The following is a 144,179-nucleotide window of genomic DNA, read 5'->3' on the forward strand; positions in this document are numbered from 1 at the left end:
TGGGGAGCGAAGGCTGGTCCGTGTGGTCCAATCCAACAGACGAGATCCTGTAACTCAAACTGCTAAAGAAGTTCATGCTGTTAATGATCGATGGGTCACGACTGTTTTAGCAGTTAAATACATAAACGATATTGGGCAGGTTTTCATACAACTGGTTGTTGTATTGTACTTAACTGCATGTTAAATCATATCTGTTACTGAGTAAAAATAAATGAATAAATAAAATAATGCAAATGGAAAAAATCACTCCCCAGAAACTATTGTACTGATCGATTGATGGGTAGAGAACAAATGCGCTAAACCCAGAAAGAAAGAAAGATGAAGATGGACAAGACAGACCCTAGTGATCCAGACCCAGCTGAAAGGGAAATACTGTCGATTTGTAAAGAAACAAACCCCTGGCCATTTTTTAAACGACACTTTACTCTTCATGAACTAGCAGCTTATAAAAACTTGACATTAAACATACACAAGCATGTTGAGTTCAGTTAATAATACTTATATCTTCAGATTACATAATTGCTGTACTGTTGCTTTGCATCACTGCGTGACATTGCTAATGTTGGTTAGCACCAGGGTTGGAAATTAAGGTGACTTGGGGCTAAAATTCTTACAATACACAATTAAGCTAGCTGTATTATCAGTGTCATGATTTAAGTATCATGTAAAATGAATGAAAAGTGTTATATATTTTGAATTAAGACTGTTGCATTCGATTTGAGCATGACTGAATAACCAGTCTCACACTTTTTTCAAAACGTTGCGTTTCATCACCGCGGAAAAACGCCGGTGTCGTCAATGCGTGCGTTTACTGTCTGAGTTCTGAATCTGCGCTTTTAATTTCTCTCATTATCATAATTGACATTATAACAGGAGGGGATTTTTTCTGTAAAAATGCATAACTCACATTAGACTCAATCATGGACTCTGTTTTTTTTATTTATTTATTTTTTTCTAGTTTGAAATGTATATCTCTGTGTTCTTTTGGACCTATGATAGAATCCCCCACCTCAGCCCTTGCTGTAAAGAAAAAAAAGTCAATTTTAAACATGCTACATTTACTTGAGTAGATTTTACTTATGTCAAATTTTATTGAAGTAATAGCGCTTTTACTTAAGTAGAATATTTATTTTACTCTTTCCAACTCTGTTAATGGAAGACAAAAAAAACCCAACATACAATCTATATCTACAGTTTGCTCTTGTCATTACCCTGACCCCTTTTTAGAGACATTAAAAAATAAAAAAAAATTAAAAAGAAGCAGTAAACATAACCGATGCCTTGAGTGTTTACATGTCTCTGGTACAGCTAGCTCACTTTGCTAATCTGCTTCAGCAATGACACCTAGCATGTAAGACATAAATCATTCAACTGATAAATGCATTATTTCGTCAACTTCAAAAAATATCTATACCAAAGCTGATATAAGTGTACAGATTCCACAGGGTGCCGGACATTCCCATAAAGACAAGCGACTAAACGGCACGAGTCTTGTCCATCTATTAGCATGACTTGATAATGGAGCATGGATGAAAACCTGCCTACATGCTTATGATCAGTGGTGGACAGTAGGGAAGTGAATGTAATGCGTTACTGTAAGTTAGCTTTTCCGCATGTCTGTACTTTACTGAAGGATTTTCATTTGGGAAACTTTAACTTCAATACATTTCAAATTATCCCACTGTTCAAAAAAAAGGTTTTTGGCTCATGATAATTTAAATAAAGATCAATCAGTGTTTGACTCATTAATATAATTTTTCACATAATTTTCACATAAACTGAGTTCATTAAGCAAAGAGTCTTGTGAGAAAAATAATAACAGGCACATTATAGCCATAAATATGTAAATAATAAATCTGAGTACTTTGGATACTTAAGTACATTTAAAGGCAAATACTTTTGTACTTTTACTCAAGTGATAGTTAAAGGAAACACTTTTACTGCAGTGATATTTTACCGATGATGTCTCTTGTATTTCCTGTTGTCTCTCTCCTTCTCTGCTGAACTGCATCCTGATCTTGACCGTGTCTGTAACAACCTTCACTACAGATGTCTCTAAACACCACACACACACAAGTGGCTTGTAGTAAACTTTATATGGACTTTTTTATTGGGACCCCTGATTTTTTCAGCTATATGGGGTTCTTTCACAAACTTTTTGTAGGACGTATAGGACGTCATTGGATATGGGAGCATGAACTTGTCTCTTCATTCGAAAGTTGTTTCAGCATGGCAATACCTTTGTGCTCAAAGCCAGCTTTATGAAGATCTGGTTTATGTGATTTGGAGTGGAAGATCTCCTGCTATAGAGCTCTATTAAACACGTTTGGGATGAATTGGAACGCTGAATGAGGAGTGCGAAGTCAAGCTTTCAAGTATATAAACAGATTTACCCTTACAAGTTTACACTCACGTGTAGTGTTTAGTTTATTTAAGTGGAACCCTGGTGTGTTTTCATCTTTGGTATGGTTAAGTTCTTCCTAAAAGTATCCAAGCCTGAGGTGAAGAAATGGAGAAGAAACGAGAGAACATTAGAAAGAACGAAAGGAGAGAGTATCAAGACTCAGAAGGGAAAACTTTCTTATCTGGATGATCATTTTAATAGATAGATTCTTTAGCTAGATTGATAGATTCTTGTCATTGCACAGGTAACAACACAATTTTCAGTCCTTATGGTGCATAAAAATGTAATCTATTTAAAAAAATTTTAAAGTGATCTGCTAAAATATTAGTATTGCACATAGCAAGTCTTTATACAGATTGTGGATGGAAATAAACAAATATGAGGTCCATGAAGTGTATAAACGAAGTGTGTAGAGTGCAAATAGATCCAAAGCAAATTTACGAGCAAAAAGTCCTCGTCAGGATGATCATTCTGTGTATCCAGGAATTTATGAGATGAAGCGAATCTTATAAGTATGAGCATCGGCAGTGTAATCTCATGTATGTATCATAAGCTTTTAATCCTCAGCACCTGAGAGAGGTTTTCAGGTGATGAGATCTCCAGCCAGAAGTTAGCATCAAGATGAATTACTGGTATCTCAGGAGTAGCATGTGTAGCTTGACATATATTGACATAGAGATGCTGTGAATCTCATTCCATACCATGCTATACCATACATTTCTATAAATATATAGTAATAAATTGAGAGTGGCTCCATGTTCTCTGTGCTGTGTGTGTGGTTATTTAATTGAATTCAGCATGTACAAACATGGGTTTGTTTACTCTTCTTTCATTCAGCCCTACACCCCCCCTTCGATAATGTTTCTTTGCTTTTTGCTTTATTAAATTATGAGTTATGAGAAAACAGACTAAATAACAAGCAAATCAAAAGCATCGGCTGTGTTCTGATTTGTATTCAGCAACCCGAGAAAAAGGCCATGCTCTCTTTACTACCGATCCCATGCCCTAGCTAGTCTTATAGAGAGACACCTTCCTTTTGTTTCTGTGCAACGAGCTAGGTTATAGAACTGTATGACGATTTTCTTTTGACCAAACAAATAGATAAATGTCCAGATGATCCACTTTCTTTTCATTGAAAAATCCTCCATTAACAACAGCTTGGCATCAAACAGTTTTTTTCTCCAAACATTCAACCGAAATACTTTGCCGTGCCTCTTCTAAAACGTGCCGAAGATGCTCTTCACTAGTTGGAGATTTCTTTCTTGTGATCCAGTTCATTCCAGAGAAGTTCAATAGGATTTAGGTGCGGTGACTGGGCAGGTCGTTCCACGATAGATATCACTCCAGATGACTGTTTGCTCTCTAAACTCATTGTTAGTTCCATTGAGCCACAGTCCAGATAGAATTGCATGGTGTTGAAGTATGGAATGGTTGCCATGTTGGTTTACTTTCACCCGTAATTAGTCTCCAACCTTCCCTGATTGGAAACAACCCCAAACCATTAAACTTCCACCTCCATGTTTGACTGTGGGGGTGAGGCAGTCTGATAACATCTACAATTCGATTTGTTTTTATTTGTATTGCGCTTTTAACAATGAACATTGTCTCCAAGCAGCTTTACACAGATAATGTGGTGATAAAAAATCAATAAGATGTTCTTTATAAGTGTAAGTTTGTCCCTAATGAGTGAGCCGGTGACGACTGTGTTGAAGCAAAAACTCCCTGAGATGGCATGAGGAAGAAACCTTGAGAGGAACCAGACTCAAGAGGAAACCTGTCCCCATCTTGGGTTGCACCGAATGTCCATTCATCACAGATAAACGATGTTGAGGTGCAGTGATGGTGATCAGATGCAGATCTGTAGTCCTGAGCCAACATAATTTTTCCTGTTCTCAAACTAAATTTGTCTCCTCTGGCCACAGAACATTTCTTCCACTCATTCACTGTCCAATTCTTGTCTGCTTTTGTCTTTTATTGAGTTTGTTGAAACAAAAGGAACATCCATGTGCCTCAAAATCCAGAAAAGACTCAGTGTTTCCACACTGCAGATAAGCAGTAAAGCAACACTTCCACAGTAGTAACACTACAATAATAACTCTGAACCAAACCGCAGGCATTTATATGGAATTTTGCTGCTACACCAGAGACACTTCACGTCCCAGTGGTGAGTGTTGAAACTGAGACTTTTTAAACACGTCACGCTTCAGCGCTCGACGCTCCAGTTCTGTATGACCTACTGCTTCTCCGCTGAGCTCTTCTTCTTTCTAGACATTTCGACTTGACATTACCAACAGCCATAACAGGACAAAAACTGACTTGCTGGAAAAGGTTATATCATATAAAATCATTCAGCTCTTTAGTATGACTCTGTACTATGGAGACTACACGGCTGATACACTATAGGGGCAAAAGTATGTGGACACTTGACTATTGAACATCCCATTTTAGCCTCTACTCTTCTCCAAAGTCTTTGTGCACTACTTTTTGGGATAAGGCTACGAGGTTTGTGATCATTTAGCATTTCAGTTCATCCCAAAGGTGTTAAGTGGAGTTGAATACAGGACACTTGAGCAGGACCATGGGCAGGAGAAATGTCAGAGACCTACATCACATGTTTTGGGGCTCCATCAGGGAAGACCTACCATAACATTCAGAAGGAGTCGATTTGGCTAATGAACAAGAACAGTCAGCACTTTCCAACCTCACACACAGACACATATCTATATTTGCTATATGCTATACTTAAAGCTAGCAAAGAGTAGATGAGTTGGTATCAAAAAGCTATACTATCGCCTTCGAAATAGTCCCCTTGTACAGTAATACAGCGCTCCCAGCATTCCTGCCACCTCTGAAATGTGTCCTGGAAGTCTTCTTTTTGAAGCATGTCAAGCACCTTCTGCTAATCGAGCAGGCGAGTAGGATGGGTGCGGAAGTGGGATCATGTAGTTTCCGGTGACAGAGTACATTGTCGTCGTGGAGCGTCTGGGGTTTTTTTTGCAATTTACAGATCTACAGACCCTTTTGCTCCTGCAGAAACTCCAGCACTGAACCAACCGGGCAGTGGTCTGGGTCCAATGCCAAGAGCACCGCGCAATGAACAGTTGCCATCTCGCAGCATACAGCCTTTAATGGAGGGATCTCTGGATTGGAGAATGGTCACCTCGGGGGAGAGATCCCCGCAGGGCTACCAGGAGGAGACAGACTCCGTCCCAGGGAATTATCTCCAAACTTCCGGAAGCAGCGCAACCTCGGCCATGGCCAGGCCAACAGGGCTGGTGTATATAGGGAGAACCATAGGGCTTTTGCCAAAATCTCCAAAAAACACTCCACCACCTGGGGGTGGAGGCGCCACTTCCCGGGCTTGGACCACTGTTTTGACAGGGTGTCTGCTGCTTTATTCAAGTGGCCTGGGATATAAGCTGCTCTGAAGGGAAGGAGCTTCCCCTGGGCCCACAGTAGGATCTGGAATGCCAGCTTGTACAGGGGCGCGAACGCAGACCCCCCTGGTGGTTGATATACGCGATGACCGAGGTGTTGTCCGACCAACACGTGATGGCCTCCGAGGTCCAGGAGGAAGTGCTTCAAAGCCAGAAGCACGCCCAGCATTTCTAGGCAATTGATGTGCCACCTCAGATGGACACTGTCTTATAGACCTTGTGCAGAGCGGCTCCCCATTTCATGAGGGATGCATTCATTGTAAGCACAATTCAACGACTGGGAACTCCCAACACCGAGCCTTGGAGTAGGAATCCAGGATCTCTCCATGCATCTAAGGCATGTAGGCATCGCTGTGTGACCTTGATCGTGCAGAGGGAATTGCCCTTCCAAGAGAACCCCCGGGCAATGACCCACCACTGAAGGGGTCTCATGTACAGGAGGCCAAGTGGAATGACACTGGACGCTGCTGCCATGAGCCCGAGCAATCTCTGGAACTGCTTGACAGTGAGTGACTGCCCTTCTCTGACCTTCCTGACTGCCGTGAGGATGGACACTATGCGGGCAGGGGAAAACTGTGCGCACATAGTCGCCGAATCCCAAATGACGCTGAGATAGGTGGTTCTTTGTGACGGAGAAAGCACACTCTTCTAGGTATTCAGATGAAACCCCAGCTAGACATCAATGACATCCAGATGCTGGACCACTAGCTGCTCTAAACGAGCTGATATCAACCAATCGTCAATATAATTGAGGACATGGATGCCCTGAAGTCTCAGGGGAGCCAGAGCCGCATCAACACACTTCGTGAAGGTGCGGGGTGGCAGGGCAAGGCCGAATGGAAGAACCTGATATTGGAATGCTTTGACTCCAAGAGCAAAACTCAGGAATTTCCTGTGAGAAGGTAGGATGGGTACGTGAAAGTACGCATCCTTTAGATCTACTGTGACAAACCAATCCTCGGATCTGATCTGAGACACGACCTGTTTGAGGTTTTGAGGATTTATCCTGAACCGGAGCCTCATCGAAGAGCAGTTCAGCTGCCGTAGATCTAGGATGGGACGCAACCCACTGTCCTTTTTGGGAACTATGAAATACCGCTGTAGGCGTGGCTCCAAAGCCGAACGAGAGTCGGACCGAGCAGAGGAAGGAGAAAGGGACAAACCTGTCTCCAAACCTTCTGCGAGTTTCATAAGCGAACCCCAGGAACCGGAGCGCCGCTCCGCCTCAGCAAGAGCGGGATCGGAACCGCAAGGAGTGGGGGCGTTCTCCTCAAAGAACGCCCGCCAGGAGCGGAGCAGCCGCATAGGCATCCGCTTCCAAACAAGCCACACACACGCTGTGTGTATCCCTTCCCGAAATGAAGCGAGGACAGGGAGAAGCACACGGCCGCAACGTGTGCTTCTTAGATGCCTTCATTTTTATAGACAAACAGACAGACCAAGATTAAATTTCACACAGAGTGCTTTATGAACGAAACAGAAGCTGAAGCAGTCTTTGCTCCAGGTGCGCTTTATACTCCCTGGTCGTGACGTCACCCCGCATGTGACAGCCTGTCTTCAATTTTGACTGATTAGACTCATTACTCAGAGCATGGACAACGCAGTCGCGTTCCCAAAGCATTCCGACGCAGCTCAAGTTCCTGAAAGGGAACCACATATACACCATTTATACAATTTGTGGTCAAAAATGTGTGTACACCATATCATAAGATTCATATGTGCTTCTTTTTGAACATACCATACCACCTTTAGTCTCCTTTGGCTGTTAATATCACCTCCACTCTTCTGAGAAGATGTTCCAATAGATTTTTAGAGTGTGTTTGTAGAGATTTGTGGACGCCACAAGGATGTTAGTAAAGTCAGGTAGGTGAGGTGAGGAGGCCTAGGGTGCAGGAGATCTTCCACATATTCCATGTCATGTAAGATCTATCTCAGATCTTCATGGTGCCGGCTTTGTGCACATTGTCATGCTTGACCAGGTTTTGGTCTCCTAGTTTAAATGACGGGAAAATGTCCTGCTACTGCCCCCACTTATACTATTGTGTGCCTCTAGTTTTGTGGTCACAATTTGAGGATAAACCACATATGGCTGGAAAAGTCAGGTGACCTAATACTTTTGTTCATCTAGTGTAGGTGTGATGGTCACCTGTAGAAATATACATGTGCTGCTAGTTAACAAGGAGAAGAGTACAATATCTAAGGCAAATGTAAAAAAAAAATACTGTATATAAATGATAAAATAAGTGAATAAAACGTTAAAACATGAATAATAAATGATTCATGTGGCACAAAGCAAACAGGATGTAGCGTGTTAGTAAATAATCACCTACAGGTAGCAGCAGTGACTCCCCTTCATCACAATGCTGATCATTATTTCACTATTTCCTTTTAACATCACACTGCCAAGTGCTTTTTCTCTCAGATCTCTTTTATTCAGATATTTGAATGAAAAATGGGATAAATGTGAACACTGACTGCACCCCAGGTCTCCTCAGCCCACCCACATCACTACCTGACTTTACTCACACCATTGCAGCTGCTAGAATCCCTACAAATCTACACAAGCACAACTCAAGCTGCTGTGACTCGAAACTCTAAATGATGAAAAGGGACAACATACCGATGATGATGATGATGATGATGATGATGATGATGATGTTAATAATATTAAGAATTAGGATGTTGATAGTAATGATGAAGAGGAGGAGGAGGAGGAATATGTGATGATGATGATGATGATGATGATGAGAATGAGGAGGAGGAGGAGGAGGAGGAATATGTGATGATGATGATGATGATGATGATGATGATGATGAGAATGAGGAGGAGGAGGAATATGTGATGATGATGATGATGATGATGATGATGATGATGATGATGAGAATGAGGAGGAAGAGGAGGAGGAATATGTGATGATTATGATGCAGAGGAGCAGGAGGAGGAGGAGGAAAAGGTGGTGATGATGATGATGAGGAGGAGGAGGAGGAGGAGAAGAAATATGTGATGATGATGAGGAGGAGAAGGAATATGTGATGATGATGATGATGATGAGGAGGAGGAAGAATATGTGATGATAATGATGATGATGATAATGAGGAGGAGGAGGAAGATGAAGAATATGATGATGATGATGACGAGGAGGAGGAGGAGGAGGGGAATATGTAATGATGATGATAATGAGGAGGAGGAAGATGAGGAAGAATATGTGATGATGATGATGATGATGATGATGATGATGATGATGATGATGAGTAGGAGGAGGAGGAGGAGGAGGATGTGATGATGATTAGGAGGAGGGGGAGGAAGATGTAATGATGATGATGATGATGAGGAGGAGGAGGAAGATGTGATGATGAGGAGGAGGAGGAATTTGTGATGATGATGATGATGATGATGATGATGATGATGATGATGATGATGATGACTGATCTGATGTTTTTTCCACAGTAGGCGTTGGACTGCAGTCAGACTATAAACAGAACTTTTCCTGTGATCAGACTGAAATGAAGCGAGTCTTCAGCTCAGTGTGGGTGATTTCAGTGTGAATATGAGAGAACGGAGACACAGGAGAGCCTCAGAAAAATGCTTTTTCATTTTTGCTCATTTTCTGACCAGTGATTTCACGTTAAGAATATTAGACGCTTCTCATTTTCCCAGTTTAGGATCGATATGATCATATTAACTCTTCAGCATCAAAACTGTCATGTGTTTGAACTTTAAAACTTTTCACAACATTTCATTTTAATGCACAATTCGAGCATCTACTATTTTCTTCCCATCAGAGCATTATTTCAGCTTTAATTCACTTACGCTGGGTCAGAATGTCCCCTAAAAAGATCTCTACAGTGTTCATCGTCGACCTGCTACATGCATCATCTGGGTTTAACTCTGCGGCCTGGAAGTGAAGCTGCGGGTGGAGCTGCTTCAGTCCCAATAACCTTCATGTTGGACTACAGACTGAAGCTGATATACAAGTGATTAGAATTTGTTAGTAAGTTCAAATATGTCAAAAATAAAGTCTTTTAAAATCAATTTATTAAATTAATCAAAGCTGATCAACTTTCTGAAATGAAATCTGACGGAAAGTAAAACGCTAAATAAATAAATAAATAAATATATAAATAAATATATACATTTCCATTTTGAGATTAAAAAATACATTAATTTATTATTTTTTTATTTTTAATTATGTCACATATTTACGTTTTATGAAATGTATTCATATGATTTTATTTTCTTATGGAAATCACCCACGTTATATGGTGAAAAGTTGTTTATTCCCAGCTGCAGTTTGAGTTGCAGGTTCAGTTGACTTCAGTTTCATATACTGACCCTTTTTTTTGTCTTTTTCATGTTAGCATAAGTTTAGATTTTAGCATCTGAATCAGTCCCCTGGGTTCCCACCTCGCCTTCATTGTCCTCCACCCATTATCTCGTCTGAATGGATTAGAGCTGCTGAATAAAACTCAAACATGACACGTAGACGAGGTCTACGAATATGGATCAGAACTGAATGTCTGCATAGATCTGAATAGAGGATCAGATGCCATGCTGGAACAAGTTTCGGGTTTCCAAGTTCTAGTGAACGCAAAATTGTATTATAGCGCATCCAAAGACGTGAATTGTGTGTCCTCAGCTTTGTGGTAACAGTTCGGAGAAGAACCACACATGGTAGAAAAGGTCAGATTTAATGGTGTAAGTTGTATATAGTTGTGCTGTGTGTTTAATCTCAGTCCCAGTGTTATTGTGGAGAAGTGTGAATTGTTTCCCCAGCAGGAGGTTCACACAACTCCACATTTCCCGTTATTAGCTACAGAGTTACAGTACTCAACATACAGAAACCCCACCAGCGTCCTGATGTCTCCTTTAACAGACTTTAGGAAATAAAATGATTCCTTTGTTTATTGAAAAAGCTCTTCTCCTCAAACATCTGATTTTTTGATCGTTCTGATGGAGGAAGGCTGTCATGCACATTTACTACATCTGTCTAACGTGGAAATGTATTTGCAGGAGATGAAAATTCTGGCAATTCTTTATTATGTACCTGTATGAACTGTTTTAATTCGATACAATTCATTTTTATGAACATTGTCTCAAAGCAGCTTTACACAGATAATGTGGTGATTAAAAGTGAATATGTTCTTTATAAGTGTAAGTTGTCCCTGATGAACGAGCCGGTGGCGACTGTGGCAAGGAAAAACTCCCTGAGATGGCATAAGGAAGAAACCTTGAGAGGAACCAGACTCAAGAGAAACCCGTCCTCATCTGGGTTGCACCGACTGTCCATTTATAGCAGATATACGATGTTGCGGGGTACAGTGATGATGATCAGAAGCCAAAAGTAGTCCTGAGTCAGTGTAGCAGACTGTTGACATTAACTACAGTCCAATCCGTCCTCAAAGCTCCCGTTCTTACTCCGGAATTTCATGGAACCGCCCAAGGAGTTGATGAGAAACCGTCCTGTTTTCATCATTTATAAGGAATCGTGTTTCTTGAAAAGACGCTACATCGAGTACAATATTGGGACAGCAGACTATTCCGGCCTTGTGTGCTTCTTCTCCAAAGTGTCCAGAAAGTTGGAAGCAAATTTGTACAGGATGTTTTTGGATGTAAAGGATTACAATATTCCTATCAATTGAACTAGAAGACTGAAAAAAAAAAAACCCTGTTCCAGCATGATGTGCACAAAGACCTCACCTCACCCTTGTAGCTGAACGAATCTCCACAAATCTCCACAAAAATCCAGTGGAGCATCTTCTCAGGTTCTTATAACAGCAAATGAGGACTAAATGTGGAACGGGATGTTCAAAAAGCACATACAATCTTATAATAAGGTGTCCACAAACTTTTGTCCCAGCTCCTATATGTTAATGATGAGACGTGAACCCGAGTCCTCGGTCCGTTTCCATTACACATACGAACCAAACACACGTGTGATTACGTGTTATATGCAAATCGTGTGTCATTATTCTTTAAGGATTTGAGGAAGAAAGGCCACATACACACTCGTATATATTTCATTTTAATTACACAAAGTGCCACAGGGTTCAATTCTTTATTCCGTTACAGAGAAGAGGAACTAACTGGATTTCCACTATTAGCAGAACTGCTTTTGTTTTTATTTTCATTGTGATAAAACACACAAAACCATTGCACTTTGTGTTATTTTTATCTTCCTACACATCTAAAAAGAAAAACCACTCCTGTGTGTAGCAATGAGCTTCGAAAATAAACACGTCCTAACTAAAGCCAGTGACTCAACCTCTCAACTTCCTGTGTGTGTGTGTGTGTGTGTGTGTGAGTTGCATTGTATGAGCCGCGCCCTAAATCTCACCTGATAAGCGTGTCTGGATTCGCAACGTGACGTCACCATACAGGACATTCCAGGAAGCGGTCAGGGGGTTGCCCAATATTGAGATTTCACCCTTCGAACCTATTAACATAATGGAAAAATTAGTTTTGGTGTGTGTGTGTGTGTGTGTGTGTGTGTGTGTGTGTGTGTGTGTGTGTGTGTGTGTGACAGAGAAAGAGAGAATCTCTTTGATATCTGGTATAAATATACAAAATTAGGAGCATTAATGTCAGGGTTTTAGTCTTGGTCTGTAGTATAATTGTATCTATCCCCTGGGGCCTGGCTCAAGGGCCCCAAGAGCTTGGGGATATTGGGATCTTATTGGGAACTATTTTATTATTTTATTATTTATTTAAAGTAGTAAATAAACTATAAACTCTCCCTCTCTCACTATCTATCTATCTATCTATCTATCTATCTATCTATCTATCTATCTATCTATCTATCTATCTATCTATCCATTTGCGACAATTTATATTTCTGGTTGATGCTATCTATCTATCTATCTATCTATCTATCTATCTATCTATCTATCTATCTATCTATCTATCTATCTATCCTCTCTCACTATCTATCTATCTATCTATCTATCTATCTATCTATCTATCTATCTATCTATCTATCTATCTATCTATCTATCTATCTATCTATCTATAATGACGATCTGGCAACTACAAACTTAACAGCCAGTTAGTATAAAAGAGGGTTGTTTAGAGCAATCTGGCAACCTGGTCCCGGGGCTCATCCCAGTACACTGAGGGGAAAAACCGATAGCGGAGTGAAACTCGGAGAAACAACTCAAACTCACACTGCTCCATTTTTACCTTCTCTCCACTTCCACGCCGCACAGAGACCAACATCTGGGAGTTTATTTCTCCTTCCTGAGTGGCGCTGAGGCTGAGTTTATTTTAGGGAAATCTGTAAGGGGGAAGTTTTTCGGCAGGACGGGAATTTTTTATCCTCCATTTTGAAGAAGTGGTTTGGGTTATTTTGTGGGTAAGTTTATAATGTAAAAACTCTCTCTTTCTTCAGTTATAACTTTGTTATGTATTTTTAGAGTTGTATTTATTAAAGTTTGGAACGGAAAAGTATTTATAATTTAATAGTGTTTTGGGAATGCCAGGGTGGGGGGGAGGAGGTCATGGGCTCGCGCTGGGATTAAAATATATAAATTATATAATTTATAAACTTTCTAAACATTTTTTTCCTGACTTTAAATAGACTTTATCGAAGATACATTGATATTAAATGAATCTATATATTAAATCGCTACTTTTTGAATATTTTTTTAATCCAACGCTGACTAGCATTACAAAGTAACTAGCTAAGGTTACTTGGTTACAAGTTTGCGCATGCGCAGAAGTGGGGCACCGCCACACATGGAGTCTCTCGTGTGTTCTGTTTGTTTCAATCCCAGATCTCGGCGAGAAGAAGCACAACACTGAGCCGCAGAAAGGGTTTGAGTAATAGGCCTCTCCCAGATCTTTATCTGAGCCCTGTGTAGGTGCACCATAGGGACAATTCGTACTCTTGGAAGTGCTTTAGAAGTTTATTTTTGTCCTTTTTTGGTAGTACACTCGTGGAATCCTAGACTGAATGAAGATTTGGATCTGCAGGTGGGATGTAAGTGTTCACATCCTTATCCAGAGAGACTTGCATTTATCTCGTTCACACAACCGAGCAACTATCTGGAGCCGTGTATTAGGGACCCAGCAGTAGCAGCTTTTAGTGTGACTGGGACTTGAACCAAAAGGCCGATGTGTTAAAACCAGTAAGATACCACCTCTCCCTCCTCCTCAAATAATGTTTTACATTAGATCATTAATTGAGAAGTGAGATTTGAGGGATTGTGGTTAGGGGGTTTGTCCTCAGATGATTTGGTGGAAGTTGAGACTTTGGAATGGGATTTGTCCTCAGGTGATGGTTGGACAAGGAGATTCGAAGGTTGGATGTGGAGGTTTAGGGTTGGTGTTTGTCCTCAGGTGACTGGTTGGATGAGGAGATTTGAAGGTTGGATGTGGAGGTTGAGGGTTGGTGTTTGTCCTCAGGTGACTGGTTGGATGAGGAGGTTGAGGGTTGGTGTTTGTCCTCAGGTAACTGGTTGGATGAGGAGATTTGAAGGTTGGATGTGGAGGTTTAGGGTTGGTGTTTGTCCTCAGGTGACTGGTTGGATGTGGAGGTTGAGGGTTGGTGTTTGTCCTCAGGTGACTGGTTGGATGAGGAGAATTGAAGGTTGGATGTGGAGGTTGAGGGTTGGTGTTTGTCCTCAGGTGACTGGTTGGATGAGGAGGTTTAGGGTTGGTGTTTGTCCTCAGGTGACTGGTTGGATGAGGAGGTTTAGGGTTGGTGTTTGTCCTCAGGTGACTGGTTGGATGAGGAGGTTTAGGGTTGGTGTTTGTCCTCAGGTGACTGGTTGGATGAGGAGGTTTAGGGTTGGTGTTTGTCCTCAGGTGACTGGTTGGATGAGGAGGTTGAGGGTTGGTGTTTGTCCTCAGGTGACTGGTTGGATGAGGAGAATTGAAGGTTGGATGTGGAGGTTGAGGGTTGGTGTTTGTCCTCAGGTAACTGGTTGAATGAGGAGATTTGAAGATTGGATGTGGAGGTTTAGGGTTGGGGTTGGTGACTGTGTGTGGTATATCAGTAGTGAGATTTGTTGTTGATAGCAGCACTACACTGTGAGTCTTGTTGTACAGATTGCTGATAAACAGAGCTATAGCCACGGAATGCCAGTACAGCTATGGAATTTCTTTCCCAGTTCTGTGACTGTGGTGGTGTTGATGGATACATGAGTATCGGGTCAATTATACCCTTTCAAATATTATTATTATTATTTTTTTTTTGAAGTGTTCTAGGGATTTATTTCATCGAGTAATCAGATAAGTGGTTCTTTATTAAAGAGCAACACTAAAGAAGAGAAAATAAGACGAGTCTCTTAAAATCAACAAATCATTTGTTTTTCTTTTTAGAAAAATGTACATTTTTAATTGCTGAAATTGAACACAAGAATATCAGTGAAAACTAAAACCATTCAGTGCCTTTAAAAGCCATTTTTACATCAGAATACAAATATAGTGTTTTTTAAAAAGTCGATTATTCTCACTCATTTATTTATTAAATCTTTCAGTAGCGTGAAGGTTTTCTTTTTTTTAAGGTCAGTCTTCTGTAGATTAAATGAATTAAGACTCGGCTCAGTGTAAAAAACAGCTGAAACTATTCAAAAGAAACAGTTTGTTGCGGTTCATTAAATCGCTGAGCGGTTAAGTTTGACGTGTAGAAGCGTGCCGTACGCGAACGCCACCTTTCGCATGCGTCTGTGTACACGTGCGAGTTCCGAAAGAGAAGTGTATTCACTCGTTCAGCTACACTCCCTAAACCACTCTGTGTTCCTGATTAAAGCCCACCCTCTACACGATGGCCGATCGATAGCACGCCAGGGGCAGAATCGAAAAGCGGACAGTGAAGGTCGACACAAATGATGATGGAGTCCCCCGTGTCTAGTTTGAGGATTCGATGCAAGCTTTAGGGCCAATCCGGCTCCGCTGTGACCTTGGACTGAAGAAGCCCCTTGTGTGCTTTATGCCACGAGGGTTTCACCAAGAGGGCATCGAGATTATTTGAGAAAACGCCATCGATTAATATTTTAAAAAGACCGCACACGGAGCGTTACGTTGTGCTTTTTAACTTTTAGCATATGCTGAAACACGTGGCAAAGCTATGACCCTGTTCCTGCAATGACAGAGTGAAAGCACATTCTGAGAAGTTTGTGTGACTTGAGAGAGTTTATTGATAACAGTCACTGATCTCACAGTTCTCAAAACAGGACTTTTAATTATACAGGTATAAAAACGGATGCTAGTTTGGCGGTGCTACACACAGTAGTAAGTGTGTCCGGTTACTGAGTGGGGTCATATGTGTCGTGGGCAGTCCAGAGACCATCGGGTCAAGATGGCAGACAACAGTCTTAACAGTCTTGCGTGCTGGACGTTAAACCTGCAGATGTCTACAGAAGACTAGATGCGGTGATGAGACGCTCAGACGCAGTAAGACAGTTGAACGGTGTAAGCGTTTTAAAGACGTCAGTGCCGAGCCCAGTCGTGGTGGTTCCCTGACGACGAAGTGAAGCTGTTAAAGGTTCAGACGTTTCATTACGGTTTGGGGGAAGAAATGCAAAGCGTAAAATTGCTTGTCGTTTATTATTAACATTCATCAACATTTGAACAGTTTACTTTTTAAAACAATTTAAAATAAATTGCCTGCTTTGTTAAATAATACAGAAAATAAAAATTAAGTAGAAAAAAGCTCATTAATGCAATACAAATTTTTATTGATTAAATAGGCATAAACTAAATTGATTATATAATGTAAACTAATTTATCAATTTATTTAAAGTGTTAGACCCTATTTGGGTAAAAAAGGTGTTTGCATTTGATATAAAATTTTGTAAAGATATGATCTTAACTGTTCTTATTTCAACGTACTGTAACAAATATCTTCATTCCTTCTATCCTTCATTAATTCACTCCCTCGATATGTGGACGTGTCAGGTTTTTTTTAGTTTCAGGAGAAATTCCTGAAGCTGGACAAAATGCTAAAGAATCCATAGCGCTAGCATTAGCCTCTTCCTGCTGCTATGCATTCTTTTTTCCATCCAATGGTTTTTCTAGTAATAATATTTTTTCTCCGCTCCCATTCACAGACCCGCTGCGAACATGACGGCCATTAACACCCCCAACATCAACTTCAAATGGGATCCCAAGAGCTTGGAGATCCGCACCCTGGCTGTGGAAAGACTCCTGGAGCCGCTCGTCACCCAGGTGAAGGAAAACGCACGCGTTCATGTGAATTATTCGCTATTCACCCCCCACACACCTGTTATTTATACTCATTCGATTATAACATCTAGGTGACGACTCTGGTGAACTCGAGCAACAAAGGTCCATCCAACAAAAAGAAGGGCCGCTCTAAGAAGGCGCACGTCCTGGCCGCCTCGGTGGAAAGCGCCACGCAGAACTTTCTGGAGAAGGGCGAGAAGATCGCCAAGGATAGCCAGTTTCTCAAAGAGGAGCTCACCGCCGCCGTGGAGGACGTCCGCAAGCAAGGTACGGGCTTCTGTGATGTTTGTGTCTGTGAACGCTCCTCTTTGGGAGGTTGGGGGGGGGGGTTCCTCATGATGCCCCAGAACTATCTGATCTGGTTCAAAAATCCCTCCTGAATTTACACAGTGCCTCCGGTGGCTGGATTCAGTAACATTTTATGTGGAAATCATTTCACCTGTTCAGCCACAAAGTGTAAATTAAATTCTGGTGAATCTTTAATCATGTGGAGGTTCTCGCTTTAGAGTGTGAACGAGATCACGGCTCGTGTTAAAACAGTGAGTTCAGTGATCTGTAGTGGTGATTGTACGGTTGTTTTCTTGGAGGGATCATTTGTGCACATGAAACATTTTCATGTGTTACTACAAAGAAACCGTTGAGAGTTCCTGGGAGAACCGGTAAAAGTTCTGCTGGAACGTTTTCTTTTCTTTTTTTTTTTTTTTTTGGGGGGGGGGAGCAAAATTGGTTCTCTGGTATCGCTCTTCCCCTTTCGGTTCTTCCTGGCACGTTTATTCCAGTGCTGCTCGCATGGACATGAACGGAGGCTGTTTTAAGCTTCAAACCGGTCGCACCGCTTTCTTAGTGGCGCCGCCTTTGGTTATTGCATCATTTCATGCTGCGCACTTTTTCCTTTCACATGCAGGAGGAGGAGGAGGAGGAAGGTTTAAGTGAGATGGTTGCCTCAACTTCACCTGCTCCCTGTTTTGCTGCTGGCTTGTTTGCTATGAATATCTGAAAAGCCTGTTGATTTTAATGCATTGCGACTAAGGCGCAGTGCCCGAGATCGTGTGTGTGTGTGTGTGTGTGTGTGTGTGTGTGTGTGTGTGTGTGTGTGTGTGTGTGTGTGTGTGTGTGTGTGTGTGTGTGTGTGTGTGTGTGTGTGTGTGTGTGTTTTAAACAATGCAGATCAACTCTAGGTGACTGTGGAGCAACAGAGCTTTCTGCACTTTACCTCTTTCTCAGGCTGCTGGAGAGCTTTATTTTTTTTTTTCACATCGCTCCGTACACTGATCACGTTCACGCAACGCTGACTTCCATACACAGCAGCTGGCGCTAATGAGGCGTTAGTGTGGGCGTTACTCAACACTTACTGCTGTGTGCTATGGTGTAGCATTCTTTTTATAAATACACTATGGGAAAAAGTTTGAGGACACTGAACCATTAGATTGGTATACCTACTGGTCTTTCAGTTGGTCCTCACACTCCTTTATGCTTCATGGGGTTATAAGGCCTTTTCTTCTTATACTTTTTCTTTCTTTCTTTTTACACTATGCTCAAAAGTTTGTGGACAACCCATTTAATTTTCATTTGCTGTTAGAATAATATCCTCCCCTTCTGGAAAGATGTTCCACTAGATTTTGTGGAGATTCCTTCAGCCACAAGTGTGTGTGGTACTGATGTAGGTGAGGTGAGGAAGCCTGTGGTGCAGTCAGCGTTCCTGTCAATCTCAAAGGTCTTCAATAGGGTTGGAGCTCTATAGCAGGAGATCTTCCACTCCAACCCATGTAAAGCAGATCTTTTATAGCGCTTTATAGGCTTTGCACTGGATTGTAACGAGCAGTTACTATGGAAATAACATTCGTAGAACCCTGTGATTTGTGTCGGAATGTTTAAGCTGCTATTGGAGGTAATTAATTTAGTTTTATTCTTTTTATTTTATTTTTAATAATCTACATTAAGAGTAATCGTAGTCGTGCTGAAGTTGGAACACCGCATGTTCATACATGACCGTTTGTTAACTCGTGGATGTTGCACATCGTAATCAGTTCCCGGTTGTGTTCTTCATAAAGTATTTACACAGTGACTGTATCAGGAAGTTTAATACTGTTCCTCGTATACGGTCATGATGTGCAGCAGAGGATCAGTACGAGTGCAGCAGATTTCCTTATCGCTGTTCACAGGCCGGTCCTGTGTGCCAATCTTGTCGTTTAAGGGACTCGCACGTCAACGGCGTGTTTAAGAGGCTGACCTCGTCTGACCTTAGCTGTCACGGTCGGATGATATCGAGAGTCGGGATGTGACCTGAAAATGCACCACTGACATGAATCGGAATTTGACTTCCTACCGTAGATCCGTCTCTTTCATCCAGTGTTTCTGCGTTACATCCTCGTTGTTGTTGAAGCACCTGCTTTGTTTTCGCTCTTTGCTGAATACCGGTTTAATATTTCTATCAAACCTGCAGTGTTTACAGCAATAGTTTTAGTCCAGGTCCATAAAACTGTTGTGTTGATTTGTTTACTTGGTTTTAAAAAGGATAAAGTGATCGGTATTGTGTGGTAAACTAGTGGAGTGATTGGAGAGTGGAGCTCAGCGGTTAAGGCTTGGGGTTACTGATCAGAACGTCGGGGGTCCAAGCCCCGGTATCACCAAGCTGCCACTTCTGAGTCCTTGAGCAAGGCCCTTAACCCTCTGTTCTCCAGGGGTGCTGTATCATGGCTGACCCTGCGCTCTCTACAGTCACTGGGACGTGCGAAGAAAGAATAATGCAACTAGTTTATCACCTTTACTTTTACTTTAGTTGAATGAAGGGACATTCGGTGTCTACCCAGATGAGGAAGGGTTTAATTTTGAGTCTCAGGAAGGAACAAACTTATACTTTTATTTATACAACTTTATTTTATTTATTTTGGTTTATTTAACCACTTTCTCTGTGAAGCTGCTCTAAAACAATGTCCACTGTCTCTGAGATGGTATGGAAAGATGATGCTCTGCGATGAAGTAGAACCCTTAAGAGGAACCAGTTTAAAAGGGAACCCATCCTCATTTGGGTGGCACTGAAAAGCCATGCTTTATAGTTCCCTCCTTGTTTTGAGCTCCATGCTTAGCTGGTCCCAGTGATCAGTTAACATTAAGAGCACCTAATAAACTGCAGAAGTGCAGTATTGAAAAGGGAAGAAATGAAAGCTAGTGTCAGCAGTAGAGTAATTTCTTCTTAATTCTCTTCTTACTGGCATTGGACTTAACCCCAGTTATAAGAAAGCCAAAGGAAATGGCAAGGTTACTTTTAACCCAGAGCACAGCACGTTGTGTGAACAAACATGGCATGTCTCACGTCTTTTAAATAAGATATACCGTGTAGATAGATATATGTAGAGAGAGAGAGATATATATATATATATAGATAGATAGATAGATAGATAGATAGATAGATAGATAATCTATATATATATATATATATATATATATATTAGATATAGATATAGATATAGAGATATATATATATATATAATATATAATTTTTATTTTTTTTAAAACTTCCAGTCGCTTTGAGGTGTTCTCGGCACGTCTGAGTCTAGACTGGGGCAGGTTCAGGGTGTTTGGAGATGTTTGAAGTAACACGTCTGACACCTGCGTGCCCCAGTGCGAGTAACCGGGCGGTGTATCGAGCATTCCAGCAGTCTGCTCCGACGCCGCCGTGCGAGATCCGATTTGGGAAGCTCCCATCAGTTTGGAATCCAGCCGTGCGAGGGGCCACGCTTGCGTTTATAGTCTGGTTAGAATAAAGTTCTCTCTCTTGTTCAGAACACAGAGTATAAGTAAGAACTCTCTAAAGTCCTACAGCCCTATTTCATAATAGCTGTTATGAAGCACAGCCCGGGGTCGAGCGTTATGTACCTCGGCACGCCGGGATAAAGGCATGTCATTTGTCATGGGCTGCGCGAAGCCTCGATTTCTCTTCGTAAAGGTCAGCACGCTGAAGATACAGCAGATAAGGTAGGATTGCGGTCTTCTGATCATACTGCGTATTCAGGATCATATCAGCGGCTGCTGAGACGACGCTCATTCACCACAGTGCTGTGTTAAGTAGAACACGAACGCCTAGTCCAGGGATCTGGATCCTTATCTCCGGCTGGTTGACATTCGAGATTGTTCACGAGCCTATCAAATAGGGTTTTTTGTGTGTGTCTCGTGTGATATCAAAGAAGAAAAGTCTGGATTATATTCTTTATATTTATTTTTATCTGTATAGGGCTCAGTGCAGCTTTACAGAGATAAAGAGGATATAAAGTTGAAGAATGTGTGTGTTTAGTGCACATAAATTTGTTCATTATCATTTTTAGGTGCATCTTTTTGGAAAGTTGTAGCTGGTATTTTTGGCTTAAAAAATATTACTTAAACATTTCTAGGAAATATACATGGATTTTGGCTGTAAATGGGGTTAGTTGATAAAACAAGATTATAATAAATAAAACAATAATAAATTCGACTCACTTTTCTGAAATTTTTAAAATCTTTTATTATTATTATTAACATTGTTATAATTATTTTGATATTCATTTTATTATTTTTTTAAATTCAGGGAATTAATGCAGTGGTTGGTGTTTAAAAAATTAAAAAAGAAATAAAGGTAAAAGACAATAAAAATACATGATTTTCAGATGTTCAGCCTCTGATCGGAAGCTCGGGGCCCTTGTGTAAGGCCCCTAACCCTCCCCTGCTCAGTTGTATAAATGAAATAAATGTCACTCTGGATAAAATTGTCTACCAAATGGCATCGGAATAGTTTATACAGCTTTGTATACCTGCGTACCGGCTATAAACTCGCATGAACGCACCTCCAAGATTGTAAAGGGTTTGAGATAATCATATCATAAGAACCGCTTTTGTTTCCTGTGATGAAGAACGGTAGAAAAAAACGATTCCTTCTGAGCACTCAAGATAAGCGTTTATCATTTCTGACACTTTTAGATATAATTTAATGGCTTCTTTATTTTAAGTTTCTTCTTATCTCCGAGTCTCCGTGTCGATGTACGGCGTGTCCTCTAACTGATCATTGCGTAACTCGTACGCGATCTCGATGAATCACTTTAATTGAAATCTTAATTTAATAGACGATCAGCGGCGAACCGCTTCTCATGTTTGGAGCGACGTCCAGACCTCAATTTGTGTTTTAATGGACGAGTAAAAGCCTCTCGATACTGTAGAGGCGTTATAATGGAAACTCGGTGATAACGCGCCGTTACACCCGGGGGGCCGAGATCAGACCACGCGCGGCGCTTTACTGCGACTTTCACGGCCTGCCCAGGGCTTTCATCAGGACGAGAGATGTACACGAGTTTATTAAAGGCTCTCAGATCCTATCGGGCTCGGGGAAAATGGCCGTATCGATCCTGGCTCCTGGAGAGAAAAGATCTCCACGGGATTGTTTTATCCACCCAGGGTTAAACTCTGTAGATTAGGGGTGTGGTTTACTGTGTGACTGCTACTGAATGATTAAATCAGTATGGGATGATACACCTGGGGCATGTTGGGGGTGGAAGCAGGGTTTGTGATGATTTTTTCCAATCACTGTTACCCCCCTCCTCGAAATAAAAAAGGATGTTCAATGGCATCCATTCATGCTCAGAACGAGCTCGAGAAACAGTTTAGAGACGAGAAATCAATCTGAAACATTGCTCACATTCTTACTTTTTAAATAATAAAAGTAGAGCAGGTCTACTAATTATAATTTTATTTTTATTTTAAATGGATGTGTCGTGACTCTTGTATCCGATAATCACTTACACGTTAATGTTATTCCGATGCACTGATGCGAATCAGTGAATCTTACTGCCCCTAATGCTCAGTAATCTGCAGCTCCTGTTCATCATGACGTTTTCTTTAGAGTGAAAGCTGGTCATGTGTGTGTCCAGCATCGACACAGCAGAATTTTAAAACATCAAGATCGCAGAATGTTCAATTTACTTACTCCAGTCATGATACACGATCATACATATAATTATAATAATTGTAGAATTTGTGGGGACTTTTTTTTTTTTATATATATATATATATATATATATGAGCATCCCATTCCACATTTAGTTCTCATTTCCTGTTATGACCTCCACTCTTCTGAAGTTCCACTAGATTTATCATTGTGCTTGTTCAGAACTTTTATTTTTCTTACATTTATGCCATTTTGCAGACACCCTTATCCAGAGTGACTTGGTCATCTCATTCATTCAACTGAGCAGCTTGATGTGGATTTGAAGGCCATACGCTCAAATCAAAGTCCAATCCCTTAACCGTAAAGATACCACTTCCCGATGTTGTGGTGATTTAATATCTCAGGTACTGATGTAGGTGAGGAAGCCTGGGGTGCAGTCAATGTTCACATTCACACAAGGTTTTAAGTGAGGATGAAGAAAAGGAGACCTTCCTCTCTGACCCCTGTAAAGGATATATTTATAGAGCTGGCTTTACGGGCCTGGTGTCCGGATTCTTTTGACCTCACGGAGAATAATGGTGTTAATTACGTGGGTTGCCATTCATTTTAAACCAAGGACAAAACTTTGAGAATCTCTGATACAAAGGATTGCTGCAGGTAAATATATATGGTCACACGCTTTAGTTCACGTGTATTAATGCGTCGGCTGAGAGGACGATTCTCCACCGGCTTTTATCACTAAAACTGTTTAAAAAGCTAGAACTGTGGTGTTTTCTTTTCCTCCTTGTTTTAATGATCTAGTCAGCGCTTAGAGGTGTTCTCTTAATGAGTTCTGCTTAAAATAAATAAATAACAGCTCATTTGCTCAAGGTGAACTGTAACCAATTAGCACAGAGGACATCGTGTGTGTGATGGAAATAAAGCTGTTTAAGTGCCGTGTGTGTTCAGTGCCATATTCACTTCCTGTTCACAAATCGTGAGCGTGTTCGGGTCTCGTTTTTATAACTGTGAATGGAAATGAAAGGCTGGTTGTTGTGGTTTTTGTTTAATTAAAATGCTCCCCTGATTGATTTTTGCACATTGTATTTCAGAAAGACGGAGATCTCAGTCTGGTTTTCTAGAGCTTTTGGTTTAGAGGTTTTTGCGGTTTGGTATCGACGGAATATGAGAGTAGAGTAAAAGTGTTCATTGATTTTTCCTCTTTTTCTTTTGATTACCTTAATAGCTGCCTTGGACACACTTTAGCTCAAGGCCAGTGTGATTTTACTTTTTTAAAAATTCCTGTTCAAAGTCTGACCTGAAGCTTTTCTTTTGATTTTGCTTATTTCTGCCTGATACAATATGCAGATAAAATTATTGGGATGCCTGAATTTTCTAGTCATATGTGGTTCTTCCCCAAACTACTACCACAAAGTTCGAGACGCACAATTGTACAGGACGTCTTTAGATGCTGTAGCATGAAATCTTTCCCTTCACTTGAACTAGGAGACCTGTACACAAACCTGTTCCAGCATTGTGTACACAGTCGGCTCCATGAAGATCTGCTTCACATGGGTTTGAAAATGGAAGATCTCCTGCTATAGATTGATGAACCCTATTGAACACATCTGGGATGAATGTAAATGCTGACTGCACCCCGGTCCTCCTCACCCACATCAGTATCTTAAGTCTTACTAACACACTAATGGCTGCTTGAATCTCGACAAACGCACACCAAAATCTAGTGGAACATCTTCCCAGAAGAGTGGAGGGTCTTATAACGGCAATTGGAGACTAAATGTGGCTTTGGATGTTTAAAAAAAATATAAAATCCTACCAAACTAATGGTCAGGTGTCCACAAACTTTTGGCAATACAGTTTTTGAGAAATCGCAGAAAGCGTCTTTATTTTTCTTTCTTTCTGTCTTTCTTTTCTTTCCTTTTTATGTATCTTTTCATTAAACTTTATAAAAAGAGAGACTCTTCTGCTCTGAAACTTTCCTGTAGTGGAAAAACACCTGACATTTGGGGAAATGAGTCTCCAGTGTGAAACAAACCCCTCCTAAGACTGCAAAAACTTCTTTTATTTTGTTGTTCAGCTTGAATGATGTGGCAGTTCGTACAAGAGCTGTTGCTATAGAAACCATAAAACAGTAGAACGAGTGCTTCGATACAGGAAAAAAAGGAATCACCTTGACCTTAAACCAATCAGAATTCAGAATTCAGCAGCGCTGTGGTGTGAGTATAAGTTAACCTCTGTCCGCCTGTTCTCAGACACGGTGCGGCGTTCGGCTTTTTGGGTTTGTTATCCGCGTCTGGGATTAAAAACGAGACGCCGGTCAGCCGATTGTCACCTAAGCAAATCCCTTTTTGGCACTTTAGCCGGATCTCAGGGTGGACGAGTTGGGATTTAGCTGCTGAATGGAGCGAGCTTTGCGTATCGCTGCACACCTTGTGAGGGCGGCGTCGTATTTACCCAGCTCGTCCCTAAAGCGCCGCTTTATTACACCAGAGCACCAGGTCTCTGCAGTGCGAGAACTCGCCCTGCCTCGCCAGCAGGAAATAAAATCCCTTCCTTTACACATTCGTTTATGGACGATGAGGGACATGGGGTATATCTGTAGGAGAATGCTGAGGATGGAGCCTACAGGCAGGAGGAAAAGAGGAAGGCCAAGGAGGAGGTTTATGGATGTGGTGAGGGAAGACATGCAGGTAGTTGGTGTAAAAGAGGCAGATGTAGAGGACGGGGGAGTATGGAGACAGATTTTTCGCTGTGACGGCCCCTAACTGGAGCAGGCGAAAGAGGACGACACTCTTGTAGCATTAAAGTAGCTTTTTCCTAACGTAAACGCTCTCGTGCTTTTGTTGAAATACTTTTTTTTTTTTTTTTTTTTCTTTTTTTTTGTAAAATTTTATTTCATTCTTTTAATTTGCATTGCCGACCGAATGCATTATTGTTTCCGAATTTTGACATTAAATCCATAAAATATATATATTATTTTGTATTTATTTATTTATTTAATTTGCAGCGTGTACCCAATACATTTGCCTGAAATATTACACATTGGTTTATTTCTTGCATATTTATGCAGGAATGTATACAGAGTATGATGACTGTGATGGTGATGATGATCTCCTCCACATGGTTATCATTCTACTGCATAGAAAAGTTTCCATCTCCCTCAAGGACCTAGTTTTACATTTATGGCATCTGGCAGATGTCTTTATTGAGAGCGACTTGGATTGATCTTCATACTTGGGGCCTTGCTCAGGGGCCCGGGAGTGACAGCTTGGGTGTGACTGGGTTGTGAACAGTCCCCTAGTTTTAGGGGAATCTGAGAACTGAAACATGGTTTGAATTAAACTGAGCTTCATATTTAATAATGAAGTCTAAACTCTACGATGATCCAGCTGCTCGAGCTCTCACCACAGTGCATTCTTATGTTCTCAAAAAGACAAAAACCCCAGAACCCTTTCACTTGTGGTGATAAATTCAGAAACCGGACGCTCGCTCCATGAGACGGAGCTGCTGTTAACAGGTTTAGTTAGCAGAGCTGCAGCACTCTAACCCAGTGGTGTAGAAGCTCAGAGCTTTCTACCTCATTAAACACCTCAGATTCAGCTCTTCAGGAGGGGTTCTGAGTGCCGCAGGGAAGAGGAGTTCAACAACCCGGACTTAATCAACACACTTCTCTTTCTCTGCTTGGTGAAATAAAAACATGTTAACATGATCTCCTGGATGTTTAATCTGTTTTCTCTGGATGTCTGCTCTGGTGAGTCGTGACACGTTAGATCTGAAGGTCGTGAGTTCAAATCCCAGACGCTGCATAGTCCATGCCTTAACCACTGAGCTACCTGATCGTGGTTCTTTTACAAACCGTCACCGCAAAGTTGGAGGCACACCACAGTATGACGTCTTTAGATGCAGTAGAATGAAAAATGTTCTTCACTTGAACTCTGAGAACCTGTTCCAGCATGACGATGCTTCTCTGCACTTAATCGGCTCCGTGGGGATATGGCATTCGAGGTGGTATCCAAAGGTGTCGAGACTAGATTTATTACACGCCAACAGAGGGCAGCAAAAGACTGCACGCACGGTCATAGGGAGCACCGACAGTCATAAGTGTACACTAGGGCTGTGCAATTAATCGCAAAAAAATCGCGATTTAAGCACATGCGATTTCTAAACCGCATAAGGCTGCGATTTCATATATTATTTAAATTTTTAATCAGAATACGTTCTTGTGCGCATGTAAGACGTTTACCAATCAGAGCTCACGCAGCGCACGACGAAGCTGAGCGGAAGAACCGAATCGGCGAGCGGGAGGAAAGTACATAAAATATGGATGCAGGTCAAAATAAAAATGATTTGGTGCCAAAGAGAAATTCAACATCAGTCGTTTGTGAGTATTTTGGATTCAGGAGAGAGGATGTGTCACAGAGCAAGGTAATTTGCAAGACTTGTGAAATGATTATTCCAACGAAACGGAGCAATACTACAAATCTGTTCCAACACTTAAAACAGCGCCACAAAAAAAACTGCATGATCAATGCATGTCGACAAAGTCCATCGAAACAAAGAAAAGCACACCTCAAAGCCAGCCCGAACAGATTAAACAAGTATCCATTGTTCAAGCATTTGCAAGCGCCATGCCTTATGAGAAAGGATCAAAACGGCACGAAGAAATTACCGACGCGGTCACCTATTACATATGCAGATATGATGCCTGTGCACGTCTTCAGTAAAGACGGCTTCCAAAGACTAATATAAACACTAGAGAAAAGATACCAGCTGCCATCTCGCACTCATTTCACACGATTTGCTATTCTCGAAATGTATGAGAAATGTAAGGCGGGCGTTGAATACGAGCTCAAGCAGGTGAAATACTACGCCACGACCACAGATATGGTGGACATGCTGGTTTTTCTTGCAAAAAAACCTTTAAAAGAGCAATCTGTTTTTTTGTTTTGATTTCTATTACAGTTTTGAAGTTTATTTATTATGGCTGGAATTTAGTTTAGTTTAATCTTAATTTATGTTGTCTGTTTTAAAGACAATTTTACTATAGTTTTGTTTATTAAACTATTAATACTGTTATTTTATTGTGAAATGTTTTGTTATGCACTTCTTGTGCACTGAAGACATTTAGAAGAAGCATGTTTGAAAAGGTTTAAAAAAGCAAAAACAATTGCCAAAATCGCAATATGATGATTTTGTCCATATTGCACAGCCCTAGTGTACACCAGTGCAACTGGTGCTATTCTGACCACACACCCTGTCACCGAGGACTTTCTGCAGCCCTCAAGTGTCCCCATTTTTGACACCATTGCGGCGATCCGGCGTGATTAGCAGAAGGTGCTTAGTTTAGAAAAAAACGCATTCCAGCAGTGGCAGGAACGCCTATTGATAGCACCTCGTGCATTGGTTGGCGTGGAAGATCTTGAGCGCTTCAGTAAAACGAAAGATACACAAGCTTGAAATTGACTTGTAGTGGGAGGAAAGTGCAGTCTGCCCTCTTCTGCATCTCGCACGTGATTGGCTAGTCACTGTGGATCAAGTATAAAAGTATGCCCCGCCCACTTTAGAGTGCCCTGGTAGTTTTTTCCAGGACTCTATTGATTTAGTTTTTAGATACAATATTTTTGCACTATTTCTTTACTCGAATTCCCGATCCGAACCATTTTCCGTGTGTTCTCTGCAGGAGATTCCATGCGCCAGGCCTCGGGGGAGTTTGCCGAGGACCCGTGTTCATCAGTGAAGAGGGGGAACATGGTGCGAGCGGCTCGCGCTCTTCTCTCAGCCGTCACTCACCTGCTGGTGCTGGCCGACATGTCCGACGTCTACCTGCTCCTTCTGCAGCTCAAACTGGTAAAACAAACACACACACACACACACACACACACACACACACACACACACACACACACAGTGTTACCGCTTGAATTAGTCATTACTATAGAAATGGTAACGCATCGGCACGCGCCGGGGTACAGAAATAAAGAAGTCATCGTCTCCCTCATCATTAGCTAAAAAAGGTTTTACAGAAGGGTACTCCAGTTTCTCAGTGGTCATTCATACACCTTTCAGGACCAGAGGCACACAGGACGCGTTATTATTTTTAATCCGGCGCTCTCGCTTTTCTTCCCAGCGTGCGGTTCAAGTGCTAACAGGAAGGAACGCGGCTGAAGTACTCCACAGGCCGTTGTATTTTTGCGTTATCGGTCATCTCTGGTTAGCGGCCTGGTCGAATGCGCAGTGGCTTTTTATATAGCTGCCCTTTTGATTATCTCAGCCTCTCTTCAGCCTGTGTGTGGGAGCGAGGTTGAAAACTGAAGGGTGTGTCACGGAGAACCTGACCACTTAACCCACAGTGTTTTCACTCCCGCAGAGCAAATAGAACCAGACACAATCTCTCAGACGCTTCGGCTGGAACGCAACAGCTGTGCTTCTTTCTTTTTCCTCTCATCGAGAACCAGTCCAAACTGCTACACATCTGTTTAGAGCAGAAGGGCTAGGTATTTTCTTACGAAGGGCCAAAAACCGAGCTTAATTAAGGGACGTGGGCCAAAAAAAGAAATGCTGCGTTAAGAAAATTTGTTTTAAAATGAACAAATCCTTCTTGTATACGACTTAATAAGTAGAAAATGTGACTGTAATCTTAACTAATGCAGTTGTTTTTGTTCAGGGACACTTTAGTACAATCACAGTCCACTTTAATGTTCAATACCTGATGCAGCTTTTTCCCCTTCCTCTTTTCTTATGTATTTCATGGTGGGTTAAATCATAGGTCACCGTGGACCAACTGATCTGCAGGCCCTGGATTGGGCATTTCTGGTTTAGAATGATATATAATTGCCCCCCTCTTTATGAGTAGATAAAGATGGCTGGATCGATATCCATCCATTCACATCTATACAGCCATCTTTATCTATCTATATGGATGTAATAGGCATGATGGATAGATGGTAGAGATTGATAGATGGATAGATAATCATTTACTATTTTTGTAGCAAAATATTATTAGTGTGACCATGAAGTCCAGCATCATGCGGAGAACAATACAAAACAGTTCATTTTATACAACCTGCTTAAAATGTCCATTTAGATAGTTTTTATTTTTAATATCAGTCCCTAACTGCACAATATATTAATATATAGAGCACAGTTAACCCTATGGCATTCTGTATTTTAGGGAAAAGCCTGTGAGATCAGTGTGAGATATAATGCTTGTGCTCTCTCTCTCTCTCTCTCTCTCTCTCTCTCTCTCTCTCTCTCTCTCTCTCTCTCTCTCTCTCTCTCTCTCTGTGCCACCACATGCTCCTTCTTGGGTTTGATTCGATTTGTCCACGTTAGCGTGATGGGCTGTTGCTGCAAACCAGATTAGTGTCACCGAGCTCCTCTGAAATTTGATAGCTATGGAATCGGGGGCGTGTCCGCTCGGGCGTCGCCGCTCATGACCGAGTCCACGGCATCACCCGGTCTTTACAAAAAGTTTTTCACACACACAGTAACCTTAAAACACAGAGTTTCTGTAATTACGATTTATGATGTTTGACGTTTAATTGAAATCATGAGATTGGAAAAAAAAAAAAGCTTAGTTTCGGATTTTCTTCTCGCGTTTTCTCGTTTTTCTGCTACCCAAATCCCTCTGTCCTGATTCATCGGCTCATTTATGAGAAAAGACAAGTGTGCAATTTAAATAGCGAAGGCATTTATTTAATATTTTGGGGAAGGAGGTCTCCAGTGTTGGAGTGTAAAAGAGAACACACAACTAGAACAAACTCATCTGTACACACAAACCAACAAGAACGAGATGCGTGATCTTGCAAATAAATTGTCCATATAATTATTATTATTATAATAATAATAATGAACCCTGTACAGGTTTTTAATGTGTGTAGCACAGGGACATGCTGTTTTGTGGAAATAATCCGGCTCTTTTAAATTAGTATTAGTTGCTTAAATCACTATGGAGTGTTGTTTGTAGATCCAACGCCCCAGAACTGGATTTCACTCCAGTGTTTATTGTAGTCTCTTGCTTTCTTTAGTGATTTTCATTAAAATTTCATGCTCTACATCAAACCTAGCTTTTACAAACCTGGTGCTATTGTCTCATCTATAATATCCCGGGCAGGTCCAGTAATTACGCTGTTATCTGACGATCGCACCTTTTTTTTTTTTTTTTTTTTTTTTTTTTATAAAGGGATTAGTGCCGCTAGCCGGGACGTGTTTAATGGCATGCTTGATGCAAACATTTGTTTTTAGTTAAACCAGGCTACTCTACATCACTCCCCGTCCCTGCGGAGGACCATTAAGCACAGAAACAAGGGGCTTCCCGCCAACTTTAACAAACAGCCAAAACGCCTTCAGGGAAACAGTCGGTGATTTGTGTTCTCGCCATCTATCTCTCTTAGTTTATCTCAGGCCTCGTCGTTTATCCACCCAAATCCTCCAGGAGTCACTTTCTGGGTTTAAACGCAGCTCCTGCACCGTGTACTCTTCTGCTTTCTTTATTTTTTTTCGTAGTTTTATTTTAAAGGGTAATAATTGCTGTTCTCGTCCTGGCAGGTGGAGGAAAACCTGGCGAAGGTGCGTAACGCAGGGACGGAGCAGGATCTGGGGATCCAGTACAAAGCTCTGAAGCCTGAAGTGGATAAACTCAATATGATGGCAGCCAAGAGACAGCAGGTAAGTGTTCTATACACTGTGTGTTCTAATACTTCTGGTGATGTTTAGGGGCGGGGTTTATCCTCATAGATTTGCTTTCATACAGAAGAAATACGTTTACAAAATAATGGACTTTGGGGTCCCTACTTTTATTTTTGTTTTGTGCGTCATCGTGCTGATTATTTTTAGCCCTGAAACCCCCACCCTCATGCATTACACATCAGCGCTAATTACTGCGCTATGAAAATTTGGCTTTCGCTCCGGATTAATCATAACAGCCCCTTTCACTGAAACAGAAGGTAATCACTCATTAAGCAAAAACGTGTTGCGGAACATGTTCGGTCAAAGTGTGACTCCAGACCAGCGCTCGCAAGTTCTCTGGACCACATCCAGACTGTAAAACTGATTTAACCCCAGACGAACTGTCAGATTCTGACCCAAACGTCTGCTTCCTTATCCTTTTTGATACATCGTGTTCTCCTACTGCCACACAACAGAGGAAAGACAGGCAACTTAATCAGCAGATCTAATCGCATTCTGGGCGTTTAGTCATCAACAGCAGCCTACAGCCTATAAGCATGAGTAATCTCTTCAGAGCCCGCCGAGAGAAACGTGGGGAAACCAGAACCGCGCTCAGGGCACCCCGAGTGTCACGGCCCATTACGCTGACGCTCCCCGAATTCGCTCGGCTGTAGTCGGCGCTCGTGCTCCTCTTCAATCAATTTAACACGTGGATCCAGAGTGCTAATTACTAATGCTAATCATTTCACCGTTCTAACATCCAGTGAAGCGGCCACACGCCGGATCCTTATTGGTTCTCCTCTGGGGTGGAACACGGTGTAGTCGGGTCTGGAATTGACCCGGTCAGCACATTGGATGCTGCAGAATCGATTCATTTAGCAACACAATGGGTGTGTGTTCAGCTTGTTGGAATTAGTTTTGATGCTATTTGGGATACAAATTAATACTTTTTTTAATAAAAAGAAATAAACATGAAATAGGAAATTTTTACTTCTAAGAATTTTTACTACTAATAAAAACCAGCGATATTTACAAAAGCAAGATTAATGCTACAGCTATCAATAATCAATACTAATGACATTGGCATCATAATAGTAGTCCTGTATTTTATATACTAGTTTAATATAATAAATAACAAGACCAAAATCAATACTATTTCTACTAATTAGTAGTGGTTGTAGTAGAACTGGACTACATACTAGTATTATACACTATTAATGCCAATAGAAAAAAGGAAAAAAAAAAAGCTTATAGTGACCAGGGCAATGTAATAAATAATACTAATATTTTAATAACCCTAGCAAGACTTTCAAATATTAAATTTCTAATAAAAAAACAATAACACAATAGTACTGATGATGATGATGATGATGATAGTTTCATATAGTAAAAATAAACAATATTCCTGCAACTGCAAATAAATAAATCTGAAATATTACTACAGTACTAATAATTACATTTTAATAGCAGAGTATATTTATTTGTATAGCTTTCAAATTGTGGTCAAATGTTTGTGGACACCTGAGCATAAGTGGTTTAATTATTAATTAATTAATTTATTTATAAATTTTTTTTTTTTTAATAAATTGCTGTTATAACCTCCTCTCTTCTGGGAGGATCTTCCACTAGACTTGATAAATTATATAGAAAATTCCTATAAAATTGTGTGCTTTATGGTAACAGAAGAACCACAACACATGTCTGAAATGCATCACTATTATAGATGCACTCTAATCTGGGAACTTTTTCTCTGGACGTCACAAACATGTTCAGGGTGAGAAACGGCCGAGTCGGCGTTTATATACCGAGAGCTTCCTGTTTTCGGTGTTATTAAATGCCATTGAACCGAACATTCTGTAGCACCACGGTTCATTTTCTCACAACGTGTGATGGACTGCATCTCCGTTTCGATATTTTTAGCGACAGCGTTGCAAGAACGGGAGAAAATAAAACACACACTCAATCTTTTTACGAAAACCCAGGACTAAGTATAGTTTAATTGCATTTTAATGCTACATCATTTCACATGACTTACCCTCCAAGCAGTTTTGGAAGGATTCATAAACAGAAGCAGGTAGTGATGAGTTCTGATCCGTCTACACGGCATCACATTCAGCGGTCCGGTCTCGTGTCATCTGCCACGCTGAGTCTTCATCTTATTATTTTAGAGAAGAAAGAGGAACAGAAAGTGCAGCATGCCGTCATACACTTATGGCCCGACGATGTGAAGCTTTTAAGAGAGAAAGTAACCTTTAATGTAGGTCAGAGGCAGGGAGCTCCATCAAAATCCAAACGCATGCTGTTTGAATGGCAAGCATGTGCCGCCCAGGTCACGCCGACTCTTCCTTCTCCAGTAGGCACAAAAACACGAGCAGGCGTCGGGGGGTGTGTTTTTATTTTGATTATTTTTTTGTGTATGAATGGAGAAGGGTGATGTGGAAGGAACTACTCATTACTCATGAAGAGGCAGACTCATGCTGATCTACCTGCTGCCTTTGAATTACACAAAACGTACAAAACGTTAGTCAAGTAAAAGTTTCCCTTCATCTGCCTGGATCTCACCGTTTATGGCCAAATGGATATTTTTAGTTCGTACCCTCGTGTTCTTTAACGCTGTCCCATCCCCACTGTCGGAGTCTCCATGAGGGAAAGAGAACCTCTGTGCTCACAATGATGGATTTCAAATCATAGCAGAACCAAGCTGTCAGTGTTGGGTCCTGAAACCTCACCGGATAACATACTTGTCGCTCTTGGCGAGGGTGTGTGTCTGCGTTTACGACATTCAGCAGACGCCTTATCCAGAGTAGGGTCGCAACATTCCGGGAATTCTCAAGCCTGGAAACTTTCCAGGGGGTTTAACATAACATGGGGGAATTAATGGGAATAATCTGGAAATCTAAATGTAGTTAAAGGGGGGGGATAAAAAACCTGTATGGCTACTGAGGCCACGTCCCCCTACATGCATCCCCCTAACCTCTAAACCTCCACATGCCATAGACGTGAGATTTGAGATGATTTGACCGTTAGTTGGCGTTCAGACTAATAACAGTCGTGACATTAACCCTGATCTTCACGCCGTGCAGGAGCTGAAGGACGTGCAGCACAAGGAGCAGATGGCGGCGGCTCGCGGCGTGCTGCAGAGAAACGTCCCCCTGCTGTACACGGCGTCCCGCGCCTGCCTGCAGCACCCGGACGTAGCCGCCTACAAGGCCAACCGCGAGCTGATCTACAAGCAGCTGCAGCAGGCCGTCTCGGGAATCTCCAACACGGCGCAGGGCGTCAGCACCGACGACTCCAGCCTGGGCCAGCACACCGGACCCGGGGAGCTCGCCGGGGCCCTCAACAACTTCGATGTGAGTAGTTATCACACACACACACACACAATGTAATCACATCATTATAAGGATTCATGAGTCTATATCCAATTGGTATTTTAAATACCTTCACCTGACTTGCGTCGATTCGAGACCCGTCGCCACGGCAGCCTATTAATCTCCTCGAAATCACTCCTTTATTTTTTTGTGGAGAATGCAGCACCGAGCGAGCCGTTTCACGTGTTTACAGACCACGTGTAGTTTTTGCGCTAATTAGGCGGCTCATCTCCCTTCTCTACACATGGAGATAATCCACTGCTCTGACTGGATTTTCATGTTTATCTCATAATTGCTTTTTTTTTTGTTTTAAAGCAAACAATGTGTGATTGAGGAACGATTGCTGAGATCTTTGGAACAGTATGAGCAGATGGACCAAATCTTGGATGGAAATGTTTTTTTTTATTTTTTCTAATTGCTACTGAGGAACAGTACGAGTGGAGAAAAATGGGTTTATTGACGATCAGTGATTAGACTACTCCACAGAACAGGATGTTTTTCTTCGAGTTTAATGTAACAAATCAGTTAATCGAAGTCGCTTGGAGACTCGTATTGGGGGCGTGGGCTCTGTTTTAAAGGCGAAAGTTTGTGGACACCCGTGCATAAGATTGTTTTTGAACATCCCATCCCACATTTCCTGTTATAATAACTTCCTTCTGGGAAGATGTTCCACTAGATTTTGTGGAGAGTCATTCAGCCACCAGGGTGTTAGTCAGGTGCTGATGTAGGTGAGGTGTGGAGGCCTGAGGGCCTAAAGATTCATCCCAGTACAGTGTTTCTGCAGGGTCTGAAAAAGTCCCTTGGAAACCACACATGGGGCTCGGTGAAGGACGGCTGCCAACAACACATTTGTGTGTGTTTGATGTTGCGATATCGGTTTTAAATCTCATGCTTTCTGCTTTTAAAAAAAAAAATCTCAAAGTTTGACTTGGTGAAACCTGCAGAAACCCTGGTATAAAGGATCTTCCAACCCATTCCTTCCACTCTGCGTAGAGCTGGCTTTGTGCACAGTGGTGTCATGCTGGATCAGGGTTGGGCCTCCTAGTTCGAATAAAGGAAGAATTGAATGCTCCATCGAAAGACAATTGTGTGCATCCAACATTGTGGTTACAGTTTGCGGAGGAACCACATATGGCTGGTTTCCCTATACTTCAATACTTTATCTATCCTGTGTGTGTGTGTGTGTGTGTGTGTGTGTGTGTGTGTGTGTGTGTGTGTGTGTGTGTGTGTGTGTGTGTGTGTGTGTGTGTGTGTGTGTGTGTGTGTGTGTGTGTGTGTGTGTGTGTGTGTGTGTGTGTGTGTGTGTGTGTATATATCTATATCTATATCTATATCTATCTATCTATCTATCTTCTATATTGTATTAATGTCTTCAGGTGTCATGATATAAATATATCTGCCATCTCTCCCAGCCCCAGTCTCACTGCCTCCCTATTTATATCTGAGCTGGTAGTTTGTGTGCACCGGTTGTATTGTAGAGCAGCAGAAGCTCTCCATGGTCCTGAGAGAGAAATTAGATACACCTCCGTCTGTGACTAGTGTACTCCTAACGCTCTTCAGGCCTTATCTGTGTCAGTCTCGAAGCACCCGATGTCTGAACACCAGGAATACTTCATCACTGCTTACTGCATCTATTCAACGCGTCCTGATTTACTGCGCCCTTCTTCTTCTTCTTCTCCCTCTTCCAGTTATTATTCTTCAATGATTAGCGCAGGCTTTACAGAGATAAGCCCAGCTCCAACAGCCTGCCTAATCTGTTACATCCCTAATTAGTTCTCGTCCGTTAGCGAGCAGTATCTCTGACGGAGGATGGATGGAGCCTTTCCGTCGAGACAAATGAGGCTCTTAATTGGGAGAGCGAAGCGCGAGCCGGTTCGAGCTGGCCGAGCTCGCCGCCAGACCCGCGGGTTCTCCGGTGTCTCGAGTGCTCTCTGGAGTGTGGACACATTTGCAAATCAAATTCCCCTTTCCAGCCATGGATGGAGGGAAATATGAGAGCTAATATGAAGGGCTTATCTTTCCTCTCGCTGCATATTGGATCCCGGCAGATGTGTGCCAGGCCAATTAGCATTGAGGGGATGTGAAGTCGGAGCTCCTGAAAAAGAGAGGGAGGAAAAAAGTTTGCTTCATTTCAACAAACAATCTTTCAGATATACATACATTTAGAGCACAATGAAAAATCTTAGTCCCCTTATTAGGAAGTTGGGGGTCAGGGCAGGGACAGGGATGATATGGCAGCCCTGGTGCAGAGAGGCTGCCACTCAATCAGAACCCAGAGGTGTCCCCCACAATATACAGGTTTTACTAAAGATATTTGGTGGTAAGATTCACAGATGTGCATCGGCATAAATGTAAACGATGTAATGCATCGATTTAAAAAGTGTCCATCAAATAAGTTGGCATTTTTATCACGACACATTTATTTATTTATTTTTTTATATATAAATATTTGCACCTGCAGAACCACAGATTTATTTAAATTTATAAAATTAATAGATGCGCTTTTCTTCTTATTTTATTATTTATATTTGGAAAGCTTTCAATACACTATATCGCTACACTACGGAGGCCGAAGCGTGTCCCGAGAGTCTCATAGAATACAGATAAACATGGCAGAGGTAGAGCCGCATCTTTTTTCTTTTTTTGCATTAAAAAGGCATGTTTGTGGAAGAACCCTGCATTAGAAGTCAGTAAAATTGATGATTTGCTGTCTGTATGAAGCAAAGAAATGAAAGCCTATAGATACACAATGTCTTACAATATCAATATTCCTACAGCAGACGTGATGAGCTCGAATTACTGTCTTTTTCCTGTAGTGCTAAAAGTGGAGACTCCTTCCTTCACTATTGTTATTATTGAATTATTTATTCCGTGTTGGTGACGAGGCTTTGATTATAAGCGCATCTCCGAGCGGCACAGACTGTGCAAAACGTCTGGCGAGAGGCAAAAAAAAAACAACGAGCCGTTACTATAGAAACGAGAAGGCATCTGAGGGAGCGGTATAAATATGAAGCTGTGATCTGTTACGGTCTGAGCTGCTGCTACAGAGGGAGGGGGAGGAGGAGGAATCATCACCTTCTGACCAGACGGGTTTGAAACATCAACAGCGCCGTGGCGTACCGCGATTTAACACAAGATGTTAGTCATGCAGGTGCAAACCACATGAGTCATTTCTCGTTCCGTTCCTTCCTCTCCTTCACTCATCTCCCACTCGGCTTCAGGGGGCCTGCAGCTTGTTTGCTTTTGTCTCCCCGTCATTCAAACGTTCCCTCGCGCCTTCTTTCCCTTTTTACACCGCAATTATCCCCAACGCTCCACAACAAAAGAAAGTGGTACTTTCTCTCTCTCTCTCTCTCGCTCTCGCTCGCTCTCTTTCTTTTTTTTTTTTTTGTCACCGGTTTCGAAGGCTCTGACTGTTTCGGTTGTCACAGGATTAATCACCCGTGTGTGTGGCGTCTGTTTTGGACCTCGTTCTCGCTGTCAGGCGGCACTCCCTGGACCCCCTACACACACACACACACACACACACACACACACACACACACACAAAAATTCCCCATCTCCAATCCCCAAATCTCTGCCTCGCAAAATAGTCACGGCCTGGTTTGAGACACCAGTCTGCTCTGAACACAGGGGTTATTTAGCCACTGACCTAAGACAGGAGACCATCTCCCATTCACCAAGTTTCTCCTCGTGACTCTCAGCATCTCCGCTGCTTTCAGTGGCCAGGTTACAGAGATGAGGCATCACAGTATCATTCTGCGATACGAGACGTGAACGTCTGACTGCAGAACAGTAAAAACGTGGTTTAATGATGGTGATACGGCCGAACAGTACCGGCGCTTGACGCTCTGAGCAACGTATATGTGATATGACCTGTAGAGATGCTGTCAGGTTGTACGCGTCTCCTCCCCCTCCTCCTGAGATGCCGTACTCTCGCCAGCGGTCTCGGAGGTATTCGCTTTTTCCTGTGTGTTCTGGCGTTTCAGGAGAGTTTCTCTCGTCACTGACTCGCTCGTTAGGGATAAACTTGGTTCAGTTCATCTTTATTTAAATCTCCGAAGGCATTTTGGTCGCATCACATAACAGCTGCGATCCAGTACAAACACCCGATTTACTCCTAAGAGGTATTTACATTTGAACGTCATTTTTTTTTATCTCAATTTTAAAATAAAATCTTAAATAACTTTGTCCCAAAACAGCTTCACAGAAATATCCACTGTTTATCTGTACACTTCAGTTCAGAGTGTGGGTGTGGCTCTGATGGCAGCCCTGCTTCACTGTAACTGGTGAGAATTCATGAGGTTTATTATAGTTATACTTCAACAAAGTGAAGTGCGATTCTACTGACGGCTTCCATCGAGTCAAAAAAGCTCCTCCCGCTTGTGTTGACGCCGAGCGACCGTTCCTGCGCTCTGGCAGGAGTTTGTGATTAAAACGGGCCATAAAGTCCGTAAAATGGTCAATTCCTCGATCAGCGCTTGAAGTAGCGAACTGGAGCAGAGATTCAACCAGATTTATTTCCTAAAGTGACTTTGCAGTTCAGGACCTCTATCGCCCCCTGTTGGTGACCTAAGCTTGTCATTATTTATTTGGTACGATGAGTTTGTGTTTGTTGCAACAAAAAATGGGATTGTACAGAGCAGGTTTCCTCCAGCTTTGCCTTTAAATGACTTTCCGTTAATGCGCTGTGCATTGTTCCAGAAGTCTGGACAATAGGGCGAGGAAGCGTGTTCTGATCGGTGGAAACTGATGAGAATCTATGAACCTGTGTGTGTGTGTGTGTGTGTGTGTGTGTGTGTGTGTGTGTGTGTGTGTGTGTGTGTGTGTGTGTGTGTGTGTGTGTGTATGAGTAGGTCTCCCAAAAAGTGTCATTGAAGGAAATGATGGCTGTCTCAGGCCCTGACCATCTCCCGCTTCCAGTGTAATTTGAGGACCAGGAGGTGTGTGTGTGTGTGTGTGTGTGTGTGTGTGATGAATCTTCAGTCATTTCCTGCCTTTATTCTGCGTCTAAAAGACACATTCCTGACCAGCAGCATCTCGGATCATCTCATTAACTGTACACGAGGAGAGCGATTTCACCATCCTGATCGATATTTCTTTCTTTTTCTTACTGTAGTGTTCTCTCTCTCTCTCTCTCTCTTGTCTGTATTCGTGTCTCTTTCTTTCCTTCTCTCTGTCTGTCTATTTCCCCCTCTGTTTTTCTCTTCTTCTCTTGCTGGCTCTTCCCTGTTCGGCTCCACTTCTTCTTTCACCTTAATCTGATCACCAGGTCTGATCCTAATATTGCAGATGCTACAAACACACTATGGAACAGAGTGGAAGTGTTTTATAATTGAGAAGTTTGATCAGAAAACAGCACTCATGCAGGATGATCATTTATTTTACAGTTCTATTAGTTTTAATAAAAATAATAGAATATTAATAAAAGAAATAAAATCTATAGGCATTAGAAATATGGTACATGGTTCTCAATCTGGTTTCAGCGCTCACTCAGATTCCTTCAGTCTTTCTGCACTCGGGTCACCAAGACTTGATTAGAGGAGCTCTAATTATCCTCTTAGTGTGTGTGTGTGTGTGTGTGTGTGTGTGTGTGTGTGTGTGTGTGTGTGAGTGTGTGTGAGAGAGAGGTGGGGGGAGGAAGTGAGTGAATGGAGATGATGATTGCGGTGAAACCTTCCAGAGATCTGCTCCACCCACTGCATTCCTGTAACCAACACACACTCATTTGCTTCACTGCTGTGTGTGTGTGTGTGTGTGTGTGTGCGTGTGCGTGCGCGCGCGTGTCTCTTCTGACCACAGTTAGAATTGAACGTTGATTCACTGCCGCTGTATGATTCAGTGTGAGATTCAGGAACAGTCAGTTCAGAGCTGTGAGACTTTCACCCCCCCCCCCCCCCCCCCTCTCTCTCTCTCTCTCATTTTATTTATTTGATCTTTATTTCCAAACAGTGTCCTTTTGCCTTTTCTCAACTTTTTTATTACTCCTTTTTCCCCTTCATGTTTGTTACCCCTTCCCTCCCAATGTAAGTTTGTGTCTATATCTTTCTCTGCACTGCTCCACTTCTCTCATTCGTTGTCTCGGTTTGGTTAAGAACAGTCACAGATATTGAGTCCGTCCCTCTTCCTCGCCCTCCTCCTTTCTGTTTTGCTCGTACCTGCCTCCAGGAGTTTATCAGTCTGATCCACTTTCTACACCTGTCAGTTTATGGAGGAGTGATTAAAGACCAGACCAGACCTGTACCTCGTCCTGCAGCCGAGCGCCGAACAAAACCTCTCGTGATGCTCGCGAAGAGAAAGCGAACACAAAGGCAGAAAAGAGACGTGTTCATCAGACACGTTCAGCATCCTCACTCGCTTACAGCTGCTCCAGAAAATCTCTGAAGAGGTGTGTGTGTGTGTGTGTGTGTGTGTGTGTGTGTGTGTGTGGGAGATGAAGAGACAGGCTCTCTGTGTGCACTTATTGACACCCAAAGGTCCTTGAAAAGTCATTGAGTGGGACGTGTGAGAACACACACACACACGTTGAGCAGGGGCTCGATTTCTCAGAGCTATCTTGCCAGATGGCAAAGTGTGTTTATATGTTTGTGTGTGCATGAGAATGATAGAATATCAGGAGGGGAGTGTGTATCTGTAATTTCCTGGTGACCATGCAGAAACACACACACATGCGCGCGCGCACACACACTTTCCACCTCGCTTCTCAATGCCTAATTTCCAGCCGAAGCAACTTTGCGAGTGAGTCACCGATAGGAAGCCTTGTTGCCATGGCAACACCGGCTGTACGCTCGCGCTTTTTTCCCCCTCCTCTAAAGGTGATGGCTCTACTGCTGCCTCGCTGCTAATACAGAAGCAAAAAGCGGAAGTTTCTTCTTCAGAATCGTCGATCGTTTTGTTTATAAAATCGGCGTCAACCAAATTACCACATTTTTCCTCTGTAGTGATTTTAATTGGTCACTGGTTTTTTCCCCACGTTATGAGGTGAAACCAGGGAGATCTCTAGTCGTATCAGGTTGTTTGATCCTGCAAACTGAGTTATTTAGTCTCTAATGCTCGGTCAGTACGTGTTTTTTCTCCTCAACCCCAGTCGTGCCCTCTGCGGTGTAAAAATAAACCAATGTTTACGAAGCAGCTTTGATGGCGAACGGAACTGAAAATGCCATGCGCCAGGACGGGAAATGAACGAGACGAACGGAAACGAACCTCCAGCTCTTTACGGGTCGGCGCAATCGCAGGTGGTCAGAGTTATGACTGAGATGCGTAACGATGACGCCGTCGTAACGCAGAAATCTCGTAAGTCCAGACCGGTGTCTCAAAGAACGCTGATCAGTATGGGCTTACAGCGTGCTGAAATGTATTAATTTAACCCATTTACACTGCCATATTGTATAAACTATACAGTACATACATACGAGGTGGTGTTAAAGTTTCAGACGAGAGATAAAGTACTACGTTCCACACGATTACCTTCAAAATAGATCAAGATCAAGGCTAGTTTTTACACAGGAGACGTTTATATACAGTTTATACACACACACACACACACACGCACACATACTGTCTTTCTCATGCTGTTATTCTGTCTATTTCTCTTGCTTTTTTTTTGTCTTTCTCTTACAACCATTCTTTCACTCTTTTACTCACACACACACACACACACACACACACACACACACACACACACACTTTCTCTCTCTCTCTCTCTCTCTCCCGCGCTCTTTCTTCCTCCACTGTCCTTCTGCCAATGGGCTTATTGACTTCATTATCAAGTTGTTTATTAAGCGTAGACGCTGGAGTTCCTGGTGCTCAGGTGATCATTGTGTTTTCAGCGCTGCACACGACTTGTGCAACATTTTGTGTAATGAAAAGAAGACTAACCATTCCAACCCATTATCTGTTTCTCTTTCGCTCCGATTCGGGAATCTCTCACGTTTACTAAACTCTCACTTCTTCCCCTCTACAGAAGCAGATCATCGTGGACCCCCTGAACTTCAGCGAGGAGCGCTTCCGTCCGTCCCTGGAGGAGCGCCTGGAGAGCATCATCAGCGGCGCCGCGCTCATGGCCGACTCGTCCTGCACGCGTGACGACCGACGCGAGCGCATCGTGGCCGAGTGCAACTCCGTGCGCCAGGCGCTGCAGGACCTGCTGTCCGAGTACATGGGCAACGTAAGTCCACTCCTCGCTCTCACTGCGGTTCATATAAAACCCTTTCTTTAGGCCACGTGACGACTGTTAAACAGGTTTCATTCTAAACATTCACGCCGTCTCATTCTCTGTGTGTTCAGGTCGATATTTACGGCTCACACAAGCATAAACTTTTCATCACGACTCGTAACGACGCGGCGTTTTCAACGAGCTCGTAAAAACGTCCGTGCTGCGTAGCATAGGGGTGTAACGTAACGTTTTACTGATTTCTGGAGAAAAAGAAGCACTTTGTGTGATATTGATTAACTATGAAATTATATAAATACACACATTTTCTTGTCGAACCTACTGGACTACTAGAATGTCAAATCGCACAACTGTTAAACGATTAGAGGTTCGACCGGCGCTGGAGATTACAGAAAGCGTGTTTGGATCGTACTTGCCGGTAACCGATGAATCATCCGGTGATACGATTAAAGTGGATACTGAATAAAAAAAACTCAATGTAAAATAGTACTGAACTTGATAATGAAAATAAGATATAAATACTTCATCATGAAAATGTGCTAAATTAAATGTATGTGAACATTTCCTCCATCACCCCAGGAGGCGTTTCCTTACACCGTCCCGCCCCTCGCCGGTCCCCCGTGTCCTCTAATTGATCTGAAATACACTAATTGAATAATAAACTCAGTCATGTGGACATGTTTCGACGCCACATGACGAAATCTGCTGTCTCCCGCATTCAGTCACAGGGACGCTCTCGCTCTAAACATCGATCCAGCTCGACACGTGGACGAGCGGCACGCCGTTTTAACCCACCGGCGCTGGCAGGCTCCGATAAAACACGTGCTGGAGCGTGTCTCTGTCTGTCTGCATCTGCCAGTCTTGGGATATAGTGTGTGTGAGAGAGAGACGAGAGAGACACGAGACAGCTGTGCTCCTTGGCTCTGCTCCCCACCGCAGCAGCAGCTCCACTCTGACACATCCCAGATGGTTTATTGCAGGTTGCGTGCCGCTCCAAACCTGTACCCTACGCTCCCGTCTCTGCCCCAGTCATTACTGTACCGCTTTTAGCTCGAGACACGGACGCCAAGAAACCGTCCGGCCCACCGTCAGGAAGCTTTATTTTTATTTTTTATCAGGGATTGTATTTGATTTATTCAAAGCGATTAAACTGCAATTGGTCGGAAGGGATTTGATGGATCCTGTACTTCACATCCCTCAAAATGGCGTTGGAATTTCTATCCTTTAAATATGAAAATGAGGGAAAACTTCAACAAACGTTAAATAATTACGTAGGCTTTTTCTTTTTTTGTAAATAGGAACGATTGTTGCTGGTCCTTTTTTAATTTGTATTTATTTATTTAATATCTCAACTGATGAGGTTTAAGCTGCCTGCTTTTGGCTTTTTTTATTTATAAAATTTCTCAAAAATGGAGAAAACCATCACCAAATCATTGGGTTTCCGGTTACAAATGGAGGAACAATTAATTGCTGTTGGTGCGTCCCGTCGATGCGAATGACTTGCGTCATCACAGTCACATTCATTCTTCATATGTGGAGAAATGCAAACGATGTTCGTGTCCCACAAGGACTTGTCCCTCTGCTTCAGCTGTGTGGAGCTGGTGTTTCCCTGCCGTTTTCCCCCATAGTCAGTCAATTTCCTTATTTTTTTTTTTATAACAATCCATAATCCAAAACCATGAAAAACCCAATAACGCTTTAATCTTTTTAACTAATACCACTGAGCCACTGCTCTGTACCGCGAGGGCCGTGCAGCTCTGTGGACTGTGGATGATTTAATAGTGCTTTGTGTATCTCTACAAAGTCTAATAGAACTTGCAGGGCAGTGACTGATAGAATCTTATAGAAGCAGAAACGAAATTCATCTGTGCTGAATGATCATGGAGAGGAGTCGAGTGTAGGATCTCCCCTCACACTGTCTCGGGGGCGTAAGAGTGCTTAGGACTTTTTTATTTCTTATTTAAAAACCGTAGTGTTGTTTTATGTTATTTGCTGCTACACTGATTTAATACGGTTCTCTGCTCGGTCCAATGTCTGATCCACTGTCTTGATCCACGGACTGGCTGATCCACTGACTGATCTGTTGTCTGACTGATCCAATAATTGGCGTATTGACTGGCTGATCCACTGACTGAATATCGGGAGGTGGTTGCTCTGTGAATGAGGCATTGGACTTTGGATCAGAACAAGTCTCAATTTATAATCCAAGCTGCCACTCCTGGGCCCTTGAGCAAGGCCCTTAACCCTCCTCTGAATGTCTGTCTGATCCACTGACTAACTGATAATCAATCTGAATGTCTGTCTGACTGACCCATGGTATGATCCACTGTCTGTCTGATCCACTGACTGATAAACAATCTGAATGTCTGACTGATCCGTGATATGATCCACTGTCTGACTGATCCGTGATCTGATCTACTGACTGTCTGATCCGCTGACCGATAAACAATCTGAATGTCTGACTGATCCGTGATATGATCCACTGACTGTCTGATCCACTGACAATCTGAATGTCTGACTGATCCGTGATCTGATCTACTGACCGTCTGATCCGCTGACCGATAAACAATCTGAATGTCTGACTGATCCGTGATATGATCCACTGACTGTCTGATCCACTGACAATCTGAATGTCTGACTGATCCGTGATCTGATCTACTGACTGTCTGATCCGCTGACCGATAAACAATCTGAATGTCTGACTGACTGATCTGCCTGTTTTCTGATTGACCTCCTTATTTATCCACCCTGAAGTTTTCACAGCTCGTGTTATTCAGCGTGCTTATTTTATTTTTGTTGCACAGTCACAGTTAATTTGGTGCAGCATTACGCTCATTGTTTGTGTTTACCGTTAGTGTGTAGCCCTGAGGTTAAATCTGAAACAGATAATAAGCCTAGCGCAGAGAGAATAGACCCCACACATGTAACCAAAACGCAAATACCGCATTAAACCACACATTTATTGTAACCACAGGCTCGGTTGTAGACTGAAGAACATCTGCTTGAGCGTTAGCATATTTCTATGCATTTATCAGAGATTTGTTTTCTCTCTCGTAAAAAAAAAAAAACATGGATATGTGCCTCACAGTGGGCAGGGGGTATCGACACTCCTGCAAATGCAGAAACCAGCATCCTGGGGGGTGCTGAAGGACTTTGTGTACTAAAGTCTCCAGTGATGTAGATAAATATATATATATATTTTTTTATTTTTTTATTTTTTTTGGATTGTTCCCAAATGTCATTTAGTGCTTCCGATTTGTTGGCAGATATAATTTTCAATGCAGAGACGCATTACTCAGCCCCACAGGCCTTGAGTCACTGCCTGGGCTGCACCACTGCACAGACTTCATGCTTGTTCTCTTTATTTGTCTTCATCTCTCTCTCTCTCTCTCTCTCTCTCTGCTTTGAGGGGTCACTGGCCAATCTTGTTAGCTATAATGAAGCTGTCTTTCCCAGTACACTGTAATTCACACATGGAGAAAGTCAGGCACTCTGGACGTTTTTTCTTTTTCTTTTATCTGCTGTATATGTATGATGGAGAGAGAAGTCATTTAGAGTAAGAGCTTCATTGCACATGCAGTACACATTTTCTTTTTCCCCCGATTACTTAATGACACCCCTGCAGAATAAATACCTTATTTGGGTCACTTGAAAGAAGATGTCAGATTAAAGTTTAAGACGGTCTCATGGAGGGGGAGAATCTGTGGTCACAGCACCCAGAACGGCCCGGTGACCAAGAGGAAGCTGCGAGCGTGCCGCGGGCTGTCGTGTCACCCGCCAGAGGGACCAGATGCAAGATGAATTTTCACAAATGGGGGTGGCAGAAACTGTTGTGCCCATGGTGGGCTCATGTGACCTGGATTTTAGAGAACTTTTTCCTAAACATGTTTTTGCTATATATAACTGTTCAAATACACACACACTCACTGTATTACAGTTGTGCATCTCAATAATGAATGGAATGAGGGTCCATATCTGGATCTGCTGTATGTTTATCGTCGCTTCTCCTCTTCTTCTACACTTGAAATTAATGATTGCTAATTCTCCCGCATCGCACCTCATCTTTTCAAACTAGCGCAAACACAACTTCATAAGACGCACGAACATGCTCAGGAGATCAGCCACTCTGCCAATGGAGTTTTGTGTACATGCCAAGGAACGGAGCTGATCTTAATGGTGATGTCTGTCTGACGCTTGCTGAGTGACAACAAGATACGAGGTGAAGAACCTTTTGGATGGTTAAGGTGGTGAAGGTTATTATCCCAGCATAATGAAGGTTCAGAAGTGTTGTAATAAAACAGAGGGCTGGTGTGGTGGCATCACTAGGGGGTTTATATGAATGTCTATTTGTCTTTCCGTCCATCCAATAAGTCTCCATTTCCTGTTAAGGTCCTCCACTCTTCTGGGAAGACGTTCCACTAGAATTTGGAGTGTGCTTGTGGAGATTTGTGAATTTTCATTCATCCATAAGGGTGGTGATAGTCAGGAACTAATCTGTGAGTTAAGCAGCCCTCAGCTTTTACATTCATCTCAAAGGTGTTGAATAGGCTTAAGGTCAAGGCTCTCTAGCAGAAGATCTTCCACGCCATCCCGTGTAAAGCAGATCTTCATGGCTGCTGGCTTTGTGCACAAGGGTGCGTTAGAACAGGTTTTGGGTCTTCAAGTTCAAGTAAAGCGGTTGTTTTGAGCCTAACGAAGGATTAGACCTTTTTGAGATTGAGGCTTCCATGTCATGGAGTTGTTACTCTGAGGCGCTAGTTATGGAAGGAATCGTCACTTTGAAAGAGGACGAGTTAAACCTCGTCACCATTTTATTGAAGATACGGCAATAACGTCTAACCGATCGTCTCAGCAGCTCGTTCGGAGCAGAAACACGGCGCAGGCCAAAACTACTTTCCAAACCTTTTTAAATATAGCCATTTCAGTCACTTGTGCTTTTTTTTTTTTTTTTTTCCTCTTATTTTATTTTATTCGTGGAAGAATAAAAGAAAAAAGGAAAAGCAATAAAGACGAGGCTTCGCTACGAATCCTAATAGCCTTCATTTGCCCGAGTCTCGTCCAGGCACGGCACGTTACTCAAGCGCAGGCTCCAGCTGGCTGGGAAGCAGCAGGTAATTAATCAGTGGATCGGTACTGGGGCTCGGTGTTGTTTCACAGAGATGTCCTGTCCGATCGTCAGCAGAATCCGAACCTCCGTATACCCAACAAGCTTCCGTTCAAGCTCTGTTCTGATGCAGGATCTGTCCAATTACAGCTGTCAAAACAAATCTTGGGATTAGCTACAGTGATTTTATCACGGGGAAGGTTGGGCTTAGGCGTCTCAATAAAGTGAAGGCAAAACCGATACGAGAATTGAATTATTCACACTTACAGTAATTAAAAGATTCGTCTTTGGCAGAAAAATGTGGAATTATGGACCAGACCTTTTCAGTTTGGCGCATTGATAGTTTCCGGTGGTGCACTCGCACGTTTTGCGTATTTATATGGATTTATATAGATGACACCCGGTAGGCGTTAACCGATTCCTCATAACAATTTACGGCACGTAAATCTGTATAATTAAACAGACTGGTACGATGCTCGTTCCATAAGATCTCAAAATCAGTAGGATCATTTCAGTGACTTGGTTCTTTGAATCTTGTTCATCAAAATGAGTCACGTGACAAAAGGAGGAATGACTCAGACCTGAGAGTTGAGTCGAGAGGTGAACTACTCTGAGATGACTCGTTCTTCTGAGTCGCATTGAGGAGTCATTTAAAATGAACGAATCATTGAGACGACTCGTTCTTTCGAATCACGTCACAAGTAGTCTGAGTGATTTCTTCTTTTTGAACGATTCTCAGTCGCATTAAAGAGTCGTTCATAATGAACTAATCGTTCTCGAACGGCTCCTCACTATTCGTTAGTTGAATCAGGCTCCTCATATCTGACTTCACCCCTAATTATAACCACTAGATTTATGGCTCGGCCAATCAGATTTTTTTAACTGATAAAATTATATATAAGCTTTTACACTATTCTCAGATGATTCTCATTACCACTGAACCCCAATCCTACGCTTCAGTCACACCTAACTGAATTTTTATCGTCGTGTTGTAATTTCCACGTCGCTTCCCCTCCGATCTTCTCTCGCTTTTATTAATAATTCATTTCAAAAACGTGCGGCCTCGGGATCCTAACGCGATCAGACGCGTTAAAACCACTGACATTTACATTCCTTCCACTCGAAGGCTGACATCTGCACCTGCCGTTTCCCCACACGTGCCCCTGACATCCTGACGTTCACGATACTCCGGGTTATTTTCCCCGCCAGCCAAAACATGCCACACGCTCAGACGTCACCCGCCGACGTGGAGATCCTGCAGGACAAAAAAATAAATAAAGGTCCTTTTTCTGTGTCGCTTTTTGTTTGTTCTCTGGTGGAAGAGATTTTATTCGGGTAACTATATACGTAAACGTTTGCTGTGTCTTTTGAACATCTCCATATGCTGTTATAACACACCTCCACACCCTCGCACAGGCTTTCCTTCCTGCTCGTGTCGTCTCCTACAATTGGCGCTCTGCTCTGGGTTCGAAGGCGGCGTCCCGCAGTGCACGGAGCCCCTTTCATGCCGACCTGCTACATGCTCACGTGTGTGTGTCTAAGTGCAGTTCTGCTTCAGGAAGCAGAAGGTATTACAGCGTTTCCTACGACTCCACAGTAAAATCCCCCGCTTGTTGAAGGCATTTGTCTCTTTCTCTCTTTCTCTCGCTCTCTCTGTGTTTTAATTATGGCTGTCTCTTATTCTCCCTCTCTTTCCTCTAGTCTGTCAGTTGGCCTGTCCCTCTCTTCAAATCTATTCCCCCCCCCCATCCTTCTTGCGCTCGCGCTCTCTCTCTCTCGTTAGGTATCACTCTACTCCCAATCGAAGGTGGATGTAACTCTTTGATGTGTGAAATCTCAGGAGGATCTTCCACACACTTAATATTTCTACACTGAGACTGCGCATCGTTTCTCGCTCCAGATGTTAATTGTTTTTTTTCTTTCGCGCCTCAGCTGGGTCGTGTTTTTGAGCGGAAATGAAGTGCGCTCTCTGCTGTCAGGGTTCTTCACCTCCACTCGTGTTTTTCTTTCTCTCTCTCTCTCTCTCTCTCTCTCTCTCTCTCTCTCTCTCTCTCTTTCTCTCTCCCCTACGCATGTTAACACGTGATAATCTGCTCGCTCCCTGTCTTTTGGCCTAACGCTCTTTCCTTAATGCTAATTAATTTCCCTTCCTGTCGTTCGCCTCGGCGTTTATTTGAGCAGCGCTTTTATCGAGTACCCGACGAATCCATTAGCGAGCCGCTGTAAACACGGCCGTATTTGCATGTGGATTTTTCACGCCTGGTTCCGACCACTGTTCCAGTAAAGATTTGGGCCTGGAGTTGAAGTGCAAGAAGCGACTGTGACCGACGTGATTGAAGAGAGTTGAAGGTTATCTACAGTGCTCTGGTGTCTCTCCTGAATGCTAAGTGAGCTCTGTGTCTGCTATACAGCACCGTGGTCTTTTTGCATGAAGTTTGTTTTCTACGTGAGAAGACTTCGTCTGGGCCAGAGGTCCTCAACCACCAGAACCGGCTGTGGAAAGAGATGCTACCAGGAAGCAAAGAATGTCCCAAGGGAAATTTCAAGTTTTAGCGTTTTTGCCCTCTGTCCAAATTTACATTCGCGTGACTCTGAAGTTCTTCAGTAGCGAGAGAGAGACTGGTACTGACGAGAAAATAAAAAATCCCGTAGGAGAAGGTGAAATCAATCCCCATCTGGGTGACGGCAAGAGTGTGATTATTAGTCGTTTAAACAGTACCAGCACCAGAGAGTGAGAAACATCATGAGCGAGCCAGTGGCAAGAAAAACAACTGAGTGTATGAGGGAGGAACCAGACTCGAAAAGGAATCCGTCCTCGTCATAGTTCCTCATGCAGGTCATATACGCCAAACCCCATGTGTGTAATAGGTTGAGATGCGTTAGATAATGCGCCGATGAAGGCCTCAGCAATGCTCTGGAATTCTGACGATCAGCAGCTCGAAAAATTGGCATTAAAACATCTACACATTCACCAAACGAACACACTCCAAGTCAAGAAGCTCAGTCATTTAACCAGATACATCTACCACAGTTCACAATGAAATGAGACAATGTTCCTCCAGAACCTTCACAACTATGCACACCAGACTGTGAACTGTGGCTCATCAGAGGTCCAACATCTCAACCACTGAGCTTACTCCACCTCCCTCCCTCCTCTCTCTCTCTCTCTCTCTCTCTCTCTCTCTCAGAGATAGATAGATAGATAGATAGGTAGGTAGGTTAAGATGTTGGGCGTCTGATAAGGTCGTGAGTTCAAATCCCATCACCTCCAGACTGAGAGCTTATTTTTTTGTATTTATTATAATTCTGAGAGTATCAGGTCCATCAGGTAGGCGTTTGTACCACATGTGGAACAGTCGCTATGTGAATACATGATGCTGCACCCTGACCTTCAGACGATTCCATCGATTCCTGGTGAATACGGCGGTTTGAGGGAATCCTGTGCATTTCAAAAATAGAGGGGAAAAAAAAATCCAGGGTTTATGATGGTTATAGTTTTTCAGTTGTTTAAGGACTCACTATCGCTCGGCTGTGTTTTCATTTCACCGGTGAGAAACGCTCTTCTGATGCGTGTTAAATAAAGAGCGATGGCCATGTTCACTACGGATGTTCCAGCTGAGAGTGGGTTTATATCCATTCAGTGGGTAATTCTTCTGGATGTCTTATTGCAGCGAATGTCTCCTCGAATCTCCCTGCGTGCGGTGAATAGATTGGACCTTTTTGGGGTCTTGTCTCGCTCTTACACAGAACGATAAGGTGAACCGCGTCATGCCACGGTTACGTCTTTATTCAGCTGCTTCAGGCAATCTTTTTTTTTTATTAATCCAGATGTAAACCTTGTTTCATGATCTTTTCCTCTGAAGCTGCGTGACGGGTCGACCTTCATGTGGGTCATGTTGCGGTTTAACTAGACCTCGCTTCCTCGACCTACTTCTGAAATCTCCACCTAAAAGCACATGACGGGTGACTGTGAAAAGCCCATTATTATTTATTTATTTATTTATTTATTTATTTATTTTAAATATAAAGGCGAGGAGTAAACGGGCGACGCCCAGTTCTCCCAGCATGCTTTGTGTGCCGAGTGATGTTTGTTGAGTTTTCACAACAAAACACTACAGAGGTCTCGCTCTCCCTCTCTTCCTGTCTGTCTGCATTTTTTCTTTTCTGACTCTATACCCCCCCCACCTTTCTTTCACTCTTTCCCATCTGTCTTGCGGTCTCCCCCTGTCTCTCTCTGCAGCAATGTGCAGTATCGTTCCTACAGTTTAATCATCTAATCTGGAAAAGACAATTCCAAGAAAGCTATAATTCTCCTCCTGAATCTTCTAGTGAATTCTCCAGGGAAACTATATGCTGTATGAATGATGTTTTTAGTCTGAGCACAGGGTCAGCCATGATACTGGAGCACTTGCAGTTAAGGGCCTCGCTCCAGGGCCCCCCAAGAGTTGCAGCTTGGCAATACCAGTGCTTGAGTCCACCCGACCTTCTGATCAGTAGCCCAGAGCCTTAACCCACTGAGCTCCTACTTACCAGATGGTCCATCTCTTGTTTAAAGAGAATCATTTCCTTGTCATTAGAGAAAATAAAAAAATTAGAGAACTCTGTATTGGAGCACTTAATCCTGACGCTGGAGACGCCTTTATATAAATGCTGTGAAAAATCATTAAAGAAATGTGTGTGTGTGTGTGTGTGTGTGTGTGTGTGTGTGTGTGTGTGTGTTTACTCGTCTGGTTTGTGAGGTTGTCTGCTGTACTGTAACAGTTATTCACGTCCCTCATCAAGGCGAGACGTCTTGTCTCCAACTGTCTTAGCACGAGATCCTTCAGCTGACCTTGAAGCGAGCAAGGGGACACTAATGCCCCCTCCCATGGACGTCCTCTGGCTCCGTAAATGGCTTTCAGACGCTCAAAAAAATGACTGCTTTTTTAAAATCCCATCGTTCTTCCTCGTTTGTCTTGTCTTTCATCTGTTTATTCCTTTTCTGTTCATTCTCACCACCAAACTTAGTTATTTCTGTCTTTCTTTTGCTTTCAGTCTGTGTTTTTTCTTTTTCTGTCTGTCTGTCTGTCTCTTTGGCTGTCTGTTCTTCTTGCGGTCATCCTTTATTTTTCTGCGTTCCCTAAATAGTCTGAAATCCTCGTTCCGAGAGACTCGTGGAAGAACGCCAGTCTCGTGCCGGATTCCAGAGTCAAACACTTTGATTTGATGAATCTTCACACCAAAACACTGCTGTAAATCCTGCACATTACCACAGTGTGTGTCAGACGTAGTCGTTCAGGTCTTTCATGAGGAAACTTTCCCCTGCATGTTGTATTAGTCGACATTAAAGCTTTGCCCTGACCGGCACTTGATCTCTGACAAGTGGTGTTCAAGGTTTAAGTTCTGAAGTGCACATCTTCACTACTGTAGCTTTCTCTTTCTCTCTCTTTCTCTCTCTTTCTCTCTCTCTCTCTCTCTCTCTGTCTCTCTCTCTGTCTCTCTCTCTCTGTCTCTCTCTCTGTCTCTGTCTGTCTGTCTGGCTTTATTTCTTCCCCTCTCTGATAACGAGTGTTTATTTTTCCCTCAATGGAAATGCCAAATTGACCAGTAAGATTCTCACAGAAATGTCAAAACGATGCACTTCTGCACTCTCCTGTTTGGCATCTCCCTCTCTTATTTATCATCTCTGTAACCCACAATGGCGTAAACGGTCCAGGCAGAACGTTCTTTAATGAAGGGCAAACTATTAGACGTGTTAAGGTCTGAACTCCGACCGCACTCAAGACCCCCGTGAAGGAAACAACCGGCGCGATGTGACGCTCTGTAGAGATAAACGACCTCCGCACCATCAGAGAAGATCTTCGAGTTCTGGTTCCCCCCAGAGTCCCTGTAGAAGTTTGAACGGCTCAATGGGAGCTTGGGCAGCATGATCTGTGATGGTGATCGTGTCCGAGGATCCAACCGGAGACCCGTAACCCGACCGCGGAGAACTACTGTAGCGATGTGTCCTACACACTGTGGTTTTGTATCTTCATAAGAGCCATGATGCGTTTCATTGTCCCGTCCCGCGCCGGGTGTCGGCGAGGAGGCGAATAAAACGAAAAGGTCACGTACATGATGCATGGAACCGCAGGTTTTCCACCGACACCGGGGTTCTGGAGCAGGAGACCCAGAAGGGTTTTTAAATTTTTTTAATAGATTCAGCCAATTAATTCTCATCCTAATCACGAAAAATCACGGAAGTAATAACTGTTTAAAGGCCAAAGCTTGTTCAGCGAATGTTCAGCATCGACTGCAGCACCGCCCACACACACACACACACACACAGGTTTTCTGGTCCTACATCCACACCAGCAAGTGAAAAAGGTGACCAGCAACCTTTCATTTACAGTTTTAGTTCCCAAAAGCCTTTCTTTCTCATCCCTAATCTGTGTTTGTGTAAATATATATTTGTAGTTCGTACAACAGATTCCCATCACACCTTCATGTTTACCTGAGCAGTGTTTGTTGTGTATGAACAGAACACACTTGGCCTGTCAGACCTCCACATTAAGAAGTAGTAACTGTTGATTTTTCAGTCCGCAGTGTGAAATTTGCATCAGTATTGAAGCTTAAATTCGGGCAAAACATTTGCTAAATAACTGCTCCGAACCAGAAAATCTCATTCGCGGGCCGCTAATTTATTCAGCGAATCAGGCCGCTAATCCGGAGCGCTAATAGCGTACAGCGCTGAATATTGCTTTTCCTATTAGTAGGGATGTGCATGTATCATCTGATTTTATTCTCTGTGTGCGTCTGAGAGAACGTCACACACGCTGATTTGGATTAATAAGGTGTACCTTTCCTTCTGAAAAAAATAATGCAGTAGGTGGCCATGTTCATCTATGGGGGGAGCGTGTGTGTGTGTGTGTGTGTGTGTGTGTGTGTGTGTGTGTGTGTGTGTGTGTGTGTGTGTGTGTGTGTGGTTTGCAGTTCTTACCCAGAAGATTGATGGAAACATAAAATCTTGTGTGTGGAAGCGGTGAAGTCTCTGCAAATGTTTAGATGAATTTTAGGAAAAGTTCTTCCGGAAGGTCACATCTCCAAGGTCTCCGTTTCATTATTGAGCTCATGTTTCCATGCTGGTTTCATCTTATGTGTGTGTGTGTGTGTGTGTGTGTGCCGTCTCGGCATAGTGTTGTGACGAGAAGCTTGAGATCCACCCTGACAGGATAAAGCACTTAGTGCAGACGATTAAATAAATATTTTCGACGCTGGCACTTTAAGCAATGTCTATAGCAGCATGCGGCTAAATTTATTATTTATTTTTACATTTTTATAAATATAAATGATTTTTATAATATAATTAATGCTATCATAATATTCTATTTATAGCCTAATTATTTATTTTATATATATATATATATATATATATATGTAAACATTTTTTATTATTTTTTATTATATAACATTACTTTTAATTTTTTTTTATTAATTATTTGTATATAACTATAATTAATTATAGCATACGTTTCCATGGGAACTTTATCTGGGATAATCTTGGAAATATTCCAAGTTGGGAAAATTACCAGGAATTTATGGGAATTGATTATAATTTTGTGGAAATGTATAATCAGTTGTTTGGTCATAAGATGACCTTCAGGCAAACTAATACGGATAAAATGTATTTATTAATTTTTTTTTTGGTTTATAAAAGCTTTGTGTTAAACGTCATATTTTGGTTATTTACGTAATACTGGCCAAGTTGGACGTTTTCTGATGTGCAGGAGTTAAGAAATGGCACGTGTTATCTGATGAAGGAATGCTCAGTGCCTGCAGGGGGCGTGGCCTCAGTATCCCTGGGGTAAGTGTACTGTGTGCATGTGATGGGTGAATGCACAGGGGAGAATTTGTCCCCCTCGCATTCAAGAAGTTGGTGGTGGTTTAAACCAGATTTAGTTTTTGAAGTTCCCTGCCGTTGGCTAACTTGCAATTTTGAAAATTTCCGTTCATTCCCATGAAAAGTTTCCAGTCTTGAAACTTCCTAGGCACACGGTTGTATCTTTTTCCGGCATGAAATCTTCACTTCACTCTGAGACCTGAAACCTGTTCCAGCATGATGCTACCCCTGTGCACGTAGCAAGAACTCCATGAAGATCAGCTTTACACGGGTTGGAAGTGTGTGGAAGATCTCCTCCTAAACCCTGTTGAACAGGATGAAGGTGAACGCTGACTGCACCCCAGGCCTCCTCACCTACATCAGTAAATGATTTTACTAACTCTAGTGGAACATCTACCAGAGGAGTAACGGTTTCTATACATACCACACATTCTGATCTGATGGTCAGACGTCCATGTAGTGTCTCGATCTAATAAGCAATGGAGAGGAAAGAATAATTATCTTGCTTTGAGAATTGAGGATGGAAAGTCTGCCTCTTCGATATCTCTTAATAAAGGTCACTTGCTCCAGTGGCAGTGCCGGACTCCGGCTTTTAAATAGTGTGTATTGATTCGTCACCGCAGGTGTATTTTTCCCTCAACCAGCATCGAACATAAGGTGGTGTCAGTGTAGGATCCTATCTGATTGGCTGCCCTGCATTCCCCTGCCCTACCCGGGTGGTGTGTGTGTGTGTGTGTGTGTGTGTGTCTCCTTTGGCTCGGACGACGACCCGGCTTTTAGATGCACCAGGCTGTAAATACATTAGGGAGGTGTTTGCTGATGAGAGTCCGTGTCCAGATCAATACGTCCTTCCTCGTAAGCATTTTCTAGATTTATTGGCAGCTCATAATGAAAGCCCACAGTCCTCAAACTCAGAGTTGAGCTCATCCTCCCGCCCGCTACCCAATTGCCTCTCTTTTGGTATCAAAGCTCGAGCAGTTATCCGGACTTTATTCCCTACTGAGATCTCAAAGTAAATTGCTCGGAGATAAAGATGAGCGCCGGAGTGAAGTCTGCCAAGCAGGGGCAAAAAGATCTTTTTCTTTATATATTTTTTTTGGACACAGTGAGCGCTCCTGGTGTGTGCTCTTTTTAAAGTAACCAGTCATTGTTCTGTTGTAAGTCATGTGATCAAGGAGAAAAGTAATTATAGCGCATGTGAGTGGGCGGTGATGAGCTGCACATCACTGTGAAGCTCCAGAGTCTGTTTAGATTCTGCTAAGCAGGTATCTCACTGATCATGCAGGGATGGGATGGAGTTTATGTGGGTGTGTATAAGGTACAGCACCATAGTCAGTGTGGAAGGTGATTATCACCAAGACGTGGTTTATTTGCTGATAAAGCCCTGGGAGAGAAATGATCATTTTGTTTCCTCTTGTAGACTAGAACAATTAAATATCATGGTATGTTGAAATGTTAGCAGTTAATCGACACCTTCCTTTTAATGACCGCTCGAACTATTGCGCCGCTCCGGCTGGTTATTCCGCACCTCCCGACCCATCAGATTCTCAAACCCGACACGATAACATCTGCACTACGGGTAGCTCTCAGGATAACAGTGCGTTATCGTTTCCTGATGAGGGGGAAAATAGATTAAAACCTCCTGTAAGCGGATAAACAGCTCAGTCTCCCCAAGGAAGAGCAGATTCGTGTATCCCAGTCGCACAGCCGGGATAAACCCAAACTGCTCTTCAGCACTTCAGACCGCGGGACATTCGGCGCTGAAAGTTTACCCCAGCATTTTTTTTTTTAATAGCGTCGCGTAATATGCAATTTCATTCCCTTTTATCGAAGCAATTAAGCCGGCGCTTTTGCAGCCGCCGCTCAGAACCGCCGAGTCCCAGTTTCTTCCTGCTCCGCACAATGAGCCACTTGGGTTCCTTACTTAGCCTAACCTTCCTGAGATTAAGTGTTCTCTCGTTCCTGAGAGAGGATGAAGAGGAGAGAGTGACAGAGGGAGGGAGGTTTTGGGCCAGAGAAGAGAGACGAGTGGCGGCAGAGACAGACAGAGCGGGCGAAAGACACAGTGCGGCAGATATAGCCAAGGGAGAGACGGACGGACAGACAGACGAACAGGGAGCGAGCGTGAGGCGGACAGACGTGAGACAGACAGATGAACAGGAAGTGAGCATGAGACGGACAGGCGTCAGACAGACAGACGAACAGGGAGCGAGCGTGAGACGGACAGACGTGAGACAGACAGATGAACAAGGAGCGAGCGTGAGACGGACAGACAGATTAACAGGGAGCGAGCGTGAGACGGACAGACAGACGAAAGAGGCATGTGGACAGAGCATGTCACACACTCAAAGCAAGTGACAGACTGATGCGGATGGTTAGAGCGAGACCCAGACTGATGGATAAAGAGCGAGAGAGAGAGAGAGAGAGAGAGAGAGGCAGCATCAGTGACTTGACTTTTAGCCCTGATTTAAAAAAAAATGAAAGTGAGTTTATGGGTTGTGGAAAACTGCCATACTTTGGAGTGTTGCTGTCGCTGAAGTCATTTCCTCTTTCACCTCGACGTTTCTTCTTCTCTCCCATCGACCACTTTATAAAGAATAGAAGGAACGAAGAGCATCATTTAGTGGAGGATCCACTGTTAAAACACCTCCATGCCATTTTATCTCTCCATGTGTTCATATCCTAAACATTTTTGGGCATGAATTCTTTTTTTATTTTTCTAAGCATAGCATCCCCAGGAGAAAGAATCCTTTTCTTTTTTTTCTCTTCTCCAAGATGAGTGTTGTGGAATGCGACATTATTAGAAATAGTTGATACAACACGCAGATTATAAAGTGCTTCACCGATGCAGTTTTATCCAATGTTTTGTTTGCGTTTTGCTTGAGCAGCTCTATAAACTCTAGAGGGTCAAATGTTTGTGGACACTGGACCATCCCATTCTACATTTTAGTCCCTATTCACTGGTTCACCTTCACTCTTCTGGTTCAATATGTTTAGTAGGGTTGAATCTCTATAGGAGATCTTGCACTCCAACCCATGCAAAGCAGTTCTTCATGAAGCTGGCTTTGTGCACATGGTCATGCTGGAACGGGTTTGGGTCTCCTAGTTCTTGTGAAGATCTCCCGTGCCTACATCCAAAGACAATTGTGTGCCTCTCTTTGGGGTAGCAGTTCACATACAGCTGGATAATCTCGGGTACTTTTTGTCCCTTAAATGGTACATTCTCACCAATACACTTCTAATGAACATCTAAACACATCTAAAGACGTCCTACACAATTGCGCGTACAACTTTGTTATGGCTGGGAAAAGTTGGGAGTTCCAATACTGGTGGACTTGTAGTGTATATTCCTTTATATTCTATTCATACGATTTTAAGATGAACAATTGAATATTTTTTTTTTTTTTTTTTAAATATATAAAGTAATTCAGATGTGGTTTTTTTTTTTTTTTTTTTGGTCACGTGGTACAAAAGGATTCTTAGTCGTACAGATTATAATACAAATAACCAAAGCTGCTTTAAATATAGATTCAACTACAGAAACCTTTTTTTTTCTTTTGGTTTTCTGGCAAAGCGAAATACAGATGAAAAATGCGAAGTTGTTTCGTTTTCAACCTCCAACTCCGCCGTATTGTCGACAGCGTTCTTTTCAAATCTTTCGGATATCAAGCTTTCGCAAAAATTAAAGCGCCCACACAAACGCGTTCAGTGTTTTCCTGCTGTCAAACCGGGTGGCTTAGTCCGTCAAACACCCACGCCCCCCACCCTTACACACACACACACAAAGTTCAGATCGAGCACGAGATGCTTAGAGGGTTTTTTTGCATCTCGTATCATTAAATATGCTGGGTTGGGAAAATGGGTGAACCTGGTGTGTGTGTGTGTGTGTGTGTGTGTGTGTGTGTGTGTGTGTGTGTGCGTGTGCGTGCGCGAGTTGTTAGACACGACATCGGATGCTGATCCATTTTTGCTGAGCACGGTTTCCTTGGTGACCACGTGTGGATCAAGTGTGACTCTCTCGTCCCTGCATACACACTCGCACATCCATTTAGCATTACAAAAACGTATCGTCTGTCTGTCACGTTAGGACGTGGCGTAGACGTCGTCTTCATCGTCATCACGATGATAAACGAGTATAAAACGCCACACTGCCGGCCGCGTGACTCGGCTCGCGTTCACACATTGTTCTCTGCCTCGGAAGAGCGAGTGGGCGGTGTGTGTGTGTGTGTGTGTGTGTGTGTGTGTGTGTGTGTGTGTGCCTGAATCTCCTCACGTGGCACCAAACAACTACTTCTGTCCAACCAAATTTTCCACCCAGTTTGGCCTCATGAATGCTTTTACAGAAAAAGAATGCGTTTCAACCCAAGCGCTTTTTATTTCGTCCTTTTTTCCCCCCGCATCAGAGAGATATCTTCAGCGGCATTCCCTTTTATTTATTTATTTGTAGTCATAGGTGCTGATTAGCCCCCCGGAGCAAATCCAAAAGCCTGATTTGAGTCTCGCCCCTGAATAGAGACAACAGAAGAACGGCTTTTTCCTCGCAGCGCCACGTCTCCGACTTCTTCCACTCTGTGGGGAAATGATGCTTAAAGAGAACTGAGACTAATTTCTGTCTTGTAAACAAAGAGGCAAATTAATACTGGAGCTACACGATGCGTGGTGTAATAAACATACCCTACGGTGTAATGTAGTCCCCTGGCTGCCTCACGCTCACCCCCCCTTACACACACACACACACACACACACACACACACACACACACACACACACACTGTTTTTAAATACAAAGGACAGTATTGAGGAAAGGACAGGCTTAAAAGGATTAATCAGCTCCAGCACTTTGGGTAATTACTTGGAAATATTCAGCGAATGTCATATAGGATGCTCAATTCTGATTGGTCGGATCTTGAATAAAGATCCGAGAATAAAGTCGTCGACAATTTAAAAGAACAGACTCGCGGACTATCAGCTCTCCGCAAAAACCCACACCAACAGTTTTTCCGGCTTCCGCGGTCATTACGAGAGCAGCCTCTAGAGGCGAATCACTGACACCACATGCAGTTTTTTCCCCCTTCACAAGATACTGCGTGCTGCACAGAGAGCGCTGTATATGTATTATGTATAATTAATTATTTAATTATATTTAATTAATATATTCATATAAATAAATTTGTCCAGTTCTAATTTACATGTTTTTTTTTTTTTGTTGAATCCTGTATCGATTGGTTGCCAAGTACGATCCGACCTTGCTATCAGGATCAGTAAAATACTTTATGGGTAGAAGAAGATACACCCATGGGTGTTGATGTAACATCTACAGAAGGTGTCGTAGCAGAGCAGAGTTTTCACAAGCGTCATTAAAAGCACTTGACAGCTTCTGTGTCGGCGGTGGTTTTTTTTTTATCTTACAGCAGCATGACCCTGAGCCTGTTCTCTACGTAACGCACGAGGAGGGGGAAAAGAAAGTAGAAGCCGTTATAGCGAGTCATCAGGGTTTTGGTAACGGGCCGAGTCGTTAACAGATCTGTAGAATGTGAGAAAGCGGAATTATGCAGAGCAGCACTGAGCGTTTAGTCCGGGTTCCCGAGGGACATAGTCGTGCTGCGTGTACGCTCAAATGGCCTCAATCACAAGGACTCCAGGGAGGAAATCCTTTATTTGGCGCACACATGCTCTCAGTGCTGCCTTCTCCGACTCGTATTAGAGTTCAGAGATTCTGGCACTCATCAGCCCCCCCCCCCGTCCCCACCCCTCAGACATAGAGAACACTTTCGTTTTTACCGCGATTTATTCGGAAAACGCACTCCTTCGGCGCAAGCTAGGATTCCTTCCCCCTGCTTTATTCTACAGAATTCTACAGTTGAAAATGAAGGTAAAACATCTCCCCTCGTCTTCTCTCCCCAGAGAGATTTAATCCACAGACGAATCTGTTTTAGTTCCCACGATAAAGGCACAGATCTCCAGCGAGGACGGTCACGACCAATTAAAAAGTGTCCTCTGGAGTTAATGGCTTTTTTTCCTTGCTGTAGTTTTGAAAAGCCGTGAAGGGAAAGAAAGTGGAAAATCCAGCGCATCCTGGAGGCTCTGCAATCACAAAGCCCCCTCTTCTTACCCTCACAGTGTCCTCTAGAAAATCCACTCCGTTCAGCTTCATTTCCTTCTCCTTTCTTTTTCTCTCTCTCTCCCCCCCCACTGTGGATTTTGGATTATTCAGGCTTGACTGCTGTTCACAAAATCCGTCCAGATTTCCATCAGAGGAGTAAAAATATGCTCGGAATATTTCTAAATCTCCAATGCTATCAAACTATACACCAGGAACCGGATATGGGATCTGACCCGAAAGTTCTTCAGCAGGATCATGAAAATGCCCATGTCGGGTCCTGAGGGATCAGCTCGGAATCGTCAAAGCTGTTAGATTATAAATGCGCTTCAGGTTTACGTGATTTGATGTCGTACGAGTCTAGAACACATCGAAACTAATATGAAGCAGTCGTTCATTCGCAAGGAAACGATCCAATATCTGACCTCCAGTGAAGCTCTCAGGATTCATTTGTGAAGAAATATCCGATATCTGACCTTCACAGATTCTCATTCGGTTGTGTTTTAGAAAAGATGTCATGTGGCCATAGCAATATTCTGTCAGCTACATGGTTCTGCTACGTACACTCATATGTTCATGCTTAAGTAACGACAAGATGTCATGTGGTTCAACACCCCCAAACCCCCCCCTTACCTTCAAAAAGCAGTATGTTCTCTGTGGATTTTATACTGCAATGGGGTTTAAGTGCCACGTTAAATACGTGGAAAAAATATCTAAGATTGAGAGATTACAGTCGTAATCAGAATAAAGTTTAAATATTTTGAGAAGAAAGTTGAAAATTACGAGAATAAAGTTGTAGCAATATAATAGAATCAAAATATTTAATATCAAATATCAAAAGTCTCGGCCGTACGAAAATATTGAAATGTTTCGAGAAGAAAGTTGGAATTATGTTTAGAGAAAGGCAGAATTTTTTTTTTTTTTTTTTTTTTTAGGAAAGTTGGAAACGTTTCGAGAAGTCAGTTTTTTTTTTTTTTTTTTTTTTAACAGTGTCTGAATTTTAGCTGTTTTGCATCAAATTGATGTGGAGGATTTGGTTAACTCCTACTTCAGGTTCAGATTTGGCGATAAGGAAATTTTTTCTTATGGTGAATCGGCATTTCGGAGTTCTAATTAATAAGCGGACACTGCATCGGTTATGTAGGAAACGTAATTTATTCAGAAGAAAATAAAAACTCAGACATTGAGGAAACTGCCTCCTCTGACATTTTCCTGGTAATTCTAGATTTATTCCTGTAGCTGTATAGAGCGAGGACGTATTGGAGTTTCAGATCGAAGCTGTTCGAAGGCGAATCACAGGCTAACAGTGTAACTATAACTTTAAAGATGGTGAAGGATTAAAGAACAGAAGTTAGAACACTTCTCCCTGTTCCACCAAACATGCACTTCTCCCAAAATAGATCAGTTAGAACATTTTATTGGGAAATAAAATCTCGGTTTAGGTGAAGATTCATGACGAGAATGAAAAGTGTTAAGAGTGAGGGTGTAAATGGATGCACCGACACTGTGAGCTGCAGTCCCTCGAGAAGACGAGATCGCTAAAGCGGTGTGTGTGTGTGTGTGTGTGTGTGTGTGTGTGTGTGTGTGTGTGTAACCGTGTTTAGATATTCCTTCAACTCAAACACACAGCTGTTTTCTTTTGCTGTAACACATGCAGACTTTACTGTTCAGGAAAATCAGATCCGAGAGAAACATGGATCATGAGGAATTGTGTTGCTCATCAGCAGGAGTTTCTTGCACTCTCGCTTTCTCGCTCTCTCTCTCTCTCTCTCTCTCTCTCTCTCTCTCCTGCCGTCTCTATGCAGAGTTTTAGCAGAAGGATGTGCTGCATCGGCTCATTGCCCTCCACATTTCTCTCACTATCGACATTCTCTTTGAATTTACGGCTTTACAACGAGCGAGGGCCCGTTTTCAAACCTGCAGAGGAGATCTTTCACTTCTACTTCAATCCTTCCTGCTTTCCTTCTTTCTTTTAGTTCATTTAATTTATTCTCTTCCACTCGTTACTTCTTATTCTCTCATTTGTTTATTGTTCTTTCATCGTTCTTTCATTTTTTATTTTTTTTGGTCTCTTTTATTTTGTTTTCCATCTTGTTCCCCCCTCTCTCTCTCTCTCTCTCTCTCTCTCTCTCTCTCTCTCTCTCTCTCTCTCTCTCTCTCTCTCTCTTTTTGGGAGGGTGTGTGTGTGTGTGTGTGTGTGTGTAACTAGTCCTCCTCGCTCCACAACGCTTGTGATTCCTTGTCTATTTTAAGCGTGGACAGAAATACCTCCAATGCGTTTCGTGGCTCCTCAGAAGAAACGCGTAACGAGCCTCAGTCACAGCTCGCGGTGACAGATAGCGATCGCTTTCAGCTGCTTTATAACTTCCTGAACACTTCGCCTCGACTCCTGTTCACACGTGACGCCTTTTCAACTTCCCTGCCCTCGAGCCCCTCGGCTCTGATCTTCCCCGAGCTTGTGTGCTCCTTCGCCTCCATGCTAACACGCATCCTCAGTCTCCTGCATACCAATGCGTCATCCTCCTTTTTCCTTTCCCTCCGCAAATCCTTCTCCTTTCTTCTCTTCTCATCTGATCCTAGAGCTTTAGAGACTGCAGATTCCCTCTCAGGAGCCTCTTCCCCCTGTCCTTCATCCCTGCCTTCTGCCTCGCTGTCACACCTCGTCACTTAAATCCTCACCATCCTCAGATACGAGACCTCCTTACCCCGCTCCTCAAACACAGCAGCAGGAGGCGTCAATCACAAGAATCACAATATACAGAGACCAGACGGGAAAAGGAAACCCGTAGTGTCTGAGCGAATGCCCCAGCTGAATGCCCGAGCAGTGGAAATCTCGTTTGAGCAGTGGTCTGGGAGACCGAATATTACATTATTTTTCACTTGTTCTTAATTGGTTTAATCTTTAAGCTGTCGCATGTGATTACGGGCTCTGCTTTCTTTCCTACTCCACCCCCCTTTTTCCTCAAATGAAAGGCTGTTACTAAGCCTGGTTTTTATTTAGCTTGTGTGTGTGTGTGTGTGTGTGTGTGTGTGTGTGTGTGTGTGTGTGTAATGTTTTTATATATATATATATATATATATTACACACAAGTGTAACCATCTGAGATTGACTGCCCCAGTTTGATATTAAACTCAAGCTTCTTTTATACAGTTATTTCAATGCCGTTTCTTTTTTCTGTTTCGTTTGTTTTTTGCAACCTTTTTCGTTTTTCAGTTTTCCCCATAACCAGTCAACATGGTAAACCCCCATTAAGTGTTTTTGCGCCACCAGTAGAGCAGTAGCGAACCTTCACAGTGGACATCAACAGACTCTAGGACGCTTTTATCTAAGCCGTCTTGTTTGTTTGGTTGTTTGTTTTTTACTTCAGTAAGAATGTGCATATACATAACGGTAACGTGAGGAAATGTCAGTAACATTTATTTCATCTCTGCTGATGTCACAGTAGACGGAGCGAACCAGACAGTTGGCAAAGGTAACGTTTCAGACATTAGCCTTTTCACACAGTGCTAAGCTTTTCACATTTTGGACATGTTAAGGAGGGATGTCAAGCCGGGGGGGTAAAAAAAAAAAAAAGCACGAAGGTAGTAAACCGGTGTGGTCGGATGAAATGAACTCTTGGTTAGGTCAAACAAACGTGACATTTATTTTTGACGTTCGAGGTGTCGAATTCTGGCGTTGTGAGCTAAATGTGATGTACAATTTTACAGTGCTTTTCCTTGAAAGAAAAAACAAACAGAAAAAAGACAAGTAAAAATGCTGTTTGAACCAAAACCATAAACCAGTCTTTTGGACCTTTTTTTTTTTTTTTGTGGTTTTTTTTGTGTTTTTTTGTGTTTGTGTGTTTTGTGTTAAGTGGAGATCTATAGTGGAGTCTAACGTGCACCATAAAAATCTCTATTTTTCATTCTCTTGCCCAGTTTGTGTTTCCGTGCACCGTATTGCACAGGACTACGTTACCACGTTATAAAATGGAATCGTCGGTCAGAATAAGAATGCAGTTTCATTTTCCTATATAGTAACTCCCTTCTTTTTTTTTTTTTTTCCTGGACCTAGTAGTTCCAGATGATTTTGGCTTTTTGTTTCTCTCTCGTCTTTTCTGTGCTGCTGGATAATTGACTAATAACGCAATGACGAATCTCACGTACAACCGTCTGAGATTGATTGCCCCAGCTTGATATGCTCTTTGCTTTCATACTATAAAAATAAACTCGAGCTTCTTTATACAGCTTGTTTCAATTCCATCCTTTTTTCTTTTTGTTCCCCCCCCTTCCCAAAAAAAAAAAACAACGGGAAAATGCGCATTATTTCCACACCGGAAAAGTTCTCAAGAAGAACCCTGTATCTTTTCGGAAAAAAAAAACGGTTGAAAAATGGCGAAACCCATACGCTAAAATAAATAAACTGTTTATACTTCACATTCTTTGTAAGGCAGTTGCTGACACTTGCACTGCCCGTAGCCATTCATGATCACTAGCGCACCTTCCTCGTGCGTCGGCTCGTACTCGTTATAGGGCACCTGTGTAGCCAGGTCCGCCATCGGCTGCCTCTGCTGGGTCCTCATCTGTCGGCGGTTTTGAATGGCCGAGCAGTGGCGGATCCGGCGTAGCGTAGGAGGGCAGCACTTCCGAGAGATGTACACTACAAAAACGATGAGAACGAAGCAAAACAAAAGGGCCATAGTACCTATAATGACACTCTGTGTCAACTGGGTGTTGTCCATCATCCCGTAGTCCTCGGTCATGTCTTCTGCGTCGGCGGTGGTGCTAGCCGTGGTGGTTTGCGGAGTTTGAGGGGTGGAGGTGGTAGTCGTGACGACGGTAAAGCTCCCGAAATCGTCCGGGTAGAAGTCCTGTGTCGGCGTCTGCATATTTCCAAAAAACGAGCTCGTGAACTGTTGGGGTAACGTGGCCTCAATCGTGGTGCTGCTCAGTACGACGGGTGCCGAGATGTTCTGACAGAGCTGGAATCCGTGAACCGCGTCTAGTATTTCCTCGCCCTGCGTGAACTCGGGGCTGTGGCAGAGGATCGAATGCTCCCATCGGCCCTTAAACTTACTAAGCCAACCGGCCAAGTTGCAAATCTTTTTTGTACATTCCCAAAGGTTGCTCGACAACCCGATGATGTTCAGAGACTTCCACATATCCGTGGTTTGAATATCTAGGCTGGTCAACTTGTTGTTATCCAGCAGTAAAACCTGAAGGTTCGGTAAAGTTTCAAACACCTCAGGGGTTAGCGTGCGAATCTCATTCCCGGTTAAATCCAGTTTTTCCAGAGTGGTCCACTCCCACTCCATGGTACAGGTCAAATTGTTAATCTTGTTCCACTGCAAATAGAGGAACTGAAGAGCGACGAGACGCGGGAAGTGGGCCAGGTTGATCTTGGTCAAATGGTTGTGTTCCAAATGGAGTTCCCGTAGCTTTATCAACCCGGCGAACCCGTTCCGAGCCAGGCTCCGAAGCCGGTTGTTGTTTAAACCGAGGTACTCCAGACTCCGACAGTCCCAGAAAGCTCTGACAGGCGTGGTCCTCAGGAAGTTAGACCTCAGGTGAAGGATCTGGAGCTTGCGAAGCCCGTGAAAGAGCTCGGGCTCCAGAGCGGTCATCTGGTTGAAGGATAGATCCAGGATTTGCAGGTTGATGAGGTGGATAAAGGTTGTGTTGGGCAGCTTGGTGATGCGGTTCGAGCTCAAGTTCAAGTCCTTGAGCTTGTAGAGCCCCTGGAAGGCATCCTCATGCACGGTGAGTATTTGGTTATGGTCCAAGTGAAGCCACGTTAGCTGGGTGAAGCCGAAGAACTGGTCCGGTCTCAGCTCGTTGATGCTGTTGTGCCGGAGCGAGAGTCCCAGGGCTCCTCTGTCGACGCCGTCTGGGGGCGCCAAGAGTCCCTGCGTGTCGCAGTAAAACTGCAGGTCCTCGCAGCGGCATTTCTGAGGGCAGGCTGTGCACGATGTGAGAGGCAGGCACAGGAGCATGCTGATCACACAAAGTGCCGCTGGTGCTCGTCCCACTAATGGCCACCTTGAATGGAAACCTGCGTGGGTTTAAAGACAAGAAAATAAACCCGAGGAGGCAAATCTGATATCTGAAATATCCCCCCTCTCTCTTACAATCTTTTCCCACTGTGCTGAGCAGCAACCCAATCTTATTGTTTATTATGCCAATTATGATCCATATTACTCAGTTTTCTCTTTCATTCACCTTTTTTTTTTTTTTTTAAAGCTTATTTCATGTTTTTATTTATCTTTTTTATAATCCGATTATTATTATTATTTTTTCTCCCCGTCCCCTGCTCTACCCTGCACTACGGCAAACAATCGCCATCATTTTTTTTTCTCGGCACTTTTTAGGATCGGAATGAAAAGAACGGCAAAAGAAAAGACGACATTTTAAATACATGGATGTTTCTGGATAGCATGCGAACCCCCAACCACCACCACCACCTCTTTTTTTTTTTTTTTTTTTTTTGCTCTTTCGTTCCCCCACACCACCCCCTACTGTTTTTTTTTTTTTTCTTTTCTTTTCTTTTTTCTTTCTTCCCCTTCCATTCTGTTTCCTATTCAGGTCCACGCTCCGTGAATAAAAAGCGCTAACTTACCCATTCTTTTGTGAACATCGACGGTGGCATTCAACTGTCTTTCTCTGAAGATCCCCGGAACAGCCAGACGGAGGGGAAATCCAGAGGGAAGAAAGCCTTTTGAGCCGAGGTCTCGTCAACTAAAGCGACGCCAAGCCGCCTCATCCGAAACAAATTCACAAGATCCATGTTGCGCCACGAATCCGTCCCTCCATTTATTCATTCATTTGGTCCTTAATTCCCTTGTTTTTTTTTTATATATTTTTTTCTCCTCCTCTCCTCTCTTCCCTCCTTCTCGATCTACTTCCCAAATTAGGACCGGTCCCTCATCCTTGTTGCTTCCAGGAATCCGTAATTTTTTATTTAGTTTTTTTTTTTTTAGTTTTTTTTCCCCCCGAATTGATTTGTATCCAAAGCGACCCTCGAGAACAGTGTGTGCCCCCCCTTTTTCCCCCCTTCCTTTTCCTTTCCACCGCAATGTCAGCTCAGTTGCTTAATTGAAGCGCGAGTACTCCTCTCTCTCTCTCGTTTCTCCATCGCTGAGGGTCCTTTTAGTGGTAACTTGTTGATGAGAGGCAGCGGCAGCTCCTCGAGTCTGGGCTGCGTTGTGTACGGAGAGATGCAGGGCGAGCGGAGATGAGCGCAGCAGAGCCTGTATGCTACGCTTTTGTTGCAGCCTCTCGCTGCTACAGAGTGGTGGCAGACTGGCATCGATCATCACTGCTGTTTCTCTCTCTCTCTCTCTCTCTCTCTCTCGCGCACTCTCGCTCTTTCACCCGCTCTCTTTTCTCTCTCTCTCTCTCTTGCTCGGCTCGTTTCCGTCTTCCTCTCTCGCTCTTCCATTCTCTTTCCCCTCACACATGCATGTAGTGATTGTGTATTTGATTCATCTTTTCTTTTCCTTTACCCCCATCCCTCTCTACGTTTTTCTGGGTTGCCAAAAAAAATCCATCATATCGTATCGTATAGAGGGAAAATTCACAGCGGGGGGGGGACCCTGACTATAAATCCCCAAATGCATCCCCCCTTTTCTTATAGATTTCCTTTTCTTCTTTTATTCCCTTCTTCCCTTCTGAGATGCACCTTGTTTTTATTATGAAATAAAATTTAAAAGAATCAATGTCCCCTGATTAGCTGATGCTATTCTTATGATATATACTGGCAATTAGCCGGCCTTTTCGTTCAGCTCGTTCCGTTTTGATAGTCATCCCGTGCTGCACGTGTTACCACGGTGATGGAAGAGTGTCGTAGCACCCGGACGTAATAAAGCGTTTTGACTAATCCGGAGAGCCGCGTGAGTCTCCCTCAGTTTTCTGCTTTATTTATACAAGTTCACTGAGGTGAAACATTCAGGTCAGTGTTTAGACTTTGGAAGAATGCAGTCCTTTCAGCCCCAACCCAGTTTATAATGTGTAAAGCCTGCTCATCATTTTTATTATTTTTTATTATTGCTTTCTTTCTTTCTTATTTTTTTGCCCGTGCACGAAAAAGCACTCGACGATCCGCAAACCCGTGCGCTCCAGCGTGACGGATCAGCCAGCTGGAGCCTCTCCTGTATTCTTGTTCCGTTTGGTCGCCGCACTAAAAGAGAGAGATTCTGAAAGCGCAGCTGCACTTTCACCGGGGACCTCGTGCTAATAAGCCTCGCACCACATCTAGCATGGGTTTGATTTATTCGTTTTTTATTCTGACTCTACATTAAACAATCCGGCGTTCCAGGGCGTCTCGACACATTCTTCCTGCAGACGCCTTCTCCTCGTATCGCGCCGTAGGATGTAGGGAAAGGCACAGGTGCTTGATTTACCTGATATAATTGGTGTTTGGTTTAACAGGAAAGTCACGTCTGGCATCTTTTTGGTACACCGTCAGGGTTTGGAAGCTACAGGTGTGCATCAGGGGCTTGTGGGTGGGAGGCGTCATAATGACCGTACACAAAGTCAGAAAAAAAAATCATGTCGGTTATGCCAGATGTGGCGTGAAATGTATTGACTTAAGATGTCGTACTTCTCCGGGGGGCGGGGGGTCTTGGTGGGTGGGTGGGTGTGTGTGTGTGTGTGTGTGTATATATATATATATATATATATATATATATATATATATATATATATATATATATATATATATATATATATATATATATATATATATAAAATATTACTATATTTCCAAAAGTATTGGGTCACCTGGTCATAAGTACGGTATGTACTTCTAATTCTCTCCACTCTTCTGGGAAGATGTTCCACTAGATTTGGCTGTCAAATCGTTCTTTCTTCTCGCTTTAAATTGAGAGACGTGTGTCCGCTTTGGACAACCTCGGTTCGATCATGCTTAACTGTGTGAAAACATTAGCTAAGTAAGTGTGAGGGATCTAGTGCCTGCACAAATAAGGCAGCCGACTCACAGGAGAATCGATATGGAAGCGACTGAGCACGATTTGACCTGTGGGGGGGCGCTTGTGTGATCGGTTATCGCATCTGGTACTCGTGTTTCCTTGCCAAAGCCGCTTTCATCTCTGAAGATCATATATTTTGAGGTGTATCAGCATTACCTTTAGAGCAAAAACACGATTGGGTTAGGACTTCCATCTTGGGTGACCTGCTACGCTCCAAACTTTGAGTTGTTGTGGAGATGAGGTGCATTGGCATGTTTTCTTCATCCAGTTTTATACCATGTCCCGTTCCTCTTCTTCAATATACCTTCAGTTTAAGAACTGTGAGCTCGTCTCTTTGAGCCCATCTGCCATGACCAGCACTGTTCCTGCTGTCTCTCATCATCATCATGTCCCTTAATAAGCTCTTTAGAGGACGGCACACCTCTCATAATCAACTCAGCCGGTTAGAGAAGAGATTGGCAGGCGTGTACTTCACAGCGCTTTTGGGAATCGGAGAGAAATTTGGAAAATAAACAACTTTTTCCTCTCAAAGGACTGGCTGCAGAATACAACATGCATAAATACAAGCCAAAAAAAATAAGCATGAGTTTCCAAAGACTTTTTCAAAAGCATTTCTCAAGACGAAGCAGGAACCGGACAAAGATCACTTCCCATACGATTATCCTCAAAACAGTGATCAGCATGAGTTCAAAAGGAATTAGAACCTCACTTACCTGGTTTTCAAGCTGTGAAGTGAGAAAACAAGGCTGTATTTTATTACCTTCATGGTGTTAATGCTACACTGTTAATATCCAACATGACATGCTAAATTCTGGTTCGAGAAGGTTTTTAAGGGCTACAAGCAAAAAAGGTTTATTTGACCAGTTAAAATTTTTGCCTCAATAAAAATGCATAAACTACTACAGGTTTGGCATATTCTTAAAAATAATTACGTTTATAAAAGTTTTATTTAATAAAGTTCTACAGGTCTAGAATCATTAGGAGCTGTAATGGAGCTCCAAAGTCGGTTAAAATGCCCGGTTTCTGTGGCACTTTAAAATATACTTATCAAAGCTTATTATTATTATTATTATTATTATTATTATTAAAGCTCAAAACTATCATCCTTGTATAAAATGTCTACTCGGGAGTCTTGAACAGTACAGTAAGTCATGATCTTTTTATCCTGATGATCTTGTTGTTCTCTTTCAGGCCGGACGCAAGGAGAGAAGTGACGCCCTGAACACCGCTATCGACCGGATGACCAAGAAGACCAGAGATCTGCGCAGACAGGTTTGGTCAAACACCTTCATTCCACCCAGACACTTATTACTTCAGTGCTGATGGATTCTCGATTTTGATCGGTCAGAAAGAAACTGTATTTTGATCACATGACCTTGTAATTTGCTTGTCATTAGCTGAGGAAAGCCGTGATGGACCACGTGTCCGACTCGTTCCTGGAGACCAACGTCCCCCTGCTGGTCCTCATCGAAGCTGCCAAAAATGGTAACGAGAAGGAGGTGAAGGACTACGCCCAGGTTTTCCGCGAGCACGCCAACAAGCTGATCGAGGTAGGAACGATCTCCCGTCACTCAGCCGCACTCGAAGCCTGCTTCATCTTCCTGCTCCGTGGAGGAAACGAAAAGAGCTCACTTTGTCTTTTAACACCTGTTCATCCGCTAGTTATGGAGCAGGTTTTTTTATTTCGTCGTATTCTTTTTTTTTTTTTTTTTTTTTATATAAATGGGAATGAACAGGTCTGTAAGGATCTGTCTTTCGCAAAAACGTGCTGTTAGAGAATCATTTCTTTTGAGCGCAGAACAGAAGAGAATTGAGCTCGGATTATAAAACGTGTCCTAATTGCAGTCTGCTGTAATTATTACCTTAATTAAACGATTAACGTGAAAAATTTTCTTTATGAGATTCGGAAAGCCATTCCGTTTTTATTGCTGGGTTTATACGTTGTTTTTTTTTTTTTTTTTTTTGCTCCTCGTGTTAATCTGCCTGCGCAGTGACTCTGAGATAATGAAAGTCCTTTAGGTTTACCCACATTCCACGTCTCCGTTTGTGTCTGAAGAGAAAGTGATTAAAGGTGCATTAGTTTGAAGGGTAGTCTTGTTTTTTTTTTTTCAAGATCAACACTCTTGGGATCTTCTCAGGCCCATATAAGGTAGACTGTCTTATAAAATGATTGACAGGAGATGAATCCAAACACAACCACATTTCCCAAAATTTCTCCTCAGCTTGTTGTAAATTATGTTCTATACATCTTTCAGGTTGTGCATATGGAATAAAGAAATGCAGTGAATAGGACAGTTATTGTTTTAGGGTATTTCTGTTATTAATAATGTCGACTAGCAGTATGGAACTTTGAACTGGTTATTATTAGCATGTTATCTACAGATATAAATCTGTGAACTCGTCAATGTGAGTTCTGGTTCTGGTCAACGCTTGGGTATTTAGATTGGATACATGGGTGATTGTTAGCTTGAATAGGTGGATGAGTGTTTAATTGAATGGGTGTTGCCTTAGATTCGTGGCTGTGTATTAGTTTGAATAAGTGTTAACTTGAAATAATCCGTGGGCAAACGGTTGCGGGGACCTGTGGCTGAACGTTTTTCCCTTTGACTCATGGGTGAGCATTTGTGGGGACCTGTGGGAAATTGATTTTTTGGGTGAGGGTTTTTGAAACCCATTGGCCCGCCTGGCGTGTTTCCGGGGACCCGTTGGCCCTGGCGATTAGTTGTATCGGAGGTATTTATTTTCATCAGTAGTGTTTTTTTTTTTTTTTTATCTGGGCATGCAGGGGGCTTTCTCAGTCCGACCTGGGGCTTCACTGTATTGCTTTGCAATGCTGCATCTGGTCACCACTGATCCTATTAAACGACAGAGGTTTTGTTTTATAGCCCGAACGTGTCTCCACTCTCGAAACCCACCTCTGATTAGGTGATTGAATTGCAGCTGATCTCGAGCACACACCAGCGACTCTTGACCCGGAGGTCATTCAGACGAAAACATCCCTCTAATGCAGATAATCGCACGTAATTAATGCCGAGATGAACTCAAATTAATCACCATGACATCTCTGCTCCACAGCGAGTGCTCTCGTCCTAACGACCTGTTCTACTTTCCCATCATACCACTCGATCCGCACATGAACCGCGAACTTTACACCCGTGCCGGGGCGCGTTTTCTACGCTCGGAAAGCGGCCGCTTTGGCAGCACTGGAGCGAATCCGGCAGGCCTGCAGTCCACCCACAGCACAAATCAGCGCATTTGTATGGACAGTCACGACCACGAATCCAATTTTTAAGCCCCAGCCGGAGGAGCAAAATCTACCCCGTAGCCAAGGTTAAGTGGTGTCTCGAGGGAATTGTTCAACGTCTCAACACTAGGACATTGAGTTTCTTATTGTGCGACCGCAAACAAGAAACCCGAAAGTCCTTCCATCTGTGTGATGACTCCTTCAGGTTCCTTTTTTTTTTTCTTCTAATCATTGTTGCAGTGGTTTTCTTGCATTTGCTGCAGCTGTGCAGTGTTGCGTTGATTGTTGCAGTTGTAGGTTCTGCCACCGTGTAACGTCGTCACATCTGTTGCAGTTTATGTTTGGATTTCCTCTTGTGGTTGTTGCGGCAGCTGTGCAATGTTTCGATTGATTCTGATTGTTGTTTTACAGCTGTGCAGTGTTGGGAGTTGATTTCGATTGTTTCTGTAGTTAGTTTTCTTGTTGCGGTTGTTGCTGCAGCTGTACATTGTTGTGGTTGTTGCTGCTGTTGGGGCTGATTGTGATTGTTGCCGTTGTTCCTGCGCATGTTTTGTTTCGGAGGTGGCTGATTTGTTGCAGTTTAATTTTCTTGCGTTTGTTGCCGAGTTTTTGTGTGTCAGTTGTTTCTGCATCCTGATTCGCTCACGTCCTTCCAGTGAACAGACGAGTCGATCAGACTTCCTCCTTTTAACACTGAATCTCACAAGAGATCTCTGTAGACTGAAGCTCTCCTCTCGGTCGGTAGCCTGAGTGGGCGGAGCCTGTGAGATTAAGACGTGTTTGCGTCCCGTTCCTAACAGGAGCCTGAGCACTAGTGACTCAGCCTTTTAGAGAAAGTGATGGGAAAATGCAGGGGGGGCAGAGCAGAGGCCACACACTCACCAGGAGCTCAAGAGTTCTCGCAAATCCAACTTGAGATGTGCTGACTGCAGCCTTGTTCACCTACAGCAAGCACCTACAGGATTAAAACACCGCTCTCTCTCTCTCCCTCTCTCTCTCCCTCTCTCTGTGTATATTCATGTTTCCTCACACACTTATAGATCGGAATGATGTTATTTCTTTATTTATTTATTAGGTTTTTTTTGTGTTTGCTCTGCACAGTGTTTGTATTTATTCTTCTTCCTGATGGAGAGACTGACAGCTGTGCAGACTTGGAGGAAAAACAAATCTATATATGTATATGTGTGTATATTATTTTGAAGCTGCAGTGTTAAACCTGTGGGAACAGGAAATATATTCAGATTCTCACTATGTGCTCTTTCCTTTCTTTTCATGTTCATTTTATTTGTACCTTTTTTTTTTTTTTTTTTTTTTCTTGCAGCAGGGGATGAAAAGTAAATTCCACAACACTCCGAGCTCTGCGTCGGTTTTTGCCAGCCGACTCTTTCCGTATCGTCCATCCGGTTTTAATACTCCTATTTATTTGTAAATTTTACTTCGATAAAAAAAAAAAAGGCGGAGTAATTGTTAAATACGCACCACAGGCGTGCCCTTTTACGTCTGGATTCGCTCACCGCAGTCTCGAGCGCTGCGTTCATACCCTCGCGGGGCTCCTGCCGAGCCGAACGGCCCCCGTGTTTAGTCTCGTTTCACAAGGGCAGTTGAAAGTGACTCCTTTTGCTCGGTCGCGTTGTGTGGGGAGACTGCGCTCAGGTCATGCAGCCGTGAATTATCTTTACGCGAGACGCGGCGGTCGGAGGAGGAGGAGGCGGAGGGGAAAAAAAAAAAGAAATGGAACAGTGCGCTAGTGTTGATTTGCTCTTATTGTGCTTTCCGAATGATTCCTTCGAGCACCTTCCCTGCAGAAACCAGCTTTCAGTCGCAAAGCCAAGTTTTTTTTCTTTTCTTTCTTCCTTTTTTTTTTTCTTCAAAACCTCAGCACACCGGAGACCTTTCTATCTCTCACCACTGTGCAGGAGATTGCTTCTGAATTATGAGATTTTTGTAGGGGTTGGTATTGGGCAACGAAGATGACTACTACTCTCTACAGGTGTGCATGGATCCACAAACCCTGCGTATATACATGCATGTATAGACCTTTTTTAGTATTTTTAGTTTTTTAGAATTTATTAGCAAGAAACAAACAAAATACAGCCTCCAAGTGATGCTCAGCTGCCTGAACAGTCGAGCTTTAAAAATATAATGGATCTTAGGGATACGACACATGAACAGAAGGTATGATCTAACAAGCTCCACTCTTCTGGGAAGATGTTCCACTAGATTTGACACAAAGGTGTTGGTAAAGTCTGTTTCTGATGGAGAGGTGAGAAGGTTTGGGGTTTAATATGGTTGGAGCCCTATAGCAGGAGATCTCCCCAACATCCTCTTGGTTTGTCATGCTGGATGACTGGTGTGTCTGGGTTTGGTGGGTTTCTGCAATAAAAGAATCCTGCTGAATATGCACTACTCGGACAAAAGTATCGGGACAACACAATTGTGTTTGGGCGTCTAAATTTTTCCTTCACTTGAACTTGGAGTTATGAAGATCTGCTTTGCATGGGGTCGAAGTGGAAGATCTCCTGCTATAGAGCTCCAGCTGTAAACACTGACTGCACCCCACAGGCCTCCTCACCTCACCTACATCAGAGCCTGTCTTTACCAACACCCTTGCGTCTGAACGAATCTCCACAAAAGCTCCACAAAATCTAGCAAAACATCTCGCAATCGTTTATCCATGAGACGTATTTGTGATTGAATTCTTTTTTTTAAAACAAAAATACAATAAAACAATTTGCAGCCTCCTTCGCTCATATTTGCAGAGGGTGCCATTAATATTAGAGGTCACTGTAAAGGAGGACGTCTTGAGCGAAACGGCTGGTGTTGAACCTACTGTATAAACAAGACGTCTCGCAGTCAGTTGTCACTTTTCCAGAGCGATCGTTCACCTCAGACGTATTTTACATACCGATCGTAAGCGGTTTAAAAGGGTTTTTCCCCCCTCTCCCCTCCATTAATCACGCTCACGTACGTAGCATTTCCACACGAGTGCGCAATGAACACGGAGCGACCGAAGAGATGGCGATGTGGATTTTTTGCGCCGGCTGATTCGAGTACCATTTTCTCGAAGTGCTTTGAAGGCGTACGGTAGCTGCTGTGCAGGGAAGCACTTCCATTAACAACCCAAGTACCCTTTAGGGCTTCTAATAGGACTGCATTAACGTCAGTATCGAGCTCATGGGTTTTGCTACTTGTCCGTTCCCGTTCCGATAACGAGGCTATGAAAAGCGCAGTGTGCGGGTTCCTGCGATATTAGACTCGTTCTTCACGGCGAGCGCTAGTCGATCATCGTAAAGATCACGAGCTCGGATACTTCACTTATTTTTTCATCGACTTAATTAGCGTTTGGATAAAGCAGTGCTCCTGCAACACGCACGCTAACGGAAAGCAGTCTGCTTTTACTGCCTGCCGAGTAAAAACTCAAATAAAATCGCTACATTTAACGTCATGACTGTATACAATATAATACAGTCTGCTGCAACAGTTCAGCACCGCAGTCACCATGGACAGTTCCGCATTCAAGCGTCCATCAATGAACAGTTCACCGCACAGTACGCCTTACCAATGAGCATGGGTTCCTTTCGAGTTCCTCTCAAGGTTCCTCCCTCATACCGTCTCGGGGGCTTGTAACCCGCCACTGTCGCAACTGACTCGCTCATCATGGATAAAATTGAGGCACCATTTATCGTGTAAAACTTTTTTCTTTGCTTATTTCTTCATTTCTGTAAAGCTGCTTTAAAAACCGAATTAAAATAAATTTAAGTAAAATAAATGAATAATAAATTATTAAAATTGTCATATTATTAATTCTAAGGCAATTGTTATATATTTAATTGCTTATATTTTTTTTGTAAGATTATTAGTAATAATAATAAAGGAAGAAGTCATGGAAGGACTTGTGCATGTTCTAATCATATTGTTTGGAAGCTCTGGTTAAAATATAACAACACTGCTCCTCCCTCACATCTGAGGCTGAGACTTGTATTTATCTCATTAAGGGCCTCGCTCAGGGGGCCCAGTGGCAGCTTGGTGTGGCTGGGATTTGAACTCTTGACCTTCGGATCCAAAATCCAATGAATGAACCACCAAGCTACAACTTTCCACAGCGTCATTTTAAACTGCGTCTCCTGCGCTAACATCAGTCACAGGGTTATTTAATCTGCAGATCCTCCAGCCGAATCCCAGACACAAGATTCCTCCAGTCATATATCCTGTGTAAAAGCGAGCACGGACGGAGGAAGGACGGACATGTGCGCTCGCTTTTATCATCTCGGCTGCAGTGTGACGGGCCACGAGTCCCCCTACACACACTGAGCTAACTATACACTCGCTCCACTTCTCTCCAGAGTTTTCATCACCTCAGTCGCCGCTTACTTTTCAGCAGCTCCGAGCAATTCTGCTGATCCACCGTGTTTCTATCAGTACTGTTATAGAACGGCCCGAGTCCAATCATTCCTTTTTTTTTTTTATACGTTTATATTACAAGCCCAGAACTCGGTTTTTCTCTTTTAATGCATATATACATGAAATACCACAAAATATGTGGCCCAGGATTCACAGAGCTCATTATCAGCTAAATGTGCAGCTTTCATGGGAACCGTCTGCACTTTCACTCCGTTTGGTTTTGATGTTCTCCTGTCGGATTTCGTTTCTTCTCCAGAATCGCCGCCTCAGCGCTGTCTGGCGTTTCAGAGGCGGCTCGGTCACGCCGCTGTGGTCCAGAGATGCAGAACCTGTAAGTGTGTGAGAGCATTTGGAACCACGGCAGCAGACACTGGGGAAGTGCTGGCTAATGGCCAGGACTTTTTTTTTTTTGTGGGGTAAATTTGTTTCTGGATTGTTTCCAAGTTGGTGGTCTTGGTTTTTTTCGGATTGGCTGCCTCATTTCTGGATTAGCTGCACTTGGTTCCTGATTGGCTGCCTCATTTCCTAATTTGGTGGTCTTGTTTTTTCTGATTGGCTGCCTCATTTTGTAATTGGTGGTCTTGTTTTTCCTGATTGGCTGCCTCCTTTTTAAATTGGTGGTCTTCTTTACGGTTTGGATGTCGCCTCGTTTCCTGATTTGGTTTTATGCTAATTGGTTGCATTGTTACCTGATTTGCTGCCTCGTTTCCAGATTAGCCGTCGTCTTTCTGTATTTCTGCGTTCACAGTAGAAAAATAAAGAAATTCTGGCTTTGCCGTCCCTGTATTTGTGTTTGTTTTTTCGCTGATGCATTTCTGTTTTGCTTTTAGTCCCACGGGTGACGGAAGTTGTCCATAATTCCTGTTGGTCAAAAAGTAAGAAGAGAGTCAGCGCTGTGCACAGCTGGGGCTTATTCACATCCCACACACCAAGGCATTCTGTTCCTCTTATTCCAGTGGCGTACGTCTCGTCTCGCCTCGCCTCGTGACGGACCTGACTCTGAGTGCTCGATTGTTATTTTCCATCAATAGCTTTTCTACTCGCCCAGTCTGTTAAAAGAAACCGTGTTATTGATGGCTGTACTTTATACGTTTATTCCCGCTCTGCTAGCATATTCCAGGTCGTTCAATAGGCTTTTTAAATCCCTTCCAGTTTGAACTTTATTGTTCTAAAACCTTGTTCTTTTAAACACTATAAACTCCATTAATAGACGTGAGTCCCGAGCCTGAAGATTGATCATTTTCCAGGATTTTATTGGTTACTCATGTTTATTTACCAGTCGTTTTGTCCCGTTTCCCCACGAGCCCGGTCATTTCACAATCATTGTTTGCGAGAGTGCTTTTTGTCAGCTTTATTTATGCTGAAGGGATTTAATGAACGAGTCTCGTTCTCCAGGCTGCTCAACTCTCAACTTTTATTTATTTAATTTCATTTTTTTCTTCTTTCAGTAAAAGAGCTTCTTTGAGATATTTAAGATGAAAAATAGGTACATGTGCAAATTCCAAGAAACATAAACATCAGGGGGGATTCTGCTCTTGAGTTGGCTAATACAAGAGATTGTGGTGGGGTTTATTTTTTATATTATTTCTATAAATTTTTTGTATATAGAGAATTTGCTCTCCAGCTGTAAACGCTTTCCTACTGCTGGCTTTTTTGGACAGTGACCGTAGCAGCTGTGTGGCAGAGCGCTGATTAGATCACTGCAAATCTTTCCTTCTCAAAAACCATTCACCCCCGGTGAATTATAGGAAATCCGACACTCTCAAAAACCCAGTAAGCTTTTTTTTTTAACTCCTGTGCACACTTGGTTTGCTTTGGATCCTAACGCTTTCTTTGTCTGTAGGTCGCTAACTTGGCCTGCTCCATCTCCAACAACGAGGAGGGCGTGAAGCTTGTGCGTATGGCCGCGATGCAGCTGGAGACCCTGTGTCCTCAGGTATCTTTCCACCCTCCCACTCTCTCACAGTCATCGCTTCACCATCTCCACTTTAATTACTACCATTCATCGTTCTCGCCTCGACCGTGACAAAACCCGGGGTCTTTCGCTATTAATTGTCAGAGCGTACCGTAATGCTGCAGTGAATTATAGTTTAATGTTAGAGGGCAAAAAAGACACCCGGAGAATAAATGTGTGTACTAATTAAGCTATGCAAATCATTCTAGCTTCCGGAGCGTTTGTTTTGGTTCTCGCGACCCTATAATGGCTCTTAATTGGTCATTTCAGGTGATTAATGCGGCCCTGGCGCTGGCTGCCAAACCCAACAGCAAGGTGGCCCAAGATAACATGGACCTGTTCAAGGAGCAGTGGGAGAAGCAGGTGCGCGTGCTCACGGACGCCGTCGACGACATCACCTCCATCGACGACTTCCTGTCCGTGTCCGGTAAGCCCTCTGGAGCCGTTCGTCTTCCTGCTCCGAGTGTAAACGCTCGCAGCTTTGATCTTTACATGCCGTGCCGAGGAAATTGCTTTTAGGTGTCGGGTTGGATGTGCGCTTTCGAACAGTGGAGAGCCACGTATGTGGGGAAAAGTCGAGTGTCCCAATACTTTTGTCCATATAGTGACAAGATTCTGTTTTAGTGTCTATCTATCTATCTATCTATCTATCTATCTATCTATCTATCTATCTATCTATCTATATATATATATATATATATATATATATATATATATATATTATACATACATGGGGGTGATGCATCACACGCTGAATAACATGGTCTTTAGCAACTCGAGAATATTTAAGGATCGGGGCAGACGTGGACTGATGGATCAGCCGGTGCAGTTTATAACATCGCCCACTTGACACGCTCCCCTACGTAGAACCACGTGACCTTTTCCTTTCTCCCGTTAGAAGAAATGGGCTTCGTGACACAGGAGCACAATAGAGACCAATAGAGCCGTTCGGTTCTCCATCAACCGACCTCCAAGAAATAGTGCTTTTAAGAGCAATTAAGTAGATGGATTCGGCTTGTAATCTTTCTTCACTAGGCTCTGAATAATGATTGCGTTTGTGTTTAGTCAGCTCCTTAAAGCTCTACTGAATGCGTTTTCCACATACGGAGCGCTCGATTAGCTTCTTTCAGGAGCAGACAAAAGCAGCTGGGGCAAAAGCAGCTTCTTCTCAGACCAGACCATAAAGCTGTGAACTTGAGATGATCTTAGAGGTGGAATTGAGGATTAAGCTCCAATACATCAGATGTTCTTGTGATCTTTAAGTGTGTGTGTGTGTGTGTGTACTAGTAGACCCAAGTCTCCACTATCTCCAAGAGTGGAAGATCTCCTGCTAAGAGCTCCAACTCCTTTGAGCTGAATGTGGCTTTAAATGTTATAAATCTCTCTAAATGTATTTTTGTCTTGTTTTCAGAGAACCACATCCTGGAGGACGTGAACAAGTGTGTGATCGCCCTGCAGGAGAGGGACGTGGACGGGCTGGACCGCACGGCAGGCGCCATCCGAGGACGAGCCGCCCGCGTCGTGCACGTCGTCACCTCCGAGATGGACAACTACGAGCCCGGGATTTACACCGAGAAAGTCCTGGAGGCCACCAAGCTCCTGACTGATACAGGTACCGAGGTTCAGCTAGTGTGCAGTCCACACTGCAGAGCTGCGCTTGATCTTGGCACAAAAGAGAGAAAAATCCACTTCCGGCTCATAAATATTGATTTAAAACACTGCATTTCAGACTGTAATATAAACCAAACACTGGCGTCGCTCCGAAGACCAGGATTGTGTTTTTCTACAAGAGTAATTCATGAAGCGGGGTTACTATTACTCTATACCAGGGGTCCCCAAACTCTCGTCTTTAATGTGGGGGGGAGTTTTTTCTTATGATTTTAAATATTTATTTAAATTTTAATTCCTAATGCTAGATTTAGTTTTTGTTCTGCAGTGTACAGACAGATGAGCATCACTCTTCAGCATTTTAGAACTTTTATTATAAAAATACAAAAACGATTTGAATCATAAAAATGTGCTAAAGGAAATAAATAAGAATATTAATAAAAATATAATGATATATAAATAAATGAATAATTAATTTAGCGCTCTGCGTGCAGCGCGCGGTCTCACGTGTAAAAACAAACAGCACATGGCACCAGGAATCCGCCTCTAGAGGCCGCTCTCATAATGACAGCAGACCGTAAACCCGGAAAAACTACTGGTGCAGATTTTTTGCTGAAAACCGACAGTTCCGGCGTTCAGCTATCGGCGACTCGAGCGCTATTAATAACTTAGACATTTTTAATTCGCAAAGCCAACCTTTTATTATTAAATATAATGATCAAAACGTGTATCATTTAAATGTAATTTTCAAAATAAAATAGCATTACTTCATGTTCTAACACTGGAGATTCCTTCCATGGAAAACTGTGGAAAAGTTTTTACTATAGAACGGTTTTGAAAGGAAAAGGATCACTTCACCGACCAATCAGACTCGAGGATTCGACAACGCTGTTATATGGCGCATTAGAAATTCCATGTAAAAATGCTTTAAGTTGAGCTTCAGTTTGTTTGTGAAAGACCATGTTATTTAGTGGACATATAAAAGTACGTTTATTTTTCCCATCGCAGCGTCGTCATAATTCAGAAGCCGAAAAGGAGAATGCAGTAAAAAAGCCGCGTTTTGTTTTTTAAATGAGACCCGAGCATTCAAGTGCTAATGCACCTTCTGAATGCGATAATAGCCTCCGATTCTGCACCTGGATTGTTATTGTAATCAGGGGTTTCTATTTGCACACAGTTTAAACATTAAGATAATCTCGTAATATTTTGACCTTTTATTTTGTTTTGTGGTGGAAAGGTATGAACGAACAAACGTCTGGTGCAAGTTATCATGTAAAGTGGGTTTATATATATATATATATATATATATATATATATATATATATATATATATATATATATATATATATATATATATATATGAAAAATTATACATTTCAGAAATCAAATTAATGCATTTTTTTTTATATTGATTGGGTAATTACATTACCACAAATTAAATTGGTTAAATATATGAAAAAAAAAATTACATTTAATGTTCAATTTTCTTTGTATTTCATCAGATTTTAACATATATCTTCATTTCTTCCATCCTTCATTTATTCACTTCCTCGATATGTGGAATTGACAGGATTTTCTCCTTTTGAGGGAAATTCTTGGAGCTGGACATAAAACGCTAAAGAATCCATAGCGCTAGCGTTAGCCTCTAGCCACTTCCTGGTTAGATCAGAATGCTAGCGATATGGCTTCTTCCGCATTTTCTGCAAAACGTATTTCCGGTACAGAGCGAGTAGCCACAGCGTTCATTCATCCCAAAGGTGTTCAGTAGTGTTGGAGCTCTATAGCAGGAGATGGAGTCATGAAGCAGACTTTGTGTACACAATTCTGGAACAGGTTTGGGTCTCCTAATTCAATTCAATGCTAATGCATCCAAAGCCCTCCTATACAGCTGTGCACCTACAAGCTCTGGAGGAACAAACACATATGGTTAGAAAAGTCAGGTGTCCATTGTGGACTTTTAACCCAAAATCTTAAGAACAGTGGAGGACGAACACACAGGCCATGAGCTGTAAACCTTCTGTTCCACTGTATGGCGCAGTCTATTAACGCAAATGCCGGAGAGATGAGGAAAGGAAACGAGTTCCTGCTGAACGCGTTCATCCGTTTTACCATTAGACATCAAAACCGACTTGTTCGGCTCCTGAGCTTCATTAACTGGCCGAGAGCCATGTAGTAGAAGCCCACAGATGAAGACGTCTGAGTCATGTCTTTATTATGATCTGAACCCGTGTAAGAACATCAGATGGGGATCAGAGAAGGAGAACGACCTTCTGTTTCATATTAAATCAGTGAAGTACTGCGAGGATTTCGGCTCCCTGTAGTCAATACTGTGTGTGTGTGTGTGTGTGTGTGTGTGTTAGTGATCTCTGCTTTAAAAACCCCTCTTCATAGCTACAGACGAAAAGCAGCGTATCGTCGTTTCCTTTGTCTGAACTTAACAAAACAGAAATCACCGCCGCCTCCATTTCTACACGCGGCGTTTGGTCCGGAGTCGGCCTTTAAAAAACGCCTTTCTTCTGCTCTCCCCGGCTCGAAGTGGAGACTCATTAAAAGTTCATTAAACCCCAAGCGTCTGGCGGCGACCCATTCACACGGCCTGAATAAAACTCGCATTCATTAAGTCCAACCCCGGACCTGCTTTCTTTCTCTCACTTCTCTAATGGGTTCTTAATCAGGTCGTGATTGTTCCTGTTGTATCGAGTCGCTCGAATTCAGCTTGATCACAGGCTCCTGGGGGCGCCATGAGTTACGCTTAACTTCCTGTTGGCGATTTTTTTTTTTTTTTTTCTCCTTGCACACCCTATGACTCAGCAGTCAAAACGAATTATTTATATATTTAAGTGTCTCTCTCTCTCTCGCTCTCGCTAATTTAGCCGCTGTGTGGAAATTTGAGTTTGAGATATAGAAAAATATGGACACAAGTATTTGAACACTGAAGTTTTTTCAGCCGCATGCGGACGACTTTGGATGCCGAAGCACAAGATTTTGCCTCTTTCCTCGATCTAAGAGACCCAAACATTGTTCCAGCTCCACGGAGGTCTGCTTTATATGTGTTAGAGTGGAAGATCTCCTGCTACAGAGCCTCCAACCAAAATTAAGAGGAAGGTCGTTATTACATGTTGTCCAGACACAATTGGCCTCATCATTTATTTAATAATGCCTTATCATAAGTTATTACCAATAAATCGCTTCATGGATGCCATCATGAAAATTTAAGAAGTAAAGCAGATTTGAACACTGATACTCTGAGACCATTTTCAGATCAGCAGTTAAATACAGGCTTTTTTTATTTTGGTTAATTTTGTTTTACTCCTCGACCAATCACAATCAAGAATATGACTAACTGTTAGACTGTATTTTAGCACCCTGCTGACTTTTCTGATCACCTGTGTGTGTGTGTGTGTGTGTGTGTGTGTGTGTGTGTGTGTGTGTGTGTGTTTGTTTGCAGTGATGCCACGTTTCACAGAGCAGGTGGAAGCAGCAGTGGAGGCCCTGAGCGCTAATTCTCAGCCAGTGGACGAGAACGAGTTCATCGACGCGTCCCGTCTGGTGTATGATGGCGTGAGGGACATCAGGAAGGCTGTGTTGATGATCCGGGTATACACACACACATGCACACACACTTCATTTATTTATCATCATAACTTTTTATTACCATAACTTTTGGTTTTGTTCTTTTTAAAATTTGCAGCTCAACTAATTAATACTTGTTTCATTAGGACTCAGTCTTCAGTGATTATTTATTTATTTATTTCTCACGGCGTCAAATTCACTCAACTTTTCTATATATATATATATATATATATATATATATATATATATATATATATATATATATATATATATATATATATATATATATATATATATATATATAATATAAAAGTTTTGGGGAAATAAAAAATTCAACAAGCCATTAAGCTAAACAAGGTAAAATATTCAAACCGTCTCTGAAAGTGAATAATTTTTTTTTTTTAATATTGAAAGTGTAAACAAGTGCTGAGATGAAAGAGATTTGGGAGCAACATTTTTAAGTATTTTAATGAGGCAAATTAATGTGACTTCATTTTTTAAATCAGATGGACATCCAGTGCATAGATCTTTATTTTTATTTTTTTTACTTGTATATGATGTTTTTTTGACTTCCACGCTTATTCCCCCTTTGCTGTTCTAATAAGCACCACTCTTCTGGGAAGAGGTTCCACTAGATTTTGTGGAGATTCCTTCAGCCACAAGGGTGTGAGTAAAGTCAGGTGCTGATGTAGGTGAGGGGTGAGGAGGCCTGGGATACAGTCAGCGTTCACATTCATACTAATAGGGTGGAGATCAGAGCTCTATAGCTGGAGATCTTCCAATCCATGTTAAGCAGATCTTCAGGAACATTATGGGGAAGAGCCACATATGGCTGGGAAAGTCACGTGTCCTGAATCAATTAGTTTCATAGAAAGAATGAAAAGGTGCTTTATACTTTTTCTTCACGGATCCCTGTCCTGTTAGGAAGCTGGGGTCAGAACGCAGAGTCAGTTATGATACAGAGGATTAAGGGCCTCACTCAAGGGCCCCAAAAGTGGCAGCTTGTAATCATTAACCCAGACCTTTTTTGGCGGGGGGGGCTTATTTATCCCTATTGAGCACGTATTTCTGCCACGTCGTGTACCGTATATACGTTTGCGCATGTGAACTCCAATACTAAATAATGATCGTGTGTGAGGTGTTAATTGTGCAGGTGTTTACATTAAAGGAACAGTAGTCTGCTTCATATTACACTTCAGGCACAGCTGCTCACGTGTCCAAGCTTTTCCTTCACGTAACGATCATGCCGGGTTTCCAGATGGTTTAGAAAATGTAATTCTTTTACATACAATATGGTAACAGCTTGGGGAAGAACCACATCTGAAGGAAACAGATAGGTGTCCCAATACTTTTGTATGTATGTGTGTATAGAAGTGTATTTACAGATCAGAGTTTGCCTCTGATTGAACTCTGTACTAATACAGTTAACACATCTCGCAGTCTTTCCCATACATGACTTTATTTGTTAAATGGACGGCGTGCCTCATTATCTGCTGGTTCATTCTGGGATAAATTACCCACCTGAGCAGAAGCTGGCGCTCTCATTAATAATGTGCAGCAGCCTCGCGTTTCATAAAGCACAGAATTAGAGAGAGCGAACAATTACGCCGTATTTGCATTATAATAAGTCATTGATTTCAGGAATAGGGTCTTAATTAGCACTTTGTTTTATTATCCAGAGCGAGAGTGAGCTAAGAGCCATACCGTAGCTCCGCATCTGAGCTTCTCTCAAACCCTCTTCACCCTGTGGTTTGTCCACGGTGATGATCCAGTAAAGCTGAGGAGCTGTGGCAGCCTGCAGACCCACCATGGTTCTGCTCTCAAAATGCTTCCTCGTGCTTTTATTAAGACGGGATCAACATGATGGACAAACGCGCAGATAACGAAAAGCCGACTGCATTTGGACTAATGAAAGAAACAAACTAGACAAAATCGCTCTCGTTTCAACAGAATCACTAACAGTCCAATAGAAGCAAATCTAAATCTCCAACATGGAGGTCTCCTATAAGTAGAGGTGCAAAGTGATTTAAAATTTCAGGTAAATTTCCAGCAACTTTCCATGGGAAATTCATCTGGGGAAATATTCCAAGTTGGAATATGAATTAAGCAGAAAAGAGATTTATATAAACATTTTCTTACACAAACATTTTCTTCACTGTACCGAACGGATTAAATTTTTTTTAAACTTCTGATTTAATTATAAAAAAAAACACGACTAGTCAGGTTTACTCCGCACTGTGACGATGCCCCTGTGCCAGATGGATGAATGTGAACGCTGACTGCACCCCAGACCTCCTCACCCTCACCTACATCAGCTCCTGACTTTACTCACACCCTTGTGGTGGAATGATTCTCCACAAAATCTAGCGAAACATCTTCCCAGGAAATGGCGACTAAATGTGGAACGGGATGTTCAAGAAGCACGTACTGATCTTTTGGTCGGGAGTCCACAAAACCGTTAGCCGTACAGTGTAACTAAATAAACACAAAAAATCCACTGAAAAATTCATAATTAGGAAATTAAGGTGTGAATGATAAATTATTATGGGAGCAAATAACTAAAGCGTAAATAATGAGAAGGGACTAAATAATAAATGCATAAAAAGAACCACTAGTCAGCAAATGAAATTTATGAATAGAAATGAGCTAAATATCTAACAAGTTATAGGAATTATAAGATAAAAAAAAAAAATACGAGGAAATAAACAATTACGCCAGCAAAAAAAAAGTGCAAAATAAAAGTTTGAAAATAATTTGACTGTATACTGATTATAAATATTACCATAATATAAACCAAATGAACATTTATATAACCAAAAAGTGTGTATATATAAATATATAAATATAAAGTGTATATATATAAATATAATCTATCCTAGATAAAACTGAAAAATGACATTGAGCTACAGTCAGAGTTTCAGTCTCGCTCTCTCTTCTCCTGTTGCACCTCCACCTCTTTGTCACCAAGGGATTTTTCCACCGTTTCCTCATTCGCTCCGAGCAAACTCCAGCTCCGCTCGCGATCGCACGCTAATCGGGCTGAGCAGTTGACGTCGCACGCTCGCCATTCAGATCGTGAATCAGAGCGGAGGGTGGGGGGGAGGAAAATGGAGGCTGAGCAAAAAAAAAAAGTGGCAGCATCACGTCAAAACCAAGCCTCCAGCTCTCTGATGCTTCCCATACGCCCTGCCTTTAACAGGCTGCGTATCCCGCTGGATTTACAACTGAGTCACGCCTCACACTTCAGAAACTGAATTCAATTATATAAATGACTATTTGCAGAAATACTTAAAAAAAAAAAAAAAAGTTAGAAATAAAAAAAGAAGCAACAAAAACGGAAATGTATTTTTTTTTTTTTTTTTTTTAACTACTACTACATTTTCTGTGTTCTTCCACATTCTACTACCTATTATTCATTAGGGATGGTCGGATTCACCACTTCGCAGCGGCATAAGTTAACGATGTGATGCATCAATAAAAAAATTAATGAATAAGTGTGCGTCGGATACAAGTTAGCGTTTTTCACAATGCATCGTTTTTAACATTTTTGCATCGGTAAAAAATATTTATTATTAAGAAAGTGACCAATGATTTGTGGCATCCCCAGACCCCAGAGGAACTGGACGACTCCGACTTCGAGACCGAGGACTTCGACTCTCGCAGCAGGACCAGTGTGCAGACGGAGGACGATCAGCTCATCGCCGGACAGAGCGCTCGGGTAAGATCCGCATGAACCACATTTACATTTCATTTATTTAATTAATTTTATTTTTCTCTGAACGCCAATCACACGATTTCTCATTGTCCGACACACGCTTTAACCCGAGGTTGGCACTTTTCAAACATCTCCATACACGAACCCCACGCTCTTTAAACCATATCGACCCCAAACATGTCTGCTGGTGAAAAGCACGACACGCCTCTGGTGAATGGGGCCTCGGGATTCTGGAGCATCCCACCAAATATTTCGAATCAAACCGAAGTGTTTTAGATCAAATCAGATTGTGGCGTATGTACGTTTGGTTTAAAGAACAAACACTCAGTAAATTAGTGTCATATTGTTTTACTTTACATTAAAGAGGAAACCCGGTGGAAAAGATGATTTTCTGATTGAAAGATCATTCAAATCGCTACACCTCTGCCCCTGCTGGGGCCCCTAAGGAGGGCCCTTAACCCTCAATTGCTCAGCTGTCTAAGTTCGAGAACTGCTCTGGATTTGTAATGAGGTAATTGTAAGGCATTCGGCAGACCCCCTTATCCAGAGTGACTTCTCATTCATGCACCTGAGCAGCTATGGGGTTAAGGGCCTTGCTCAGGGGCCCAGGAGTGGTAGCGGGATTTGAACTCATGTCTTTAGGATCCAAAGAGCAATGCTTTAACCACTAAGCTACCAGGCCCCCCAGACTCAGGATCAACTTGGCACTGGATCCCAACCTAGTGGTTGTGGATTCCTGTTCTAGAGAGAACTAGAAGGAAAGAGAGAAAGAAAGAATAAATATACTTTCCCAGAAATGATATATTCAATATTCTAGCCTGATTATCTCTGGTCTAATCAGGCGAGGGATTCGGGTTCTGCTGTGATCTTGCTCTCGTTTCCTCTTAAAACGTCGCCTTCTTTTCTACAGGAAAAAAAAAAGAAAGGGGAAAAAGACTCTTCTCAGATTGCTCTCTCTGTTCTCAGTACGTTCCTCCTCTGTCACCCTGGTAATACACATGCAGCATGAAACGAGTAGTGTAACGTGATTTTCACTGCTTTTTAAATGGAGTCTGTCTTGTATGGTGTGAGGTGTGGAAAAAAAAAAAGTGATGGGTTGCTTCTCTTTCTCTCACGGGGTCCAATAAGCACATATGGCAAACAAAAAATTCAGGTGTCCCAATACTTTTGCTCAGTGTAGGTGTGAGTGCTGCTGCTGTAATCGTAACACTGCCACCGTGTTCATCCCAAGATCTGCTCATTCCGCTTCACACTGCTGCTCTTCCACATGTACTGATGGTATAAACCTCATGATCTGGTTGAGGTTTTCTATCTTTCTGTGGTCTCCTCCACTCTATTCATGAACAGTCCAGATTCCCGCAACCGGCTATTCTTAACAGCGTTGCGCAGAAACGTAATTGAAATCGTGTCTCTTCAAACATCAGATGTCTTCAGAGGAGAAAAAAGCTCCATTACACGCGCCTTTACTTTCCCGTCCGTCGTCATTTCCTCCCCGATGTTGTTAATGTTGGTAATTTAGCGTCGGTCGACGCCGGTTTAACGCTCCATTATTCCTGGCGACGGAAAGCTAACGCGAGGCGGATCCCGGCGTCTCGGCTCGGGCGGCGCTGGAAAGGCCCGGGCGTATCCCCGCCCTTTTCCTATTCATCTCGGCTCCATTTAAAAGCTAATAAACGCGTTTCCCTGTGTCTTATTACGGAGCTGAGAATACCCGCCCGCCCCTGATCATCTCTCCAAAGCCCCGGCGCTACACGCCAGAGGAAAATAACAGCCAGCGTGAAAGACGCACGCGTTACACGTCCTGATGAATCCCACAGCAAAGGGGTCCTGATTAGTTTTTTCCCCCTTTCATCATCCAGAAATAACTTGACCCCAGTGCAGGAGAGAGAGAGAGAGAGTGTGATGCAGACACATGTTCAGAGATGAGAAGATAATGTGCTCTTCATTTCCTGTGTGAATGATCAGAAGAGAATGCGAGCAGAGGAACACGGCCTGGTGCTTGTGCTGAGCAGCAGATTCATAAATCTGACGGTGCAGTTTGTGTGATTTGGAAATGAAGGTGTAATAACAACTAGAGAGACGGACGAAAAACAGAGGGATGGTTTAAAAGACAAAACAAATCAGAGACTTCCTTTTTATCTTTTCTCCTTCTCCTTTTCCACTGGCTACTTTACCTAATTATCCGTCTTTTTTGTCTGTTTCGTCTCTCCATTTAACTTTCTTTCTGTCCATCATTCTGTCTTTTTGTCTTGAACTATCCATCTCTTTTGGTCTCTCATTCTCTTTCTCTCTCTCACTTTTCACTTTTCTGTCTTTTTTGCCTCATTCTGTCTCCTTATCTGTCCATCTTTTTTTCTCTGTAGGTCTTTTTATGTGTCTGTCTTTAAGCTGTCCCATTATGCTCTTTGTCTGTCTATAAAACAATGTCTCTCTGTTTAACTGTCTGTCTTCATCAGTCTGTCTGGTTGTCTCCCTTTCTCTTTCTTTCTTTTGGTCTATTTCTGTCCATCTGCTCGATTCAATCAACTGAACTATATATCTGTTTTGTCTGTCTACTCTTTTAACTGTCCTTATTTTCATCTGTCTCTCTTTTCCTCAGCTACTTATTTTTCTTTAATTGTCTTTCTGTTCATTTCTCTACTTAAGTGTCTGTATTTGTCTGTCGTGCTGTCTCTCCATTGGTCTCTCTTTCTTTTTCAGTGTCTGTGCTCCATTTCATCTACTGAACTGTACATCTGTTTAACTCTCTCTCTCTCTCTCTCTCTCTCTCTCTCTCTATCTGCTTCATTCTGTTTCCTTGATTAGCCATCTCTTTATTTGTCTGTCTTTCTGTCTATTTAAGTGTGTCTCATTCCGTCTTTCTCTCGATCTGCATTCGGTCTATTCATCTCTTGCTGTTTGTCTTTGTCCATTTGTCTCGCTTTGTCTATCTTTAAATTAAACTGTCTGTCTGTCTCATCCTATCTACTGAACTGTCCACCTTTTCGCCTGCCATATTCTGTTTACTGTGCAATACCACTTTTCTGTCTTGTCCATCTGCTTCATTCTGTCTACTGAACTTTCCTTTTCTTTTTGTCTATCGCTCTATTGACTGTATCGTTCTCTCTGTCTGTCATTCAGTCTAGTCAACTATCTATCTCTTTGTCTCTGTCTCTAAATATCTTGTCTGTCTGCCTCATTCTGCTTAATTATCTCTTTCTGTCTGTCTAATTCTCTCCATCTTTCTCTCTAACTGTGTACATGCCTTTTTTTGTCTATTTGTATGTTTGTCTGTTTTCTTGTCCGTCTGTCGGTCGGTTTGTTCGTCTGTCTAACTGTCCAACATTCCCAGGTTATCTTTCTCTCTCTTCCTCTCTCATCCTTCTGTCTATATCTCTATATATCTAAAGATCTGTCTGTTAGTCCATCACTCTCTCTGTGGCCGATTAACCGTCTCACTCCATTTCATCCTTCTGTATGTTTTATTTTTCTCGCTCTACCTCTAACCGTCTGTCTCTTATTTCTTTTTGCATGTCTCTCTGTCTGACTCTGTGCTCTTGCTGTCCCATCTGCCTTTTCTTTCCCCTTCGTCTCTGTCATTTACAGGGAATGAAGAGTCAGCGGGTCGGGAAGAGAGAGAGCGAGAGGGAGTGATTATAGTGCGATGCTGTATGCTGTGTCTATGCTGTCTCATGGCTGTGTGTGTGTGTGTGTGTGTGTGTGACTGCAGGCCATCATGGCTCAGCTGCCTCAGGAACAGAAGGCGAAAATCGCCGAGCAGGTGGCCAGTTTCCAGGAGGAGAAGAGCAAACTGGACGCCGAGGTCTCCAAGTGGGACGACAGCGGCAATGACATCATCGTTCTGGCCAAGCAGATGTGCATGATCATGATGGAGATGACTGACTTCACCAGGTCAGTGTATACACACACACACACACACACACACACACACACTGAAGAACGGTTTAACTCTCTGGCATTTCATGGCAGATAGAAAAGCAATCACACTTTTAAAATCGAGGAAACTGGAAAGAGTTACTGCTGGAAAAGTGTCTTTAATGAGAAGAGCTCTCGTAATCTGTTCTGGGGAAAATCAGGACCCTGGAGTTCACAAATTCACAAAAGATGTACAGGGTATCAGGAAAGACCTTCCTAATCTCAGAGTTCACAATTTCACAGTGCAAAAAAATCGGGAAAAGACCTCCCTGTTTCCAGAGTCCGTGATTTCCAAGTTCAGGAATCTCAGTAAAGACCTCCCTAAACTCGGAGTTCAGTTATCTCGAATCAGTAATTGGCAGGTTTTTCACTTTAATGGGCGTGTTGTAGTTGTCCGGACAGGAGTACCAGGAGGGGCTCTGGCCGTGTTCAGGGGCGTGGCTGTAGTACGATAAATACCCGAATGTTCTGAACCTAGTGTTTTCCGGGACGATGTAAAGGAGCAGAGAGGAACTGCTTCATCTCACGATCGACTCATTTTCTCTCTTTGCATTAGGAGCGGCTCTATTTATATTTATTCACGTCGTTGTTTGTTTCTGTGTGTGTGTGTGTGTGTGTGTGTGTGTGTGTGTGTGTGTGTGTGTGTGTGTGTGTGTATACACTCCTAATCCATCCTGCGTGCTGCTGGTTAATTGTGACCTTTTCACGAATCGGAAAGCAGCCTAATGAAATGCCTGGCGTTCCTCTCGCGCTCGTTTTCAGCAGCACTCATCAGTGGGCGAGGTCTAATTTAAACCCGACCGCACGCTTCATTTAGCCCTAAAGGGATTTTAACCTCTCGCTGCAGAACACCGAGCTCCAGTTTCTCACAGACACTCGCTTATTCCTGCGTCGTAGCACTATATTTTCCGTTTCATTGTGTGTACACACACACACACACACACACACACACACACACACACACACACACACGGAGAGATCCTCATATCTGTTTACCTGGCTCAGGTGTCTGGGGAGTCGCCTCGCATCTTTTCTGCTGGAATTCCGGCTCATTCAGGAGCTGCTGGAATGCAGCATTTTATTGTAGCTTTAGGAACCGGTGTCAAGTTCTTCTGGGAAGAACTTGAGAGATGGAGAGATGGAAGGGGGTGAGGTTAAACAGTAACAGGTGCAGTTTATTACAGGGTGGTCCCCTGGACCTGGGGTGCCCTCTGGTGGGCGTGCAGGGCGTGACTGAGTCGAACACAGGACATGGGGGTCAGCCACCAGAGTCCTACCATCTGTATCCTTATCTCTCTGTGTGTGTGTGTGTGTGTGTGTGTGTGTGTGTGTGTGTGTGTGTGTGTTTGCCTCCTTCCTCCACCTCTTTACCTGAAAAGACACATTTTAAGGACAGGACACACAATTCCTTTACAAGTTATACGAGTGTAGACATGCTGTCTGTCCATCTTACCTGTACGATTAGGGTGCGGGGAGGGACACACACACACACACACAGTCTGAGTTGTTCAGGTGCACCACTGCACACTCTGAATACTGATTGGCCGTCTGTGTCCCACTTTTGAGTGATGTGCTCTCTCTCTCTCGCTCTTTCTCGCTCTTTGTCTCTCTATCTTTTATTCTGCATCACTTTCAATTGGTCTCTCTATCTCTGCATCTCTCACTCTTTCGCTTTGATCCTCTCTCTCTCTCTTTTTCTCTCGAATCACTCTTTCAATTGGTCTCTCAGTATCCTCCATCTCTCTTTTTTCTGTTTCCCTCAAACACACACTTGTGCAGTTCCTCTGAATTCTCTCTCTCGATCAGTCTCTCTGAATTGTTATCGTTTCTCCCCCTCTCTCTTTCTCTCACTCACTCTTACACACTTTTGATCATTGTCTCTGATCTTGATCCAATCTCTGAATTTGTTTGTCTTTATCAGATGCCATTTTTCTGCTCTCTCTCTCTCTCTCTCTCTCTGTGTCTCTCTCTCTCTCTCTCTCCCCTTCATATGAGATCAGTCCCTCTGTGTTTTTTTTTGTTTGTCTGTCTTGTTCTCAAACACACACTTGATCTCTCTCTCTCTGTCATTCTTTCTTTGAATTTCTGATTCTATTTCTCACTTTCTATCTACTCTCTCTCTCTCTCTCTCTCTCTCTCTCTCAGACAGGATCATTTGTAGGCGTATGCACAGACTGGGTGTTGTGTGGAGTGAGTGCACTGCAGTACTGCAGCGTAGTTGATTGTTTTTCTGCTGGAGGTTAAAAACGTAAACACTTATCATTACAAACCAGAGAAATGAGGAGCGACGAGCAAAACATCTGTTTGGCCACCGGTGCTGGAACACAAAAAATGTGTAAAATGGTAATCTCACGTGTGTGTGTGTGAGAGGGAGGGAGAGAGAGAGGAGACTGATCGAGGATCACCACCTGCATAAATGTGGAACGCCAGATCATAGTGTTTACTTGGTGCTCTGTGAAATCGTTGCCCTTCTCCGACCTTGAAGCATGAAGGTTAATGCGGTGCAGGGAAATTGATTTGAAGTCTTTTTTTTTTTTTTTTTTTTTTTTTTTTCTTTCCTCCTGTTAGTTAATTTACAGAAGACATTCATGAATTTCCACACAGGAGTTGGTCTTCAAGGAGATACCATGGTGTAAATATAGTGTACTAGGTTACGCATCTATCAGAGCGTTTCAGCGGGGTGTGTGTGTGTGTGTGTGTGTGTGTGTGTAATATCCACATTGATATATCTGAAGTCACCACTGAGCTCTGTAGAACAGCGCCAACATTTCGTCCAGTCCATCACAGATCCCAGTCCTGCTCATGAATATTTGTGGTGCAGCAACTTGTCTGTTCCTGCTGGAGGTGTGCGCACACACACACACACACACACACACACACACACACACACACACACACACACACACACACACACACACACACACACGCCTGTGTTATCTCTGTCACAGACGCATACACGTGCCAGCTGTAGTGGGCAACAGTGGCAGCGGTACAGTCTATGTAAATCTGATAAACACATGCGGTCACCTTGTATCTTGTATCCTGCTTTGTACTCAGAGAGAGAGAGAGAGAGAGAGAGAGAGAGAGGTTGGAGAGACAGACTGAAGAGACAGACTGAAAGAGACAGACTGAAGAGACAGACTGAAGAGAGACAGACTGAGAGAGACAGACTGAAAGAGACAGTCGGACAAAGGGAGAAAAAGACTGAAAGAGAGACAGACTGAAAGAGAGACAGACTGAAAGAGAGACAGACTGAAAGAGAGACAGTCGGACAAAGGGAGAAAAAGATCCAGATGGAGAGATGGACAGAGTGAGAGAGACAGTAACGTAGCCAGGGAAAGGCAAAGACATGAAGGGGAGAGGGAATTGGAGGCAGACAGACAGGTGTTGGGAGAGTGAGGCAGACATATGCAATTAGAGGCAGACAGACAGGTGTGGGGAGAGACAGAGGGACTTGGAAGAGACAGGTTTCTAGGAGAGGGAGTTGATGTGGGGAGAATGAGGCAGGAGAAGAGAGACAGATGGGTGTAGGGAGAGACAGGGAATTGAGGCAGACAGATGGATGTGGGGAGAGTGAGGCAGACAGGTTTGGGGAGAGGCAGACGGACAGGTTTTGGTCAAGGTTTGGTCAGACAGAGGGAATTAAGACAGACCGCCCGGGTTAGGGAAGTGAGGCAGACAGACAGAGAGAATTGAGGCAGACAGCATGGGTTAGGGAGAGTGAGGCAGACAGACAGGGGGAATGGAGGCACACAGACCGGGTTAGGGAGAGTGAGGCAGACAGACTAAGGGAATGGAGGCAGACAGCCTGTGTTAGGGAGAGTGAGACAGACAGGGGGAATGAATGGAGTCAGACAACCTGTGTTAGGGCGAGTGAGAGTTGATGAGGGGAGAGACAGAGACAGCGTGTGAGCTTGGTGTGGTGTTGTGTGGTTACAGACAGGGTTTGAGAGAGTCAGTGAGGTTAATAAGGGCCTGAGGTTGAGCTGTACGCTGAGATGCAGTGCTGATGAGGGGTGACTGCTTTTCCAGCAGAGACTTTATACACGCTTAGAGAGAGGGATGCTGCAGGACACGAAGGAAGAATGCAGCTCACAGAGTCGTTACACTAAACCCTAGTGCCGGCCGAAGAAGTAGTCGACTTAAAAAAGTAAATATGTTCATTAGCGGCGTGTCCCCCAAACAGCCCGCGGCTTAATGAGAGCGATTCGGCGGTGATGATTGGGGAACACTGTTGGGAGCGTTTGATCAGACGGAGTAGTTAGGACCCGAGCTGTGTGCTTCAGAGCGCTCGGGGCTCTTCCTTAACGCCCACGGTGCTCTTTATCTCCTGCACTTTTCAACACCAACCTCTCTTTTTTTTTTTTAATTTTTTTATTTTATTTTTATTTTATTTTTATTTTTCTCCTCCTCTACAGTTAGTGAAGGGTTATTTATTCCGCTTTTATTCTCAGCCTGTCCAGGTTTGTACCACTTGTCAGATTTGTGCTCGACTCCCTTATTGGAGCTGGCACGTAATCAGGCAGCGCGTGGCTGTGGTGTAGAAGTGGGTGGAGTTGTGAAGAGCTGAGCAGTGACCCCACAAAGTGGACGGGACTGTTTAGGAGACCGAAGGAGTGGCTGGGAGGATGCGCAATCTGGCCGTGTGTGTGTGTATGTAGTGGAAAAATGTGATAGAGGGATATAGAAAGAGAACTAAAGGAATGGTGGAAGGAAAAGAGGGATGGTTATAACTATATTACTACTCCATATAACTAATGAACTCTGCCATAAGTCTCTGTGAACAGCCATAACGTCTCATTAAACCTGCGTAGATCCTGCCATGAAAGTAGGCATGGAGAAACCATTGGTGTGAAACGTACTGAGTGTGCGCTTGTGTGCATTTCAGGGGCAAGGGGCCGCTGAAGAACACCTCGGACGTCATCAGCGCCGCTAAGAAGATCGCCGAGGCCGGTTCTCGAATGGACAAGCTGGGACGTACCATCGCCGATCAGGTGAGTGCACTTTCCCTCCGGTCCGTCCGCCTCCAGACCCTCCCAACAGCACAGCGCACCACCTGTGCGTGATTCCTTTCAGGAATTCACCACCGAGACCCCTATTAAAAGTACGCTCGCAGTAAACTTTTCTCATTACAGAAAAATAATGCGATTCAGGTCCGTGGCGATCTACAGAAAAGCCCCCGGAGTGTTCCATTACATCTAGAAATGGGCCCGATACATTATCGCACGTTATAATCTCCTAAAAGAGAATGTAGACCAGATGGAGTGTGTAGCGCCAAGGCTCTCGGTGAATATATTGGAATCGGTGTCTGGGGAGAACGTCGGAGGTACGCGTGAGGAGTGTGTGAGGAGTGAGTTTCCGTTCCTGTCATCTGTCTACGAATTAAAAACCTCCTCGTGGAGCAAAGCGTACAGCTCATTTTCATACACATCAACACCAAGAGTCAGAGACGGGGGCACAGACAGGAAGTGCCGGTTCTCTGATCAAATGTTTCTCCAGTTCTCACACGTGCGATTGCTCATCAGTGGTCTATACATCACCGGCGGAGACGGGCGAGCAAATGTCTGGGCTCATACACAAGCGTGGAACTTTAATGACGCTCGTTTGACGGGGGTTGGTTGGAGATATAAAGATGGAGGAAGCGGGGAAAGGGAAAAATGGGAGAAGAGAGAGAATGTGATTGAGTTGACTGCTTTGTTTAAATTATTCTGGCTTTATTTTTATTATTTCACTATATTTTTATTCTGTAAATCGGTAGCCAGGGTTTGGCAAAGCAAATTATTTGTGATTCCAAACAAACAACCTTTTAATCATGGTGGAAGAAAGAGAGGGATATAGAAAGCAAGTGAGAGAGATTGAGGATGTGAGAGAGAGATAGTGGAAGAGAGAGCGAGAGGTGAATCCACCATGTGGTGGACCATCTCCCCATGTGGTGGACCATCTCCCCATGTGGTGGACCATCTCCCCGTGTGGTGGACCATCTCTCTGTGGTTCTGTTCTGTACAGATTTATACAGCTTTATCCCGTTCACCATGAAGCCATATCTCTTAATTAGCCATGCAGTGAAACATCTGCAGCATTCTTTCTCTCTCTCTCTCTCTCTCTCTCTCTCTCTCTCTCTCTCTCTCTCTCTCTCACACACACACTGCCCCATGTCCAATATATTTAGAGCAGAGTCGAGGAGAATACTAACACTCTAATCCCACACACTCACTACTTTCTCAACACACTGAGAACAGAGACGTGTACTCATACTAAACACCCCTGCAGGTGTCTGTGTGTAAATACTTACACTTATACTGAGCAGCAGGGACGTAGAAACAAACTGGATAAATGGAGGGAGAGAGAAGGATAGAGAGAAGTTTAGAATGAGGCAGACAGTAAGACAGACAGACAGACAGATGGATGGAGAGAATAATGGAGAGCTAGAAAGCACTGATGGAAAGACAAGGCCAAGTGAAAGGATCGAGAGAGAAGGATGAAAGGCTCTGGTTCTGATGAGTATAAGACAATAGAGAGAGGAGAAGGAGACAAGCTCAGAAAGGGACAAACAAAGACTAGATGGATAAATAGAACTTTGATAGAAAGTTGGAAGGATAGGGGTCTAATGGACGAAAGACAAAAATGTGGAAAGAAATGCGAGACAGACACGGATGGACAGAACAACGGAGAGAGATATAGAAAAGGACATGGATAAGTGGAAAGATGATGTCTAGCAGGGGGGGCCTTAGAACGTAACACCACCACCACCAAGAGCAAACAGCACACACGTCCTCATGACAGGCGGCCATGTTGGATTAGTATCAACACCACGTAGGTGATGGATCGGCTCTCGAGACGTCGACGGAGACTGTGAACCCAAGCGTTTCGTGACTTTATCCTGTTCGGTTGCGTGTTCTCACCCCAGAGGACGTGTGTTTGCGCAGTGTTTCTGTAACACTTCCGGCCCGGAAACGTCCTCGTCATCGCCTCCCCGATGCTCGTTTCGCATATTTCTCCACAACTTCCACACCCCCCCCTTCCTCCAGCTGCCAGAAGGTTCCCAGATTTTCTCCTCTTTAATGAGGGAGGGTTCGAGTTTACGGTCAGGACTCAGAAAAACAGCGGTGCGGATGCCACCCGGATGATGCAGGGGTTATTATTAGGAGGTAGAGCTGCAGGTTTCCTGCATTTGTGCACACAGGAGCTGCTCCTCCATCAGCCCACACAGGTGTGTGTGTGTGTGTGTGTGTGTGTGTGGGGACTCCAGGATTGATGCGCTTGTTGCATGTCGGAGTTCTCGGGAAAGCTGCTGCAGATGTGGCCGCCAGTTTCTTCCTTATTTCTGAGATTTTTTTTTTGGCAAATTGCAAAATGTCTCATGTCTTCAACCATATTATGGTAGTGTTGGTTTTATGGAATGATTGACAGATCTACATTAGAGTGATAATATTAATATAATCCTGTGATGTGCAGCTGTTGGGGCTGTGGTATTAGGAAAACAAAACACACCACCAGACCAATCAGATGGAAGAAATCAGCAGCACTTCTCTCTCTTCTATCATCGAGTCGGACAGACGGACAGCTCCGGCTTCCCCCAGTCGTCTCTTCACGCTGACGGGTGCGGGGTAATTGTCCGGAGTAAAAGCTCGGGGATTATCGCTCCATTCCAAACCCGCTCCCTGATTGATTTTCATGGGCCGTGATGGCTTTATGTTTAGCCTGCTCCGAATCCGAGAGCCATTTAAACGTGATATTAAACGCATTAGCTACATAAAGTCGCCCTCCCTGGGCTCCTCTTACATTAAAAACCTCACTGTTAAAAAAAAAAAAAAAAAAAAAAAAAAAAAAGGATCTTCAGCGATCAGCAATTTTCCACTACAAATGCGGGTTGCCAGATGTAGCAAAAACACAGAAATGTGATTTTAAAACCCAATACCTTTAAAGTACTAGCCAGAAACAAATGGAAAGCATTTCCTCATTAAGTAGACGCATTATTGGCTTATTTAAAGCTTTTCTTTTTATTCCTAAGTCTTACACACACACAGTAATACCGGAAGACTGCAGTGATGTGCTGTTCCCAAAATACCGCTATGCCCCTAATAGAAGCGCAACATATTGCATTTAGTGTCTTTCGTTAAAAAGTTCATTAGTTTCAGTGTAGTCCGGAAATTACGGTAGTTTGTCTGATTTTCCCGGTGTCTTGTGGAAAGCACCATAGACCACAAACTTATAGGGAATTGTTTTCAATTGTTGAAATAATAAAAATGTATTAATACAAATATAATTATTAATTATAAAATGAAATGAAATGTTAATACAGTACCATAAACATAAAATAGCATTTTTGAGCTGTTTACCTTCTAAAATCGCCTATGCTAAACTTTTTTTTTTATATATATAAAGTAAAAAAAAAAAAAACAGGTCTGTCTCTTCATATCCATACTAAGGCTAGAATTGAGTGCAGTCAGGTGAAGAAGCATGAAAGCGCTCATGTTCGACATAATTAACGTTTTTCCTCTCACGCGCCGATCTCCTGACATTTAACTTCCAGTTCTGACTGATATTTCATTTGGCTCAGGTTTTGACGAAATGTAGAGTTTTTTTCTTCTCATGTTTGCTCTGTCTGGGTAAATGTTCTCGGAGTAAAACGGCTCCGCTGGAAAGTGTAAAAAATAATAATACATTTTATAAATTTCTTTCTCGCGCAGCAAATCGCCAACAATTACTGTACTTCACTACCGCTTCGTATCTTCTCGCTTGAAATGCCAAAGACGTCTGAAAAGTGTTACAAAGCACAGACTCCTCCTGTGAATGCAGTTTCCTTTGGAGGAAAATAGATTACATGCTCTTCTTTAAAAGGTTTTAGCGATGAGCAGAAGTATTGGGACACCTGGTTTATCCAGCCATGGTTTTTTTTTTTCCACAAAGTTGGGGACCCAAAACCTGTTATAATGCCAGCTAGAGCTCTGACCTCAATCCTATTGAACTCACCTCACCTACATCAGACAAGAAAGACCAAAATCTCCATAAACACACCAACATTTAGTGGAACATTTTCCCAGAAGAGTGGAGCTGATTATTGCAGCAAGTGGGGTGGATGTGGAGTGAGATAAGATGTTCACAGGAGCACAGGGTGTCCACCAAACATTTGTCCGTATATCAGAGTGAGAGAAACACACTGACCAATCAGAACTGACGTACTGGTAGGACATTTCCATAATATCAGATTGTCTGTATGTAGTTCAGAGATGGTAAAAGTTACACACATTTGGACCAAAAATCTCAAGTACTATGATGTAGTACTTTATTACCTCTCGCCTCTGATGTGACTTGTGCAGCAATCCGGTTCATATTTAGCCGTTAAAATCGTCTCTGCATCGGCCTTCGGGCGGAACCAAAACAAAAGAATATATTACTGAAGTGTTGTGTAGACGACGAACAGACCGACAATAGGATCGAGCGAATAATACGGATAATGAGATGGTGAATTCAGGGTGGACTGGCATTTTCTCTCGTGTGTGTGCGCGCGTGCTGAAGGTCAGCGTCGTGTTATTGCCCCTGCGCCCGTTCATCGGGCCGAGTGGCATTTACTGCGACGCACTTCAACCTTCTCACTCATTTTTACAGCACCGGGTTTTTTAATGCCGAAGTCCAGAAATGTGCAACGTCTTCCTTTACTTAAGCAGCTGTCAAATCATCATCTGGATCTGCTCGAGTGTTTCGTTTCTGAAAGCTGAACAATTCTAATGAGATGCGAGTAAAGGAGGAACCTGTGTGTGTGTGTGTGTGTGTGTGTGTGTGTGTGTGTGTGTGTGTGTGTGTGTGAGTGTGTGTGTGAGAGAGAGAGAAAGGGGGTGGGTGGGGTAATAACGCCCTGCCGTCATTTTAACTGTTTCTAAAAACCATTCGCTGCAACTTCATCAAGCGAGTTAACGACCCGGTAAGCGCTGATCATCATCGCGCCGCAGCTCGCGGCTCGCGTGTAGCCGGTGCGTTATTGCGGCTCACTTTATTTCATCGCAAAGCAACACACAGGCTGCGTTTCCCCTCACCCCGGCCTCTTCACCCTCACACCATAGCAGCGCTATTAATCCCCATCGCACGTTCACACGTGGATGTAGGAGCACCACGCTTTCAAAACACATTTCTTTATTCATTTATCTTCAGGAACAGCTTTATCCTGGCAGGGGTTCAGGGTCGCCCAGATAAAATATAATCCCTCTTGTGGAATCGGATAAATCGCCAACATGTTGCTCCAGACAAACTATACTCTTCTTCTCAGGGTTCTTCAGTCTTCCATTCCCACCTGAGACTTCCCCACAATGTCTTTCAAATGTTTTTATGGAATTTATACCTTTTTTATTTTTTTAGAAATGTTTTTGCTTTTTGATTTTATTAATAGCAGCTTATGGTAAAACTGGTACTTTAAATTCTGTCTGTCTCTATCCTTCTATGTCTGTCTGTCTGTCTCTATCCTTCTATGTCTGTCTGTCCGTCTCTATCCTTCTATACTTCTGTCTGTCTCTATCCTTCTATACCTGTCTGTTTGTCGCTATCCTTCTATACTTGTCTGTCTGTCTGTCTCTATCCTTCTATACTTCTGTCTGTCTCTATCCTTCTATACCTGTCTGTCTGTCCGTCTCTATCCTTCTATACTTCTGTCTGTCTCTATCCTTCTATACCTGTCTGTCTGTCTGTCTCTATCCTTCTATACTTGTCTGTCTGTCTGTCTGTCTCTATCCTTCTATACTTGTCTGTCTCTATCCTTCTATACTTGTCTGTCTGTCTGTCTTTATCCTTCTATACTTGTCTGTCTGTCTGTCTCTATCCTTCTATGTCTGTCTGTCTGTCTGTCTCTATCCTTCTATGTCTGTCTGTCTGTCTGTCTCTATCCTTCTATGTCTGTCTGTCTGTATCCTTCTATACCTGCCTGTCTGTCTGTCCTTCTCTATCCTTCTATACCTGCCTGTCTGTCTGTCCTTCTCTATCCTTCTATACCTGCCTGTCTGTCTGTCCGTCTCTATCCTTCTATACCTGCCTGTCTGTCTGTCCATCTCTATCCTTCTATACCTGCCTGTCTGTCTGTCCGTCTCTATCCTTCTATACCTGCCTGTCTGTCTGTCCGTCTCTATCCTTCTATACCTGCCTGTCTGTCTGTCCATCTCTATCCTTCTATACCTGCCTGTCTCTATCCTTCTATACCTGTCTGTCTGTCTCTATCCTTCTATACCTCTTAGTCTGTCTCTATTCTTCTATACCTGTCTGTCTGTATCTTTTCCTTATTTATCTGTCTGTCTGTATCTATATCTCTATCAATCTCGATCTGTCTGTATCTATCCTTCTGTACCTCTGTTTCTTTGTCTGTATAAATCTATCCTTACCTGTCTGTCTCTCTTTGGCTGTATCTATCTTTTTCTATCTCTCTCTCTCTCTCTCTCTCTCTCTCTCTCTCTCTCTCTCTCTCTCTCTATCTATCTATCTATCTATCTCTATCTATCTATCTATCTATCTATCTATCTATCTATCTATCTCTATCTATCTATCTATCTATCTCTATCTATCTCTATCTATCTCTATCTATATATATATATATCTATATATATATATCTATCTATCTATCTCTGTACACCTGTCTGTCTGTATCGCTCTCGCTCTCTTTTTTTTTTTTTTTTAAGTAATTTATTTAGTGGAAGAAAAAGATTTGTTTGGTCAAAGATATTTAATTTTTTTGTATTGCATTTTCTTTCCAATTTATATATTTTGAATCTACATTGTGAACACATTTTCATTACCCCCCTTTTTTTTGGTTCTGTTTTGCAATTGCATTTGAATCGGTGTTTAAATCAGTCTATGCTTCTGACCATAAGATTGTGTGCATGTTTTGAACATCATATTGCATATCCTGTCCCTATTTGCTGTTAGAAGAACTTCTACTCTTCTCAAATGTGTTAGTCAGGGACTGATGTAGGTGAGATGAGGAGGACTGGGATGCAGTCAGTGTTCATATTTATCCCTATAGTAGATGATGATCTTGTAGCTGGCTTTGTGCACAGGGTTTGTGTTGTCATGCTGGAACAGGTTTGGGTCTCTCAGTTCAAGTGAAGGGAAAAATTCATGCTCCAGCATCTGCATATGGAGGGAAAATGCTGGTGTCTCAATACTGTTGACCAAACCGTGTGTTTGATTTGCTCTGTTTTTATGTACGTCATGTTAAATCTCAATTTGGTGTCGGGTACAGCTGTGTGTGTGTGTGTGTGTGTGTGTGTGTGTGTGTGTGTGTGTGTGTGTGTGTGTGTGTGTGTGTGTGTGTGTGTGAGAGGTCGAGGCAGTGCGGTGTACTGTTCAGAGCCGATGTGCACAAGTGCTGCTTTCAGCACAAGCCCCTTCCCTCATTAGCATGCTGCACTGTGTCCATTTCAACACACCGTCCTCTCCACCTCTCTTCTCCTCTCTACTCTTCTCTCTCCTCTCCTCTCTTCTCCTCTCCTCACCTCTAATAAGTAAACTCTAGGTGAGATTTCTCTGACAGGCAGGAAGGCAGCGCTGTGATTGATATAATTTAGCTTTTTCTATTAGTAATGGGAGAAGAGAAGAGGAGAGGAGAAGAGAAGAGAAGCCCATGAGATCAAACATGACCTAATGCAGTCCTGAGGCCTGGTTCCTTCACCGCATCCGTTTAACACCAACATCAGCATTTTGCGCTCCACTGCTACGCGGAAAACCTAATTTCATAGTTTTACTCAGGACTCGCAGAGCGTCCAGTCAGCACTCAGTAACATCCAGGACTAATGACTTACAATATCTGCATAAAAAAGGTTTCGGGGGCGTGTCTTTGTGTAATCACATGACTCCACTGATAGGCTGCTTAAACAAATGATCACCACCCACATTGGTCTTCATACCAGTCCTGCTGTGTTCTATTCTCCTCTGAGGGGTTTCGTCTGTACGACTCGGTCATCCCCACTGCAGCGTTATATACACGCGTGTGTGTGTGTGTGTGTGTGTGTGTGTGTGTGTGTGTGTGTGTGTGTGTGTGTGTGTGTGTGTGTGTGTCAGGGCAGTGGCCTTAATGGTGTTTGTGTTGTAAAGTCTTTAGCGTATTGGCAGCTTTTTTCTAATTAACAGCAGCCACTTTCAAGAAATAAAATGCTCCAGTGCTGGAGGTTTAAATAAAGTTAGAGTGCGCTCTCTCATTCTATCTCTCTCTCTCTCTTCTTATTCTCACATTCTCTCTTTCTTGCTTTCTCGCTCTCATTTCTTTGCATTCTTTTTTTTTTTGGCGTTCTCGTATTCGCTCATTTTTATTTGTTTCTCTCTTTCTCGTTCTTTCACTAATTTTCTCTCCATCATTCCCTCTTTTTAGCATTGTCTCTTGCCTTTTCCTTCTCTTGCATGCACGTAGTTTCTCTCTTGCTTGCATTATTTCTCTCTCACTCTCACTCACTCACTCATACTCCCTCATTTTCTCTATCTTTCTCTTTGAGCGAGACAGAAACTCACTCCTTTTATTTGCGCTCATTCTTTCACACTTCTCACTTTCTCTTTCCTTGAGTGAGACAGTCACTCTTTCTGTTCTTTGTTCTTTTCTCTCTACCTCCATTTGTTTTCCTCTTTCTTTCTTTTAGCTCTTTGTTTCGCTTGTTCTCTTCTGTATTTTCAGTTTTTTCCATCTTTTTCTCTGACCTTTTCATTTTCTGGCTCTGTTTCTGCACTGAAATACTCTACATCTTTCTCCTCCTCCTCCCCTGATGTCTGTACACCCCGTTTATTCTTCCTAACGCCGTATTTCTCTCTGCAAACCCGTTATATCAGCAAATCTCAAAGCTGGAACGGAGACGCAGCCCAGTGTGCAGTCTGATTAAATTATGAATAAGCACCTCAGTCCTGCCTGTTCGTAGTGTTGGTGTAAGTGCTCGAGATGTACAGGAGAGATGTTCTCCATGCGTCTGTATCCTGCCGTGACCGAGGAAACCCACTCGTCTTTTTATTTTACAACCTGCTAGTTCATAAAGAACCTGTATATTTACAGGCGGCCATTTTTATTCAGTCTGATTTTAATGCCCAGATGCTCCTCCGTGCAGGGCCAAATCCTAGCATGAGATTTTCTTCTCGCTTGAACTTGGAGACCCAGACTTCTTAATGCCTCTGTGCACAAAGCCATCTCCAATGAAGATCGGCTTTACATGGGTTGGAAGTTGTGGAAAATCCGTATCGAACACCTCTTCATCTCACCTCCATCAGTTCATGACATTTGCTAACACTTTTGTGGATGAAGGACTCTGCACAAATTTCCCAAAAAATCTTGAACATCTTTCCAGAAGATTGGAGCTCATTATCAGCACAAATGTGGAACGAGATGAGAGAAACTTATCACACGGTCAGGTGTTCACTACTTCTGAATAGAGTCTGTGTATACGTCGCTCTCGGGGAGACGACACGCCGTCTGCAGTAAATTGGGACCTTTAGGACGCACGCTCGGCTTTGCCGAAAAAAACTATCCGTTCACCAAACCTCCAGATCTGATATAACAAACACGCGCGGCACACCACTTCCATCGGCTTTTAGGCGTGTACACGTGAAATTGGCGTTCTTGTGACACGACACCGCCCTGAATTTTAACAACTAAATCCCCCTCCCGGACAGTGAAGCGCTTTAGGGATCATGTCTGTGCACCAAGAGACACTCGCTGGTCTTTTTTTATTGGTCAGGAACGTAGATCTTTACAGAAAACAACCTGTAGTGAAAATGATCAAAGACTACAAATATATAAAAACGGTGCCATTGTAGGACTAATCTATTGTAATAACAAGAGCTGCATTTCTGGAAATTTTTCAGGAATTAATGGGAATTAATCAGCCATTTAGGGAAATGTCATAGTATAATTTGGTTATACTATGACACTGCAGTTAGTGTGTGTCTGTGAAAATAAATTAGTTTTATTTGTTTTAAAAATGATCCTGCAAGATTTTAATTAGAACTACATTTAATTTTTCGCTGTTCTAGGATAACCTGCAATTTTGCACATTTCTAGTTTATTCCCATGCAAAGTTTCCAGTCTTGAAAATTCCTACAATTTTGCAACCCTGCAGAAATACAGTATAGTAGATGAGAGACGGTGAATTAGATGCATGTCTCTCTCTCTCTCTCTCTCTCTCTCTCTCTCTCTCAGTGTCCCGACTCAACATGCAAGCAGGACCTGTTGGCCTACCTGCAGCGTATCGCTCTCTACTGTCACCAGCTGAACATCTGCAGCAAGGTGAAGGCCGAAGTGCAGAACCTGGGCGGAGAGCTCGTCGTGTCCGGGGTGAGTCCACATCATCTACATCATCTCCATCTTCTGCAAGCGTTTTCTACTTCTACACACATATGATCAGATTTATTTCTTCTTCTTCTCATGATAAATTTGGTGACCTCGAGGTCGCATTAAAGTCACGCTGCCGAATTAGCACACGTCACCATGGCGACCGGCCGCCACTCAGCTTTCCTGCTTTCACTCCAGTTGTGTTGACTTTAATATTATAGACGAGTAACTGCTTTCACGCCGGCAGGTGAAGGTTTGAGGTCTGAGGTTTGATGTGTCTGGCAGAGGACGGGGAGGCGTATAATAATCAGCTCCCCCTCGTCTGGGCTGAACTGCACATCACACGGGGCTTTTATTAGTGCGCTTACGCCGTCATCGCCTCCAGTCTCGCCTTTACATGTTTTATAACCCCAATTAGATTCAGTGCCCTCGATCCTGTTACAGCGGACACACACACACACACACACACACACACACACACAGAATAGCAGCACGACGTGGGGTTTATTTACACACAGCTCTGTATGTTACCTGCAGCTGTCAGGTTTTACTGTTCAATATAATGGATTACAGTAATGTCGTGTTTTTTATTTTTTATAGTAAAGTTATAAATACATCAATTCTGCATCTTATTATTTAAATCTGGTAAAAATTATTGTTCTGCAAAAGTTACTTTTCAATTATTCTTTAACAATAGATTAAAATAAATACTGCTGTCGCTAATAATAATGTGCAGTACAGATGTTTCTCTCTTTCTGATGCTCTTATTACTCCGTCTATACACCTCTCTCTCTCTCTCTCTCTCTCTCTCTCTCTCTCTCTCTCTTTCCGATGCTCTTATTACTCCATCTATACATCTCTCTCTCTCTCTCTCTCTCTCTCTCTCTCTCTTTCGATGCTCTTATTACTCCATCTATACATCTCTCTCTCTCTCTCTCTCTCTCTCTCTCTCTCTCTCTCTCTCTCTGATGCTCTTATTACTCCATCTATACACCTCTCTCTCTCTCTCTCTCTCTCTCTCTCTTTCTGATGCTCTTATTACTCCGTCTATACATCTCTCTCTCTCTCTCTCTCTCTCTCTCTCTCTCTCTCTTTCCGATGCTCTTATTACTCCATCTATACATCTCTCTCTCTCTCTCTCTCTCTCTCTCTCTCTCTGATGCTCTTATTACTCCATCTATACATCTCTCTCTCTCTCTCTCTCTCTCTCTCTCTCTCTCTCTCTGATGCTCTTATTACTCGTCTATACACCTCTCTCTCTCTCTCTCTCTCTCTCTCTCTCTCTCTCTCTCTCTGATGCTCTTATTACTCCGTCTATACACCTCTCTCTCTCTCTCTCTCTCTCTCTCTCTCTCTCTCTCTCTCTCTCTCTCTCTCTCTCTCTCTCTGATGCTCTTATTACTCCGTCTATACACCTCTCTCTCTCTCTCTCTCTCTGATGCTCTTATTACTCTCTATACATCTCTCTCTCTCTCTGATGCTCTTATTACTCCGTCTATACACCTCTCTCTCTCTCTCTCTCTCTCTCTCTCTCTCTCTCTCTCTCTCTCTTTCTGATGCTCTTATTACTCCGTCTATACACTCTCTCTCTCTCTCTTTCTGATGCTCTTATTACTCTCTCTCTCTCTCTCTCTCTCTCTCTTTCCGATGCTCTTATTACTCTCTATACATCTCTCTCTCTCTCTTCTCTCTCTCTCTCTCTCTCTCTCTCTCTTCTCTCTCTCTCTCTCTTCCTTTCTTTCTCTCTCTCTCTCTCTTTCTGTCTTTCTCCTTTCTCTCTGAGCACTGCTCTTTTTCTTTTTTTTTAACACCTTTCCCCATTTTGTTTTGTTTCCTACCCTCCTTCCTTTCCTCCTCACTTCTTTCTTTCCCTTGTAACCCTTTTCTTGCATTCCTCCTTCCCTTCCTCCTCTTTTTCCTTCCTTCCTTTCCATCTATCGTTGCTTCCACCCCTTTCTGATTTCTGCCTTCCTCACTTCCCCATTCTTTCTTTTTTTTCCATTTCCTCCACCCTCTCTCTCCTTTTTTCCCCCTCTCACTTTAATGAAATTTTATTTTTAGATCTTTCTCTAAGCAGCTTGAGATAAAGTGGTGATAAATATTTTTCTTCTTTATGGTTCTTCCTCTCTTTCCCTTTATGGTACTGTACCTGAGTGTGGCGCTGTGCTCTGAGCCCTGTGGAAAGAGTAGCGTGTACCAGTATTGGGTGAAATGTGCAGTAATGCTGATGAATGGATGTGACTTCAGTGTGCTTTATTGTGATGAAGATCTGCAGTAGTTCAGGTTTAATGTGTGTAATGATGAAAGAAATTTCTACATAGTTTGAAACATTGAGTTAAATTGATTGGGATAAACCCGGGGCCTCGTTTGCGAATGTAAACTGTAGAACCCTCATCTGTTCTTCTATAACGCTGCGTCTAGTTCACGCCTCCTAACCTCCTGGTTTGTGTCGTTCCTCAGCTGGACAGCGCCATGTCTCTGATCCAAGCAGCCAAGAACCTGATGAACGCCGTGGTGTCCACGGTGAAGGCCTCCTACGTGGCATCCACCAAGTACCAAAAGTCCCAGGGCATGCAGAACCTCAACATGCCGGCCATCTCCTGGAAGATGAAGGCTCCCGAGAAGAAACCCCTGGTGAAGCGCGAGAAGCAGGACGACGGCCAGACCAACCGGGTGAAGAGATCGTCTCAGAAGAAGCACATCAACCCGGTGCAGGCCCTGAGCGAATTCAAGGCCATGGATAGCATCTAATCAGCACCGGTCTCGTCCACTCGCGCAGTCCCCGAACCCGCTCCGTGATCAGATCTGGAAAACGACTAGAACAAGCTGGACGAGGCGTGTGTCAGCTGTGCAGGACGATCCGCTCTAAACCACTGCTGTAGATTCGTCCACGCGGCTCGCTCTTCCCCTGCCCGCGTTCAAAAACCGCACCTTTATCTCCTCCCGTGTCTATTTATACCACACGTGCCTCCTTCACACCCCAGCCTCCTCCTCCTCCTCCTCTTCTTCTTTATCTCCTTTTACTAAAAAATGGATGAGGGAACTTTTTAAACTTCTTCTTGAATATTTAGTTGTGTTCTAGCGTTATTTCATAATTCCAGACGTGTTCTAGTCTCAGACCTATGCAAAAACACACACACACACACACAAACACACAATAATTCCACACTCTCCACAGGACAGCTTTAGAATCGAGACCAAAGCGAGAATCCTGTCCTGTTTTTGAATCCTATCCTGTTTTTCTTTACTCATATTTTTCCACAAATAAATAGTTTTATATTAACCATTTGATCTAAAACACTAAAAGGAGCTTTTGAGATGTTCGTATTATATTGTGTATTTTTTACGAAATCGTTGCTTACGCTAGAAACTGTTCGATGGTTAGATCATTTTTTTTTGCCTTCATTTCATCATTCCTCCTGACCTTTCGTTTCAATTCAGGACCTTCTTCCACTCGTTAAACAGCCGATCGGCGCCTTACCTTTTAAACACTCGCGTAAAGTCGGAGCTGCAAAATAAATAACACCAAGAAAAACCCGAGCGAGAGAAGTCGTTGCTCAAGTGAGAGCATCCATGCTGAAATTGGGCCCTCAACACACTGCTCTGCCTATCTGCATTCCACACACACACACACACACACACACACACACACACACACACACACACACACACACCTCTCTAAATCTCCCCCTGTGGCTCCGACTGTAATGTTCAGTGTTCCTTTTTTTTTTTTTTTTAATGAATAATGTTCTCATCTCGACTTCATTGCTTGTGATGGTGGATTTTATATATATATTTTTATTTTATTTTTTTGCTTGAAGTGTGTAACCAATGGCAACATGGGACCGGAAAGATGCTCAAAGAGTCATTGAAAGGGCGAATGTTAGCGCTGATATCTCATTGTGATTATAAAGAAGAGGATTGAGTGAAAGTGAAGGGTAAAGAATGCTGGAGTAGTTCGGGTTCAAACTTCATTTGCGATTTTATTAAAATCACGTTTTTTTGTGTGTTTTTCTGCTTTGCTGTGAACTAATTTGATTTTTATTCTTTTTTTTTTTTTTTTTTTTGGTACAGGTTGTATCGTTTAATTACAAAATAAAATAAAAAATACAATGATTCCACATCGTTTTTGTCCATTTATTAATTTTTTATTTACACCCACCAGGTATAACCTCGAAATAACATTATGAGCGGTAAAGTGATTAACACTGATTTTTAACACTGACCATCATCATGACACCTGTTAGTGAGTGGATTTATTTATCAGGCAGCAAAGTTGATGTTAGAAGCAGGAAAAATGGGCGAGTGTAAGGATTTGAGCGAGTTTGACAAATTGTGACGTCTAGACGACTGGGGCAGAGCATCTCCAAAACTGCAGCTCTTGTGGGATGTTTCTGGTCTGCAGTGGTCAGTATCTATCAAAAGTGCTCCAAGGAAGGAACAGTGGTGAACCGGCGACAGGGTCACGGGCGGCCGAGGACCATTGATGCACTTGAGGAGCGAAGGCTGGTCCGTGTGGTCCGATCCAACAGACGAGCTCCTGTAGGTCAAACTGCTGAAGAAGTTCATGCTGTTGATGCTCGAAGGGTCACGACTGTTTAAGCAGCAAAAAGGAGACCAACACCGTATAAGGCAGGTGGTCATAATGTTATGCTGATCAGTGTATGTGTGTGTTTTATTGATATATTTATTCAAAATGAATCTGCATTAACACGTCGTTTTAATGGCTCAATTTTTATTAACGTGCTGCATTTTTTTTCTACCATTTTTACAAAAAAAAAAAATCTATAAAAGAGGCAAAATTAAAACCTCCAATACGACACACTTTTATTCATGACGTCCTTTCTATCCCTTGTGATGATGAATCAATAAAGTGGTTGTTTATAATTGTAAGTTAAAACAAGGAAAAACTCCCTGAGATGGCATAAGGAAGAAACCTTGAGAGGAACCAGACTTGAGGGGGAACCACATCCTCATCTGGGTGGCACTGAATATCCATTTATTACAGATAAACGATGCTGAGGTGCAGTGATGGTGATCAGATACAAACTGTAGTCCTGAGTCAGTGTAGCAGACTGTTAACATTAAGAAGAGTCTGAATCCATCCTTCAAGCTTCTGTTCTTACTCTGGAATTTCACGGATCCCCAGACTGTTGATTAGAAACCGAGTGGCCTGCAGTCGAAGAGAACACTATCCAGTGCCAGGCCGGGATGAAGTGGGCAGATCTGAGGAGTGGGGCAGGAACAGTGGTCACTGGTATCCCAGGAGAATGTTTAACTTGAGAGAGAGACAGGAAGAGATGGGTATGGATTATTATGTGTCCTTGCTGTTAAAAGTTAATGTCACTGTGCAGTTTGGACTCCGGCAGGACTCGCTGCGACTGAGGCAGATGTTAAAGGAGATGAAGTAATGAGCTAAAATAGACTGTGGAATTATGAAATTTTTTTTTATATTGAATTCAAATGTTAATATTAAATAAGGATTGTGTCACCACTATGAGTGGGTCCTATAACATTCTGAATAATTCCTACTGAATCTAGAATGGACTTCTATTTTTCGAGTCTTCCTGATTATCAAAATGAATTATTAAAGTTACCAACAATTATTAATGAATAATTGCTTTGTCTAAAGAAGAAGCTAAATTTGTGATGAAAGCTGCAAATTCGATGAGAAGGTCAGAGTAGGACCCTGGGGGTCTATAAATAATAATTTATGGAATTGACTGACGAGACCTACTTTTTAAAATATTTTATGTTGGTGTAAAGAACTTAGAATGTGTTACATTTGTGATTAGTATTTTGTGTGACGCTTAGATTATTATTATTATTAACATCTGTGACGCCGCCTCCTTTGCCATTCAGATGGTGTTGGTGTATGCAACTATACCTGGGGGGGCGGGGGGGGGGGGTTTAGCCTGTTTGTCTGCTTCCTGGCCTTGGCTCTGGACAGTCACCTGTTAACTGGTGCTGTTCTGAGACTATGACCTATACCACAAGAAATGAGAGCAGCACCTTAAAGAGTGGGATGGATACCGTCTCCCCCTAACAGACCAGCCTTGCCTTTAAAACTGCTCCAATTATCTATGAAACCCACATTGTTTTTGGAGCACTACTCGGACATCCAGCAGATAATAGCCATATCCTGCTGTAAGCTACATCACCAGACAGCATTGGGATGGAGCCAGAGCATAATTCAGCATTGGACATTGCCTTCGCTAACTTACACACCCTTATAATGTTACTCTTTGTAACTTCTGACTTTAGCCCTGTAGTTAGTCTCTGGTCTGTTGAAATTCTGCTAAACAAATTTGCTCAACGTAAGAAAACAACAAAACCCCAAATCCTCTGCTATAGTAGAGTTTTCCACTTCACTTCACTTTGCTCGATCCTCATCCACACCACAGCCCACCAGTTGACATCGCCCTGATTTAGCGTTTTGTAAAACCCTGTGTCGAGTTTTTTGTCTCGCCATGTCCCTTCAGGGAAAGTCAGCTCAGTCCTGCTAGACCTCGGTATGGTGCTGCCCGAGGCATGGCTAAATCACACCCTAATACAGAAAAAGGGTTTATTCTTTCTTTCTTTATTTTAGAGAGCACCTCCACAGAGTTGCTGTGTCTGAGCGCTGGGAGCATCGTGGCATTAAATTAGTCCAGTCACAAACCTGCAGCATGAGCTCCTGAAATGCTCTTACCACAAAAATCTGTGGAAAACAAACATTTCATTAGGTCAGGGTGGCTGAGAGAGAGAGAGGGGGAACGACTCAGTTCCTCAGGCAGGTAGGAAATTGTGTGAGTCGGTTTTCTCTATACCACTCTTTCTTTCTCTCACACACAATGCTCACAGAAATGGCTTTTTTACTGCATGAAAATGCCTTGGATGGTAAATCCAGGCACATAAATCCCACAAAGAGCATTTTAAACTTCTCAGAAGACGTTCCCGTGTCCAGAGGCTTTAATTTAACACCTAAAGCCAAGAACATAAAAAGTTCTTTCTTGCTCAATATCTCTTAATAGCTATTACTGGATGTGTATTGTATACTAACACTCTGTATTGTAGATGCACTATTTTTATTATTTATTTATTTATTTATTTTAATAGCACTCTTGTTTTATCGTGTGCTTGATTTTCAGGAAGTTTTCCCTGATTGGTCTGGAATCAAGTTGAATTTTGTTTACTATACTTGAGTGTTATTGGGACTGAATTGTTGAGACACTTCCATTTCTAAAACCTTTGTTTACAGTATGTATTTTCTACAAGATTTTTATTTTAATTTTATTCAGTTCACTTTTATATGTATAACAGTTTAAGCAATGGACATTGTCCTCAAACCGAACATAAAGAACATACGAACATAAATTTGAATGTCATAAATGAGCAAGTGGTGACTGTGGCATCAACAAAAAAAAATACCTGAGACTTCATGAAGAGTAAACCTTCAGGACAAAGGGGTGACATCCACAGCTGGGTGACAACCAAAAGTCCACATATATATAGAATATTTATAGATTTTTTTTTTATTATTATTTTTTTGAACCTTTGCTATAACATGCTGGACACAAAATTTACTCCAATAGTTTTAATTGTAATGATACATTCTTGTGATGATTTAACTCATTACATTACACTACACTCATACATTATACTCATTATTAGTTCATTACAGGGTTCACAATTCAATTCAATTTGATTCGAAGAATCTTTTTCACAAAGTATCAAAAAAACACATTACTCATTACACATGTTAAACCATGTGCATTTTTGTCTGCATAAAAATTAAATTCCAAATAGATTCATAAAATACTGAACATCGGACATCTGTAGCAGCAACAGAGCTCCAAATCGGCTAAAGTGGCTGGATTTTGCAGCCTTTGAAATCTACTAAAAATCTTTTAAAACCAATAGAACTTGAACATGTACTGCAAATAACACTGGTTGATTTGTGCAATCATGAGCTTTTGAGCTTCAGAAAGGATGTTAAATAATAATTGACCAACATGGATGCATTACATGCAGAATAATAAAATGATGATTTGGGCATATTTACAGTCTAAGGCCTGAGGCATCCAAGTCTGATGCATCATCATGATGCCTCGTTATAGTGTAAGTTACATTAACGAACTATGATTAATGAGTTATCGAGTTTTGCTTTGCTAATGCCAGCCTAAAATTGATTTCTATAGCTAACATCAAATGTCAAGTCAAATTCTAGTTAAAAGTAAATATTGATTATTGGCAGGATGGATATTCCTACTTTAATAAGATTGCATATGTAATAATAGTTCATTCTCACATTGTTAGTTTGCTGCTCAGGTGCATGAATAAGGCAGAAAAGTCTAAATAAAATAAATTAAAATAAATTTAACAAACGAATTAATATCTAATAAATACATGTAGCAATTTTTGTTTTACTTTCCCTTTAATTTTTCACTGGGTTTATGATTTTGTAATATTTTGATACTTTGACTGGAGTCCACAATGTCAGCGATTCAGCAGGAGATGCATTGCTTTGATGGACACTTTATTGATTTTCATGAAGGTAGTTTTTCCTCCGCAGGTCATTCCGGTGCTTTTTATTACAGTAAGGTGAGGTTTAAGGTTGTGTTCATACAGTATATATAATTATAGAGCTTTTCTCAGACCATTTATTATAGTGTAGGCCAGAGATCTCCAACAAGTTTCTTTTAAAAACTATTTTATATACAGTATCTCACCAAAGATACTGTATCACCCCTTACATTATAGCAACCATTTTATTATTTGTTTTCATGGGACAGTACTATAGAAATGAAACTGGAATATATTTTAGTGTAGTCAATATGCAGCGTGTACAGCAGTACAGATTTACAGCCCTCTAAAAACAACTCATACAGCCATTATTCTCTAAATAACATAGCAACAAAAGTAAGTGCAGCCTCAGTGAACATTTGTGTCCAAAGTGTGAATATTTTGTGTGAGCATCATAGTTATTCAGCACTGCCTTAATCCTCCTGGGCATGGATTTCACCAGAGCTGCACAGGTTGTTCCTCCATAATGACATCACGGAGCTGCTGAATGTTTGGATGTTAGACACATGATGCTTCTCCAGCTTCCGTTTGAGGATGCCCCGCAGGTGCTCAGTAGTGTTCAGGTCTGGAGACATACTTGGACACTCCATCACCTTTAGCTTTCTCAGCAAGGCAGTTGACATCTTGGTGGTGTGTTTGGGGTCGTTATTATTATGTTGGAAAACTGCCGTCTTGAAGGCTCATCAAGGCTCGTGTTGAAGGTTCATGTTCTGCTTTAGAATGTCACAGTACATTTTGGAATCAATGTTTCCCTCAATGAACCGCAGCTCATCAGTACCACCAGCATGCTTGACTGTAGACAAGAACACAATTTTCTCAGTACAGTAATCCCCCGTTTACGCTCCAAAACCGCCCGCGATAAAAAAAAAACAATAAATGGACGCCACCCCAAAAATGCTATTTTATGTATGCAGTACTGTACTGTATTAACATTTTACTTAATTTTATAATTAATGACAAAATAATATTTCAATTAATAGATTTCATTATTTTTACATAAAACTCAATAAAAAAACAATTCCCTATAAGTTTTTGGTTTATGGTGCTCTCCGTGAGACACCGGGAAAATCAGCCAAACTAATTAGTCATATGGCAAATGCAATGCTGTGATAAACCGGGGGCGCCAGATTCCAACCGCGCTGAAGCGGGGGATTACTGTACTCCTCACCAGGGCATCACTACACATGCTGGACACCATCTGAGCCAAACAAGTTCATCAGACCACATGACATGGTTCCAGTAATTCATGCTCTTGGACAGGTCGTCTTCAGAAAACTGTTTTTGTGAGCCAGCTTCAGAAGAGGCTTCCATCTGGGACGACGGCCATGAAAACCGACTTGTTGCAGTGTGCATACGGTCTGAGCGCCGACACGCTTCCGCTTCTGCACCTGTCGCACAGCACGAGGACCCGACTTCTTTGATGGGTTTTTGTGAGGTCTGTACCGAGTGGAACCCGTCTCGGAAAACCTCTGTATGACCCTGATTACTTTACTATCTAATCTATTTTTTTCTACTTTACTAATCATCTATCTATCTATCTATCTATCTATCTATCTATCTATCTATCTATCTATCTATCTAACAGGAAAGTAAAATTATATCACAACTATTAGATGTCCCTCTATTCCAACGTATCAGGAATTTGAAATTAAAATTTTTGCTATTTGGCAGACACCCTTATCCAGAGCAATGCACATTCATCTTATTTATACAACTGAACAGCTATGGGGTTAAGGGCCTTGCTCAGGGGCCCAGAAAGTGGCAGCTTGGTCTGGCTTGGATATGAACTCATGACCTTTGGATCCAAAGTCCAATGCCTCAACCACTAAGCTACCACTTACCAAATAAACTCCTGGGAGTTCAAAATTATCTTCCTGAAGACATCACAGCCATTAGAATTCCAAAACTATCCAGTGAGATCACAATGATCAGGAGTTAAAAACGGCTTTGCTGAGTGACATCACAATTATGAAGAATTCAAAGTGAGCTTCCTATTGACATCACAAATACCAGGTCCACCCTAAACATTACATTTCACTATCTATAATGTCTTAGTGACATCCTGACTATCAGGAATTCCGACTTTGCTGTTTAGTTACATGAACCTGTGCATGCACTTGACAAGAAAATAGCTTCTAAATTCATGTCACATCCAGCCTATAAATATGTATTACAGTATTTATTTAATGTATATATTTATTTTTAAAAGCCAATCAAGTCCACTTCTCCATGATCTGGACTTTTTAAACATTAATAAAAGCTTGGCTGAGAGTCAGGCAGGGAGAGATTTACAGCGGCGCGCAGGTGGCTCGGGCTCTGCACAATATCAATTATAAATGATATTAAAAATCAGATCTCATATCTGCAAAGCTGAAGAGTTAATGTTTTATCTCTGAGTGGGGTGGAGGCCTGGGGTTGCTTTCTCAAAGAGTCTCATCCCAACTTTCAAAATTCCAAAGCGATCATCTCTTTTTAAATTATAGTCACTAAACTGCTTTAGAGGATCTGCTTTACTGCACTGAAACTTTGGTGAAAAAACTCTCAAATTTTTCTTCTTCTTTTTATCATTATTATTATTAGGGTGTGGTTTAGGTTCCCTTGTGGTCTAGTGGTTAGGATGCGGCTCTCCCACCGCTCTGGCCCAGGTTTGATCCCCGGTCAGGGAACCAACCCCAGCCATTAGCGTTAAACAAGCCTTAGTGCCGGTCCCAAGCCCGGATAATAGGGGAGGGTTGCGTTAGAAAGGGCGTCCAGAGGGGAGGGTTGCGTTAGAAAGGGCATCCAGCGTAAAAACGTGCCAAATCAAACATGCGGATGATCCGCTGTGGCGACCCCTTAATGGGAAAAGCTGAAAGAAATTTTATTATTAGGTTGTAGTTTATTCCCCATGGTGGATTTGTGCCTGTCTGCTTGTCTTTCTCATATCAGTGATGATTAGAGCGCTGACTGTTACCATTAGAATTAAAAGGGATGTTCCTCAGAGATGTTTCAGTGCTCTGCTCTCTGGCTGTCCAGTACTGAGACCAGACTTTTTCTCCACACGGCTTCAACAACGAATTCTTATTTCCCATTTTTTCAGTGTTTACATGAATCAGCTCTGTGCACGGCCTGGTCGTGAGTTTCCTGTTTGATGTTGCCAGTTTCCCAAAAGATCATCTTTCCCACACTATCTTCAAGGTCATAGCAGGTGTGCTGTTAAAAATAAAAAAAAAAGAGAGGAAAAAAACCTGTCAGAGGTATAAACTGCAGCGTTGTAACTGGCTGTTTGTCTTTTCCCAGGTGCCATGCTCCACTCAGATCTAAGGAGACTGAACCGAATGAATAAACCATATTCCCCATGAGGGAATTAGTTTCAAACTCCACTAAGCTCACAATGCTGAACACTCGGCTTTACCCGGAGTCAAACAACCTCGTTTTCCAGTCAAAAGTATCCATAAAGGTGCTCTGTCTGAGAAAAGAACCTGTTACTGGAACCCCCACACACTCAGAAGCGAGTTGTTCTGAGATAAAAAATGTAAAATAATGGTAATAAGTAGGACAATTAATGCCAGGCTGAATAACTCCAAAACTCCAACAATATTGCTAACAGAGAGACATTCCAAACAAAAACTAGAGAAATATATTTATTTTCTCTCAATCTTTCCTAAATAAAAGAAGAAAACTTTAGAAATTCTAAATATCCTGCCCAGTGACTTCACAACTATGAAGAATTCCAAGTGTTTCCTATTGACATTGAAAAGATTTTAGGCGTTTGAATTTGCTCCTCTAGTGACCCCCCCATCATTAGGGGTTAATGATACTCTGCCTGGTGACATACTGATTAACAGGAACTCCGACTGCATCGCCGATGCTGTTTAGTTACATAAAAAATTTTCCGCGGTTCGGAAAATTCACGGGTTCTCGTTTGGGACCTAACTAACAGCAAGTCGCGGATTATGTTCAAATTGGCGGGAATCCGCAGCGGGACCGAATGTTCAGGAACGTTAGGAATAACATTTTGAACTCTGTTTTCACAAACAAATTTTATACAATTTTTTAAAACAAAATTATTGTAATAAAAGTGACATAATGTTTAGATGAATTCACTAAAGTACCACAGGGGCTGCGGGGGTGCTTCCAAAATCTGCAGATTTTCGGAACTTAAAGAGGGTCTTAGAACGTAACCCCCGCGACTTCCGGAGGACCCCTGTATTCATAAATAAGTCAATAAACAAAGTACTGCAACGTTTTATTTTCACATAACATATAATAAAACAGTATAATTATATTTCATTTTCTTATTTTGTTAATTAAATAATATTCCTCTATTATATTCTACATCTTTCATTTTTTATCTTTAGTATACATTATATGACATGAACCCATAAAAAATATTTAGCAGAACATCCTCCCATGTATGGTTATGTAAATTTTATGAACAAAAGTATTAGGACGCCTGATTATTCCAGCCATATGAGCTTCTTCCTCAAACTGTTCCTACAAAGTTGGAAATACACAATTGTACTGGACGTCTTTTGATATAGTACCAGGAAATTTTCCCTTCACTTGAACTAGGAGATCCAAACCTGTTCCAGCATGGCATTACCTCTGTGTACAAAGCCATCTTAATGAAGATCTGTTTTTACAAGGGCTGGAGTGTTAGATCTTCTACTGTAAAACTCCAACCCTATTAAACTGCTAACTGATGTTAGTTCGAGAGAATCGGCACAAATCTTCACTGGAACACACTCCAAAATCGAATGGAACGACGAGAAGAGTGGAGGTTAAATAATGTATTTAAATTACTGTGATTGGAAAAATTAGCATGGAGCTAATAGCACTCTCAAAACACAATACTAGCATCAAGCTGGAACTTATAGATTGGATGTAAACTTGCCACCATTATTACTCAGAATTCCCTCTTTCATGCTCTTCAATGCAGGTTGTCTTGCCCTAATATGTCAAAAGCTACGATAGAGGACATGAGAGCGGAGCACCGGCACTCGTTCTGCTAATAATTTCCCTAAGCGTAATTCGATGTTATATATTCCCTGCGTTAATAACGCTTAGTTTGTCAGAGAGACCAATTACGGCACACATACGGCTGATTACGCTGACATTTCCTCTTTGTTACTTCTTCAGCATTTTCGCAACAGACTTCACAAAATTAAGACATGAGCCAATTTGTGCGATGTAATTACGCTTTAGTTTCTTCTTTCGTTCTTTTTTTTTTTTTTTTTTTTTTTTAACTGCCTGTTTAATTGAGGCTGCAGGGTGATTTGTGAACATGCATTTCCCTGGATCATCCAAAGCTGCAGCTGTAGCGTGAATTTAGCAAGAGGACGAGGTCAATCAACCACACTCTGATACACACTCGCATACACACTCTGATACACACTCGCATACACACCCGCTGATTAGCTTGTCGGCTCGAGTTCACCTGAGTTCACCTGCATGGTTCACACTGCTTATCTGCTCAGTCAGTCCTTCAAAGCCGTTCGCGTCACAGCTTCAGAAATAAGATACAGCTTGAGAGGATCTTTAGCGATTTTTAAGTAATTGTTGCGCTCGATTCGGGTTGACATTTCAGTTTTCAGCTGTTGGCCTTTTGGAGACCCATTTAACTCAAATAAACGATAGTAATTATTAAGATTTCGTTTGTCTGTTATTAGCTAATGATACTGAGATTGTATTTCTAGTATACAGCCTTATGTAATGATAGCTGTGACCTTGTGAATTTGATGGTGGATACTGTTATAACAGTTGACATTGTGACAGATTCGTATTTTGTCCCATTGGTCTGATGGCAAGAGGTTACACTGAATATAAAGCAAAGTAGTCGTGTGTATAATTGATATGCTGAGGTTGAATTGTCTCAAACGCTCAGGAAATGCCTTCGACAAAAAGTTACTTATGAGCTACTTATGAGCTGTGATGGTACACTAATCAGATAACATCCTGGATATAAAAATGATCTGGCTAGTGATTTCACAACTATCAGGGGTTCAAGACGGCCTCCCAAGTAACATCACATCCATGAATGAGTAGGATCCTACTGAGTATCCTACCTTCCTGCAAAACCTACTTCATTCAGTTAAAAGTCACCAATTCCAGTATCCTAGTGAAACCCATGTTGAGATCACAACTTTTAGGAGATCAAAATACCCTGCCTAGTGACATCACAACCGTTATAAGATCAAAATTGGCTTGGCTGTTGATCTCATAACCATTATGAATCCAAAATGACCTCCTTAGTAACATCACAAAACCGAATTAAAAATGAGTGACCTAGTTACATCACAAATTTAAGGAGGCCAATATTGCCTGCTTAGTGAGATCCCAACTATCTGGAATTCAAAATGAGCTTCCTAGTGACAACACCATTATGGGTTACATCAGAAATTTCAGGTCAGATCCAGTCAGACTGAACAGCAATAGAGTTAGTTAAGATTATAGGCTACTGGTCGAATCCAGGAAGCACCCTGAATTATTCAAACGTATACTGTCTCAGTTGACTGTCTCTCAGTGTTTATTCTGCATTTGGTGTTTTTACCGGGATGGATTTCTGCCTGTGCCAACCATGACCTTAAATTCAATAAGAAGATGACTTAAGCGATCAAAGCGATCGCTGGCGTATAGATTACAGGGTTTCCGCAGGTTTCACAAAGTCAAATTTGAGACCTTTTAAAACCTTCTTAAGACCATTGAATGAAAATAAAGACCTATATCACAACATCAAAAACACACAAATACGTTATTAGCGACTGGGCTTAACCGAGCCCTTTTTTTAATCCAAGTATCGCTAAACTTGCACTTCCCCACCGCTGTAAAATAAAGTTTGTTTTACGTCTGCGGTACAATCCGAGAGAGATTTACACCAATAACAGAAAGCTGATTGGCTGTTGCATGTTGGTCTCATTTGTAGTCATAATACAGTGAATTATATTTGGACTGGCGAAAGAAAGAACTACAACAACCACATCAACTCACAAACAAAAAACATTCTAAAGTGCTGAAGGAGCATTTCAATAAACTTTCGAAGTAGCGTTACATGGAAAACCTGTTAAAAAAATTATTTAAGACCTAGAACAGCGAATTTGTTCAAAACGTAAAGTTAAGTACCAGCGGTAGTCAGATGTAGCCTTAATTTCCATGGTGCTCCTCAGACTAAATGCTCTCGGGGTTAATTTAAGTTGCATTCAATGCAGTTTGGCTTTAATTTCCTCTCTAGGCCAGACACTATGCCATGTTTAATCTGGTTAAACCACATTGAAAGGTGTTTTTCCTTTCTTTTTCTACTGCTCCTGGAATAGGCTTTGGATCCACCATAACCCTGAGCAGGAAAAATCGCTTACCTGATGAATAAATTAATCTGCTAATATCTAGGCAGATTGTGACCTCCTGCATGTATTCCAGGCACGTTTGCACCATCTGTTCGTTCCCAACCGGGGTTTAGACAGGACACGGGTCTTTCCTTAATGTATCAGGCATTAGGGTTCAAATGAAAGCGTTAAGGTCGCAGAGTCTCGGTCATTGCCACGCATGTTATCGACTTCTACCTAAACCAATTTCTTCGGCTCTCAAACCCTTTAGGCGATCTGAATAATTTAAGAACAAGGAGGGGAGGGGAAATCAAAGTGTTTGTCCTGCTTTTACAATTAGAAGCCTGAGGCGATGGACAAGATCACTTGGATGGCCAGATGCCTCTTCCTGCTTACGTCTTGGAGAGTTTGAGACTGCGTTCAATACAAACTGAGACGAGAATCCCGCAGAGATCACACGTCTGTTTTTTAGTGCTGAATCGAATCAAACTAAATCCGTATTGTCACGTCCTTTGTATGCCTTTTCACATATATATTTAGAGCAATTATGATATTTGGCCGTTCTCATTAGCATTCTCCAGCTTGGTGTAACAGGAGTGTGAGAACAGATTTTGGCTCATTGTCGAGTGCGAACATTGAGTTTGCGATCATGTGGTGAACAGAACTCGTGTGCGGCTTTCGCTTTGCTTCCGTTTCATTTGATTCGCTTGGTATCACACATTGCTACGTGTATACAAGACTTCAAGTTGCTCCCCCCACATTTCTGCTCGAAAACGTCTTCGCGCCTGCAAAAAAAAAAAAAAAAAAAAAAGACTGACGAGGGAAAATCGAGAGGACTTTGATGGCTACATCACTTTGTCAAGTCAAGTCAAGTTTATTTCTATTGCGCTTTTTTACAACAGACATTGTCTCAAAGCAGCTTTACAGAACTTAACAGTTAAGGTGAACGATGTGTATTTATCCCTGATGAGCAGCCATGGCGACTGTGGCAAGAAAAAACTCCCTTAGACGTTATGAGGAAGAAACCTTGAGAGGAACCAGACTCTAAAGGGGAACCCATCCTCATTTGGGTGACATCAAGAGTGTGATTATAGTCTTTAAACAATACAGAACACTGGAGAGTGAGAACTAACATGAGCAATGATTATGAGTAATGTTCTTTCTACAGTCTTATACAGTCATTAATGGTTATAAAACTAGGAGCTAATGAGCAACTCATAAAATAGCTCAACATCTGCGATCATCACAGATCCAAAACCAGCTTCTTCATGCCAGAGCCTTTAAACACTCAAGGGGGTCCAGTGTCAGGGGCTGGAGCAACCTCAGGATGCCTCGGGATGGGTTGGGACCTATGTGTTAGACGTGTCAACTCATGGAGGTTTTGATTTACGCACATTTTAGCTCGATCTTCACTCATTTTAACTCGATCTCTACTCATTTTGTCTATAAACAACTTCACTTCGGGATCAATAAAGTATTCTGATTCTGATTGATGATTTATATTTGCCCATTTTAGCCTGATTTCTGCACATTTTCAACTTATTCAACTAATTTCAACTCGACCTACACACATTCTAGCTGGATCTTCGCTCATTTCCAATCGATTTTCGCACATTTCAGCTCGAGCTACACTCATTCCAACTCAGTCCACACACATTTTAGCTTGATCTTTACACATCAACTCGATTTACACATATTACAGCTTGATGATCACTCATTTAACTCGATCTACACAGATTTTAGCTCAATCTTTACTCATTTCAACTCGATTTACACACATTAGCTTCAGCTACACACATTTTGGGTTAATCTACATGGATTCTAGCTCAATTTATACACATTTAATCTCAATCTGCTCACATTTCACTGAGGAGAACAGCATCAGTAGAACATTTCAAGTATAAAATTTGCTGTCTGAGCATCTGTGAAATCATGAAATCAAGTCTTTCATGACATTTTGCTTGATAATTGGTTCCTTCTGATGAGTTTGCAGTCATCTATTACTTCAGGTTAAGGGCATGACAATACTTGCCCTGTTATCACATTCCCAGGTTGCCAAGTGACAGTACATGCCAGGAAGAAAGAAAATAAATAACGAAATATGATACACATGCATTTTGTCACCAGATCAAGTAGTCTACAAGTATACAGAAGCAGACAGTCTTCGGGGACGTTCTTGGAAACACTGTAAAAGTAGATCAAGGGATACGTCTCCTGGACTCTGGAAGTAACATGAAGGTCAGAGAAAAGCACACTTTTGCGTCTAGCCATATGTGATGCTTTGCTTACAGTGGACAAAAATGAGCATATGCTCAACCACAAATCCTATATATATATATATAGTTCTAACACATTTTTACACAATTCTTCTTTTTTTTTTTTTTTTTACATTTTATATTAATTTAGCAGACATGAAAAATATAAAAGGACAAATATGGAATTAAGTGGACTCTAGGTTATGTAAGAGCTATTTGTTCAAAAAGGAAAGTAATGAAGTGCTTCAGATGACCAATCACTTGGTCTAAATTCAGATGAGAAGATTTAGAATGAGTTGGGCAGGAGAGTGAAGGAAAAGCAGCCAACAAGTACTAAACATTTCTGGGAACTTCTTAAGATAGTTGGAAAACCATTGACCTCATGAGACTGAGAGAATGCTATCAGTCCAAAACTCTCATTAAAGCAAAAGGTGGCTACTTTAAAGAATTGAAGATGTGATAAAATAATCAATAAATATAGATTTAAAAAGGTTCTTTTTACATGTACTTACGCTCATGCATGCCTGCATCTCATCATGGCCAGCGAGGCCTGTTGCCAGGGGTTACCGACTGCAGCTCTGAATCTGCTTGCCTCACCTTCCCGACTGAAATATCTACAGAGGAATGTGCGGTCTGACCAGGTTAAGGCTACTAGCTTGGTTTCTGAATTGGAATTGCAAACACGATGCTTCGGCCGGTATTTAGCATTTCCCAAAAGATTCTGCTGCATGGGTTAATTCGACATTAATTAAACATGCATTAATAAAGTCAAAAGGGATCTATTAATTTTGCTTTCGGATTCTCCAATACTAAAACGATCACTAATTTATTATAATTCCATATATTTTACCCTGCATTTCTGTTAGCTTACAAAATATACATCCAGCTCTACAAGTCATCTGATCTGTTTTTGTCTTCGGTTTTTGGATCTCTTTCCATTCTTGCCTGTCTCTGTTTGTTCTAGTTGTTTTTGCTCTTCTTGATTTGGACATGTTGAACTATGTTAATTTTTTTATAAAACCGCCTTAATAAACCTGCATCCGCATCTGTTGAGACAAGCCCTAAAGTGTGAATATCGAATATGTTGTTAGCATTAAAGAACGATTTCCTCCTTTTTTATGAATTCCAAGCACCTTATGTACTAAAATAATTAAAACTTGGTTTCATTTATTTTGTTCTGAAAGCATGAGTTGGAGTCATGTACAGCAGTGGTCCCCAACCTTTTTTGCACCACGGACCGGTTTATTGCCAGACAATAGTTACAACAAAATAAAACGATACGACCATATAAACTGGTATTTTCTAAATCTAATAATAAACGTGAATCCACTGTGTTGCTTTTTGTTCATTTTGCTCACTTGGGGGTTTGAATTAAGCGATAATGTATTATGTGTTAGCGGCCGGAGGAGCTCCTTTAAGAAGGTAGAGGATGGAGGTAAGACATGTGACCGAGGCATCATGACATGCATCAAGCGTGAGTCAAGCCCGGGGGTTGGGGACCACTAATGTACAGTATATCTGACTAGTTCTAACTGAAGGTGGGGTACGTTTTTCAAGCAAAAAAATTACTTATTGCAGTGAAAGTTCAAAAAAAGTATTTTCTTTCGAATAAAGTAGAACCTCGTTACTTACGATCTCGATGGTTCGCGACTTTTTATTTGGAACCGGACTGAGAGTAATTCACAAAAAATCGGATAGTTCACGAGAAACTATTTTATTATTGTATAATTGTTTTAAAGTAGTAAATAAAACATTTATGACAAGTAACTCAGTTTTTGTTGAGTTTACATTACACTACATGTACAATTTCTCTTCCTCCTTCCCATTTTTTGTTACACCCGAGGGGTTATAGAACATAAACCCCGCGAGTTTCGAGGTTGCACTGTATTGTGAGGGTTTTTTTCTACCTCCTAGGGTTTTCTTCCTACCATTATTGTCACTTGGTTGTTTGTCCAGTTAACTCCTAGGTCTGAGCAGGTCTGTCAAGGCTGATGTTGATCTTTTCTGGAGTATCTGCATCCTGAAAATAACTTTTGCCCTTTGTTTTGTTCACAGCATGTTTCTCTGGTTGACTGTAATGCTACATGTGGACACATTCACCAAAGGAACGTATTCTACTGCGCATTCATGGGGGTGCATTGGGGTGTTTATCTTTAGCACTTCTAGCCTGGCAAAGGAGTTGTTCTACTATCGTCATATCTGCACGGGTGGTTTACCTGCACTCAGAGCTGTAGTGCCCTCATGTCTGTTGGCTGAGCGGTCAGTTTGATTTCAAGTCTATTTTTTGCCTCCTATTTTTCTTGCCAATGCGGTTACCAGCCAACTTCAAACCCAACAGCCAGCTCTCAGCATGAGCTTACTCTGAGACACTTAATGTCATTCAAATGCAACTATTTTTTAAGTTGATATTCCTCCTCTTTTGGAGTTGAGAATATCACACTTGGAGGAAAATCTGTCTTCTTCCACTTACATTTCACAGATGCTCAGGTAAGGTAAGTAAGGTGCTTTTTACTTGTCACATGAACTTGCCAGCACAGTGAAATTCTTTTTTCACATTTCCTAGTGATGTTAGGACCCTGAGGTAAGAGCACAACCATGATGCGGCACCCCCTAAGGGTTAAGGGGCCCCAAGAGTGGCAGCTTGGTGAAACCGAGGCTTGAAACCCCAACCTTCCGATCAGTAACCCAGAGCTTTAACCACTGAGCAACCACCTCCCTATTACTTCCCTGGTTGCTCCCTTGATTGCTCCCCTGATTGCTGGTCAGAAATAGCTGGTGCATTGTTCTGGATTTTTAATTTAAGGTCTCCTCATGATTTTTTTTTTGTCACACTGTATAAGCGTGCTAGTAAAAGCCTGCCTGGGTTTTGTTACATACTGTGTAATAATAGCCAGAGTATATGATGATCCACTAGGAAAAAAAGGACTTGTTCAAATTGAAACATGGAAGAAGTGGTAGCAGAACAGTCGAGGAGGGGTTCAAGCCCCCGTGTCACCAAGTAGCCACTTTTGGGCCCTTGAGCAAGGCTCCTAACCTTCTCTGCTTCAGTATCATGGGTGTTCCTGTGCTCTGACCCCAGCTTCCTTATATGCAGGGATATGCAAAGAACAAATGTAATGAACATGTGACAAGTAAAGGCATCTATTATTCTTATTCTTGAGTATAATTTTTGGCTATTAGCATAACATAACATCTAAACCTTCCTCCATTTAGAACCAGCAGAATTTGTTCTTCCTGGTATTAAACGAAGCACCAATGAAAACCATGTTATGTGTTTAACTCTTGACCAGAGGTGCCTTTTGTCGAGTTTTAAACTACATAAAAGCTTGCTGCATAATGCAATCACGACTATTCAGAACATAAGAACATCTCTTCTTTTACAAGCTTTTCAATCAAACCTTGTTCCTTTGCTGTACTGTGAATGCATTATAATTTCTTCAGGATTTGTCCAAGCAGTGGTGCTCTTCGACTGTGGAATGAGAGATCCGGTAGCCACCTGTCATATTGGTGTTAAAGGCTGTCACTGGGAGTTTACCCTCTTGACATTTGCTTTATCAGGCCCTCTGCTGTTCTACAGCACACCAGTTTAGCCCTACATACCAATTCTTTGTGTCCTCGCAACCTTTCTGCCTCCACTGAAATCCGCAGAACAACACCCCCACCCCTGTACACCCCATCCCTCCCAGATGCCGACCATATCAACAATTTAAATCTGGGCTTTGAAGATGTACACACACTTCCATCAATAATACAACACTGATCCATCATTAATTAGCTTGCTAATTTGCTGAGCTCTGTCCTGATCCGTGTGTGGAGATATTAAACATGCAGCAGGGCCCGTGAGGAACGACCTAATAATGAGTCAGTAAACATAAGGTGCGTTGCATATTAATATTTAAAGGGAGGAAGAAAAAAATAAAACGTCTTCCCTCTCTGTCTCTCCTTCTTCACTCTTCAGATCTAAGCCATAGGAGTCTCTTGAGTCCCTTCTTCACTTTTCCACCATGAAGAGATTGTCTCTGACTGTGTGGGTCGAAATTAACACTGATCCTCTTTGGCTGTTTTATTAAAACAAGTGGAGGTGGTGTCCTCTTCCACTTTTATGCGTGTGTGTGAGTGAGTGTGCGAGGAAGACTTTACACTTTGAGTGCATTACACTTTGTAATGAGTCGACCGCCTGGTGGAACGAAATGAATTAACACAATAAGGGTCAAGCGTCCTTCAGAAGGCAGTGGGTGTTTGCGAGAGAAATGTTGGCATAGCTTTGGAGTACTTGATTCACAGGCATACATGAAGTGAACGATAAAATGCTTTGTGTTATAATAAGAAAATAGTCAAAAGAACAAAAATACAACTCTGGTTCCCTCTGGAGGGATCATAAAGGTAAAGAGATGAAGGTCTGTTTCTAGTTTTGTAGGCGAGCTTCAACCACCCCTCCAACCCAACACCACCTACTACTATAGCAACACCACCTACCACCATAACCACCATGCCACCCCAATACCACCTATTACATAAGACGCCACCTATTATTATAGCCACCCACGCACCCCAACACCACATATTACTATAGAACACCACCTATTACTATCACGACCCATCCACCCCAACACCACCTATTACTATAACCACCCACCGGCCCCAACCCACCTATTACTATAAAACACCACCTATTACTATAACCACCCATCCACCCTAACACCACCTATTACTGTAACCACCCACCCACCACCAAATCACCCATTACTATAACCACCCACCCACCTATTACTATAATTACCCACCCCAACACCACTCATTACTATATCCACACACCCACACTAACACCACCTCTTACTATAACCACCTATCCACCCCAATAACACCTACCACCAAAACAACCCACCCACCCTGACACTACCTATTACTTTAAACACCCACCCACCCCAACAACACCTATTACTATAACCACACACCCACCTAATACTATAAAGACCCACCCACACCAACACCACCTATTACTATAAACACCCATCCACCACAACCCCACATACCACTACACCCACCGATCCACCCCAACAACATCTATTACTTTGAACACCCACCCACTTCAACATCACCTAATAATATACCCACAAACCCACCCCAACACCACCTATTACTATAACAACACCACCTATTACTATAACCACCCATCCAACCCAACACCACCAACCATTATTACCACCAATCCACCCTCACCCTGCCTACCACAATAACCACTCATTTACCCTAACCTTTCTTTGTGCAGAAAGAGAGAGAGAGAGATAGCTCTGCATTGTTCCCTGTGCAGAAAGATAGAAAGGGAAAAGGGGAAGGCAGAGAAAAAGGAATATTTGGGTTGCATTGATCTAGTCCACTCTATAATCATTTTGTTCATGCAGGCGATAAATCAACGGGATGGCATTGCTGTGTTTTGTGAAGGGTACAATACCTCATCAGAACACTGCTGCAGCTCCTGATGGCTGTTAGTTGGCAGCCAGTGTTGGCTTTGTTTCTCCCAGACTGTGTTTAAAACGAACAGCAGAATTCACTGTAAATGCGGTTTTCTGTGGAAGCCCTCAGACTCATTCACATTATTCACATGAAGGGATAAATAAGGATTTAAATACACACTGGGCCTCATTCATCCAGCTGTATACACATGCTGTACTTCACTACTGCATCACAACTGCCCAACAACATCCAATACACAACAGCAGCACAACATCAATACACAACAGCAACACAACATCAATACAAAACAACATCTGATACATAACAACACAACAATCAATACAAAACACCATTTGATACACAACACAACATTCAATACACAACAGCAACACAACATCCAATACACAACAGCAGCCCAACATCAATACAAAACAACATCTGATACATAACAACACAACAATCAATACAAAACACCATTTGATACACAACACAACATTCAATACACAACAGCAGCACAACATCAATACAAAACAACATCTGATACATAACAACACAACAATCAATACAAAACACCATTTGATACAAAACACAACATTCAATACACAACAGCAACACAACATCCAATACACAACAGCAGCCCAACATCAATACAAAACAACATCCGGTACATAACAACACAACAATCAATACAAAACAACATCTGATACATAACAACAAAACAATCAATACAAAACAACATTCGATACACAACACAACATTCAATACAGAGCAGCAACACAACATCTAATGCACAACAGTAACACGACATCAATACAAAACAACATCCGATACACAACAGCAACACAACAACATTCGATACACAACACCACATTCAATACACAGCAGCAACACAACATCCAATACACAACAGCAACACAACATCAGTACAAAACAACACTTGATAGATAACAACACAACAATACAAAACAACATCCGTTACACAGCAGCAACACAACATCCAATACACAGCAGCAACAGGACATCAATACACAACAGCCAATACACAGCAGCAACAGGACATCAATACACAACAGCCAATACACAGCAGCAACACAACATCCAATACACAACATCAATACAAAACAACATCCAATACATAACAACACAACAATCAATACCAAACAATATCTGATACATAACACAACACAACATCCAATACACAACAGCAACACAACAGCAATACAAAACAACATCAGATACACAACAGCAACACAACATCCAATACTCAACAGCAACACATCAATACAAAACAACTTCCGATACATAACAACACAACAATCAATACCAAACAATATCTGATACATAACACAACACAACATCCAATACACAACAGCAACACAACAGCAATACAAAACAACATCCGATACACAGCAGCAACACAACATCCAATACACAACAGCAACACAACATCCGATACACAACATCCAATAAACAACAGCAACATCACAAACAGAAATACACAACAACATCAGAACACAACTTTATAACAAAAAAACGTCTCTAGGTTACGTATGTAACCCTAGTTCCCTGAGGGAAAGAGAGGCTGCGTCAAAACGCTTTGGGAACTCCTCGCGTTGTCCACGCTCTGAATCACGTGTGAAATCCAGCCGATAGGCAAGTCGTGATCTCATCAAAGGGCGACGTCTTGAAAACCAGGAAACTACAAAATTGGTGAGTGATGGAGCGACATTAGCTTCTGGAAAAAGAGAAGGTAAGCACCGCAGGGATACAGGGAGTATAGCCTGTTGATGTGCCTCTCGTTTCCTCAGGGAACTGGGGTTACATACATAACCCAGAGATGTTCCCTTTCTGGGACTCGAGCTGCGTCGAAACACTTGGAAAACGAGTGTCTAATCATGCCATACTGACTAGTCCCTGCTTGGTGAATCTGAGTATCACCAACATGCAGGACAGAGGAGCCGGGAGTGGCTTCGATGTCGAGGTCATAGAACCTGACAAAGGTCAAAGGGGTGGACCAGCCCACAGCACTGCATATGTCCTTTAGAGAAACTCCAGCGGAGCACACCATAAAGGCCGACTCCGAAAGGGCAAACTCCAGGACAGACAGGGCCACGGAAAGAGCCTGTAGTTCCCTGACCCTCTTAAGGAAGAATATTGCCAGAAGAAAGGTGGTCTTTACAGGCAGGTACCTAAGGGCCACCTGGGCCAAAGGCTTGAAGGGGGCTCAGATAGAGCTGCCAACATAACAATCAAAAGTCCCACACAGGCACTCTGGGTCATATAGGAAACGTATCATAAAAAGTGGTTTCCCCAGCGACTGCCCCACAGGCAGGGTACAATAAGCCGTGATAGTGGACACATAAACCTTTAGGGTTGACGGAGCCAACCCTGTGGCAAACTGTTGATAAGATAAGTACACTTCAAGGCTCTTCTCTGTTCTGGCACCGATGTGGTGGAATGAACTTCCCCTAGATACCCATACAGCGGAGTCTCTGGCTATCTTCAAGCGACGGTTGAAGACCTACCTCTTCCTGAAACACTTAAATTAGCACTTTTCAAGTTTGCTTTGTAGAATTCAAGAGTTATATTTATATTAAGTTTGTAATCTTGCGTACCAGTGTAGATTTATTTATTGCTAGAGACTCAAAGCACTTTTGTACATCGCTCTGGACAAGGGCGTCTGCTAAATGCCGCAAATGTAAATGTAAATGAATGACGCTGGGGCAAGAGGGAACATACAGTCGGAATTCTGCTTGCATTTAAAATCATGCCTGCACAGATTCACACACAAAGCACTTACCTGAACAAACAGAAGCTAACATCGCTCCATTGCTCACCCATTTAGTAGCTCCCTGGTTTTCTTGACGTCGCCCGCTAATGATGTCATTACTTGCCTATTGGCCGGATTTCACGCCTAATTCAGAGCATGGACAACGCGAGGCGTTCCCAAAGCGTTTCGACGCAGCTCGAGTTCCTGAAAGAGAACTAAACATTAAATACACAACCAGATACACAACAGAACCATCATACACAAAAGTAAGAAAATAAACACCAGCAACAGCACAATCACAACTTGTGTGATTTAAAATAAAAAACATAAGGAAATACACAAAAGCAACATAAGAAAACACAACTACATTTACAATCGCATAACCAAACACAAAATCCAGACAAATTACCCATCATCACATCTAAATACAATCAAATACACAATAAACAATGCAACAAATCAAAGAAAGTGACTATAAACGTGAATTTTAAACGTGATAGCAGCAATAAAAGAATAAAAAAGAGGATTAGTATGTTTACAGTAGTTGATGCAGTGGATGAGCTGCATTACTGGAAGATTTAATCTCAGGCCATGTTTTGGAGATATTCTTTCACTGTTTTGTCATTTTGAGCTTTCTGGAGTTCAGTCGGTGTGGCCAAATATAAATAAGCTAAACGGTGACTGTGCATGGTCATTTACAGGTGATGCAATTTTGAATATAAACAAAAATCAGATTAAAAAAACGGCATAAATTTAGAGTTAGGTTCAATAGCATTTTCACACGTATTTAGTTGAAGGTTGATGAGGGAGGCACATTGCTATTCTGTCCACGGCCATGAAATGATGGCACAGATGAACTCCAGATTTCAGCCGACTGAGGGAAATGGTTCTATATGATGCATGTGATGAGTTGAATTTTAAATTAACTGGCAGAAAATCAAAGATTAATGGAGAGATTTCTGCTGGAATGTAATGATGAGCTGTTTTCATATTATTTTAAAAAGCTTGTACTGGATAATAAGTAGAAGCGAGATGAATCGGAACGCCTGCTGTTTAATTCCGACGGAAAATTAATCAAGCCCCAGAAGAGCCACGGTAGCCTCTTTGTGAATAAAAAAGCAAAATATATAAATAAATTAATAAACTAATTAACAAGTCAAGCCAATATATCTGATATTATTATTTGTTTCTTATTGCTTATTTACTATCTAATCATTTATTTCTACGAGCATGTTGCCATGAACCTTCAGCACCATACATGCAGGAAAAAGTGCAAATGTAGAGATTTAACAAGCGTATATGATGAAGGATGGAAATGCATGGGTTGTACAAAAACAAAGTTTTTTTAATGCTTTTATTGCTAAACTTATTGTCATTATAATCAACACATACTGTAATTACATTTTGTGTCTTTAATTTGATTAAATGTGTTACAGTGCCCTCCACAATTATTGGCACCCCTGTTTAAGATGTGGTCGTGGACTTCAAAAAAATTCTCCTTTTTTTTTTTAAACAACATAGAACCCAAATGCAAAAAAAGAGAAAAATCCAACCTTTCATTTAAGTACATTACTTTGGTGGTAAAAAAAAATCACACATTTAGAAAGAAAAAAAAACCTTGAAATCATGTGTGCCACAATTATTGGCACCCCTGATGTTAATACTTTGTACAACCTCCTTTTGCCAACAAGACAGCACTTAATCTCCTCCTATAACATTTCACAAGATTGGAGAACACAGAGAGAGGATTTTGACCATTCTTCTTTGCACAATCTTTCTAGATCATCCAGTGTCCTGGGTCCTCTTATGCACTCTTCTCTTTAGCTCGCCCCACAGGTTTTCGATTGGGTTGAGGTCTGGGGACTGAGATGGCCATGGGAGGACCTTGAGTTTGTGACTGCTGAACCACTTTTGTGTAGATTTTGCCACATGTTTTGGATCATTATCCTGCTGAAAGACCCAATGACGACCCATCTTCAGCTTTCTGGCAGAGGCCATCAGGTTTTTATTTAAAATATCCTGGTACTTCAAAGCGTTCATTATGCCATGCACCCTAACAAGGTTCCCAGGGCCTTTGGAAGAGAAACAGGCCCACAGCATCACAGATCCTCCACCATACTTCACGGTGGGCATGAGGTGCTTTTCGGCATACTCATCTTTTGTTTTACGCCAGACCCACTTAGAGTGTTTGTTGCCAAAAAGCTCAATCTTAGTCTCATCTGACCAAAGCACACGATCCCAGTTGAAGTCCCAGTACCGCTTAGCAAACTCCAGACGTTTACGTTTGTGAGGGTTAGTGAGAAAAGGCTTTTTCCTTGCATGCCTCCCAAACAGCTTGTTGGCATGTAGAGGTCTGATGGTTGTGCGTCTGATGGTTGCTTTGGAGACTCTGTGACCCCAAGATGCCATTGATGCAATTCTGTGACGGTGAGCTTGGGAAATTTTTTTACTTCTCTTACCATCCTCCTCACTGTGCGTTGTGGCAAGATAAACTTGGGACCTCTTCCAGCCTTGTTTGTCACTGTTCCAGTTGTTTTAAACTTCTTAATGATTCCTCTGACTGTAGATACCGGCAAGTTAAGGCGAGTGGCTATTTTCTTGTAGCCATTGCCTGACTTATGAAGGTCGACACACATCTGCCTTACTTGAATGGTGTGTTCTCTTGTCTTTGCCATGTTGACAAATGGGTAAGAGAATTAGGCCTCTGTGTCACGTCATATTTATACCCCAGGGAAACAGGAAATCATGAATTACTAATTAAAAGTCCCTAGATACCCTGACCAACCTTAGCAACTACAGAAAAATATATAAAAAAAAAAAACAATTAAAATTTTCAGAGGAATTGTTAGGGGTGCCAATAATTGTGGGACACATGATTTCAAGTTTTTTTTTTTTCTAAATGTATGATTTTTTTTACCACCAAAGTTATGTACTTAAATGAAAGGTTGGATTTTTCTCTTTTTTTGCATTTGGGTTCTATGTTGTTTTAAAAAAAAGGAGAATTTTTAGAAGTCCACGACCACATCTTAAACAGGGGTGCCAATAATTGTGGAGGGCACTGTATTTGCAGTGTTTCTACTTCAAAATCCAGAACACAATTATTGAAAAGAAACAACTTTTGTTACTTTTGTGGTGTGAATAAGTAAAGTAAAATTGCAGAGCTTTTAGACTGACACATTCATGATACACATTTTGATTCACTTACATATTAACCTAACCTACTAATATAACCATTCATCCACCCTAACCTTCTCTAGCACCATTACCACCCATTTACCCTAATCCTGCCTACCCCAAACCCAACCATCCTCTCTACTCCTTTTTAGCACCATTACCACTCTATCCACCCTAACCTTCTCTAGCACCATTACCACCCTTCCACCCTAATCCTGCCTACCCCATAACCAGCTATCCTCTCTACTCCTTTTTAGCACCATTACCACTCTATCCACCTAACCTTCTCTAGCACCATTACCACCCTTCCACGCTAATCCTGTCTACCCCATAACCAGTCATCCACTCTACTCCTCTTTAGCACCATTACCACCCCATTCACCCTAATCCCGCCTACCCCATAACCAGCCATCCACTCTACTCTTTAGCACCATTACCAACCCATCCACTCTAACCTTATCTAAACCCATTACCACCAAATTCATCTAATCCTGCCTACCCAATAACCAGCCATCCACTCTACTCCTCTTTAGCACCATTACCACCCATCCACTCTAACCTTATCTAACACCATTACCACCCTATTCACCCTAATCCTGTCTACCCCATAACCAGTCATCCACTCTACTCCTCTTTAGCACCATTACCACCCTATCCACCCTAACCTTCTCTAGCACCATTAACACCCTATTCACCCTAATCCTGTCTACCCCATAACCAGCCATTCACTCTACTCCTTTTAGCACCATTACCACCACATCCACCTTAACCTTCTCTAGCACCATTACCACCCATCCACTCTAACCCTATCTAACATCATACCCACCTATCCACCTTAACCTTCTAGCACCATTACCACTCTATCCACCTAACCTTCTCTAGCACCATTACCACCCTATCCACCATAACCTTCTCTAGCACCCTTACCACCCCATTCACCCTAATCCTGTCTACCCCATAACCAGCCATTCACTCTACTTCCCTTTAGCACCCTTAGCACCCTATCCACCCTAACCTTCTCTAGCACCATTACCACCCTATTCACCCTAATCCTGTCTACCCCATAACCAGCCATTCACTCTACTCCTTTTTAGCACCATTACCACCCCATTCACCCTAATCCTGCCTACCCCAAAATCAGCCATTCACTCTACTCCTCTTTAGCACCATAACCACCCATCCACTCTAACCCTATCTAACATCATACCCACCTATCCACCTTAACCCTGCCTCCCCCATAACCACCCATCCATTCAAACCCCTTTCTACCCCATCTACATTTACATTTGCGACATTGAGCAAAGCGACGTACAAAAGTGCTTTGAGTCTCTAGCAATGAATAAATCTACACTGGTACAATAGATTACAAACTTAAGTTTTAACAAAGCAAACTTGTAAAGTGTTAGTTTAAATGTTTCAGGAAGAGGTGAGTCTTCACCCGTCGCTTGAAGATTCCGACATCGAGGGAAAGTTAATTCCACCACCTCAGTGCCAGAACGACATCTACCACCATAATCACCCATTCACTGATTTTCAGGAAATATTTTAATTTATTTCACCCTTATTGCTAAATTGCTGTCATCTGAATCCCTGGTTTATTGTTTGTGTGTGTTTTTTTTTTTTCTGTTTTTACACTTTACAGCTTTATATATTCCATATTTCGTATGCGTATTCAAGCGTCAGTTTATAGAATTTGAAAATGTCTTGGCGAATCTCCATGAACATGCTTTTTATCTGAAAAAACAAAATGTTATCACTCTATTGAATGAATACTAGAGTTCAGAATACTTGTATAACCAGTGTTTGCAATTTGTATTTCATATGACTCCAAGCATCTTTTCCAAAACCAGAAATATTCCCAGCCTATGCATCTTCTACCATCTCTCTCTCTTTCTATTTCTTTCTCTATATATTTTCCTCAACCATTTAATCTTTAACCCACACCCTATCCTTAGTAAGATATGATCGATGGCCATTCAGTGTTCTGTATATTTATTCAACATTGATTTTTTAATGCTAGTGGATATTCCATTTAGTTGGAATGCTGTGGAGGAGATTAATAATATTGACAAAGATGTACATGCTATGAATAATAGATATTTAATTCAGACTAATAAATTCATGGTTAAATCAGAATTTTGATCGTAGGCAGAAATGACTGAACTGGGATTGAATGGATAGATTTTGCCACATGGCTCTATAAAATGTTACCCAACAGAGGTTTGTGCCTATTTTGTTATTGCGTGTTTTTGATACCCAAGGTCAGGGTTGCCAGGTGTTCTTCTGGCTAACTACACTGAAAAAAGATTTATGGCCCAAAAATGGAGACTCATGAATGATTATGTTCCACAATATACTTTTTTATTTAGCTATTATGTACCATATAATTCTGAAATCCCTCAAAAACCTATAGACCTAGACACACTGTCTGCACCTACTCCCTTTGTTTGTCCTAGTATGTATTTACAGATACTGACTACATTAAATTCTAATTATATGCTTTAAAACAAGACATTTTTTAACGCTCATCATGCTTCCTAAACTAGTTTAATCTAGGATAAAAAAAAACATGACTCTGGGTTTATTGGTCAATAAAAAATATCATACAGTCACTAAATCGTAAGGTCTATAAAACGCTAAGATTTCTAGGGTTACTGCTACTTCTAGCTGCTACGGAAATAGAAATTTGAGGCATCCAACCTTCCGTTTATTTATCTTTCCATCCATTTATTCACTTCCATCCATTCATTCACCAATCTATCCACTGACCCATCCATCCATCTAACCACCCAAACACTAATCCAGTCCATCCGTCCATCTGTCCGTCCGTCCGTCCATCCGTCCGTCCATTCATCCATTCCTTCATTCATCCATCCATTCCTCCATCCAACTATCCACAACCCAGATGAGGACAGGTTTCCTCTTGAGTCTGGTTCATCTCAAGGTTACTTCCTTATCCCCTTTTGGGAAGTTTTTTCTTGCCACAGTTTTTCTTGCATAATAATGAGTCAAACACTGATTGATGTCTATTAAAATTATCATGAGCCTGAAACCTTAAAAAGAAAAAAAGCGCAAATGAGGCCACGGGTGTTGTGGCGAGTTCGAGTCTGGAGTTTTTACCATCATTTATTCCTTTAAAAATGTTCTGCTTGATGATGAACTAATGCTGAACTGTATGTTGGTGATCAGCAGATACACCAAGCGCCAATCAAAACAAGTGTAAAACAGAGCGCACGCTCGGCCCTGATTGGTGACTCGCTGCGTATTTGATCCTCATAAATAAAACGGAAACGACCGATTTTGCAAAATGTAGTTAAGTAAAAAGTAAAATATTTATTTTTAAATGTAGTGAAGTTAAAGCCTCCTTAAATGAAAATACTTCAGTAAAGTTCAGATATGCAAAAAAGCTACTTAAGTACAGTAATGTATTACATTTACTTCCTTACTGTCCACCACTGACAGCCTGAAGGGGAATAAATCTGAAATGGGATCTTCCAATGTCGCATGTTTGCAGTGGTCAGGTATACACATATTTGGATGTATTGTGTATCCTGTTAAAAAAAAAAAAAATTGTGCTTTTCTTCAGTATAAAGGTAACACTCATGGAAGCTTGGAATTTCATGGAATCTCTTACTAGTTATGGATTTGACCGCACTGTTGCGCCTTAATGGGGGAAAAACATGCAGTCTATTATTGACATTACTTTGTGACAGAGTTCTAGCTTTTTAGTTCAGAGTTTTTGCTGACCTCTGCTCTTTCCCACACTCACGCCCTGAAGCTGACATTGACACATGGACATATTAGTTTAGCTAAGAATAGATTTCTCTCTGAACTGCATTATAATAAACAAAAAAAAATCATGCCAGTCAATGCTAATAGAACTAGCAATGATTCATCCGGCATGCAGCAATTTAACAGCACAAACAGTCCATACGCTGTGTACCACTGCTGAATTTCATTATCACCATGATATTTTCCCAATGAGAAGTCACAAACTGTACTCATACAGCCCTCCTGTTGAATTGTTTTTTTTTTCTAAACCCAAATTGAACAGCAGTGAAACAGGGAAACAAAAACCTCAGGAGCTCTGACGATCAGAGCCAAGCGAGTTTGATTAGGACTGAGCGTAAACTCCACAGGACGCTGGGACACCTGGAGTTTGGGAATCCCTGCTGGAGGCTGGTGTTAAATTTCATCAGATCCTGAGATAACATCTATTTTTGACAGTCACAGAGATTGCTCTTTTGGAGAAAGTCCATTTACTTGTTTGGAAACACTATAAATCACGTGTGTCAAACTCGAGGCCAAATACAGCCTTGCAAAAATAATATTGAACCAGAATTCAGTATCTACTACTCAGCATTTTATTAAATTGTAATGTAGAGACCTCACACACACACACACAACACACACACACACACACACACACACACATACACTCTCAGATCTCACAATGCTGATAAGACGAGTTGAAATGAGTGCCTGTCTGGTGAGTTTCAAATGAGAGCTAAAGGATTTAGAGATGTAAAAGTGTTGCTTTTTAGTGTGATTGGCTTTAAAACTTTAAATGCTGTATTGTATCACTTAAGGCAGAGAGCAAGTTGATTTACAACAAATAAGAGGAAAATTTTAATGTTCTAAACTCTATTTCTTGGAATCATATACATTATTTTTAATATTCAAAAATAATAGAAATTCTTTAAAAGGGCTTGCACTAGTATTGGTAGTATTTGTTTTCTTTATGATGAACGCAAAGTTTATTAATTTTCGACAACTCATCCTGTCACTCATCCATCCATCCATCCATCCATCCATTTACCCACCAATCCATCCATCCATCCATCCATCCATCCATCCATCCATCCATTCACCCACCAATCCATCCATTCATCCATCCATCCATCCATCCATCCATTCACCCACCAATCCATCCATTCATCCATCCATCCATCCATCCATCCATCTATCCATCCATCTATTTAAACATTCACCCACCAATCCATCCATCCATCCATCCATCCATCCATCCATCCATTTACCCATTCACCCACCAATCCATCCATCCATCCATCCATCCATCCATCCATCCATCCATCCATCCATTTACCCAGTCCATCCATCCATCCATCCATCCATCCATCCATCCATCCATCCCACACACTTATCAACCCATCTATTCATTCATTCATTCACCCACCAATCCACTCATCCATCCTTTCATCCATTCAAAATGATATCAACATGAAAACCTTCCAGAAAATATATGTACAACATGTATTCTCATATATGATCAATATATTTATGCACGTCAAAATGGAGCAGTGTGATTGTAAGGTTTAAGAAGTACTAATAGTAGATCTTAAAATATATACTGTAAACAGTATAAAAATGTTCATATATTTTAAGAACTACTATTATTACTTCTTTTTCCTGCAATCACACTACTCCATTTTGATGTGCATGTTGCTCTGCTGAAAAAGTGGAACGTCCTCCTTCAGTTATTTATTGATTTATTTTAAGCTACTTGAAACACATTTTTCCTCAGCATACCAATTTTATCAGGATTTATTTTTATGTATTTTATATATATAGTATCTAGATCTAGTATCTAGTAAATAATTAATAATAATAAAAATATATTTTATATATATATATATATATATATATATATATATATATATATATATATTATAATGATAATAATAATATAAATTTGCCTTATTTGTTTTCTACTATGATTATTATTACTTTTTAATATATTATATATATATATATATATATATATATATATA

General features: G+C 42.1%; 2 protein-coding genes across 2 annotated transcripts; one reads left to right on the forward strand and one right to left on the reverse strand.

Moving 5' to 3' along the window:
• The first annotated feature begins 12,927 nt into the window (after positions 1–12,927).
• Positions 12,928–112,151, forward strand: ctnna1 (catenin (cadherin-associated protein), alpha 1). Its single transcript, XM_046858772.1, has 18 exons — positions 12,928–13,189; positions 16,890–17,007; positions 17,097–17,292; positions 28,617–28,783; positions 31,484–31,603; positions 34,687–34,956; positions 42,938–43,141; positions 72,367–72,447; positions 72,573–72,725; positions 80,664–80,756; positions 81,045–81,201; positions 82,186–82,386; positions 85,831–85,979; positions 89,563–89,673; positions 93,380–93,561; positions 98,474–98,579; positions 108,737–108,871; positions 111,329–112,151. The coding sequence occupies exons 2-18, from the start codon at positions 16,903–16,905 to the stop codon at positions 111,617–111,619; spliced, it is 2,721 nt and encodes a 906-aa protein (XP_046714728.1). The 5' UTR covers positions 12,928–13,189; positions 16,890–16,902; the 3' UTR covers positions 111,620–112,151.
• Positions 65,607–69,569, reverse strand: lrrtm2 (leucine rich repeat transmembrane neuronal 2). Its single transcript, XM_046858773.1, has 2 exons — positions 68,805–69,569; positions 65,607–68,240 (listed from the first exon to the last, which is right to left on the reverse strand). The coding sequence occupies exons 1-2, from the start codon at positions 68,806–68,808 to the stop codon at positions 66,616–66,618; spliced, it is 1,629 nt and encodes a 542-aa protein (XP_046714729.1). The 5' UTR covers positions 68,809–69,569; the 3' UTR covers positions 65,607–66,615.
• Positions 112,152–144,179: the final 32,028 nt, after the last annotated feature.

This window comes from Silurus meridionalis, chromosome 10 (assembly GCF_014805685.1).
Source record: "Silurus meridionalis isolate SWU-2019-XX chromosome 10, ASM1480568v1, whole genome shotgun sequence".
NCBI lineage: Eukaryota > Metazoa > Chordata > Actinopteri > Siluriformes > Siluridae > Silurus > Silurus meridionalis.

Bases quoted from the DNA above. Each gene is read 5' to 3' on its own strand.
- ctnna1 (XM_046858772.1), top strand. From the start codon at position 16,903: ATGACGGCCATTAACACCCCCAACATCAACTTCAAATGGGATCCCAAG. The intron at 43,142-72,366 runs GTAAGTCCACTC...GTTCTCTTTCAG, and splicing joins TGTCCGAGTACATGGGCAAC to GCCGGACGCAAGGAGAGAAG. The intron at 72,726-80,663 runs GTAGGAACGATC...CTTTGTCTGTAG, and splicing joins ACGCCAACAAGCTGATCGAG to GTCGCTAACTTGGCCTGCTC.